Source organism: Terrapene carolina, unplaced genomic scaffold, assembly GCF_002925995.2.
Source record: "Terrapene carolina triunguis isolate 2854851 unplaced genomic scaffold, T_m_triunguis-2.0 Scaffold247, whole genome shotgun sequence".
Lineage (NCBI taxonomy): Eukaryota > Metazoa > Chordata > Testudines > Emydidae > Terrapene > Terrapene triunguis.
The window spans coordinates 17874922-18018640 of record NW_020664598.1 but is presented as its reverse complement, the minus strand read 5'-3'; the positions used below and the strand labels follow the sequence as shown (position 1 = coordinate 18018640).

Below are 143719 nucleotides of genomic sequence, written 5' to 3'. Positions count from 1 at the left end.
CAAAAAACCTAGAGCCGGCCCTGATAGTGCACCCTTCATACAGGTGCACACAGGTCAGAGGTTTCCTTTTCTAATTCCTGATCAAACAACTTATTGAAAGCAATCATTTCCCGGTACACAGATTCCATGCATCACCGGCTATACAAGTGTCATTAGCCAACTAGATAGCAGAGTTACCTGTACAAAACTCAAAAGCTGAAATCACGGTATTAAGGTTGTAAGACAGAACAAAGTTGAATGTAATGGTGTAGCATGTGCTTTATGTATGAAAGCAATGAACCCAAAGGTCTGTCATTCACAGTCACACACAACTATCACCTGCAAAGCATATAAGCCCAGAGTCCTTTCCAAGTTTAAGCAATGCACCATCATGTGATGCAGACTTCTTAAAGCCCTTGTGAAAGAAAATGAATGGAAGCTAGGGGATGGAAGGGTTCCAGCATTTTTACAGTGATCTGTCCAAATTTAAGAAGTTCAGAGCTGCAGGCTGTCCCCTGCTTTAGAAATGACAAATAAATGGATGTTTCAAAATTAGAGTTATCACTTTGAGTTTTAGATATAACACTATAGGAAACCCACCCACCTGCCACTGTACCCATATTGGCTATTGACTCCTGTACGACACAATGGGCATGGAACTCATCATTCTGTAGGTCAGATAAAAGGACTTTGCTATGGCAGAAAATTTTCCCCACATATGCCCTGTCCATTTACAATAGGGTTTCTCATCCATGTAGATTCTCTTGATATATGAGATTTGAGCTGCCACTGAAATGCCCCCTATTTAGTATACTGATAGCATTTCAACACCATGTAGGTCCTCTAATGGCTAATAATGCAGATCCCCTCAGAGCTTCCTCTGCCTTTTGTTCAGAAGAGCCCACGCCTCCTAGGTGAAATAGATGGCCACCTCCTTGAAGGTCACTGGCACATGAAACAGGTGTTCTTCATGCACCACCTGCTGCTCCCAAGACAAGCCCACTGCTCAGTCACAGGCCGAGAAGGGAAGGGCAAAGCTGAATCAAGCTATTATGAACAGTGTTCCTAGTGTTGTGCTGGGGACATTATCTAGCTAAGCCTTTGTACCAGAAGCCTTTATAACAGAAGCTCTTGCTAAGTTCCCCTAAGATTCGGCTTAAAAATTTATAACAACATCCTCTTATGTTTGGAGGCCAGGTGTGGGGGAAGGGTTAGCTTTCTCGGCATCACAATATGCCTGATGCATTTTTAGGAGGATTTTAATCAAGAGGTTGATTGCGATTCAATAGTTTCATGATCAATTAACATTGCAGCACTGCTTCCGCTTTGTTGCATCATTCAGCACAGCAAAGAGCCACTCCTGACAGCCACAGGGCCCATGGGTCCCTGTCTCAGTGTCTCTCTCCCGCATGGGTGCTCCGGTGCTGAGTGAGCCCTGCGCTCTGGCTGAAAGTTTTCCCGCACTCGGTGCACTCATAGGGCTTATCTCCAGTGTGGATCCTCCAGTGCTGCACCAGGGCCGAGCTCTGGCTGAAGCTCCTCCCACATTCCGTGCACTGGTACGGTCGCTCCCCGGTGTGGACTCTCTGATGCTGGGTGAGCGCTGAGCTGTCACTGAAGCTCTTCCCACAGGTGTGGCACTGGTAGGGTTTGTCTCCTGTGTGGATCCTCTGGTGGGTGGTGAGCTGCGAGCTCTGAATGAAGCTCTTCCCACACTCACCGCACTTGTAGGGCTTGTCCCCCGTGTGGATTCTCCTATGCTGCGTGAGGTGCGAGCTCTCGCTGAAGCTCTTCCCGCACTCGCTGCAGTGGTAGGGCCGCTCCCCGGTGTGAATCCTTTGATGTGTGATCAGCGTGGAGCTCTGGCTAAAGCGTTCCCCACACTCCCCGCACTCGAAGGGCTTGTCACCGGTGTGGGTTCTCCGGTGTTGAATCAGCACCGAGTTCTGCCGGAAGCTCTTCCCACACTCAGTGCATTGGTAGGGCTTCTCTCCCGTGTGAATTCTCCGATGCTGAATGAGACCCGAGCTATCCACAAAGCTTTTTCCACACTCGTTACATTTGTAGGGCCGCTCCCCTGTGTGGATCCGCTGGTGGGTGGTGAGCTGGGAGCTAAAGCTGAAGTTCTTGCCACATTCGATGCAGCTGTAGGGTTTCTCTCCAGTGTGGATCCGCTGATGCTGCATGAGCGACGAACTCCGGCTGAAGCTTTTCCCACATTCATTACACTGGTAGGGTTTGTCCCCAGTGTGGATCTCCTGGTGTCTCAGGAGGTTCCCCTTCCTACTAAAGCTCTTCCCACACTCCACACATTCATACGAGTTTTCCCCAGCGTGAACTCGCTGATGTTTCAGGAGCTGCGACTCCTGATCAAAGCTTTTCTCGCACTCAGAACATTTGTGGGGTTTCTCTCCCAGGTGAAGCCTCTGATGCGCTTCCAGGTCTGAGCTCAGGCTGAAGCTCTTACGACATTCAAGACACTTATAGGGTCTCTGCTCTGTGTGGATTTTCTGATGCCTGATGAGGTTGGAGCTCACACTGAAGCTTTTCCCACACTCATCACATTTGTAGCGTTTCTCTCCCGTGTGGATCCTGTTGTGGTTGTAGAGAGTGGAGCTCCGATTGAAGCTTTTCCCACATTCAGCGCATTTATAGGGCCCCACTCCAGCATGCAGTCCTGGATGTTTCACGCACGTTGAGCTGTCAGTAAAGCCTTCTCCAGATTCAGTACATGTACATGGCTTCTCTCCCTTGTGGATCTTCTGATGCTGAGTGAGGTGTGAGCTTTGATTGAAGCTCTTCCCACACTGCACGCATTTGTAGGGCCTCTCCCCCGTATGGATCCTCTGATGAGTAACCAGCGTCGAGCTTACACTGAAGCTTTTCCCACATTCACTGCACTGATAGGGTTTCTCTCCGGTGTGGATTCTCTGATGTTTGATCAGCGCCGAATGAACACTGAAGCTTTTCCTACATTCTGTACATTGATAGTGATTTTCTCTGCCGCGTGGCCTCCAACAGTTAATGGGGCCGGCATGTGTGTCTAGTTTCTTTTCTGTGTCTAGCTTCAGCTGAGGATTCTCCTCTTTGCTTTCTCTCGCAATCGCGTCATCTAGGGAAGTAAAGAGAGAATCCAGACACTCACTCATTGCCTGTGCTATCTCAGGGAAGGGTAAAGGGTGTGTTACAAGTAAGCCACTAAGCTTAAGGGTATGCGCTTAAGGGTGTGTCTGCACACTACAAGTGCTACACTGGCACAGCTGCGGCGCTGCAGTTATGCCACTATAGTGCAGACATTCACTACAGTGACGGAAGGGGTTTCGCCGTCGCTGCAATAAATCCACCCCCTCTAGAGGAGGTAGCTAGGTCGAGGGAAGAATCCTTCCATCCACCTAGCTGTGTCTAAAGTGGGAGTTAGGTCGAGCTAACTACATTGCACAGGGCATAACAATTTTCACAGCTCTGAGTGATGTAGCTAGGTTGACCTAAGTGTGAGGTGTAGATCAGGCCTAAGACTATAAGCTTTGCATCCATCCCCAGCACAATCCTTCCCCAGACAGGAACAGGGAGTGAGGAGAGGGACATGGAAGAAAGAGTTGGGAGGAGGAACAGAGTGAAAGAGAGTGAGGTGGGGAAAGGTATGAGGATGAAAGGGAAAGTAAATGGGTGTGAGGAGAGACTGGGGAGGGGAAATGGACTGTGGGACCTTCCGCTGTCTCCCTACAGACTACTGAGGACCATTTTTAGCATGACTTGTTTTGCAAAAAGCATCTCAGGCTGCTGATGTGGAAGAGAAGCAAAGTCCATCATAAGCAGGGAAACTCAGAGGAGCAGTTTGCCATCAGCATCTCCTGCTACATGGGGATCTAGTCTCCCCAGCTTATTGGGGCAAAAGCCCACCCTATTTGTTTTTAACCCAAGACAATAGTGGACTTTGCCTCTCCCCCACATCAGGGGATTGAGCTACCTTTTGAACAATACAAAAAACTTTTAACTCGGTACTAGGGGTGCTCTAGTGCATTTCCTGTCAATGCAATCACTGGGGGAGAGAGGGGGGGAAATCAGGAAAAATCACCAATTAGAGCAACATTACTATCCACACCAACATCATGTCACATCTTGCCACCCATACCTCACCTAATAACTTTCCACTGTTTGTAATTTCCAAAGGGTGGAATATTGTCTGCTTCACGGTGCATGAAATACCAAGTGTGTACATGTTGGCAGTGTGCAGTAAGAGGGCCTGGTGGGGGGAAAAAACAAAACCTAAGACTGCTTTATTTTAAAAATTACAAAGTTAGTGATTTTAAAGTGAGTTAAACTTTTCAAATTAGACATTTTTAGAGAATGGAAAGTATATTGAAAATTCAAGCTTATTCTGATTCAAACGGTATAATTTGGGTCATGACAAGGGTGAGATTTTGTTTTATAAGGGATTTGAACTCCACTTTAAGTGGAAAACCATATATTAGCCAGGTATCTGCTACAAAGCCTCCATAATAAAGAGAAAGTATGTGGTGTGAATAACCAGAAAATATTGGCCGAATCTTTCCAAAGAGGAGTCAAAAAGATATATGCTTTATAAAAATCCCCACTTGTATGTCTCAATATGGACTTTGGAGCCTAAGTGATTTGGGAACACGTCTCACTGGGCACCTTTTCTTTGTAAGTCACTTAGAAGCCTAAGCTTTAGGCTCTGATTTTTTAAACTTGTCTATTTCTTCTCCTCTTCATTATTCAGGGTATTAAGACAGCTGGACAAATATTCTGGATTTTATATAGGGCAGACTCAAGTTTTTAGAACAGGCAGATAAATCCCAAGAAAGTAGAGTGCTTGGCATACCAATGTATAGGTGATTCCTGCGGAGAGCCTAACAATGCACTTCTACTATAGCAAAGCCTATGAGATCACAAAATGAGACTGATATGAGAACTCATGAGACAGGCTACAATTTAGTCACGGAGGTCACGGATTCTGTGACTTTACCGGACCTTTGTGACTTCTTCAGCTGTCAGCAGCTGAAGCTGTGGCTGGGGCTGGAGCCGGAGCTATGCTCCCCACATAACCCCACTGCGGGGGCCGCCACCGGGGCCGTGCACCCCTGCCCCACCGCTTGCGCCGGGGGCCACCACCGGGACCATGCGCCCCTGTCCCGGGGTGGGGGCTGCCGCTGGGGCTGTGAACCTCTGCCCCGCGGCTTGTATGGTTATTTTTAATAAAAGTCATGAGCTCTGTGAATTTGTTTGTTGCCTGTGACCTGTCCATGCCTTTTACTAAAAGTAACCATGACAAAATCTTAGCCTTACTCATGAGCTGTGTTGGAATTCCAGCTTTAAAACTGGCTAATTAATTATGTAAATTTATTTAAAAACAGGTCTTACCTATATAGGGGCCTCTAAGGCTCTCCATTTTCTCAGGGCTCGGGAGATCAAAGACGCAAGGTTTTTATCCTTGTTCCCTCTAAGAGGTCACTTCACCCCTAGCAGTCAAAAATCCTGGTCCTGGGAAAGAAAACAGGGGCAATGAACCTCAATAACAATCAGATGTGATTAATGAGGGAAAGTATGCCCAAAAGCCCCACACAGAGGAAACCCGGTGCCTAACCTTAAGTCTTATCACTGTGAGTCTGTCTTTCCTGACCTGTCCCCTTTCTGGGGAATGATATGATTCACAAGACTGACAAGTGAGAACATTTTGGCCCCAATTCTGCCTAGGAATCAGTACAGGCAGAGCGTTGCGTCTGGATGGAGTCCTATCGACTTAGCCCTGGTCTACACTGGGGGCGGGGGAGGGAATCGATCTAAGTTACGCAACTTCAGCTACGTGAAGAACGTAGCTGAAGTCGATGTACTTAAACCTACTCACTGCGGTGTCTTCACTGCGATGAGTCGACTGCTCCGCTCCCCCATCGACTCTGCCTGTGCCTCTCGCGGCGGTGGAGTACAGAAGTCAACAGGAGAGCGCTCAGGGGTCGATTTATCGCGTCTAGTCTAGATGCGATAAATTGACCCCCTGTTGGATCGATCACTGCCCGCCGATCCAGCGGGTAGTATAGACATACCCTTAGTCATGACTCTGCACAGGCATCAGGGTTCATCCTTGCCGATTCTTTGGCAGGACTGGGACCCAGAAGTGTGATCCTACACACACTGAGATCAGTGACAGAGCTCCCACTGACTGGTGGTGCAGTACTGTGAGCTATTCAAGGCAGGGACCTGGGTTTTACACATTCCTGTGAAGTGCTCAGCACACATCTGGGCATTTATTACTATAAAACAATAGGAAAGTATTTGAGGAGGAATTGGGACAGGCCAGTGACCAAAGCCAGATGAAAATCCAACAAGGTATTTAGCTGCCTACAGGAATTTTCAAAACTGCCTAACCAGGTTAGGTTCCTAACTCTCATTGACATTGAGCTGGCAGTCAGCTGCCAGGCAAGCTACCACCTGTCCCACCCCTGCCTCTCCGCACGCCTTTGATGCTCTTGAGTGTCCTGGAGGTTCAAAGCATCCTTCAAAGCTCTCCTCAAAACTCTCCTTTGCTGTGAACCTACAAAAAAAAAAAAAAAAATTGACCATGCTCAAGTGCTCAGATCACTGCCTGTCAAGCTACTCAGGGCAAGGGCCATCTTTTTGTTTTGAGTTTATTCAGTGCCAGGATAAAACAAACAAATAAAATAATAATAATAATAGCCACCTGCTTAGGCACTTTTGAAAGTCCCTCTAGGAACTTCTATGCATCTTTAGGTGCCAAAATACCTTTGAAAAAAGTGGTCCAGTAGCATTCATGTTTTTAGAATGAGTAAATTTCATCTTATGCATGTGGTTTTTATTCATAGCTTGGAAGAGGAACCCAACTTTCCTGCTTTTTCAAATCCCAAGCAGTTTCTCAACTTTGAATGAACTAGTCCAAATGAAGGAAATATTCTCTCTACACCTGCTAGCTAAACTGAAACCAAAAGGAATTGAAGGAAAAGCTTTTTCTGAACAAACAAAAACCTCTGAAGTACTTATATTTGGAAAAATGTGATTACCAACTTTCATTGCATTGTAAAAATGGAAAATGATACGGGTTCTTACTTAACGCAGTACAGGACTTTGTTACATATTTATAAAGCTTGTCCTGACCTCAAAAGTTAAAGATGTTTCCCCCGACGATGTACATCATTAAAAAAGCAGCACCCTTTAACTCATTCAAATTTGAGGAGAGTTCCCTGATGCAGCACATTTATTTAAATAGTTTCTAGCAAGTTTAGGCCTTAACATAACTTGTTATAATTTTTAAATTTAATTTTAAAACAGGTTTATTTTTAAAAACAAATATATATTTAAATGAAAAAATCCAATTTTTTTAATGTAAAACAAATCAACTTCTATCCACTCTGCCTTTCAATACTGGAATAAGCTATACCCGCATAAGCACTTTTATATAAGTATATCTGTGTCCACATTGGGGGGTTGTGCCACTTTAAAACTACAGTATAGGGATGTAGTTAAAAGCGACACAACTTTTATGTTTAGACAAACCCTAAGTTAGGTATGTAAGGTCTCACTTTCTGCTTTTTATTTTGATCTGGTAAAGGCTTATAATTTCTGATTAGTTCCACCATGTATGCAACATTTCAGAATAGTTTTTAATTGGGAGGGGGGGGTTGTTTTGCAGTTTATTTATTTTGTTAAAAAAAAATCAAGTGTGCCCATTGCAAAAAATGTACTTGCATCACCATAACTCTCTTCCTTTGACCCCAGCCCTCTCCCATCATCTCCCGCCTCCAAATTTCATTTTAAATCCCTTCCCTTTACCACTTAGCATTCACCAGTCTTCCCCAATCTCCCTTCCACGTTTTTCTGAAATCCTGGTAGGCGGAGTACTCGGTTTTGCTAAAGATCATCCGGCTGTGCCTGAGCCTGAGGATCCCTGTACAGCTACCCACATGCTGCCCCTGAGCTGGGGGGAAATCCGCAGAGACACCTCACTGCCCCATGCTGTCCCTCAGCTGTCCAGCTGGGAGGTGGGGGAGAAATCCTGCAGGAGCACTCCCTGATCTGGGCGCCTTCAGGATGAGGGGCCCTGGCCCCTGATTCGTTCTCCTTCCCTGAGTCAGTCCCAAATCCAGACTCCAGCTTCACCTTTGTTGCGGTCACTTCCTACAGGCAGTGATTTCCCCTCCTGGGCCCCCGCCCTGCTGTGTCCCCTCCCCCCGCATTACCGAGCCCCCCTGCCCGGCTCACCCGTGTGGCTGGGAGAAGCCGCAGGAGCGGGTCGCTCAGTGTGAACGCCCGGGGGTGCGGGGCTGTAGCTGTGCGGCGCCAGGTGCCATGTGCACGGCGGGTTGCAGGGAACAGGACTTTCCAGGTCGCTGAAGTCCCCCTGGGCAGGACTTTCTAGTCCTCCTCTCCAGAACCGGCTCTTTGGTTTTAACCCTCACTTCCCCAGACAGGAGAGAAACGTTCCCTTTTCCCTCTGTTCTGCTCCTTTGCCCCCTTTCCTACTAAAGGCCACTCACAGCCCCCTGGCCTGCACCATCCCCTGCCACTCAGAACAAAGCTCCCACGGGGCTCCTGGGCGATTTTCTCCCCCTCTTGGTTTTGGGCAACTGTAGCCAGGAAAATGGTTCAAGCACAGGGGCCCAATTTGGGGCTCTGCTGTGTCCCCTTTAGGGTGGTTTGAGCTGCTGTGCCGCAGCACTGCTCAAAGCCACAGTAATAGTTGGACCTGAAGGAGGGTCCAGTGCTTAGGGCACGGGGGACATGGGAGATCTGGGTGCAAGTCCTTGGGCTACCACAGACCCCCTGCAGGACCTTGAGCAAAGAAGCTTCAGCTGGTCCTGAATAACTCCATGTGTAGCCAAACCCTAATAGCAGCTATCCCGCTATATTTTCCCATCCAGTTCTCTCCACTTACTGGAGGGTGCTGGGGGCTTCGCCACTGCTCCCTGGAATCCTGTACTGCCACTCCCAAGAGAGCAAAAATCATAACACCTCACCCCACCCAAAATAACACCAAACAACAGGAGATTAGCCAGAATACCATGAGAGTGAAATAAATGCCTTGGGGCAACTCTACACTACAAAATTAGTTGACCTAAATTACATAGATGTACAGCCACTCCCACTGCAGTAATTAAATCCCTTTTGCATCTCCACACTATGCTCCTTGTGTCAGCAGTGTGTGTCCTCCCCAGGAGCGCTTACACCAATTTAACTGTAAATGTGGGGCAGTGTGGGGTGGCTTCTGAAAGGCAGCAATAGTGTACACACTGCAGACTTGTCCCACCAATGTAAGTGACCTACTACACCGACATCATAACGCCACCCCCATAAGAGGCCTAGGGCTTATGTCCATGTAGTTACTGCTATGCAGACACTGCACATTACTTACATGGGCAGTTGGCTGTCATTCTTGTCAATGTCCAGGCTCCATGATAGAGCTGTGAAATTGACAAGAAAGCGGCATGGGTGGGGGGCTCCAGCTAGAGCCTGGCTGCCGGGCTCCCCGCTGGGCTACTGCCCAGCTTCCCCACTCCAAGCCGGGCTGCACCTGCCAGGCTCCCCACTCAGTGCCAGGCTGCACCCACCTGACTCCCCACTCCCAACCAGGCTATTGCCTGGGTTCCTGGCTCCCTGCTCCCAGCTGGGCTGCCCCTGGGCTCCTGGCTGCCCATACCCCACTGGTAGCCCTTGTGCACCGAGGCTCCTGCCAGGAGCCCGGGTGCTGCCCCAAGGCTCCCAGATCCCCGCTTCTTGCCCGAAGCCTGGGGACTGCCCCCCAGCTCTCTGCTCCCCACCCAGTGGCTGCCATGCTCTCAGCAGGGCGTGGGGAGCCTCGGGCAGCACCTGGGCTCCTGGCAGGGAGTGGGGGGCCGAGAGCCTTGGGGCAGCACCTGGGCTCCCAGCAGGGAGCTGCGAGTGGAGCTGAGAGCCTTGGCAGACAAGCTGGCATGTAGCCCAGGGCTGTTCCTACTGGTAGTCACAGAGCATTTGACCCCCACATTCCTGAGCTGCCAGTAAAAGACAGCCCCAAAATGGAGCCTAACTCTCCTCCCTCATCCCTTCACCACTGGCACCATCAGACCAGATATCAGTGCTAGATAGGCAGAAGGGGGAAGGGAACCAGGTCGGGGAGGAGGGGCAGAGAGATAACTGGTGCCAGGGGGCAGAAGGGAAGTGGAGCATGGGAAATAGGGAGTCGGTGCTGGACAGGAGGAAGAGACCCTGGCAGAGAGGGCAGGCAAGGCCTGGGGGGTTATGGGAGGGGGGTAGCACATCGAAGCAGGGAGTGACTGGGAGGAACAAGGCAGGAGACAAGGGGTGGCAGAGGGGAGCTGAAAGGGTGGAAGAGCCTGAAGGGAAGACCAGGCAGAACAGTTGCAAGGGGAGCACATACGGGAGAGTGGGAAAAGCAGCCGCCGAAATGCCGCCGAGAAGCGGCAACATCAAGAAGCGCTACCGCTGAAATGCCGCCGAATTTCAGCAGCATTTCGGCGGCAACACCTCTTGATGACGCTGCTTCACGAATTTCAGCGGCATTTCAGCGGCAACGCCTCTTGACGTTGCCGCTTCACGGCAGCATTTCGGTGGCTGCTTGTTCGGTGGCCATGGTCCTCAGCGGCTAGTCGTCTGGGTGCCCGCCCCAAGGAAAAGTTTGGGGACCACTGCTCTAGATAAAACCACAAGAGATAGGACCACTGCACCTCTGTCCCACAGAGCAAGCTGCTTTATGTGCTATTGTCCCTTCTCTCAGTCTGGCCCTCTGCAGTATGTTACTGCGTATGGTGAAAAGCAGGTGACTAAGAGGCCTACCATAGCTCAGGAGATTGGGGTGGAAGACCAAAGCAGGAGCAAGTAGGGTAGGAGAGAGGTGAGAAATAAAGGAGGGATAGTTAGATTATGGGCTTTTTTTTAATACAAACCAACAAATGTGAATTTAGATTTTTAATTGCACACTTAGAAATTAATCACTCACTCATTGGAATTCAATGGGCTAAATGGAATACACTGAAATAAGATACTTAAGATAATATTATTGATGTCATTGTATCAAGCTCTGGGAAAGAAGTTGCTGTGGAGAGGATCTGGAGCTATTTAATTGTCCATACTATAAAATGGTTAAACTCACCAAACCAACACCTTTCTCTGCTGAGGGAAGGTGTAATCTGAACAGATGGGAAATATACATGGGAAAAATCAGATATTGAGGTACTCCAGGGCCAAAGTGTCTGTTCAGTCACAAGCTGAATCTGGATAGAATGAAAAGCGTTCTCAATGCTACAGGGAGGATCCTCTCTATGTAGGTGAAGGGTCAGAATCCATTAGCTATGGATATAAGCTCTTAACTACAGTTTCTGCTAAGAACATTTCAATATAGGCCCGGAGTCCAGAGCTTGGTTTGGGCTATGGAGGCTGGCTAATAGAGAACAATACATAGCTCAGAGGAAGCTGGGGTAAATAGATAACCTTGTGCGTTTCAAGTCAGTGAGCGGAGTCAGCATAACTCCGAATGTAATTGGGCGTCCTCAGGGCCGGCTCCAGGCACCAGCTCAGCAAGCAGGTGCTTGGGGCAGCCAAGGGGAAGGGGCGGCACGTCGGGCTTTTCGGCGGCGGGTCCCTCGATCCCTCTCGAAGGGAAGGACCTGCCACCGAAGTGCCGCCGAAGAAGAAAGCAGCGCGGTGGAGCTACCGCCGAAGTGCCGCCGATCATGATCGCGGCTTTTTTTTTTTTTTTCCCCCGCCTCTTGGGGTGGCAAAAACCCTGGAGCCAGCACTGAGCGTCCTTATCGTGAGTTATAGACACATGAAGCGCTAAGAAAGGCCTCACGGTTACTCCCTAATGCAGGGAGGAGATAGTGGTACAATACCCCTCAGATCCTAGACAAAGTTCGGGGAGAGGCCTAATATGATTGACATGAGTTATGACACCCTCCCCTCACAGATGTATGCCAGTCCTAGCCCACAGAAATGCAAGGGTAAACTTGTGAAATTGTTAAGTACTAATTACTGCTTTTTTGCTTTAAATCTCTAGGAATGTACCTGTTGGTCAACCGAGAGAGCTGCTACCTCATTCCCCTGGACCCCAAAATTAGGATTTAACCTATACACTTTAATAGACATAGTTTGGGGGTAATTACCTGTGTGTCAGCAATATGTTAATCTGGGCCATGGGCGGAACCATTATGTAATCTTTTAGACCATTGGCTTATTGTGCTTATCTTGTCTTGCTGTTAGAACCTATCCAGGGGTTTGGGAAAACCCATCCCTGTCGCTTCTCTCCGCCCAATGAGCACCATATATAATCTATTGTAACTAATTGTTTTGCAGTGTCTCTGAGCCTAATAAGCAAAGTGACACTCTGCCAGTGCTGTGCATAATAAACTCCTGTGCTTGACTCTACACGGTGTGGATTATTGTTCCTTCACTAGGTTCATACCATGTTCATTACTATGGTATATAAGCTCTTTAAGTGTTCTTTTTCCCCCTTTCCCAGCCTTTCCTGGACTTGCCAGTCCAACACTTGCTCCATGTCCACTCTACTCTCCTGTACACGGTCTATCCACTGTTTTCTTGGCCGTCCCCTTGCCCTCTGCCCACAAACTCTAGTCTCAAGTGCACCCCAAGAGGATCTCCATCATCCATCCTTCGTACACTTGAGCTCTTTAAGTGGCTGTATCATTTATCTTTTTACAAATATGTTGTATGAATTTGCATTTCTGTCCCATAGACCAACTCCAATTCTCCTGCTATTTTCCAGCTCCTCACTTTATCTGACCGCCAAGTTGCTTCCCTTCTCCACATCTGTGCCTTTTTCTGTGGTTTTGCTCACAAGGGGAGGTTTGATGGGTAACCTGGGCCTGATTCCATGTTGCTTTAAAAGAACAGAGTGGGAGGCAATGAGACAGATCCTTTGTGACTCAGGACAGCAAGAAAAGAATGACATGATCCATCAGAGCTGCTCTTAAGGGGTGAGCAGGAGATGGAGCTGAAAGGGTGGAAGAGCAGAGGGACGCAGTTGCCATCCCTTAGTGCTTAAGACTCATCTTCTACTCCTGTTCAGGTCCTAGATCATGCAGAGATGGCTTAGGAGAGAAGATCCTCATAGCATGTGCTGCCCAGTTGGGAGCTGCATGGCATAGGAAGGCACTTGCCATGACAAAAATGTTTCAGTTTTGCTCCTGCAAAACTGGCTTAGCAGTTCCAGATGGCATTTGTTTCTCCTGCAGTCATCTCACTGCTCCACACAGAGAGAGAGAGAGAGAGAGAGTGTGTGTGTGTGTTCCTATAGGAAGAGGTATGTGGCTGACATCCAGAATGTCTAATTGCACCAGAGCTCCTGAGAAGTTCCTAACCATTTGATTTAGAATGTAATGATTTTAAAAAATAATTTCTCCAGCTTCTAAGGCAAATCTATTTTCTCTTTTTTCCCCATTTGCTGGATCTTTCCATGTTTGATGCATTCTTAGCTTTTAATAACACTTGGTTATTGACCATCTTCATCATCAGTTAAGACTATTGCATCACTCCCATTCGCTGACAAATTAAATACAGTCCTGTGACAAATTAAGACCATTGACAAAAAACATTGGTCTAGTGTGCTGCGTAGGTCAAAAAGCCCTCCTTGCATGCAGATACTCCTACAGCACGTTGAGTCAGGGAGAGCTATCGCTGAACCTTTTCTCAAGTTCAGGTGTGGCTCCTGTGTGGAGTCTCTGATGCTGAGTAAAGTCCTCATCTGTCACTGATGCTTCTCCCGCATTCAGTACATACATAGGTTTGCTCTGTGTTTAGGGTCTCCTCAGATGAGGATCCTCCTCTTCACTTTCTCTCACAATCCTGCCATCTACCAGAAGACACAGAGAATCCAGACAATGATTCATTCCTGTGCTTGGGAGAAAGGTGATCTCAGAGAGAAGAAAAGTCTGTGCCACAAATAACCCACTCTTCATAAGATGTTAGACCTTGGGTCCAGCTCTAGCAAAATCCAGGGAGTGAGATGAGCAATCGGAATGCTCTAAGGAAGGGGCCCAGAGAGAGGACCCCTCTCCATTAGGGGACCTGTCCTGGCACAGAGAAAATGGCAGGGCGCACTGTCCCCCATGGGCATGGCTCAGCTTGGCACATGGCTCAGAGAGGGCAGAGCCAGCTGCAGACAGGGCTATGGAGCTGCAGCCAGAGAAGGAAGTGCTGGGACATGCCAAGCCAAGGCCCCTGATGCTAGGGCAGGGCAGGGCCCAGCCCGGAGACTGCAGGGAGAAGTACTGTCCAGCCCAGCACCTCCACTCCCCATGGAAAGCCCTGGCACCCAGGCTGCAGACTCCCTCCTTGCTGCTGCCCCGCAAGGAGCAGGGGGCTCAGCAAAGTGCCAGGACCTCCCCTCCCAGCCTGCAGTGCTGAGACTCCAGTAGGAGCTCCCCTGTTGGATGGGGAAGCAGGTGCCCCAGCCGTTAACTCCTGCGCAGGCAGTGGGCCCCTGGCCATGGGGCCTCCCTGCTTTGCTGTCTTGGGCATGGCCAGGATGGGAGACAGGGGCTGCTGGATCTCTGCTCAGAGCTAGCCAAGAGAGGGGTCAGAGGGCTGGGCTCCTTGAACCTCTCCCTTGTTGTACCCTTGGAGGTGAGGCATGGAAGAAAGAGTGACTAAGTGGGGGTGGAGGGGAGGGAGTATGTGGATAAAGGGGGAAAAGAGGGGAGGGAGGAGGTACTAGTGAAAGAATGGTGAGGAGCATGAACTTAAGGGGAATCTGCTCTCTTCCTCCCCTCCCCCCCAACTTTTGAAGGCTTTTGTGTTGTAAGATAGTGGTAAATCAGGAGAGAAGTTTTGTGGTGGCATCTCCTGCTATGGGGGGATACCATTTTCCTACCTCCAAAATCCCAAAGCAGTTCATATTAAAGTGAAGGCTCACTGGCAAGTCAGATACATGACTGCTCCTTTCTGTCTCTGCCAGACCACTGGAGAGACAGTGAGATGGGACTGAAGTACAAGAGCTCATATCAGCTATGTTGAAATTCCAGCTTTGTACTGAACTCAATGATAGCCAGGTGCTCAGAGACCACAGTGACAGACATGGTATAAGAACCGAAATAGAATTCAATAGCATAGTTTCAGGCAGTATCTCTGAGCCAGCTGAGCAAGCTGCTTTTGAAAATGCCACTTGTAATTGACTGCATAAATAGAGCTGGCCAAAACTCAGGATTTCCAGTTTTTGGGAAATTTTGATATTTCAAAAATTGGTTTTATTCCAAATTGGACCAAAATTGAATTTTTTGAAATTTCTTGCAACCTGGTTGTGACAGGCTGTCACCCATGAGGCACAGTCTGGGAGCCGTGGGAACCGCTGCGCCCCTCTAACCACCCAGCTGGGCTGGCCCTGCTCACACTGCTTCCTTAGTTGGAGACACAGCCAGCCTCCCCAGACCCTGTTATCACCCAACACGACAGCAGATGGTGCCACTCACCCAAAGTGAGCTACCTGAGTGCTGTACCTAAGCAACCCAAGTACAAACAGCAGACACCAGCCAATTTCCCAGCTCCCCGGGCTCGCACCCCCCGCTGGAGTATAAATCCAAAATTATACCGAGTTGCACTGCACAGGGATCTGCACAATGAAAACTCATAATTATTTCGCTCTCTTCTCGATGTGGGAAAGATATGCAACAAACCTGTGTTAACCAAGCTGAATTTTTTCCCCAGACACTTCACTCAAAGGCACACTGGTTTAGATAAAGCAAAAAACAAGTTTATTAACTACAAAAGATCGATTTTAAGTGATTATAAGTGATAGCAAACAGATCAAAGCAGATTACCTAGCAAATAAACAACACACAAACTAAGCCTAACATACTAGACAGATTGGATATGAATTAGCAATTTCTCACCCTGGCTGATGATACAAGCAGTCCACCATGTTTCCATACATAGGCTAGAAATCCTTTTAGCCTGGGTCCAGCACTTCCCCCAGTTCAATCTTTGTTCCTTAGGTGTTTCCAGGCGTCTCCTTGGGTAGAAAGTGAGGCCCCTAAATGATGTCACACCCCACCTTATATAGCTTTTACATATGTCAGGAACCCTTGGTTCCAAAAACAGTTCCCAGCCCAGTTTGTGGAAAAATACAGGTATCCAAAATGGAGTTCAGTATCATGTGGTCTGGTCACATGCCCTTGCTGAGTCATAGCAGCCATTACAGACTGGCTGAAATGTTTACAGGATGGCTAAGCTCTGCCACAGTCCATTGTCTTTGCTGATGGGTCATCAGCACTGTTTAGCTTCTTCATTGTTCTACCTGAAATGCTAGCTGACTGTGGGTGTTTTCCAGAGTAAGCACATTTGAAATACAAATACACCATCAATATTCATAACTCCAGATACAAAAATGATACATGTATGCAAATAGGATAATCATATTCAGCAAATCATAACTTTTTCAATGACACCTTACGAGACATATATTGTACAAGATGCAGCATAATTATGTCATAATCATATCATAACCATACCACTATGAAGAATATTGGGTGCAGTGTCACACTGGCAATTTAAAAAAAGTTTCAGAAACACTGACACATGGTGTTTCCAAAACAAAATAGGCTCCCTGAATCCCAGTAGCCACTGACTGAAACTGGCATTCTTGTCAGTTTCGTGGCTGCTATACGGTAAGGGCTGGAGCTTTCAGGGATTACAATCTCCCTGCCACAAAGCCAGGAGCCTGCCAGTCCTGCCAGAGCTGTCACATCTTCCAGCCTCCCTACCATGGAGTGAGGAGCCTGGAAACCATGAGGTCTTTCAGGGCTTCAAGGTTCCCTGTCATAGAACCAGGAGCCTGGAAGTCTTAGGATGGGCTTCCTGTGTCCATAGCTCTATGGCAGACCCACCATGCAGACTGCCTCGGGGTCAGGGAACCCAAGGCTTCCAAACTCCCAGGCTAATTGGCTCCCAGGGCTACCTCTGAACCATGGACCCTGGAAGTCCAGAGCCACAGACTCTGGAAGGTTTCCAGCAGAACCCTGCCTTCTTTTATCTGAAAATTCATTGAATGTTCACTGTTTGCACAAAACAATTCAGACTTCATGAGTCAGCATTTTCCAACAAAACTATGTTTTTTGGGGAAATGTCTGACCAACTCTAGAAATAAATATGCCCCTGTAAAGACCCAGCCGTGTACCCACCCAGCGTCAGAGAGCATTGGGTGATACCTAACAGAATGCTATTAAAGATTGCCTGCATCAGTCACAAAGGCTGACAGCTCCAATCCCTCTCCTCTCTCTTGTGCATGCACTGCTTCTCCTCAACGAGACAGTAGCTTCAAAAACTGCAGTCTCTTCTCCTGTTTTTATCCAAGAACTCCACTATTAATAGCTAATGCACACATACACCACTACCTTGATATAACGCGACCCGATATAACACGAATTCGGATATAACACGGTAAAGCAGTGCTCCGGGGTGGGCGGGGCTGCGCATTCCAGTGGATCAAAGCAAGTTCAATATAACGCGGTTTCACCTATAACACGGTAAGATTTTTTGGCTCCCGAGGATAGAGGTGTAGTTCCTATGGCTCTGGGTCTGATGTTCTTTGGCAGCCAGGTAATATTTAAATCATTCTACCACAGATACAATCCACTCTCAGGGACCTTTTGGATGTAGGTTTCTTTTATGTTTGAATGCCAACTCCGAGGGTCAGGTCACAATGCTTCACACTCAGATTTGGCCTGGTCACCCCCCTGTTGACAGAGGGGCGACTAGGCGAAACCTGAGTGGTGTTGCAACCGACCACCCAGCACCACTGCTGTGGGGTGACTGCAGTGTGGACTTGCTCTCCAGTCGCTCCCAGTCCCCTTGAGGCCTCAGTGTTGGGAGGGGGAGAGGGAAGGGTTCCCTTTCAAATTTTGCCCAGGCCCTCCAAAAACCTATGGGCAGCCCTGCTTACAAATCCCAAGGATAGCCACTGATTGGGACTGCAGGAATGCCCCATGGCAGCCCCTCCTATTGCTCCTGACCCTGCAGAGATACTGCTGTGATTAAACAGAGCCGAAGGGAATGAGTGGGGAGAAAAAGTAAAGAGGAAAAGGACGGAGAGGGTTGGTCAGAGAGACGAATAGTGGCGAAGACAAAGGGTGCGAAACAGAGGAGGGGGCGGAAAGGGGCAGACATGCCAGAGGGGTTAGACAATCAGAGCCCGGCGGGGGACGCTTTCCTGGGGCACAGGCGGGTTCAGAGAAGCGGAGGATCTGGTTACCCACTAGCCTAATCAGCTTACGAGCCCTCCCAGCCTGATCACCAGGCTGCTGGGCCACGCTAAAGGGGCGAGCCCAGCAGGGGACTCACCTCTTGCCCAAGCTGCTCACTCGGGGGTGAATCACCCCCGCGGGCCAGCGCTGTCCCGGCGTGGCTGGGCTTCGGGCACCCCTGGGTGGCCAGCGCGGGGCTGGGGAAAGGGCGGCGGCTGCCAGCCACGCAGGTCTGGCTTCACCCCTACTCCCCTGCGCTACGGCGGCGCGCGGGACAGGGCAGCGGGAAACGGGAGCAGGGTCTGTTTGCGTCGCTACACATTCAATGCCCCTATGGACTTCTGCTCACTTCACACTCCTTGCATCTCCCTCAGTGTATCTAGCACCAGCTGCCAGCCTCTAAGTCTGACTCGCCCCGGTGCTGGTGCAGAGCCTGGTACAGGGACTATGGGGAGGCATCTTGGGTTGACTCTGTCCTTGGGCTGCTGGGGGTTGGTACAGCTCCTGGCACAACTTAGATTAGCCCTGCCTGAATGTTTTTGAGACTTTGGAATGTTATATGAAAATGCTAGTTATACTGACAGCATGGGAAGGACATTGGTGTAGACGTTAATTTTAAATAATGTGTAATGTAAAGAGCTAATAAAGAAGTGGCAGAAATATGAATACGGTAATGGATAGGTTTAATGTTCATTAGTATTATAATAGGTTGTAAGAGGAGTAGCCTTGCTAAATTGTGAGAGATTTCCAATTAACTCTAGAAGGTTACCATTAGGTTACATAAGAACGGCCATACTGGGTCAGACCAAAGGTAGATCTAGCTCAGTATCCTGTCTTCTGCCAGTGGCCAATGCCAGGAGCCCCAGAGGGAATGAAGAGAACAGATAATCATCAAGTGGTCCATCCCCTGTTGCCCATTGCCAGCTTCTTGCAAACAGAGGCTAGGGACACCATCCCTGCCCATTCTGGCTAATAGCCGTTGATGGACCTATACTCCATGAACTTATCTAGTTCTTTTTTGAACTCTGTTATAGTCTTGGCCTTCACAATATCCTCTGGCAAAGAGTTCCACGGGTTGACTGTGCGTTGTGTGAAAAAATACTTTCTTTTGTTTGTTTTAAACCTACTGCCTATTAATTTCATTTGGTGATCCCCTAGTTCTTGTGTTATGCGAAGGAGTGAATAACACACCCTTATTTACTTTCTCCACACGTGTCACAATTTTATACACTTCTATCATCCCCCTTAGTCATCTCTTTCCCAAGTTGAAAAATCCCAGACTTATTAATCTCACCTCATATTGATGCTGTTCCATACCCCTAGTCATTTTTGTTACAGGACTGTAAGGCTATACTTCATTCTGTTATCAGTGGATTGATCACCCATTGATATACCATATCATCTTTGAAATTGAGTATTATGGTAGTACTTGTGTAAATGGTAATTGTAGGGCTGGTTGCTTAACTAACCATTTTACTTCTGAATAAAGTTTGGTTCAATCATTCAGAGGGTCATCCAGAGCCCTCTACTAAATTAAATTGTCTGTAACTGACTTAGAGACTCGAACCCCAAAACTAAGTGTGATTTATTGCATCCCTAGCTTTACCAATTTAATACTAATTGGGAACATTTAAAATTCAGTGCCTGTGTATGAAGAAAGGACTTGGTGCAGGGCAGCAGACTGGCCAAGCCAATATGCAACAGCCCTTCCTGAGCTGAGAGGGGTCGAGAAGCATGGAATACATGTGGGGGCCTGGAATGTTGGGGAGGGCAGTTTAACTGTCATGAGGGCTTGTGTTGTTTATCCCAATGGCTGGTCCCTGTGTGACTCCCCAGCTGGACTCAATGGTATGCATTTGGGATCGTGCCTCTTAGGAGAGGCAGAGCGGTGGCCAACAGAAAGCAAGCCATCCTGGGACTTCGCCCCCCTCGTTCCCAGCAGGGCAGCTCTCTCCAGGGCAGGGCTGGGTGCTAATGCGGCAGCAGTGAATGAGGGGGATGCAGTGGGGATTGACAGGAAAGGTGTGTGTGTCATGGGGGTGAAGCCCAGAAAAACAGAGTAAGGCTACGGGGGAGCACGGTGCCTGTTGGGGGAATGAAACCAAGGAGTGGGAGATCCCATTGGTAGGGGAGGTGCAGGTACTGTGTCTCCTTGGGGGGCAAGAGCATGGAAAGGGGGCTCCCTCCATTGAAGAAGCAGTCAGTGTGTTTTGGCGTGAAGCTCACATGGAGGGTTTCTCATTGGGGGGAGCAGTGTGAGAGTGTGTCTGTGATGGGGCTGAAGCTCAGGCATGTGATAGCGTCGTATGCGTTTGGACAGTGAAGTCCAAGACAGAGGGTGAGTCCCTTGGGGGAATACTATGTGCTGAAGGGTCAAGCCCAGGACGTGGAGGTCCAATTAATGGATAAATGTGGGCTAGTAGGGGGTGGGGTGGATCCCAACATGTGAGGTGCAGCCTAAATTTGTGCATGTGTTGGGAGAATGAAGCCCAAGAACAGACTTCCACTGAAGAGCCTGAGCATATGTGGAGGGATGAGGAGAAATGAAGCAGAGGAGTGTGGGGTTCCCATTTAGGGAATACTATTACTAAGCATTTGGGGTGAAACCTTAATAAAGGGAAAATTCCATTAAAGAGTAGTGCGACATTGGGAGATAAAGCCCAGGAAAGTGGAGTCCTATTATGGGATCAATGTACGTAGGAGATGGGAGGAAGCAGGGTATTGAAGCTCAGGACCCAGCCTTCAGAGCAACAGAACCATCATTATTAAGTGTCACCATCTCTTCTCCTCCTAGGATAAACCTTCCTTGGAAAGGCTGAAATCCACTTCTCCTCTGTGCAAAGGACAAGGGGTGATAAAGAAACAAGAGAGAAAGTTTATCCTGATTTTTCAGACACTAAACAGTGAACAGAGGGGAGGAAAAAAGAGTCTAGAGCCTGAAGGAAAAGGAGCAAGAAATGAGGTAGGATTCACAAGAGCATGAGGAGGTTAAGACGAAAAAGAACTGGGCCTAGGTTTGGGAAAAGGGAAACTAGATTGGGAAAAAACACAAAGAGAAGCCGAGGGGCATACACTTTCTTCTGCCATCTCTGCATTTACAGTATTTATTCTGAAAAGGGAGAGGGGAAGTATTGAAATCCGGTGTCCTACATTCTGTGCTGCTCTATGCCTCATTATTACATTTCAGAAACTATCCCTCTGCCAGGAGTCACCTTCCTCCAAAAGGCCTGAGTTTAGTTTTCACAGCAAAGAACAAAGTGAGGAAAAGAAACAAGAGAAAAAGAAAAACCAAAGGAAATGGAGAAGAGCATTAAATGCAGGGGAAAGGGAAGATGGTGGTCTAGAGCCAGAAGCAGAAGAAACAAAGGCATCAGCAGCAGGAAGAACAGGAATTACGGAATAATATTCAGGGCAGGTTGAGGAGATTAATAATTGCAATCTCCCTACATTCTTGTAGTAGATACCTCAGTTTACCGCTTTCAGATTATGGTCACATTCTCTCTGTGTCCCCACAGGGAAATGAGTGAAGGTAGGAATGAGGGTGTTTCCTGCATCCAGAGAGAGACAGGAAGGAAAACTAGCCCAAAAGAGTCCTGAGATTTTAAATTTCAGAGTAAAAAGTGGCATTTTTCATGCATTAAAGCCAAAAGTGCAAAAATAATCAACCAAAACAAGTAATTAACCAAAACAGCTTCTAGCTGCCAAAACCCCAGTTCTGGAGTCAAATTTTACATGGCATAGCTAGGGTTGGTAGCACTACCTATTATTAAGGTTGCCCAATATTTCCCATGATTGGATCTTGTTTTTAGTTGCTTATAACTTTGCCAAACCCTTTGGACTGAAATTTTACATACCAGCCATCTGTCTCACGCTGATTATATTTTTTTGGCAAATTTTAACCAAAACAGGTCAGTCATTTCTGAGAATGAGGCTAGGGAAAATTATATTGGTTTGCCCATGTTAAAATATATCTTTTATTTGAGGAACTCTAGTGTTCCTGTACTTTGGAGCAGGAATTTAAAATTTGGCCAGGGGCATGTTCTTTATGTCAGGGACATACCTTTTGCTGTCCCTGTGAAAATCCACTCAACTTTGGCCATGGTTACAAGCCTTTTGAAAAAAAATCACAGTTTGCATATACTCAGACACTTTCTAGAGCTTTGTAACTTAATTCCCTAAGGTTGCAGCCACTCTGAGCATGCTTCAGCTCAGGGCTCAGCAGGATTTTCCCTGCAAAACTGAGGGGACAAAAGCCAGAAATCAGCAGCACAAACCACTGAGCATAGAAAATGAAGAAGATCAGAGTCTAGAGACAGTAGAAAAAATGAGGTAGAATTCATAGAAGGGACTGATTGTATATAGGGGAGAGGAAGATAAAAAAGTTAGGGGTCTGAGTGGATCAAAAAAAAAAAAAAAGGAGGAACAAGAAAAACAGACACAGAGGGATAAATAAATATTAATGTCTCAAGGCTCCTTTTGTTAGTTTACAAACCTAGCAGTGTAATACATCCCTGCTTTTTAATCCAAAAGTAGGGGAGTGAGGGGATGGGAAGAATTTAGTGAGGAAAGGAAAAGAGCAGGACTCACCACATCCCTATACCCCAAATTGCTCCGTGTGTAAACACTACAAGCTTCCTGCACTCCTATGGCCAGTGTCTTGATTTCTCACTTACAAATAAAGAATAATAGATTCTGTATCTCAGTAATGTGTAGAGGTCCAAAGCATGGATCAGGGCCACATTCTGCTCAGCATTATAGGTGTATCTGCATCGGGTCCCGTTATGGACGAAACTGATATAGTAGGGCAGGAGAAGTCCAGAACCAGATGTACCATACATAGGATAATGGAGAACAAATTCCAAGTGAGTCAGGACCTGCTGGGAGACCACTGTACAGTATGCAGAGCTAAAGGAGAAGAGAAGACTTGGGTCCTATGTTCTGAGCTGCTCCATGTCTCATCATTAAATTTCAGTGTCTTTTTGCCAGGAGTCACCTTTCTTCAAAAGGCCTGAATCCAGATTCCCTCTCAGCAATGGCCAAAGTGAGGAAAAGAAACAAAAGAAAAAACACAGGAAATGGAGAAGAGCAGAACATACAGAGGAAGGTGATGCAGATGCTCTACAAACAGCGGCAGCAGCAGCAAGGATTAAGGTAATATTCAGTTCAGGGTGGGGAGATTTAACACAGAATTTAGCAGAGTTGATGTGGACATAGTGTGGAACCCCCAACATACCCAGAGCCACCCACACCCTCTCTCTCCCTCTCCCTGGACCCTTATGGCAAGTGCCCCTTGTTATTTTTCAGTTCTCTGGTTACAACTTTTCCACATGCGCCCAGTAAGTTAAAGGGCAAACAGGAGTGAGACTACTACAAACCAAACATTAATGTAACCTCAGATTTATCCCTGGGATCCCGCCAGTGCAGGCCTGTGGTGTCACCAGGTAATTGTGTGTACATGGATTAGAATAGTTTGAGCTCCTATTCCAGGGGCAGCATCCTTGCTGAGGGAGGAAGCCAGGTCAGAGAGCAGTGTATGCAGAGCTAGAGAAGAAGCCAATCCCAGAGCCCTACATTCTCAGCTGCTCCATGTCACATCATTTAATTTCAGGCTCTCTCCTTTTGCCAGAAGTCACCTTCCTTCAAAAGACCTGAATCTATTTTACCTCTTAGCAACTGGCAAAGTGAGCAAAAGAAAAAAAAGAGGAAATGGAGAATGGAAAATGCTGGGGATGGTGATGAGGAAGGTCTAGAAACAGAAGCAGAAGACAAAGCAGCAACAGCAGTAAGAACTGAGGTTTTAGTTAGAGCAGGATGGGAGATGAAACACTGCAAAGAGCAGGAGCTGGGCAAAAACAGTGGCGGCAATGTGGAAGGGTAGATAAGCTTTCTTTCCCTTCTCTCCATGAAAGGTGTGTGGGGGGTGTGTAGCGCTGTGCAGTTCAAGAACGTGTTGGCCTTCCTCAGGCTAATTACTCCTCAAGGGACTCTCTGCACTTCCTGTGGAAAAGGCATGAAAATGAGTACCAAATCAGCCCCAGCTCTTTAAGCCACTCTGCCTAGTTCACTGCTATATAAATCTCCTCTTGTTCTTCCCCTTTCCCTGACCTCTGCTTGTCTAGCCTCATCTATAAGCGCCTTTGAACAGTAACAGTCTTTCTAGAGCTGGAAAGCACCTAGCACACAGCAGACACTACCACAAATAAATAAGCAGCACAACTAATAATGGAAATGATTTTGCCTCTCCTTCACAGCAGAGAGATGTGCTCCATCGTAGGGTGGAGGCCCCATTGGGGAAAAGTAGTGATGTTGTGAGGAGAGGAAGCTCTGGGCCTGGTGTAACATATAAAGAGATAATGGGGAATTCAGACCAAGTAGGCTGGTTATGTGAGAGGTATAGGCAATCAGGCTTACAGGTCCTACTGAGGGACCAGTGTATATAGGGCTGGAGGAGAAGTGAAGCCCGAGGCTCTGCATTCAGAGCTGCTCCGTATCTCATCATTACATTTCACTGTATCTCTTTTTGCCAGAAGTCCTCTTCCTTCAAAAGGCCTGAATCCACTCTCCCTCCCAGCAATGGACAAAACCAGGAAAAGAAACAAGAGAAAAAGAAAAAACACAGAAACTGGAGAAGAGCAGAACATACAGGGGGAGGTGACAAAGACAGTCTGGAGACAGAAGCAGACGAAGCAGAATCAGGGCTGGATGTGGCTAGAGCATGGACCTCCCAGCACACTTACCTGCACACATCCACACTCTTCATTTCTCATACTCTCTCCTTCTGCCAAGAGCTGCTTTCCCCTCCGTGGCTGAAACCCACTTCCCCTCTGAGCAAAGGACAGAGCGACAGAAAGAAACAGGAGGGAAAGCAGAAGCACAAACAATTAGGAACACAAAGCGAAGGAGGGGGACACCTTCAGAGTCAAGAGACAGAAGGAGCAGATGGGAGAAATGAGGTAGGAGTCACAGAAAGTGGAGGGGAGGGGTAAGTGAAGGCAAAAGAGGCCAGGGTATCAGAGGATTAGAACTGGGAAAAAGGATAAAAGAGAAGCAGGGGGATATATACGGATTTCTCCCTCCCCTTCTTTCACTGTAATGTATTCCTGTTTTATTTCAAGAGGCGTGGCCAGGAAATTAGTGAAGAGGGGAAAGGATGAGCAGCTCACCCCCCTGCCACATTCCTGCATGCACACTGGCAATGTCTTGCACTCCCCTGGCAGCTGTGCTACTTTCTCTCTTTCAAAATGTGTCCCCACTCTCCCTGTAGATACACATTGTGGTGGGGATGAGGCTGATACCTGCATCCTGAGACACACAGGCAGGCCACTCTCTCAAAGGAGAGCAGAGAGTTTGACTTAAAAGTGGGAATGAGGCGGTTGTTGGCTACTGGAGAAAAGCAGGCAGGAGACTCTCCCAAGTGAAAGTTTTCACTTTAAAAAAAATGAAACGAAATTCTTAAAAACAAAGAAAAATTAAAGTGATTAAAGGCTACATCTCCTTCTGTCCCAGCGCTCCCTAGACAGAAGTCTCCATAAACTTAATTTGCCCTTCCCAAATCCAGTCTGACATATGACTGAGTAAGTAGCACCCTCCAGTGGAGATTCTGGACACACTTTACAAATGCTTATTAATGCAGATTGATATATCCCCTGGGATCTCTCCAGTACAGGGTTGTAGTTCTACTGGGTATTCGATGGACACCTGCATGTGTGTGGGTCAGAGTGGGTCGAGCTCCCATTGGGGGAGTAGTGTGGACAGAACATGGGAAGAAATTAAGCCTGAGGTGCTACATAATGTTTGGTCCTTCTTCCCTTGTAACAGGAGACACCTTTTTCCAAAAGACCTGAGTCTGTTTTCCCTCTGTGCAATGAGCGAAGGGAGAGAAAGAACACACACACGAAATGGAGAACAGAAAATACCGGGGAAGGGCTAGAGACAAAAGCAGAGGAAGCAGCAGTGGCAAGAATGAAGGTTGTATTTGGAGCAGGGTGGGAGATTAAACCGAAAGATGAGCAGGCCCCGCCGGTGGAAGGCAACCTGCAGGGTTGGGTCTCACTGGAGATTAAGTGTATGTACTTGGGGAGCCGTTGAAGCCCAGGGATGAAGTCTCTAGGTATGGCAAGGTACGAGTTTGTGCATGCTGGGAGTGGAGAAGGTGATGGCCAGTAGAGTAGGTACACATAATTAGAGTCCTACTGCTAATGAAGACCGTACCATGTGGCGTCTGGTTAGAGAAGAAGTGCGTGTTGGAAAAGTTAGGCCTAAGAAAACAGAGAGCAGTACAAATGTTGGGTGTGTGTGGAGAGATGAAACCTAAGACAAGTGGTCCTCTGCGACTCCTAACAGGATTAGTTCCATCAAGGGAGATGGGTATCAGGGAGTAATGACCAAGTCAGCAGGGCGCTACTATGAGAGAAGTATTGGACATGGGCTGTAAGTGTGGCAGGAGAGATGGGACTGAAGCCTGGTGTTCAAAGCAGTTTCTTGCCTTATTATTAAGGATTCACAGAAAGGATGGTGGGATATAGAGATTATAAGAAGCAGGGTGTGGGAGAAATCAGCCTAGGAGAAACCAGTGACAGGAATGTGGTAGAATGGCACATGAAGTGCTGGGGCAGTAATTCCCTATTTGATTTTGCATTTTCCAGTTGTACACTGGGCCCCCAGGTTCCAAACTTCTGGGTTTCAGCCAGTGCTTCATGTCCTCTTTACGGAATGTCAGCCCTAATGGAAAAAATCCTATAGAATTTAAGAATGAAACCAAAAGAGTTCTACAGAAATTATTGTTAAAATATTTAGACCTGGACCTTGACTTTTTCTAGGGCAGATAAGTAGGAAGGAGGCCTGTAAAGATAGTAACAAGAAATTTAGATTTTGTGCAGTGGCTGAGAGGGAACCACTGGTGATATTCAAAGAACAAGGGGTGAGTCTTGCTCAGAGCAATAGGCCAGGAAGATTATTTTAGCAGCTGCAGCATTTCCCATGGACTGAATGGGGGCAATGTGTGTATTAGGGAAGCCAGTGAGAGGGATATTGGTATAGTCAAGACAGATAGAGAAGAAAGATGAGAGCTGAGGAAGGCTTAGCTGAGCCCTTTTGCAGTGGAGACAGAGGTAGAGGAGAACAGATCTTCGAGACATCAAGGCAGAAGGCGAGGCAAGATCTGGACCTGTATTGGGTATGTGAGGAGAGAGAGAAAGAGGCATCTATTCTAAAGATAATCCAGAATGAATGATGAGGAAGATGTGGTATTGTCAACCATGAGAGGAGCTAGTAGGGAGTGTTTGGGAAGGAAGACAAAGAGTTCAGTTATGGTCATTTTAATCTTCAGATAACAGAAGAGAGGTCAGACAGCCAGGCCAAGTTGCAGAACTGGATGGATGGGAGAAAGGTCAGAAATGAAGAGGTAAAATGGCAAATCATCAGCATAGACAGGATTGTTGGAGCAATAAGAGTTCAGTTTTGCTAGGTGCCACTTGATAGAGAGGGTGAGGAGGAAAAAGAGGAGAGAACTGAAGGCAGAAACCTCAGTAGTGAATGAGGGAGCAGCAGTCACTCCAAAATTATCAGCTCCTCTGGCTTATGTGTTGGAATTGCCATGGGCAAAGACACAGAAAGTGTTTGGGAGAATCCCTCCTAGCATTAACTGCTAGGGAAGGGGGCAAATGGTCAGTCTGTCTCAGATGAGTTTCTGAGTGAAACAGAAATTAATCCTGTGATTAGAAACCTTAGAGTCCTATGTAAATGACGTCAGCATAACCTCCATATAGAATCAGTCAATATTCCCTTTGCTGCAGCCAGGCCCAAGGGGTGAGGGATGTTATCAGGAGTCTTTGTAGGGAATGTGGACTGACAAACCCATTCTTTCCAGGCATGGCATAGAAACTCCATTCCCCTCTCAGCCTGAGGCAAGCAGGGAGATCTGCAGGACCCAGGACCTGTAGGGGAAAAGTGTTCAGGGTTAGGGTAAATCTCAGGAGAGTAAACTAGGGGAGTAGTGTTTGTATATGCCATAGGGGGATGAATCCCAGAAGAGGAAGGATTCTAATTTGTGTGCTTTGAGAGGTGAAGCTGAGGGGAATAGTGTCCTGATGGTGGTGCTGTGTGTGTGATGCCCAGGAGAAGAGGCACCGCCCATTGGGAGATAATACATGTAGGGCAGGAGTCAGGCCACCGGGCCTTCTATCCAAAGTCAATCTGCATCTTGTTTCTAAATTGCACCCTCTCCTTTTCTTCCAGGAATCATGTTCCTTCAAAAGACCAAGGTCTGCTTTCTCTCTGGCCTCAATATCAGCTTCTGAACATTCACGTCCCCACAGCCCATCCCCTGTGCCCATAAAGCGCAGGTGCAGCTCAAAGTAGCTGGTTCATGTAACCAAGGAGCGTTTCCAAAGCGGCCAGCGAGTGAGACGGAAATCCAATTCCACACTCATCAGAGAGAGGGAATCCAGATCGGTGACCACTTTCTTTTGGGGAATTGCCCGCATGGGTCTATCTGTGAGCTCCACCACACTCGCTATCCCTACCACTGGCAAATAAAGTGGAAGGATAGCCAGGTCTGGCAGAGTGTGAACGACTGAGCTCAGCAACATCTGGAGAAGCTATACAGTGACACTGAGAGAGTGCATGTTAAACTGATTGACAAGTAAGTTGATGAGAAACTCCAGTCCTAATCTGGCTGTGGAAACACTGACTCCATAGGGTGAGCACCATTACTTCATTCTGGCTTTCCTGTAGGATACTGCAGCTGTGTACCAGGACTGATACAAACCAGTCCAGTGGTTGCTTTTACAAGTGTTTGTGATTTAAGCGTTGAATACTATTTAAATAATGAAGATCTGCATAGGTGTACATGCACTGACAACAAATAGAATACCCAATCAAATATGGTTGCTAGTCAGAGCTCTGGCAGCATACATGTGGTGCACACATGTAGCCTGGCAGAAGCTCTGCAGTGGCTCCTCATGTTATTTCCTGTGAGGACAACAAGTGTCCGTCACTCTGGATCCTCCCATTATTATCCTTTAGAAAGAAACTGAGCTCCATTTCTGGTCCTCATTTTCTACCACCATAGTAGACAACCTGCTGTCTCCTACTACCAGAGTAGATTGCTGGGCTGCTTCAGTTGTGCCTCCACGCAACCTGATCCCCTCTGAGGTCAGATTGGTAAATACCATTGTCAGGGAAAACAGGGGCTAGCAGCAGTAATGCTGCACTCTCCCAACAGAAGGTAGTGTAAGAATGTAGGGATTTACATTTGAAAATAATAGCGCTCGTTTCCTCTCTGAGCTTCACAATTCACTCTTCCTGCTTCTTCTAGTGGGGAGCACTAGGGGGAATACACTGGTGCTGGCGGAATAGGGAGCTCACAGCTCCTCCAGTGCTGGTATTTCCCATCAGGAATCACTAAGAACTACATTTTTCCTTCAAGTATTGCCAATACAGCCCAATCTTGGGCTGAGCCTGCACCCCTCTAGAAAATTCTGACAGGTTAGAGTTGTGAGGACTTTGCACCAAGCCATAGAATGCTCTATGTGAGGTTATACAAGGAGATGTGCTACCTTTCCCCCTCCCACTTCAGTGACTTCCAGTTGCCAAAAGAAGCAGAGCTGAACGTTTCTGGTCTTTCCCCTTGAGAGTCCACTCACCATTTTTAATTTGCCCCCCGGTGAGAATAGTTGTACATACATTTTAGATATTATGTAGCTAGATAATTGTAGTCCTACTAGGGCAATTTTATATCCCCTGGAGAGCTTGATTCCTGGAAACATGTAGCCCTTATAGATGGTAGTCCACAAAAAATAGACTCGTATTAAAGAATGCCAATTTTCTAGTTTGAAATTCCCAATTTCTGACCCTCATACCCAATGCCTAAGATGAATGTGTGATAGAAATGTACCGGATTGATGCTCCATCTGCCTGAACTTTAGCATCCAGTCTATCCCCTATGATCGCTAGACCCAAGGGTGCTCACCCCTAAGACAGCCACAAAGGATTTGGAAACACTTTTAGACAGGGATGGTGTCCCTAGCCTCTGTTTGCCAGAAGCTGGGAATGGGCGACAAGGGATGGATCACTTGATGATTACCTGTTCTGTTCATTCCCTCTGGGATACTGGCCACTGTCGGAAGACAGGATACTGGGCTGGATGGACCTTTGGTCTGACCCAGTATGGCCGTTCTTACGTACAATGTGACAGCACAAGGCCAATGGGCTCCCACAGAGGAGGAAAGCATCAGTTTGCTAAAATTTTGAGCAGGTAGGCTGATTCTTCTGGTGGTACAGCTGTAGATCAATGGAGATCATTTTCTAGTGCAAGTCAACAATACTACAACTGTAGTGGTCTGACCAGTGCCGTATTATTGCCTAGGCTGACAAGGCCTAGGCCTAGGGCGGCAAATTTGCAGGGGCGGAAGGTCCCCTCCGCGCCCCGCCCCCCTGCTCCAGCTCACCTCCACCTCCTCTGCAAGCGCGCCACCGCGTCCTGTTTCTTTCCCCTCCCAGCGCTTGCGCCGCGAAACAGTTGTTTCGTGGGGCAGGGAGGGAGGGGGGAGGAGGGAGAACGCCACGTGCTGGGGAAGAGGCGGGGGCGGGGATTTGGGGAAGGGATCCAATAGGGGAAGGGAGGGGGCAGAGTTGGGGCGGGGACTTTGGGGAGGGGGTTGGAATGGGGGTGGGAAAGGGGCGGAGTCGGGGCGGGGCCAGGGCGGCAATTATTTCCCGGCCTAGGGGCGGCAAAATTATTAATCCACCCCTGGGTCTGACCACTCAGGGAGGAGCCAGGTGTTAGAAGCTCCACTCACAGGCAATGGAGATTTTATCCTATGTGAGCATCCCATATAAAAAGCACTCTTTCAAAAAGGAGATTATCTCTTGAGAACTCTGCTCAGGCAACATGGAATGGTTGCTGAACCAGGATTCAACATCTCACCCAACCTGAAGTGGATCAGTTTGCCTGCAAGAGGAATGCAAAAACTTGCCTCTACTTCACAAGGGAAGCAGATACCCAGTTCCTGGGAAAAGATGCCCTTGCTCAGAAATATCCAAACCATATATATTCTATGCCTTCCTCCACTATCATAGGGAAAGGAGTGCAGAAGATCATGGTGGGAAAAAGGGGCACAAGCAATGCTCCTGCTGTTTTACTGGCCAAGGAGGTCCTAGTGCTGAGATCTGGTCCAGCTGTTGACATGACACCTGCCCAAAAGACCACACCTCCTATCATCAGAGGCCCCTTCTGCATCACAACTTGAACTACTTGCAGATAGCAGCCTGGGCACCAAAAGGAAAAACATAGGCCATATCAGCTTCTTGTAGAATAAGAGAGAGACTTCTCACTTCAAGGCATGAATCTACTATTAAGTTTTACTCTGCAATTTGGTCCACGTTCTACTTCTGGTGTGAAGGAAAGCATCCTATGGTAAAACTGTGGCATAACATGTATGGGCACTGAGCACTTAATGTCTAAATATAAAGGTCAGACTTGGAAAGGCAGGAGACTAATAGGGCTCATGATCTCCTTACTAAGTGCCTAGGCCTAAGAGCTTCCAAACCTTTTTCTAGCCAGATGGATCAGAAGCTGCATCACGGAAGCTTGAGGGTGTCAAAGCACATTTGAAAATGAGATTGCTCAGTTTCATGAGCAGAAGAAATATGCAGAGCAGCCAGGCAGTTTCCTGAGTACTTTCATCGGGTCCTATAGAGTTGATTTCTTATCCTCCATGGAGGCCTCCTTTAGCAGGAAGGCGCTGCATGGGGTGGTTCCCAGATAAATTATTTCACAATTTTAGGTTATGGGGAGAGAACTTTCACTCTCAGTCATTTTCTGCATTTCTGTTCTTCCATCCCCATATTTGTGGCTTTACTGTTGGCTACTCATCTTTCATCATAGAGTGCAGCAATGTTATGAATCAGAAAGGAACACTGCTTACCTAATCATTTCTTTTTGGGAAGTAACATCTCTCCCAAAGTGACCCATCCTCATCGTCTACTAGAGTAACAGAAGACATAGTTTTTGGCCTCCTGATGTGAATATGTCTGAGTGTACCCTGTACAAAAAGTTACAATTCAGTCATAAAATTAAATGATCCCATTATTCTAAAAGTTGGATTGTTTATCAATTGTTGAGTGTTTCCTACAGCGTAGGTAGTACTCTTTCAGTAAGCAGAAATAAAGGGGAGCTGTGGCCAGGAGTAGAATCCTTCCTGCAACAGACCTGAGTTCTTAGAGGCTGAAGATTCCATTCATGATGGAATAGGGAAGAAGTTCCTCCCAGAAAAGAAAGGCTCACGTTAAAAAGTTTCCTTTTCATAAATCCCTAGATTATTTGTGGTTTGTGGTGACAGAGTTAGGGAACAAGATATCTCCTAATGTTTGAAGTAGACTAAAGCTTCTATCAAAACATGTCATGGATTTGCAGGTATCCCAGTGCCTGAAGGTTCCAGGGTGCATTCCTTTAGATTCACAGAAGCTTCTAGGTTATGCCTTCAGAAAGTTACAGTAGTGGAAATCTGTAGACCTGCTACCTGGAGCTCAGCCTGGCCCTGGGCTCCAGGTCAGGAGAGTAGTCTTGCAATTATTAATTAGAATAATCTCATCCCTACCTCCTTGGACTAATTGCTTGTGAATCTCCCAACTGTGTGGCTCTGTCCTGACAGTACCTGGAGACATAACAGCTACTCACCTGTAACTGGAATACAAATTCACACCACCCACCCTTCCTTCCACCCTCTCAAGAAATGAGGATGAACTGAGAATAGGGAAAGGGGGGGGAGGGGAGATACAATTTTGCTCATGGTGGAGTCCTCAATAGTCAGAACATCTTAGAGGCTTCCAGGCTCGATATAGGCGACACAAGAGCATCCCAAAAATGGGGATCTGTACTGAATCTACTCTCAGAACTCCAGTTACAGATGAGCAATTTTTCTTCTTTCCTAGAAAGGCGTTGTCTGGGATAGTCAACTTGAGTACATTGAAAATAGGTCATCATGGGCCTTTCAGTAATATACGGCGGCTGTCCAACACCAGTCATCCTGAGCAGAACCCCTACTTCCCCACTGAGTGGACAGTATATTGGGAGGATGGCAGCATCTGGAAGAAATACGAGGAGGTAAAAACAGTAGGACTCAGATCACCCTTTTTGGGAGGAGGGCTGTCTCTTCAGGGTATAAATCCATTTTGAGGATCTGTCTGTGTATGGTGGTGAAGGCAAGGACTGAATGAACATGGATTTGGAATTCCTTTTAGTGCCAGGAGATTGGTTGCTCCAGGGCGAGGGTGAGCTCTAACCACGAGGAGCAACATGCGTGGTGGAAGTGACTAGCCTTCTTCCAGCTACTGTAACTGCAGCTCTCCCTTTCTCTCCCCTCTCAGCCCCTCTCGCATGATTTCCTTGCTGCCTTTGAAGACTGCACACAAGAGCATGTCTTCCAGCTGCGAGGCCACCGCTACACCATGGACTTCAAGCAGAGTCTAATATACAACCATAATACAGGAAACAGCCACACTATCCAGCTCCGGCCCACTTATCGCTCACCCCTCCAGATGCTGCCACAGCTGTGGTAAGGAACGCCACAAGTGATACCATCACTAATGGCATCTAAGTGGTGCTAGGATGAATTAAATTGTGTCTTATTCTCACTTTAGGACAATTCCAAGCAGCCCCTCAGAAATGCATTATTCTCCCACTTCTAACGTCCCTGGAGAAGATCCTACAGATGGTTACAATGGCCCATATCCTGCCTACTGGATCAAGCGTCCAGAAGGCAGTGTCCCATTTGTGCAGGAAGAGGTGTTGCCATCAGAAGCAGCGTACCACACCATTTACACCCTCTTCCACAAGTCTCTCTCAGAGGACAAAGTTCTTCTGCTCTCAGTTCACAGGATCCGGAATGACTTTCTCTGGCAAAAATACTGCAGGTAAAATTGATGCTGTTCCAGAGGGTTTCAGACAGAGAGAGAGAGAGAGGGTTAGATCAGAGTGGAAGTATTGATTGTGTTGCTTATTGCCTGGGATGCAAAAATATGAGCCCTCTGAGGACTGGAAATCTGTATCTCATTGCTAATGTGCTAGTGTGTGGATCCTGCAGTAGGTAGGAGGTGGATGAGTGAATCCAGGTGCTAAATGCCCCACTGTGCAGATCCTGCTATATTCAGAGATGGGAAGAAAGACCTGTTTGAGCACTGTGGGATCTTGCTGCATACATAAACAAGGACTGTGAATTTCAGGGCTTAAGTCCCAGGGTGCAGATCTGCAGCACATGGTACTAGTGCCAGGATTTACATTTCCAACATCTGAACCATGCATCAGCACAATGTCAATATCTACATTCCAGTGTGGGATTTAAATGGCCAGCCTCCACATGTGGTGTGATTATTCTTTAAAAAGAGGGCTAGAGTGCAGAAATACATGGTTAAGGTTACTTAAACAACCTTAACTCTGCCTCTCTGTCACCACCTCCATGGTAGCCAGAAAGACACAGTGAGTCACAAATGATATTCAGGTTTGGGATGAAGCTGAAGCCTCACCGTGTGAAGGCGGGAATAAGTGAGATGGTCAAATTTAATTTCTTAAATGAAGGGTGATTTATTGATGCAGACAGAAGTTACAGGAATTACAACTGCAAATGCATGAGCAACACTCCTACTCTTACACATGCTGTATACAACTGTGCTTATTACCCAGGTTTAGAGGGCTAGAGCATCTAGAAGTTTGGTGAGCTTCTGTAGCCCCACTTCCATTTTTCAGAGTGAGTGATTAGATTATTTGAACTTGAACTCCAGGTTAATGGAGAGAGGCATTTAGCCTACAACTTGTTTTCTACATGTTGAGGAAGCAAAAAGACGGACACACAGAGTGGAGATGGGATTAGGTTCCTGGTTGAGGTGCTGGGGAAGTAACAAGTTTCCCCATAGGTCAGTAACTAACCACACTTGTTTCTCCTTTGCTCCCTCCTCAGCCAGAAGGATTTAATGTCACAGAGCCTCTCAGCAGAGGAGAAATTGAGGCTAGAGAAGCACCTCTTCCACAGCACCTCAGCCAAACGCCTGGGGTTTGCCTGCCAGATAAAGTTTGACACTCACCTCTCAGGATCACATATGTATGGCAGAGGTTGCTATTTCACTGTGAGCGCAGACCAGGCTGACCGCTATGCCCAGGCAGGAAAGGGTGGGCCGCGCCACATGTTCTTGGCCAAAGTATTGGGCGGCAAATGTACACGCGGGAAAAAGCGCTATTGGCAGCCTCCACAAATAGAGTCTGGTAGGGAATGCTTTGACTCATGTGTGGATAATGTGACCAGTCCAAATATTTATGTGATCTTCAATAGCTATCAATGCTATCCATACTTCCTGATCAGCTACAAACTCTTATCTGACCCTGTGGTGCTAGATGATTGATGGACAGCTCAAGCAGTTAATACTCACTATGAATATGCAGGTTCACTGATGAGGACACCCAACACTTCCCAGGAGCAGCACACCATCCTTTCCATCCCCCACACCCCATCTCCTTCCTGCCATGATCCCTACAAAATGTTCTACAACCCATCCCATAGGGATGCACAGTGAGTGCTTGGTAAGAACGTGTCTAAAAGCTTTCCAGCATACCTGAAAAAGGAGTCCATTTGGTTTCCAGAGGGTCTCCTCTCACCAGATGGGCAGTTTGCTAATAGCTGTTCAACACAGTACATTAGTACAAACATTATTGATGGTTATATTTTCACTAAGTTTTAAAAAAAAAACCTGGGCCAAGATTTTGAAAGTTGGGCAGATGCCTAAATGTAGATTTAGGGGGTTAACTCAGGGCTTCTATTTTAGACCATCATGGCCATTTTCTCCCCAAGACTTAAAATTGTTAAAGTTTTGTAGCATTAAAACTTATCTTATTACAAATTTTGAGCACCCATGGAGTGTAGGACACAAAGTCAGTGAGAAGTTGCAGCAGCAGTGGAAATGCAGGGCAGAACTTCTTACATCCTCCTTCCCTTCTTGAAAGCCTCAGATCTTCTTGCATTAGCACTCTTAATTGAGCCAAAAAATTATTACAGTGACTTCCTGGGTGCTTGGGATTAGTCAGTTTCCTCTGAGTTAAGCTACCCAACTCATCTTGTTATACTGTATTACCATTCAGGGGGCTTGATTTTTTTCCCTTTTTGTTCAGTGTATTTTATGATACATTTTAATAGGTGTTACATTTCCTTGTTTGTTTGAAAAATGAGTGATAATTAAACCTTTGATGCATTCTCTGCTGTTCTAAAAGATTATTAAAATGAATTAAAATCTTGTGCCAGTTGGAAGACTCAGTATACAGTACCTCTTCCTTCATTCAAACACCCGGTAGTTTGTTCCTCCATTTAATTTGACTGAGACTTCAGGAACTAATTAAATTCCCTGTTTTATGGGCAATAAGGAATGATCTGGTCTGCCCATAAAATGCAGAGACTGAAGCATAATGGTAGGCCCTGATCCAGTGAATTCCCTTGGAAGTTATCATTCTGATTTTATTATATTGTAATGCTAACAAAACACAAAAGTTAATATGAAACATCCAGCTTAGAAGCTACATGTTGATCTGACCAGTATTCTCCTGCCTGGCTCCTTTTATGTCAGTTACTTCCAAGCCAATGCTACTGCAAGAAAGCCATCATCATCTGGGAGCTCAACCCTTGTAATGTCTGTGATGGGTTGGATCACAGAAACCCCCTTGGGAGCTGCCACCTAACGTACCAAGACTACTTCTATTCCTGTTTTCCCTGCCAGCTCAGGACTCCAGCACCCTGTCTTGCTGAGCCAGACACTCCCGTCTGCTCCAACACAGACCCAGGGTCTGAATCACTTGCCCCAAAGCTGCAAGTTTACCTGAAAACAGCTCACAGAAGTGTGCTTGTCTTTAGCACTCAGGTGCCCAACTCCCAATGGGGTCTAAACCCAAATAAATCCATTTTACCCTGCATAAAGCTTATGCAGGGCAAACTCAAATTGTTCACCCTCTATAACACTGATAGAGAGATATGCACAGCTGTTTGCTCCCCCAAGTATTAATATATACTCTGAGTTAATTACTAAGTAGAAAGTGATTTTATTAAATACAGAAAGTAGGATTTAAGTGGTTCCTAGTAGTAACAGACAGAACAAAGTAAGTCACCAAGCAAAATAAAATAAAATGCGCAAATCTATGTCTAATCAAACTGAATACAGATAATCTCACCCTCAGAGATGCTTCAGTAAGTTTTTTCTCAGGCTGGACACCTTCCAGGCCTGGGCACAATTCTTTCCCCTGGTACAGCTCTTGTTCCAGCTCAGGTGATAGCTAGGGGATTCTTCATGATGGCTCCTCTCTCCCCTTTGTTCTGTTCCACCCCTTTATATATCTTTTGCATAAGGCGGGAACCCTTTGTCCCTCTGGGTTTCCACCCCCTCTCACTGGAAAAGCACCAGGTTGAAGATGGATTCCAGTTCAGGTGACATGATCACATGTCACTGCAAGACTTCATTGCCCACTTGCCAGCACACACATATACAGGAAGACTCACAGGTAAACACAGCCATCTGCGGATAATGGTCCTTGTTAATGGGAGTCATCAAGATTCCAAACCATCATTAATGGCCCACACTTTACATAATTACAATAGGCCCTCAGAGTTATATTTTATATATCTAGTTTTAGATACAAGAGTGGTACATTTATACAAATTGGATGATCACACTCAGTAGATTATAAGCTTTGTAATGATACCTTACAAGAGACCTTTTGCATGAAGCATATCCCAGTTACGTTATATTCACTTATTACCATATTTTTCTAAAACCATATAGACTGCACAACATCACAATGTCTTTCTAGTCCACCCAATTACAAAGTGATCTCCATAATGCCAGTCATTCTTCCTAAAAACTATAACAGTTTACAAAGCTAAGCGTCCACCCCAGAATACTGGCAGATGCACAAAACCCGTAACTTTCTTCCAGTCCCCCTCCCACCCAAATGCAGTCACAGAGCCAACACTACTGCTACCCCCTCTCAAGCTGACCTGCTCTCGGCCACAAGCCTAGCCCTCTCTCACTGCTTCTTTCCAGTCTCTTATCTCTGGTGCAGGAGTCATGTACATACAATGGGTTTCCTTCCATAAAAATGCTAAGGGGTTACCCTGGTTGCACATGTCCTGTTTCCAGGACAAACATGTAACCATGCACTGGAGCCCTGATAGAGGTGTCCCCTCAATTTCCCCATATATATGCTCACCATACATCAGGAAGCTGGGAGCGAGGATTGTGCCTACTGAAGGTGCATAGTTCTGTACAATCCCCAGTTCAGGCCAGTCACTAAATGCCACAGTCAGGACCTAGGTTTGCTTCCTTAAAGAGAAAGGAATCAGCATATTCAGAAGAAAATTCAGGTGCATGATAGATATTTGTCTCACATGACCAAGAAAGCAGATCCAGGAAATACAGGAACTCCTCACTTAAAGTTGTCCCGGTTAACGTTGTTTCGATGTTAAGTTGCTGATCAATTAGGGAACATGCTCGTTTAAAGTTGTGTAATGCTCCCTTCTAACGGCGTTTGGCAGCCGCCTGTTTTGTCCACTACTTGCAGGAAGAGCAGCCCGTTGCAGCTAGCTGGTGGGTGGTTGGAACCAGGGTGGACAAGCAGCCCCCTTATCAGTTCCCCACTCCCCTAAGTTCCCTGTGCAGCAGCTGTCCCTCCCCCCACTGCCATGTGCTGCTCCTGCCCTCTGCCTTGGAGCTGCTCCCGCCCTCTGCCTTGGAGCTGCTCCCAGAGACTCCTGCTTGCTGTACAGGGGGAGGAGGAGGGAAAAGGGGAGCTAATGTCAGGGTGTTTCCCCCTCCCCCTTGCTCCTGCACCCCGCTTACCCCATCTTCCATAGAGCAGGGGGGACACAATGGAGGGAGGGAGCTTCTATGCAATAGCTGCCCTCTCAGGTCTCAGCAAGCTGATTTAAGTAACAAGGCAGTGTACTTAAGCGTGGGGTCAGCTATTTAAAGGGAAAATGCGCATTTTTTTCTCTCACACACAGGGTGTGTGTGTCTGTCTGCCCTCCCTCCTTTCCTGCTGCCTTGTAGAGTATTGTGAGAGTTAACCCTTGAGGGCTCAGTCAATTGCTAGTTCATTTAGCAGTAAGGCATTCCCTGGGAAATATCCCATCCTCCGATTCCTCCACCTCAACCAAGCTTCACAATCATCATCATCATCACTATGTACCAGTATTAAATTGTTTAGTTAAAACTTATACTGCGTGTGTGTGTGTGTGTGTGTATATATATAGTCTTTTGGCTGGTGAAAAAAATTTCCCTGGAACCTAACCCCCTCATTTACATTAATTCTTATGGGGAAATTGGATTCGCTTAACATCGTTTTGCTTAAAGTCACATTTTCCAGGAACATAACTACAACATTAACTGAGGAGTTCCTGTACCTCTCTCTCTAGGTACTTATAAACCATACCCATCACCATAGTATCTAAGTCTGAAACAGATAGTACATTTACACCCTGGAGAGTCTAATACAGTTTTATTATATTTAGGAAACATAAAACTGTCAAAGATCTTTACAACATTACAGCTAATATTTCTCATGACTAAGTCAATCTTTTTCACTGGGTTCTCATCCCAGTTGGGCAGAGATTCCAGTTTCTTGGAGACTTCCACCTTAATAGACCACCCCCATGTCCTAAAGAAAGGGGCCAAATTCTTTTTCACTTGCTGAGAGAAATTCTCTGCCCACAGGTTCATCTTGGAAGGGTTGTCTGTTGGGATGTTAGACATTTTCTGGTCATCTGAGAAGAGCTGAACGAAGCTTTCCCAGCCAAAGGCTTCTGGCAGCTAGGAGGCAACAAGGAGCTGCACTGTAGCCTATGCCCCTAAATTAAGGTTAACCAAACACATTGCACTGCATCTCACCTCCTGAACATTCATGATCAAAGCTTACAATTACACCTCATGAACATTAATGGTTACCACATCTCTGAGTATTTAGTTCTTTGGTAACTGCCATCTTGGGAGTAAAGCTATTGAAAATAAGCTTCAGTGTTCAGACTTAAATAGTCAGGAGGGCCCTTGAAAACTGTTCTACTCTGAAAAGTGACTCACAAAATGGTATCTTGGGTCTCTGTAGTTCATGTGACTCACAAGTTTCCAAATCAGTCATGCTCAGTTTATAAATAAGATGAGGTTTATTTGAAACAGCCCTGAAAAAGTCAGCCTGAGATCTGGGACACACCTGGGTTCTTAACTGTTTGCGTATCAGCAGTAATAAAGGCTCTGCAGACAGGCCCCCACTAACCTCGGTGCAACACCATTGTTTTCAGTGGATTTCAGTGTGTAAGCAAGTCAAACAATTCTATTTATGATGCACAAGGAAGTATAGGAAACAGCTAGTGTTCTCTAGCTAGATTGGTTCTGCCGAACTAACAGGAGTAAACAGTTTTCTCACCAAAGTGAATAGATACACTCTAGCAGTACGTCTGTGAAGTAAGAAGGTTCTATTTTCAAATGAGTCACCTTCCAGAGTGGAGAAACACTTCAGCTTGCATATTTTAATGTGCTGATTGGTGTGTATGTGCCACCATTGCCTTCTATTAAACAATGTGTCAAAGTTACTCAAATATATGTGACAATAGCATCCTCTAAAGGCCTTTGGCCCATAATAAATAAGACATACAGTGAACAGATTCTCATTTTATCTGAAGTTCAGTACTCAGCTGGGAGAGGACTCTTCTTTTTCACCTGTTGCTAGACCAATGAATTTACTGAACGGAGCATGCAGCTGGGCATTCCGTGACTCAAAGTGTTAAAAGAGGGGGGGAGTGGAAATCAATGTAGCCATCTGGGAAGCACCACATGAAGCAATCCCTTCCCCCTTTCCCACTGGTAAAGGACAGTATGGCCTTATAAATGCTTATGGAGCTTTAGTGATTAGAAATGGTCTAAATTTTTGGACTGAAAAAATTTCCTATCAAAATGTGCTCCAAGAGCTGTTTGCTACTGACCTTTCTGGAGATGGTCAGTAGCCAGTATAAATTATGAGTTTGAGTCCCCAGCCCTCACTTGCTCTTCAGTTGCCTATGATGTAACACTGAGAATATGCCTGCATATATTTGTTGACTAATAATTAGAAGTAAAGGGTCAATACTAGCTACATTATTATTAGATAGAGGGGGGTTTGTGATTCCCTCCAATGCTCCTGCCAGGGTATACCCCCCCAGCTCTGAACTCTGGGGTACAGATGTGGGGACCCCCATGAGAGACCCCCTAAGCTTATCTTCTAGCAGCTTAGGTTAAAACTTTTCCAAGACACAGTCTTCTGCCTTGTACAGATATTGCTGCCACCACCAAGTGATTTTCACAAATACTCAGGAAAGGGTCACTTGGAATCCCTATCCCCCGAAAATATCCCCCCCAAGCTTCTTCACCCCCTTTCCTGGGGAGGCTTGAGAATAAAATACCAACCAATTGCCTTAGCAATGTGAGCACAGACCAACCCCTTGTCTAAGGACTTTGGAATCAAAGGATTCTTTAAAAAAAAAAATGGTAAATTTTATTAAAAAAGAAAGAAACATCTGAAAACTCAGGCTTCAGGGATTAAACACCAAAAATAACTTTCTCGGGGTTTAGCTTAAAGGTTACAAGCAAAGCAAAAGCACATGGGGTTAGCACAGAGGAATTCACAAACCAAAACAACCAAAAAGGTTCCTAGTTGCATCTGTCTTAACTTTTCCTGTGCTACTTACATATCTGGGGTTCCAAATGAGGAGTTTCTAGGTATGATGAGGATGATTTCCCATACCTGGCTTAAAGCTTACAGCTTGTTGCTGCCTTCCCCTCTCTCCAGCCCCAGAGAGAGAAAAAAAAAAAAAAAAAAACGCTCCACAGCCAGCAGTTTTTCCAATTTGAAAGGGTAAAGCCTCTATTGGTTCTCTGGTCAGGTGCAAACTCAGGTTAAGCTTCTCTTAACACTTTACAGTTAAGGCAATTAGGGCACAGCTGCTAAGGAGGATTCTATAGCTACTGACTGGCTGGATGTCCATAAAAGGGAGCTACCCCCCCTTATTTATCACAGCTCCCCACTCCCATTCTCCATCCATTGTATTGTAATTTAAATAAATTACCAAAATAATTGAAACTAGCTGGACTATACTGCATTATTTTGACAAAAAAAATAAGCAGAATTTTTAATAATTTTTATTTTGCTGTAGAATTTTTAATATTTTGGCACAGAATTCCCCAAGGAGTACATTATGGAGCTTTCCATGACAGGCCTCACACCCAAACAAACATGAGAAAACTGATAAAACACCACTTTGTGGAAGCCATGATACCCAATCAGGGAGCCATTTTTGTAGAAGCAGTTTCATAAGAATGTCTGACTCCATTCTCCCCATCTCACCTACAGGTAGGTCTCCAGTGCAATCCAGATACTCCAGTCCTTTAGGCAGGCCCCTTTCTCAAGCTAACATCTGACCCTCTCCCTCTGGCGCCCCAGGTGAAGCTCTTCATGAGCTCTCTGTCTGGGAATCCTAGCACTTTCTCATGCACATAGACAGACCAGAGGTTGCATGTGGCCTCAGTGGTGTGAGGGGGGAATTCCCAGCTTCCCCACTGTTGGTTGTGTCCCAGCTCATGAATGGGACCCCACAGAACATTGGCTTGTATGTATTCCATGTTCACTAACTCCTTCACTGAATCCAAATGGCACACAATGGGGAACCCAGTATACATCCAGCCTGATAGGAGGAGATGGAGCCAACAGCCCAGAGGGGAAACTCATTTTAAAACCGTTACTTTATTGCAGGCTTTAGAGCTATACAACAATTCACAAGAAATAATTCATCCGGCAAATTCAACCCCTTGTTCTGCTTGTGAGCTATCCTAAAGCAGATTGTGGTTTCCTCACATTTTATTTGATAAGTTAAATTATTTTTAAAAACACTGTTTGGTGTATTTGATGCTCCACATTCACACACTGATCCATGTTGCTCAGGTAAGTCACATGGTTTTGTTTCTATTTTCTCACCCCCACGCCCCCCAGAGTAGTGCACTTCTGGTGAGAATACTTGCACATGGGATTTAAAAAACTCAGTTTTCACAAATATTGGCTCATATAACTCAGATTTGTTTTCCGTGAGCATTTACCAGTAACGCTTGCTCCAATACTCGTGAGACGAGCAAACAAGAGAGGAGCACAGCAAAAGAATTCAACACATAGAAAAAAAAAGTTCTTTGGAGCAGGGACCATCCTTTTGTTCTGTTTTTGTACAGCGCCTAGCACACTGGGGTCCTGGTCCATGACTGGGGCTCCTCAGTAATGCAAGTAATAATAATAGAAGCATGCACATTAAAAATCCCCTCCTCCTCCCAAACAAAACACTCCATTGCACACCCAATTCTCCCCATGGGGAGAGGATGAAAGAACAAGCCACATGTGACAACTATTAGCAATGCACTACTGGAAGGTGCCCGATTACTAGGGTGAGGAGGGTGGTATTAGAACAGAATTCATTAAGACATTACAATGAATGTGTGTGGAAAAATATTTGGGGTTAGGTGAATACCACAAATCTTACAGTGTTTTCTTACCATATTATACCCGCCTCCCTAAGTGCTTGGGTGGGTGGGAGGTGCACTCTAGAAATAAAGCCTATTTAAATGTGGTCTATGAGCATCAGTAACAATGACAAATTCTACCAGCCTTGCCTTTTAGTCAGAAGGACAGCCAGAGGCAAACCCATAGGAACCTTAGGATGCATACAGAGGTTGAATGACTTGCCCCAAAGCTACACAGTGGGAGGCTGGAATGTAAGAGCTCCTAGCTCCCAGCCTCCAGCTCAGTTGTCTGCACTACAGGGCTACTCAGCTGCCTTTTATGACAGTAGGTTATACTCACCAGCTGAGATCTGAACATCTGCTACAATCCTTTCTGGCCGAGGAAACGTTTGCAGTGCTGCTGCCAGCTTAGCTACAGCTGCCATTATCTGCTCCCAGAGGGTCAACAAAGGCTCTGGGTTCTCTATATGGCAAATGCTGTCAGAAGGCACTGTCAAGATGAGGTTCTTGGTAGCTAGTTCCCCACCATGGAGCAGGATAGTGACAGATGCTGGTCTCCCACTGGTGCTTAGAGGTCTCTCCTGGAGCAATGTGGCAACAAGATTAAACGCAAACATCTACAGCAGAGTATATCGCTTCAGCTGTATCTTTTTTGGTTTATTTGAATTCTAAATCAGGAAATTCAAAAGGAAGATCTCCCAGAGCAACATTAACACAGTTATATTGCACCCCCCATGCCGTGTGGATTCATTTATGTTTTTAAATTCATAAATTCCCTGCAAAATGTTATGAAAATTGTACCATTTGTTTTGATGGGTTCTAAATTGACTGTGGCCACTCAGGAAAAAAGATGTGGCGGTCACTGCCGACAGCTCCGTAAAAACACTGCTTAGTCTTTAGTGCAAGTCAAAAAAACCTCAAAACATTAAGATCTGTTTTAGGATTTTATCCTGCTGCTCATCTCTGTATCTGAACACCTTCCATATAAAGACAATAGCAACAGTGAAGGGGGAAGGGAATTAGAGTCATGACTTCAGGGGAAGGAAAGTGTTAAACCCTCTTCCCTCCTGTAGATGACACCTCTGGCATTTTACTTTGAGGGAAAATTTAATGCTGTTGCTGTCACATAGCCCCTGCTTCATTTGTCTGAATACTCAAGGCTAAGGTTTTTGCCTCACAAATTCTTTTATGATGATCGTTTTTGTTAGACTAGCAGATGTTCTAAGGGCTATGGGTCAAAAATATACCTAATATAAGCTCACTGATTTCCATGGAGTTGGGTTTACTTTCATTAGGGCTGCTTTTGCCTTATGTACAAGAAACACTGAACATTATGGGTCAGTTTAATTATGAGCTTTATAGATCAAAACTGAAGAAAAATTATGTAGGAAAATACTTCACAATTAATTTTTAAATCGGAAATGATTAATATCCTAATCTGTGGCCTAAATTCAAATTAATGTACCCAGGCACCACTCCCCTGGGTTAAGTGGAGTTGCATTTCCATACCAGTGGTAACGTTGCCGCAGGTCTGAGTTTAGCCCCCTACCTATGAGAAGTCTCACAAACCGCCTTACAGTTTGCTCTACTCAATGAGCCATACATACTCACTACAGATTTAGGCCAGGTCTACACTACAGGGTTAGGTCAACATAAACTGCCTTAGTCGACCTAACTGTGTAAATGTCTACCCTACAGCGTTGCTGCCGCCGATATAAATCCCCCACTACACCGACCTAATAACTCCACCTCCACAAGAGGCGAATGCAGTGTAGACACTGAATTACTTATATCGCCTGTCAGCACCGCGCAGAGATCCCAGGTGGGAGCCCAGCTCCCGGCACTGAGAACCCGGGTTCTCAGCCCCCTACACTGCCCCACTTAGGTTGGTGCAAGTGCTCCTGGAGAGAACACACACCAGTGGCAGAAGGGCAGTGTGAACATGAAAAACTGCAGTAATTACTATGGTGGTGGTACATCGACCTAATGTAGGTAGACTTCATTGTGTAGTGTAGATAAGGCCTTAAATACACTTTCCATGCACACATAGCTCCTGTCCACGTCAATGGGAGTTCACGTCCCCTAAGCCCTTGAAGCAGGAGACTTGTAAAATACACAAGAATGTGCCATAATGATTCTCTCTCTGGCCTTGTCTGCACTGGCAAGTTTCTGTGCAGTAAAGTCGCTTTCTGCGGTGTAACTCCCGAGGTGTACACACTGCCAAGCCACTTAGTGCGCAGTTGCAGCGCTATAAAAAAAGACCACCCCGATGAGAGGCATACAGCTTTCTGCACTGGAGGTACAGCACTATGGTGCCAGTATAGACACCCTGGTCGATTACAGCGCTGCGACTGACCTCCAGGAGGTGTCCCACAATGTCTGTTCTTGCCTCTCTGGTCATCAGTTTGAGCTCTATTGCCTTGCCTCCAGGTGATCAGCTGTGAGCCTCACCCCTTAAATTCCTTGGGAATTTTGAAAGTCCCCTTCCTGTTTGCTCGGTGATGCAGGGAGTGGTCTCAGCACATCTTTCCAAATCACCATGCCTTCTCCACGCACCAGGCGATCCCCCACTTGGAGCAATGCCAAGCTGCTGGACCTCAACATTTGGGGAGAGGAGGTTGTCCAGTCCCAGCTGCGCTCCAGCCGTAGGACCTATGATATTACGTACAGATTTCACGATGCATGGCAGAAAGGAGCCATGACCGGGACACACTGCAGCACAGAGTTAAAGTGAAGGAGCTGTGGAATGCTTACCAAAAGGCACGGGAGGCAAACCGCCGCTCCGGTGCTGCGCTCACAAGCTGCCAGTTCTACAAAGAGCTGGATGTGATACTCGGCGGCAACCCCACCTCCACTGCGAAGGCCACTGTGGATACTTCAGTGGCTTCGCGTGCCAGTCAAGAGTGGATCGAGCCAGGAGGAGGAAATCTTGGACAAGGATGTGGAGCGGGACCCAGAGGCAGAGGACGACTCGGAGGTCAGAGATGCATGACAAAGAACAAGACTGAAAGCAATACACAAAGGACTAGGAAGAATATAGACTATGCTTCCCCAAAATTAATATTAAATAGTGCCACTTGGTGGCAGCAGAGGTGAAAGATGAGGGGGAAAAAGCACTTGCAAGCATTGAACAGCTGACTGAGAACTGTTCCAAGTGGAGTCACTGATACTTAGAGGTATGCTTTTGTTTAGGTCTTCAAAATCAGGAGCTGTAGCAACATTGTCTAGTGAAAGCTGTGCAGTGCATTTATCCACGTACTTACCAAGCCTGAAGAAAGGAGCCTGCATAACCCCTTTCACAGTGATAGGCATGTTACCCAACTGGCTGCCCTTTGGCACTATGATGTAAATCAGGCCACCCCGGAGAGAGGAGACAGACATCTCCCGATCTTCAATGCTGTGTTTGCATATCACCACAGGGGCACGTCTTAGGTCCTGTTCTCCATTGCTTTATCCAGTCCAATACTAAATGACTCAAGCAACTGGCACTTCTTAGAAATGTATTTCCCCATCAAGATTGTAGGGGAAAGTCTACCCTGGCTTCAGGAAGAGTTGGAGGGAAGAAAATGGAAATGGACTACACCTAACCCAATACCCATTGTATATTGGTAACTTATGATTGAGGATAAGATTTTGTCATGGAAGTCACGGATTCCTTGATTTTCACAGACCTCCGTGACATTTGCTGCTTCAGCCCTGAAGCTCTGAGCTGCAGGTCCCGCAGCTGTCACGGGTGGTGGGGGGCTGAACAGCTATTATAGAGTAGAGTCCATAATCCCCCCCAGGCAGTTAGCTCCCCCCCCCCCCCCCCCCCCCTTTTTTTTTTTTTTTTAAAGTAAGAGTCACAGACAGGTCACAGGCTTCTGTGAATTTTTGTTTACTGCCTGCAACCTGGCCGTGACTTTTACTAAAAATAACCGTGACAAAATCTTAACCTTACTTATGATTCTATGAACACCAAGTAATATTCTAGGTGTGGTCTCATCAGGCTCATGGAAAGCAGTGCTATTTTTTTGCATGTTCTACAGATGATACCACTTGTGGGTGGTAGTGAATGGACAGCTTCTTTCACCTGGGTTTATGCCGTTGACTTCCAGAGTGATATGAGGGATGGTGGGAAGTTCACAGTAGCACAGTCTGGCATAGTTTGGGACAGCTCTGTGGCCAGACACAGGAGCACTGCCTCCTTGGTCCTGTTCTGGACTGGGCATTCCTTGCACACAGGTGGGATCCCACTGCTGTGCAGTATTGTGTACAGGATACAGTGGAGCAAGGAATATGTGGGGCTATCGCTGATAGGGATTTGGAGCAATTCCATGCAGTCCTGCCCCAGTTTCTGGAGCCAGCCCTTCAGCTGGGGCTGGATTTCCTCTTTCTTGGCTAGGTGCTGCTGGAATTGAGGGCGTGCCCTGCAGAAGTGGTAACATTGCAGCTCCTCTGCTGGTCATAATACCAGGTATTTATCTGTCTCCATATATTGCCCCAAGATGCTGATCCCAAACCGGTTGAGGATTCTGTTGCCAGGATATTCAGCAATAGTGGTCTGGTCACTATTTTAGGAAGCCCACCAACAAGCCTGACCTCCAATCACCAGGCCTCCTCCCTCTGACACAAACTCATGGATCTTCTTGGCCTCTGTGTCACTGTAGGACTGGCAGCAGTAAATGCTCAGGTTGTCAGTCAGAGCTGAGATCTCGCACACGACCTTCTGCTGAGTTAGCAGGTCATGGACGCTCTTTAGGTTGGGGTTGATGCCAATCCTCCCTTTCTTCCCAGCACCTAGCCACTTAATGGCATTGAGAAGGAACGGCATCAGCTGCAGCACATAAGTTTGGCTCTCAGGCATAGCTTCTACCACACGGCCCTGGCCGTAGTGAGCCGATGCAAGAAAACACTGGTAGGAGCCATCCATGCCAAGGGGGAAGGCCAAAGCCCCATGGACGAGCAAATGAGAGGGCACGCCACCCGTCACTATGTCCAACTCAGACACCCCTCTGAAGAGAAGCTTTAAGTGTCTGCAGAGATCTAGCTCATGTCTGCAAAGCCAAGAGAGGTCGCCATCAGGTGAAATGCCAACACTAGCATAGAATCGTCTGAGCTGAGACATGAGTCTGGTTTATCCACCCTGCCCATAGTAGGATCAAAATATCCTTCAATCAGAGTCACCTCGCTGCCTAAGCCTGCCAGTTCAGCTCTGACAAGGTAATGCCCTTCTGAGCCGTCCTCAGTTCTGTTGGAGATGTTTGATAAGAGTGTGTGCCTAAATCCTTCATCTTCCTTATCCATACCCAGCACCAATCTGGCCCTTCTCTCATTCCACCCAAAATATCCATTCCTTTTCTCCACAGCAAATCTGGTCTATTTTTTTTTCCATTTATGAAAAACCAAAGCCTGCCTTTTTTTGACCCTTTACTGTGCATCATCATGATGTGGCTGTTACATGTCATTCATTCTTGCCCTTTACCTTCTGTTATATGAAATGGCCACATATGGGGAGCAATTGGTGAGATGCAAATGACTGACATGGTAGCAGAGATAAAAGGAATGAGAGAGGTGAGGAGATACGCTTTTCACTGAGCAACTCAGCTCTTCGGATATCTGAAAACACATTGCTTTGCTTTGAAGCATAGCAGTAAAATTGGCTTAGTTATATTTCCAGAATTACACTTTTTAAAATGTGATCTTTATAAAAATATTTTTGGAGCACAAACACAGAAGCGTGAATTGCAGTGCTACTGCAAAAACTGAAAAGATCAGTTTTGTTTCAGCCACAAGTTTCCTATGCAACTTTTGGCAAGTCACTTAGAGTTTCTATTCTTCGCTTGCTTCAATGGCAGTTAGTCACATATGGTTTTCAAAGCATGAGAACTTTTTAAATCCTTCACCATTGCTTCCCTAGAAAACTACCTCATGCATGAGCCAGGATAAAAATCTACTTATGTTCAAAATTCTGTGATGGTCTCTTGTGCCGACGCATGTCACAGTGCTTGTGCCGACACAACTGGTCAGGATTCTTTTTTTCTTAAACCATTAAAAATTTTCTTTTTGCTGAAAATGTTAATTTTCAAAAGTTTTCTTCAAAGTTTTGACATTCGAAACTCCACACGTGAAAGCACCATGATTTCTTGCAATTACAAATTACACTAGGGATTGATATCAGCCATAGGGCTTGTCTTCACTACGGGGGTGTCAACTTACGTGAATAACGTAGCTGGAGTCGATGTAGCTTAGGTTGACTTACCCCAGTGTCTTCACTTCTCTACATCAATGGGAGACGCTCTCCGGTCGACTTCCCTTACTCTTCTAGGAGAGCTGGAATACCGGGTCAACCAGAGAGCGCTCTGCCGTCAATTTAGCGGGTCTTCTCTAGACCCACTAAATCGACACCCGCTGCATTGATTGTAGCAGCATCAATCTCCCTGTAATGAAGACCAGCCCATAGAATGGGACCTCAGGCAGAAGCTTGGCTATTGAGAGGCCATCATGTCTCCATTAATAAACCACACACAGAGTCTGAACTCAAACCCTGGTCCTACAGCGACAAGAAACAAAATGTTTTAGCACTTGTGCTATAGGAATATCTCTGTTAACCGTCACCTGTGGAAGGTTCCTTATGCGCGATAAGCCGCAACTGCACTCTCTCTCTCTCTCACACACACACACCTCTACCTATTGTAAGCAGAGTCAGGATGAGCTCTACCCTGACATCTGGTGGTGAATTATGGCGAGTGTGGAAAAGAATTCCAGGGGCTGATCTTGTTTGCATAGGCACACCCACTCGCCTGGCATGAAACACAGCAACTGAAAGTGGTTACTTTGGCTGGTGTGGGATCCCCAGTTTCTCTATTATTGGGGCAGGAAGAATAAAGGTTTGTTACCCTGATTCTGTGAATCAAGGCCAGTGGGACTGTTGTATGACAGAAGGACTGAGTGAATCCGTCACCATTACCTAAGTAGCATTTGCTTGTCAAGGGGCCTGGGTTACAAAACGCAGTGAATTGAGAGAGGTTGGGGGCAGGTATTGCTACCTGGTGGTGTGGGGCCCCTGCGTGAGCCTGAAACACCAATTGCACCTTCTCCTCTCTCCACTGTTGAATGTCAGAGCTAACTTTGATTCCCTTAGGAGTCTAGTTACAGGCTGCTGAGCTGAGTTCACTTTGGGCCACTAGTGCACCAGCACTGGGGCTCCCCTACTATGAGCTGAAATCACTATGAGCTGAAATCACAAAAGAGCTAAAGTTACTAAGAGCTGAGATCACTGAGGCTGTGTTAACTAGTGGGGGAGCCTGAATTGCTAAGCGGCTGGCGGAGCAGTCCGCGGGGACGGCTGGAGGAGCAGCTAGCCGAGTGGAGCCTCGCGGGGACGGTTGGAGCAGAGCAGAGCAGAGCAGAGCAGAGCGGAGCGGCTCACAGGTCGGTGAGCGGAGCAGAGCAGCTGGAGGAGCAGCTGGCAGAGCGGAGCCTTGCGGGGACGGTTGGAGCGGAGTGGAGCCGGGCGGCTCACAGGTCGGTGAGCGGAGCAGAGCAGAGCAGTTCGTGGGACGGCAGGAGCGGCTCACGGGACAGCAGGTGGAGTGGAGCGGCTCGTGGTGAAGGCTGCGGCGGAACCCCACGGAGAGGCGGCCGGTTGGTCTCGGATCACGTAAGGTGCCCCTTAACACCCTGCGCCCCTCCCCCCTGAACTCTGGGGCTGCACTGACCAGGGACAGAGACTTTGGGGGGTTGTTGGACTTTTGGGACTTTGGTGATTCTTGGGTTGCTGGACCCAAGAGACTTTGGGGTTGTTGGACTTTTGGGACTTTGGTTGCTGGTTTCAAGAACCAACGGGAAAGGACACGGCCCAATTTGCTGGGGTGGGTCTTCGCTCATGGTTTGGTCTATGAACTCTAGTTGTGGTGTTTTCCCAATTTAATGCTATGTCGTTTACCTCATGTTATTAAACATTTTTCTGCTACACCGAGGCTCTGTGCTTGCGAGAGGGGAAGTATTGCCTCTTCGAGGCGCCCAGGGGTGTGTGTAAGATTTTCCCAGGTCACTGGGTGGGGGCTCGAGCTGGTTCTGTGTCACGCTGTTGGGAAGGGACCCCTATGTACTGAACCCGGCCCTTGCTGCTATCAACTTGGCCTGGCAGAAGGGTTACACTATCTTGAACCGTTTTTTCAGAAGTCTTCTGAAAACAAGGCGCATGCTGCGCAATCTTACACTCATTGCAATCAACAGCAAAAAAATCAGTGGGAGCAGGACTGTCCCCCTTTTATTATCCCATCAAAAATGTACAACTACTTGTGTAATTGTAATGTATTTTCCCCCCCAAATATAGCTAGCAGGTGAATCTTTAAGGAGAACTAACTCTATGGAAAATTTGAAGGGGGCGCTAACCAGCTATTTTTGAGCTAGAGGGGAAAAGTAAACTCAAATCGAAATAATTTTTGATGACTTGTTATTAAGAAATAGGTTCACCAATTTCCTTCAAACTGTGGAATTTTTAAAATTTTATTTATTTATTGCCTTCAGAGACTGCACAGTATTTTTCAGGCCAAATAGATTTTCCATATTGAAGTTATAAGGATGTTAACAAAGAGCTTTATAATGGAAGCAGATTGCCACCTTAATTATGGAGAGGCTACATAATATTTTACAGTACTTTTAACGATACCTTTAAACATGTGTAGAATGGTTCGGATACTCATGGAGTGATCAAAGGAATCGCTGGCACCATTCCTGAGACGTTGAAGATCCTCTTCTCACCATATCTGGCTGTGAAGTACACGTCAGCCACATGGGTGACACGGTTCCCAGGGAAATCAAACAGCACTCTCTCTCGGCTGTGCTCACAGGTCCAATGCCAAGCCTGACCCCCAGTGAGCAACCTCCCACCTTTCTTTACAAAGTGGATCAGGTCCCTCATCTGTGTATCATCATAGGCGTCTGTACAATAAACGCCAAGTGAGGACGTGATCGCAGAGCAGGGCTGCATTCTAATGCCAGACCTATGGAGAATCTCCATAAGACCTCTCAAGTTGTGTGGACCCCCCCCACCCCACCCCCCGACACTGCTTGGGGGCGGGGGGGGAGATACTGAGCCAGCTGACTGCATTTTGAAGGAACTGTGCCATCTTGGGCTTCCCCAGGTATCCCTCGTGAGCTACCACCCCTATCCGGCCCTTGCCATACTGCGAGGCAGCGACCAGGACCTGCCCCTGAGGGTTCACCAGCACCGTGAAGGCAGTCTCTCCGATGAGCAGCAGCTCACAAGGAACACAGTCACCAGTCAGGTCCCAGTCCTGGACACCAGCCACCAGCAAATCATAGGCAGCAGAAGGATCCATATGAGACTTCTTTCTGTCTAGAGTAGAGTCCATAATAAAACACATTCATACACAAGATCTGGTCCTCCTTTTCCAGGTGTGGCCTGGCTGTGCCACAGGCCAGGGTACAATGCTATAAGCACAGACCACAGCCAACATGCCTCTTCGCTATCTGCAATGCCTACCCCACTATCATCCCCTTGAATCCTGGACTCTATATACCAGGACCAGAGCCAGCACTAAAGGCAGACGTATGCTGCACTGGGGCATAGGAATTGGAAAACAGTGTTGTGTAGCTTACGTAAAACTCTAAATGAGCCATTAGTTCATATTTAAATATAGAATAGACCTTGCATGTACACATACATATATCTATTTCCCTCTTTCCTAGTCATATTATATATTTTTAAGAGACACTTGCCAAGTTCAGGGCTGAACTAAAAACTATTCTTTCTGTGCAACTTCTCTTTTGAATGCAGCTGACAAACCAAGAGTTTTATCTCAGAAACAATGTGGCCGTATTTACGCTTTCTCTCCAGCAAAATTGCTTACCCATTTGGAAGTATTTTAAACAGTCCCAAGATCAAATTTAAAAAAAAATCAAGAGAATGCTATGAAAAGTAAGGAGATTGTACCCAAATTCTATTCTGAGATCAGAAACTGGTAAAACATTCCACAAAACCTTCATCCCACTAACCGAGAATATAACAACCTGTCAATTAATAAAGAGTTCCAGTTTTTAAAAGTACATTTTGGGTGCAAGTCAGAATTCTCTGCTCTTACACCGTGGTAAGATTTTACACCTGTTCCATACACATGTAAGTTACTGTCCACTGAACTGTACCTTGTGCAGTCAATGCCCATGGTTTTTTTAGTCACTCCTGAATAGGAACTAGTATTTACCTAGTGATACAGCCAGTGCTTCAGTTAATCCCATCCAAAACTAATATCTTAATATTTATACTACATCTGGTAGTGCATGAAATTGAACCTGCTAATCAGCAGTAAGCCATATTACTTGAAAGCAGAGCAAAAACTTACACTCTGTAGATTCAGGAATAGTTACCAATCCCCTATAAAATCTTCCACAGCAAAGTCCTATCAGCGCAGGCTAATTTTAAAAGTGATTGTCCAGTAGAGGAAGGGTAAAAGTGTATCTGAATATAGTTAACAAGGGAGGAAATGGGTGTGTATGTGTATATATAAATACACACATATATCATGCACAGTCTTGCATACAGACACCAAACCAAACCTTTCAACCAAAAACTTACTATTTTCACAAACAGAAGAGGGTTCTCTCCCGACCTCCCGCTCGTATGTCAACTTCCAATTCAGCACACTAGCTTCTTTTCTGGCCAAAAGTTACTCACGCGAATAATCCCACTGAATTCAATGAGAGTGGTAGGTGCTCAACATCTCTGAAGATCAGATTATTTGTGTCTTTTCCTTACCTTTCCTTTAGGTGTAACGTCACCAGCTAAAGTAGGGGAAATCTAGAGTCCTGAACTCAGGTCCTGGCTAGTAAGGAAAAGAATAAATTATTTTCCAAGTAATTTGTTTCAAAAACATATCGATCTGTTAATTTTTAGGTCTATACAGTGTTCTTTTAAATTATTCTGAGTCTTTAAAAAAAAGTCAGTCCTGTAAGGCCCTCTTACAAATACAAACACACACACACACACACACACACAGAGCAAGCCACCTGGAACATTAAAAGGAACAGGTCCAGGATCCTGAATATTGAGCAGGAACCTTGAATATCTGGTAGGTCACTTCAAGTCAAGTCTCCAGGAGATCTCCATGAGAGCGTGTGAACAGGGCATTTTTCTTCTATAAAAGATCGTCTCACCTTTTGTCCCCAAAATGGCAGCTGCCTCTACAGACAGGAGACCTCTAGTAGTGTCTGAGCACACAATATGGTCTACTCATGATTTTAGAGAGAGTTTCCTATTGGGGGTTTTTCTTAACGCTCCAGAGTCACGTTACTGTGAGAATCTCAGCTTTTGTAGGGGAAATTTTTCCCCCCGAGCTTTTCTCCCTAACTACAAGGGCTAAAAACATGAATCCTAAAAACCACAAGGCAAATAAAGAGCCTTAAATGTATTGGGTTTTTTAAGCCAATCTCACAATTTTGAGAGGGCCTGACTCGTGATTTTTTAAATGTTTGGCATTGGTGGTACAGACAGCAGTCAGACAAAGGCCTAGTTGTGTCTTACTCACACACTACTCTTTTCAGCTGTAGTAGTTTTTAATACTTATTTTTAGTGGTGTGGGAGGGCTGCATGTATGGCATGGCTGGAAGCATCTGACAGGATGAGCATTTAGCACTGTGTTGGGTAATGAAGATGCACTATCAGAGACAAGAGGCATGCACAGAAAACACACTGAAGATGTAAGTTTGATGCAAGAACACAAGTTCATGAATCTATTTAACTTAGTTTTAAGATTAACATAAAGAAAGAAACAGACTTCTCAATACAGAAACAAAAGCCTGTTAGCTAAATGAAGTGTCTTGATGCTATCTACCTGCAGTAATTTCTTCCAACTAGTCATCCTTACCTTTAACACAGAGAAGGGGGTGGAAGCTTGTATTTTAGAGATCTCCGGATCCTCTTCCTTCACAGATCCTTTCCTGCCAAGGTAATTCTTTCTTAGTCCCCTTCCCTCCCCTATATAAAGGGTTTATGAGAGGAGAAAAACTCCCTGGTAAATGGAGCAGATCCATCCCATCCTCTCACAACTTGAAGAATTAAAAAAAAAAAAAAAAAAAAAAAAAAACACAGTCATAGAGCTGCACCTCATATCCTGTTACAGTTGCTGACAACTGATTCCCTCCAATAGCCAGACCAACCTTGCACCACCCAGCATGCCCAGAATGGCCACTGAAGTGGGAGGTCATTGGGGACAAGACCAGTAGCAGCAGGAGGTACACCACACTCTTGTTCCAATTTCAGTTCCTCATTGGGTTGTTGAGGTTTACCTTCTACAGTGTTTTCATTTACATCATCTTCCCATGAATAGTAATGGCTGGGAAAGGACATGGTCACCAGCTTCCATGTCTGTGCTTTTCCCACCTTTTCTTGGCACCTTTACCCTGGAACAGCTGGTCAAGATGCTTCTTCATTATCTCCACTTTTACTTCTACCAGACAAGGCCCTTCGTTTCAATAAGACTAAGTGCAGTGTGTTAAGTACAGTGGTGATCCTGAACTGAATCTGAACAGCTGGTCTGTACTATTCTTTTGGGATTAGTGGATCTAAAAGTTATGGGAGTGGTCAACGGAACAACAGCTGAACATTGCCATGCTAAATAAATTTTTTATAAACACATTTTGTTTGTACATTAATGCAGCTCTTTTGACTTCAGAAGAACTGCACTAATTTAGACCAGCACAGAATTTGGCCCTAATAATGGCAATGCTAACCATGTAAGGAGAGATGTGTATTCACGTACATACACCTTTTGGGAGATGGATTTTTCATGCTAGAGTGTTAGATTTACCATTAGAAAAAGACAGCTGAGATTGAGCATTAGTAGAGTCACTTTAGATGTTTAAAGAAAATCAGGGTATGTGACAGATGCTGCCATATTTATTGGGTATTTTTACCAGGCACATTTCACACATCCCTCCCCATTTAAAAAAGGAATAAATAAGAGTTCAGTTCAGCAATCACACTTTTCCATGAGTGACTGAGGAAATCCAGTCCCTGTAGGCAGAAATTCTGGTATAAACCGTTGGTGACTTTGGATGGCAATTATCACTGCCCCAGCTCACAACGCCGATCAGCTTATAATAACCATTTATTATGCATATCAGTGGCCCTCCAGAATCTCCCTGTAAAGAGGAAAGAAAAAAAAGTTACTTGCTGCTACTAGAGAGTAAAAAGGGTTTTTTAATCAGCTCACAAATATTTAGATCAGCTGAGTTACAAGGGTCCTGTTTCAAACTCTGACCTTCAATGATATATTAGTAGTATTACCATAGTGCCCAGGAGCGCATTATGTAGCTACATTTTTGCCACCAGTAGTAGCTTGGAAAGCAAGTATTCACATCCCCCGTCCAGGTCCGTACCGAGCAAGCAGTTGCTCCAGCAGCTCCACCACAAATGTTGGTATTTTTAATATCCTGTCCCCAGTAGCTCACACAGGCCTCGTTGGAGAGGAGAGGTATATTTGTCTGCTGCAGCCTGATGGAGTATTCATCCTCTAGTGAAAACAAAGGAATGCATGGAGATGTGCCATTGAGGCAGGATGACAACAGGTTACATATTTAAGGCGTGTATTATGTCAGTTATCCTCTAACCTCTTCAGCCATGCCAGGCATCTCTTGACACTACAATTTGGGGATTACTATTGCAGAAATTATTTCCATTTACACACAATTTTAGAACCTTGCATCATTTCATATGCACATTCAACACATTGCATAGAATGAGATTCCATGTGCGTCTTCAGAGAAAAAGAATTCCCCTCCATTCACACAGCCAGGTATAACTCACTGCACCTGTGTCATCAGCAGGGTTTGAACCCTGGACCCTGAGAGCTAAAATTATAACTGAGGGTCAGCTGAGCTAACGCATGAATTAAGTCCATTCACTGGAAGCACTATATGGACCAGTCGTTGAATGGGGACAAAGCCCCACTCTCCTGTAGCTCAGTTATACATGCATGCAGTGAGCCAACAGAACACTGTGAGTATGTTAATAAACCCTTGCCAGGAAAAAGTCAGTGGAAAACCCCCCACAAAAAACCAAACAACTTTCCTGGTCCTCTTGTACTGTCATTCAAGAGTAATTAGGGGTTTAACACCAGCTCCTCAACCCCAAGTGGAGATCATCTAACACAACCAACGTACCAATTGACAAGGGTCAAGGAGATCAAAGAGGTATCTAGATACCATGAAAGTTGTCTCACCACATTAAAGTTTGTTGTTACCCTTTCCCTATCCTATGTTTTAATAGAGTGAGCTTTTTTGGGAAAGTCACTACACCTTCTTTTCTGTTTGGAAAATGTGTCACACATCGGGGCAATATTGGAAACAAAAAGTAAACTGAGTTTAGAAGGCAACAAGCAGCTAAGCTCTCACAAGGCTCTGGACTTCATAGGTTTTCTTTAATATTAGAAAAGTAACATGTACTTACTGCCCGGTTCTGTTGCTCCCCATCCTGCTGTTAAGCATCTTGCATCAATGCTTATTTCCTCATCTCTATCTGGTAAGCAAATTATTGCTATAGAGTCTCCTGAGTAGAAGAGAATCAGGTCGGTATTTGGTATAGTTTCCCTTTTTTTATTTAGCCCATCTCCAGTTTTTCTAACCCCCTTTCTCCTAGTCACCACTTCCCCCAAAACCAAACAACCCAGTATCCCATGAAACAAATCATAGCACCATATGGGCTCTAGTATTGTTTAGGTTTTCCCCACAGACTGTTTGAATGCCGGAGAGAACCATTTTAAAAAGAGTCACAATTACATGAAATGTGGGTCTTTTACAATATTTAAGTCTCTGCCTAGTGACCATACCACAATATGGCTGACATCACTTTACTTTGGTCTGATAAATAAGGTGGGAGGGAGGGAGACTTCTGAAACACTGTGACAGAGAAACCAAGTTGGAGACTTTTAATTAGGCTTCCTGCAGAACTCAAGCAAGTGCACACTCCTAAGTCAGTCACAATTAATCCCGTCATGCAAGCAAGTCACAAAAAAACCTTCACCAGTGGACCAATCTCCCCCTAGCTACACAGTGATTCAATGGATTGAGGGAAAGAGGTGCTTGATCTGCATTAGCAACAGCACACAAAGAGGGTGTACAGCAGTGTCTACGGTTCACTAACTCAAAGTTCAGTATTAGCGGGCACTAACTCTGTTTACACCACGTTTCTATTCCACCAATATGTTGTTGACCAAGCTGTAACACTAGTATTTTTTGGAATAAACACCCCTACTCATGAATTAAATCTAAGTTTAACCATGGATGGATATTCTCTGACTGTCTCTATATACACAGCTAAGATGATATTTTGTAGAGTGGTAAACAAACTATTCCTTTAAATTCTGAACACGGCTAACTTGCTTTGTCAAACAAGATACTTTGTTCAAAGCAATATACTTTGCTTCAAAAGAAAGAGGTATATGTGCCTGTCAGTGCCAGAGAGTTATACACACAAATCTTTATGCAGTGAGAAAAAGGAAGGGCCTCATAATGGAAATTATGTACCTACTCTTGGTTCTTCTAAATTTAGTATTTTAAATACTATTTTAAATACGGGAGACTTTCTACGGACTTCCCTGGATCAGGCTCCGCATGAGCTTATCCAGATAGTAGTGGTGTCCTAATGGCTACTGAAGAGAACAGAGTTATATTATTACATATATTTATCAGACAGCATGTCTTGGATCAGAACCTTTTCAAGGGAGCATGCCAATCCCGCACCACATACTTAGACACAGCTAGAGTTGTAGTACAAAAACTGGACTCCAGATAGTACCGAGTTTGATGGGTTTCTCCAGTTCCAAGAGAGAGAGATCATTGCTGGAAGGAAATCCACTGAAGTTATAGTGCGTGTGCACAGTTTTCACAAGGACAGGGTTGTTGCCTTTTATGTTTGGCAACAAATACGTTTTCCCCAGAACTATCCTGTCTGTCTGAGCACTGAGCAAGGAAAAACAGAACACACATTTTCAGTTCAGTTAAGAAAAAAAAACTGGCATAAAATTCTACTTAAGATAATGGGTGAGATTTTCAAAAGCACCTGTGTGACTTTGAAGCATAAATCTGATTGGTTTTCAATGGGACTTCTGCTACTAAGTCACACAGATGCTTTTGAAAATTCTACCCAAAACAATCAGAAGTTACCATACTGTAAAATAAATAAATAAATAAATAAAATAAAATTAAATAAAATGGAGAGATCAACCTTCAATTTCCAAAATGTTTGCATTACTGTTCACGTGTACTTTAAACAAGGCAGTCCAGTATTCTCGAAACTCAGTTTTAGTGACACTAATCACTATAGCAGGAACTGGATTCTAGTTCTGCTGAAGTCTACATTGACACAAATATTCAGGCCACACAACAAATGTGCCAAACCTTTCCAAGAATCATTCTGCATATCTCTCTGTTACGGAGTCGTGTCAGACAATTCAGCTCAATGCTTTTGTATGAAATACTGGTGCAACTGCCACAATCTCACTACCACTGAATAGTGAAGAGATATGAGGGCATACATCAAGTTAAGTTAACCCTCAAATGTAGTGTAATAATTAACTCTTTGGCTTGGGCTGGTAGAGGCACCACACTAGGCTAGTCATACTATAATATATGTAGAAGCAAACCTGTGTAGAGACCTATTAGTGCCAGTAGAAGTTATTTTAGGAGGATATTTTCACTGATAGTGGGGGTGATTACACTGGTCACCCAATAACCAAGGTGGATATTAAGGTTTAATTCATCTAGTGCCCTGATGGAAGACCCCTGGAAATTGTATGTTTTGAGGAGAAGGAAGAATGTGTGTCTGTCTGGGGTTTTTCAAAAGGGCTGTAGCAGCAGGGAGGAGGAGGTGGTAAATACACACTTCTGGGACAGTTGTGAAGCAAGAAGTATGAAGTGGTTTTGCTTGTCAGGGAGCAACAATGATTTGGAGGCTGCTAAAATCTGCAGGCTAGCACACTCCACTATGGTGGTGGTGGTGTAAGGGTTAAAGACTTTGCCCACCTGAAGTTACAGTGTCCAGCTGTTAGGACCCACTTCTCAGCAATCAGAGAGCCTCCGCAGAAGTGCTCATTCTCGTATTGTAGACTGACCAGCCAGGGCCAGGACATTTGAAGTGCTGGGCTGCCACCAACCACCCTGGGCTTGCCTGGCTCTTCACTGACTGCTTTCACATTCATCTCAGACTTGTCCACTGGGAATGGATCCACCACTGGAACGCCACATTTGTCTGGAATTGGTTTAATTTTGTTAGTCATATTTTACTGGTCATAGCTTGACAAAGCTAAACATGCATAAAAATCCAGACAGTGAAATATCAGACATGTGCTCAAACAGAAGAAACAACCCTATCAAGAGTTCCAAGATCCCCAAAGTACATCTGGTAGGATTAAGAGGGGACAGCCTGAAAAACTGGGTGAATCATCTGCTTCCCACACCATTAATTTTCCAATAGGTGTTTACTGTGGGAGGGGCTGGTGTGAGAGAGACGAGATAGTTGAAACCTTAAATGAACAATATTTACTTTCCTCAGAAGCTGTTAACTTAGTAGGTGGACCTGTGAGAAATTGAAGGAAAAGACAGTTAATTAAAAAATTGCTTGTCAAGCTGTTTTCATTGGCAGTGCAAGTGTAGTGGAGGAAATTATCAAGAACAGTAATGGACAAGGTGCATTAGAGCCTCTTTTTGGATCTCTATGGAAAATATTCTGGAACATTCCACAGGTCAGTAGTGCTGGAACCATTTTTATAGAGGAGGTGCTGAAAGCCATTGAACAAAACTGTAAACCCTGTATACGATGGAAACCACTTCAAGCAAGGGGGTGCTACTGCACCCCCAGCACTCCTAGTTCCAGCACCTATGGAACTAACCTTTGGGTCACACAGCTTTGTGACAGACACCTCTGGCCTGCGTCCAGAGCCACACATCCTTTTAGTAAGAATTGTTGGATGAGTTCTCGTCAAAGAGACATGAGCAGTCATGGAAGAGTTTATTGGTTCTTGTGGGTGCAATCAGCATCTAGAGAACCATTCTTTCAGTTAAGCCTTTGGTGCGGTGGTCAGAACCATACAAAAGTCCAATTAGGTATGTTAACCACATTCTCCCTCCACTAAGGTATGATCCAGTGTTCTGCCTCGTACATTAATTCAGTAAGAATATTGCTATTTGATCCACTCATGACTGGAATTATGCAGAGGCCTGAAAATCAACACCCCGGCAACATACCTCTAGTAGTACAATTAACAACCAAGTCCATAGCTGAGAATGAAGACTGGCCATCATGGCATCCTCAGCTGAGTGTAGGACGATTCCTTCAGGAAACAGGTCACCTCAACAGAGTTGTGTACATTCAAGTTTGCCCTCCTTGAGACCTCTACTACTATTTAGGCACAAGAAGGCTATTTGGACTGGGAGAGAGAAAGACCTACAACATTACTTACATTTGCTTTCAAGTTCTATGCCATTCCTACTCTTCTGTGCTGGCCACTGATTCACCTCTCCAAACAGAATTTTAAAGCCTCTGTTCCCCACAGACCTGTCTGTCTTGAAATGTAGAGTCAGGTAGCTGCTGCTTGATAACAGGCTGAGAGACTTTTTTTGGCCACATAAACTAGCTGCAAATTACAAAGAGGTGAACACTTACAGAGTGACAAAGCAAATTTGTCAAATTGTGCTAAACTTATTCCTAGGGCAGCCACATTTTTAAAAAATAAAACCCAGGCCAATTAGATATATGTCAAAACGTTATAATGACAATGAAGATTCCTGGGGCAGGGGTCCACTTACAGCTCTTTTGCTAGCTTTGCTAGGATCTTAAATGATTTGCCCAAAGTCACTCAATGTCTGAGTGCTCCGGGCTAAGTCTACTGCTACAGTATGTGGGGATAATACTTTAAGTACAGGAGTATTTTAATATCCTCCCTGAAGAGGGTGAAAATATTTTTCTCCTCCCAAGAATATTCAGTTGTGAGATGCTCTGGGCCATTTGTTAGTAAACTGTCTGAGGAAAAGCTTTGACAAAGTCCTCCATATAGTTGTGTTTCACAAGACACAGTGCTTCCTTAATTATCAAACTATCAGCTTCAGCCTTTAAAGGTCCTCTGTCAAAGCCACAGAATTAAAAAAAAAAAAAAAAAGCCATACTCAAGAACAGGAGACTCTTACATTCTAAAGCAATCCTACTCTGTTTATGCCCAAACAGTAAGACTACCTTCACTATTCAAAACAAAGGAGTAGTATCTGTCCATGAATTGCATATTAGATCAGATGCACAAATAGAATATAGTGCAGCAGGTCATAAGATACACAAGACTGAGGAAAGGAACAGTGGAAAGAGAAAGATAGTATGAGACAGCAGCTCCCTCTTACTGTTACCCCCACAAATAGTTCGAGAGAAGTCCCTGAGTTCAAAATTTCTTCAGAGTCCATCCCAGTCCGCACCCAATAAGAATTGTAGAACAATTCGGGAAGCACTCATTACCTTTGGAAAACCTACAGTAACTCACATTTTCCTCTCCTTCACCTTGTTTAGTTCCCCACCTAGAGAGATTGTCCCCACATCATAGGTTGGCCAACTTCCCTGAGACAAGGCACGAGAGAGAGATCAACCTACCGAGCAGCCCTGAAGAGTGATTTGGGCCATCATAGATGTTCAAAGAGTCCCAAATGCAGTCTCTTGCATTCTCTGTTACCAAGTCTCTGATCACAGCTTTCAACCTATTTCCTGAAGTGGAATAAACTGTCCAGGTGCAGTTCAGCATGTTGGGATAAGTGTTGGGGTAATTAGGAGATGTTATCTCAGCAGATCCAACTGGAATTAGATCCAAGACTGGACACCCTTAAAGATAAAAATGAGAGTTTCAGTGGTTGAGATTTTGCCCTGACAGAAATCTGTGTTCTCTAACATCCATTAAAAATGGTCTGAAAATGCTAGAGCTGTACAAACAACTGATTGGTTTTTTTTTTTTTGGATCACTGGCATAACTGGGAGATGTGAAGAGAATTTTTTTTTTTAAGTCAATGGAAGCATTTTGTTAGACCCAAAAGGAAAAACATTTCCTTTGAGTTTGGCATATCAAAAGCAAAAATTGAACCAAAATTCAAAATGAAGTCATTTTCAATGTCAAAACCAAACGCTTTGAGTTTTTCAATTCTCTCCCTCCCCCATCTCCACTGAAACAATTCAGTTAATTCTATACAAAAGTTTATAAAAGGGCTCAGTCAACCTGAATCTGTTTTTTTTTTTTTTTTTTTGCTGGAGGGGAGGGGTGTGAAAAAAACAGTTTCATCCAAAAATTTCCACCCAGCTTTGGAAAAATCCTGATCCCCTATGATTTTCTAACAACAAAAGCAAGCATACTTATGAGTGGAACTTAAATTCTATTGGTTTCTGCTTGAACAAAGCTCCTGTTGATACTAAGATCTACCTGCACAGCAAACGTAGTTCTCCACACAGCTTGATACAGTGTCCTTAACAGGTATATTTAAAATAGGAGAGATGTTCTAGAAGAAGGAAAAGGGATCCATCATTTGGAAAGTGTGTTGAACTCTGGAAGAGCCAAAGGCCAAGCTATCTGAGATCCTACAACCAGTACAATTCAGCCATAGGAGTAACATTTCTAATTAGACAAATTCATACCTGGAAAAACATCCCTGGGCTAAGCCCATTGAAGCCAATGGATGTATTTCTTTTATTTAGTAGAGTAGAGCAGGCTGCAGGGCTGGAATTTACTTATTTTTAAAATAAATTTTACTCTATTACTCCAGGCTTCTCCAAAGTCCTTTTGCTTGTACATTTCATTTACGTAGGTTGTGAAAGGACAGTCACTTTCCGTTATTTCACCACTAGCAATTTGACATCACACACATTTAGATTAAGACTAAGGTGGGCATGAAGCGGATAGTGAACGCTGGGTACATTTGGTGGGGCAGTGAGGGAGGGAGAACTGCAGGCTATTGGGAATGACATGGGGAAGGGTCTGGAAAAACGGGATGTCACACTAGGGTTCACATTTTCAAGCTTTAAAAAAAAGTGTGTTCCTTCCCCCAGATGTGTCACATATGGCATGACAGCCTAGCCATTTTAGCTACAACTCCAGGATGCAAGGGCAAAGGGGGAACTCTATCTGCTTTTCCTTTCCCATCACTCAAAATCTGAGGGAGTTGAGGCGGACTTTGAGATTAGCTAAGAATTCCTTTATGTTCCGGCTACCAACACAGTTCTCTGGTCCTGTGTGGAAACTCATGATGCAGGAACAGAAACAAAGCAGCAGCCAGCTGATATTAAAGAAACAGAACTGTGGAAGCATCACCCAGACTGAGTGAAGGGCAACTGTTACGGCACTAAGCTGGCTATATTACTGGCTACGTTCTAGTATTGAAGTTAGCCACCACAGAGCCCCTCCTCCAAATAAAATCCAGGAGACATTTAGAAAAGCTATTTATGGTTTGATTGTTTGCGTCTCCCCTCCCCGCACAGCTGGCAGAGAGAGCTAGAACTGATCTTACCTTTTTCAGCAGCTTTCAATTTTCCTAATGCAGAACCTAAAATGAGAGAGTTCCCATATTCATGGTTAATGGTTAAATTCACCATACAAATAAACTAGGGATTCCGAATGCCTCAATGGGTAGACACGAACTCTTGAGCGATTAGGCATTAAGAACCATACTCTGACACAGGGACAGGTAGTTCCCCTATATTTACATTAAAAGGTCTGTATGGTTTCCAAATATGTAATATTCAAAAAAAAAAAGGAGAAGTTTTAAAGATATGATTGTGTTTTGTTAATTTACAAGGATAAACTCATTTACCAGAACTGACAGTATATTTATATTGGATAGACCTTTTACATGGACAAAACGTTCTGCTTGTTTTGTTATGTGGCATAACAAATGGGGGGGTGGGGGAGGGGAGAGAACTGATGGATTAGGTTGCTGTGGTCACAAAAGGTGATTTGCTTTCATGAAAAACAGAAGTAGTATCCTAAGGGACAAAGCAGTAATTTTTCACATCTATGATGTCTTTGATCCCAGGGTATCAAAAGTTACTTCGTAGTATGACAGTAGCACCCACTATGTGCTAGGTGTTATCCTCACAAAGATGACAGTCCCTGCCCCAAAGGGCTTCCAATCCAGGGCTACAAGAGAAAAGTGATGAGTGATGAAGAAAAAAAAAATCAATTTTTTAAATCTATCACTTTTTAAAAACTAACCAACCTTAACTGCTGTATGAGTTAGCTGGTTTCTTGTAGGTGCAGCAGAAGTGAGTCTTGGGGGTGCGGGGAGGCGTTTGAAGGAGGAAAGCTATGAACTTGCATACTAGCTCAGGGAGGGAGTTCAGTGCATAAGAAGAGAGGGAAAGGAAAAGAATGGTCATGAAAGAAGTCAACAAGGAGGGATGGTGATAGGGGTTAGTAGTTTACGCAGAGCAGAATGAGTGGGGCCACCGGAATATACAGTACTTTGGTCAGGCTGTTAATTAGTGACCTTCATTTCACAGATGGGAAAAGAAGATGCAGAAGTTTGGTGAATTGCTTCAATACCTAGTAAATAATAGAGACTAGGTTAGAACCAGATTTCTGACTCTCATTAAGCCTCCTCTCTGGAATGGATAGGTTGGGAGCCCCTCTCTCTCTCTCTCTCTCGTAGTGCTTTACACCTTCCAGATATTGTCTGAACATTTATTAAAGCTTCTTCTTTAGGTTTGTTTTCTTTTTATAAATGGTCGTGAGACTCTCCTGCTATGTATTTTTCTCTTACATTTTGTATAACCTTCCTCTATACTCCACTCAAAACCAAATCTGTAATCAACTTACCAAGTTGTAGATCATGGAAAGAGTAGGTCAGAACAAACCCTTTTGTAGCCACTTCAGCACTGGACGTGAAGGTCAGCGTCACCACTGGACCATCAGACTTTAAAGGAGAGGGTGAAATTTCACCACAGAAGTTACCTGCCAGGTAGTAGGATTCCAGTTGATAACCATGAAAGGCACAATGCTAGGCTATTGTATTTTACCCAGACCTGTTATCATAGAATATCACGGTTGGAAGGGACCTCAGGAGGTCATCTAGTCCAACCCCCCTGCTCAAAGCAGGACCAATCCCAGACAAATTTTTCCCCAGATCCCTAAATGGCCCCCTCAAGGATTGAACTCTCAGCCCTGGGTTTAGCAGGCCAATGCTCAAACCACTGAGCTATCCCTCCCCCCCACCGCACCTCAGAAAAATGAAAACCTTAAACTATACCTGTATAAATCCTTCATGTATCAGTGAGAAATGAAACCTCAGTCTGTTGAGCCACCTTGAGTTCATTCTACTCTGATTAACAGACTGAGGGGCTTGTCTACACTTACAGAGCTGCAGCTGCACTGGTGCAGCTTTAGTGGAGACACTACCTACGCCGACGGGAGACCTTCTCCGGTTGACATAGGTACTCCACTGCCCTAAGAAGCGGTAGCTATGTCAGCGGGAAAAGCCCTCCCATCCACATAGTGCTGTTTACACCAAGGGTTGGGTAGGTATAACTATGTCATTCAGGGGGTATGGAAAGTCCACACTCCTGAGTGACATAGTTACACCGACCTATGTTTGTAGTGTAGACCAGTGCCAAGATAGAGCAGAATTTCAAAGGTTATTGTACACACTTCTTATAAACAAGACAGTGTCCTTCTCACAACAGAGAAAGTGCACTTTGATTAAAACAAACCAAAACCAAAAAGAGGTAAAAACACATTTGCTGTAACCATTAAAAGCATTAGGGTGTGGTGGTTGGGTTGGGGAAGATAATGCTTTCAGACAGACATCTCTGATGGTTGAAAATTGACTGATCCTATAATCTTACACATAGAGGTCGTATGCTATGGCACTAATGAGATTTTAGTTACTTTTCTATTTAACTGTTTGGACTGTTAGGGTTACACACAAGGGAGAGAACAGTCTCTTTGGCAGTTATTTTGTTGTTTCACAGTTTTCATAAAAGACACATTTTTATGTGGAGACCAATGGATCGATCACAGGGCATCACGTTCATTGGAGAATGAGCCACTTCGGTGCCCTGTAGGCCAGAACTGTTTGAGACAATGTATAAATTAGTAGAAATTCCTTGAGGGCCCCATAATAGTATCTGCTGCAATTTATTTCCAGTTCAACTGTCACTTGCTTACTGTCATGCACAGCAGTGTTGAGAGAAGCATCATAGGAAGCACTCCACATGCTAACGTGCATTTGTTCCTAAGATATTGAATGGCCAATAATTTGGTGACTGACATCTGCCTTTAAGGCAAATTTATCATGAACAGTGAAACAACCAACCAATCCCATCTCTACGATAGAGCTACAGAAATGGTTCCTAGAAATAGAAATGATGATGAACTAGCTAGAAGACACTCCCCTAAAGTCAGTATAAATAGAAACAAAGTTGGAATTTCTCTTTTCGTGTGGTAAGTTGCCCAATAGTCTGCTAAGAAAACTGGAAGAGTTTCCCTCTTCCTCTTCCAGCAGCACCACAGCAAATCTCTCACCTATTAACTCCTTGCTTGGCTCAAATCCTTCATACACCATCAGCTGTCCGTGGCAACCAGACAGAGTCTTTTCAGTCCAGAAGGCCAGGAAATCAAGCCGAATAATGGATTTTAACGGGGCTACAATTCGCCAGTGGCAGCTGCAGGGCAAGAACAAATTAACACCCAATCACATGCATCCTACAACTGGCTCAATCCCGTGAAAATGTGTTACTAAAATGGGGTGGAAGGAACAAGGAAAGAAAAGAATTTGAGTCTGTTTTAAAAAACAAACCCCAAACAACAAAATGGAGATTCTAATCCAGGGTGGGATGTTGGTTTGAATCCATTTTGGTATAGAAATTATGAATAAAATGAACTATCAGCCAGTTGATGAAAGTGTACATAAAATGATGACACTTATTCAGAAACAAGATGGACCAGTGCCAATGAAGCTTCCTAGCTGCCTAACACTTCACTGAGCAACCACTCCTACTCACCGTTCCCTCTTAATGGGAAAAGCTGGGGGAAGAAAGGGCTAGGAACTAGACAAGCCTTGCAAAAAGGGTTGGGATAAAACTGATCAAGAGTGCCCTTTTTACAACCTTGCTGAGTTATTCTGTGCCAGAGGAGGGGGAGGGAGAGTCCCTTTCAGCATTCCATCTGACAACATGATGAATGATTTTACCAGAACAATGCCAGAATTGGCCACTAATTGTTAGAAAGGGTGTAGCAGCATTAGCCCTTCTGATCACCATGTTTCTATGTGAGAGGCAGACAGGTTCCACAATTGCCTTCTGTGGCACCTGTTGAGTTTTTCAAAAGATGTGTAAATGAAATACAGAAGTTAGATGTGGAAAAAAATCATTCATTCATCCCAGATCATCCACAGTTTTGTAGAACCTAGTTTAAGAGTTCCAAGAAACGGGATTAAACAAGTTCACTCTCACCTGGTGGCATTAGGATAGCCATGGGGATAGCCTGGTGACTGGATCAATCCTTCCGGGTCGGTGAGAATGACATCTCTGCAGCGTGACAATTCTTGGTTCACATCCTTGGGACGTTTCACTATCTTTCCAATCTTTGGCCCTAGAAAGAAACTGGATGTAAAATTTGGGATTCAATTTGCTACTGTCTTTTAAATACACTTCTACCAATGGCCAAGACAATACCACATGAGTGCCTCTAGAAGATGGTCCCTAAGCTAAAGTCCATCTAAAGAAAGCTGAAAATTAAAATGCCTCATTTTAAAATTAAAATTATCTGGAAAACAAAACAGTTGGGCCGCCAACTAATTTGATACCAATAGTGATTATTTTCCATTATTCAAGACATTTCTGCTTGTTATTTAAGTTCTCTGTAAAAAGAAATATCAAGGCTCATTTTAGGGTCATTCCAGCTTTCTTCATCCTGTGTTTTTCTAATTTCCCATGTAGGGCTCAGTAAAATAAGAACTCAATTGGTTCCTCCAGAAGAGAGTCCCTTATTCTATATCCACCCCACTGCCTTCTGGAAGCAAGCAGAGTCCTGAAATTTTACAGGTTAGTTTGAATTGGAGGTCAAATGGTTCAGCTCACTCTCTACCAGCCATCTCTCTCTCTCTCTCTCTCTCTCTCTCTCTAGCAGTGGGGGTGTCACCTTACCATACCTTGGACTCTGAAGACCATGTACTCAATGCCAAAGGCTGCAAGGGTAAGAGAATGGAACACCACTTTCACCACAGGGCCAGGACTCAGAAAGGTCCTAGGTGACTGCAGGACACCACATAGTTCAGCTAGGAGAGAAACAAACCCAAGCAAAAGGAGAAATATTAGAAACTGCTCTGGAGACCAATCCTGGAAGTGCAACATTTAGTTGCATCTTAGGGCTGGTCTATACTTAGCCGCTAGTTCGGCGGCTGGAAATCGAACTTCCTGGTTCGATTTATCGCGTCTGGTCTGGACGCGATAAATCGAACCAGGAAGTGCTCGCCGTCGACTGCGGTACTCCAGCTCAACGAGAGGAGTACCGCGGAGTCGACGGGGAGCCTGCCTGCCGCGTGTGGACCGCGTCTGAACCGCGGTAAGTTCAAAGTAAGGTATGTCGACTTCAGCTACGTTATTCATGTAGCTGAAGTTGCGTACCTTACTTCGACTTGGGGGGTTAGTGTAGACCAGGCCATAGTTACAAAATTAATACACAGATCTCTCTGGGGGAAGTTGAAAAACTAAGGGGAAGAGGAAATAAAGCCTAATACATGCAGTATTTGGAAACATATACTGGCTGTAAGTCATTTATCTGTTTGTATTTTTCAGTGTCTTTCTTGATGAAAATAAAAAAAGCCCAACTTCTGCCAAGCCTAATGATTGATTTTTTAAAATTAATTTTGGATATGATTTTTAAGCATTTTAATCTTTATCAATTAAAATGTTCACAGGGCGAAAATTATGGAGCGGTCAGACTAATGACAATGGACATGGAAATTCAAAGAGATAAAGCTTTATTAGCCATTAAAAACAAAATTGTCAACATCACATCAAAACATACAAAGTAAATATCCTTAAATTGAACTAAGAAGTTCTCAAGCAACATTTCTCTTATTTTGCTTATCTGTATATTTTGATCATCATCGATGGAAATACTTTGTCGGTTTGTGTGTACACAGTCAAATCAATATTTACTGATAACATAATCCTTCCAAGCTTACATCTAATTTATAGAGCAGAATTCCATTATTATGCAATAACTTAAGGACAAGGTAGGAAACAGAACTGTTGGTCATCCTATGACTCACAGATAGTTGAGATCAGATGGACTGTTTGCTTGCCATCCAGAGGGCCAGTTTGGATTAAAATGCGGGCCTCTGCTGTGGGACACCCTATGTGTGGGCCTCTGAATCTGAAATTGTTTCCAAGACCCCTGTTGCACTCTATCCTGTTTGGATCCTCTGATTTCCAATTTTTTGATGTCCCTTGTCTCCAGCTTTTCCGAATAAATGCAGGTGGGGCTAAAGGAATGTCTCAGCTCTGCCTGCTCAATGCAAGAAGCTGGATAGAGGTCTGAAAATAGCTTTTCCTTTAGGCATATCAGAAGCAGAGCATTGTTTACAATGAGTGTGAATCACTGAATCATAGGGCTGGAAGGGACCTTGAGAGGTCATCTAGTCCAGTCCCCTGCGCTCATGGCAGAACTAAGTATTATCTAGACCATCCCTGACAGTTGTTTGTCTAACCTGCTCTTAAAAATCCCCAATGATGGAGATTCCACAACCTCCCCAGGCAATTTATTCCAGTGCTTAACCACCCTGACAGTTAGGAAGTTTTTCCTAACATCCAACCTAAACCTCCCTTGCTGAAATTTAAGCCCATTGCTTCTTGTCCTAGCCTCAGAGGTTAAGAACAACAATTCTTCTCCCTCCTTCTTGTAACAACATTTTATGTACTTGAAAACTGATGTCCCCTCTCAGTCATCTCTTTTCCAGACTAAACAAACCCAATTTTTTCAATTTTCCCTCATAGGTCATGTTTTCTAGATCTTTAATCATTTTTGTTGCTCTTCACTGGACTTTCTCCAATTTGTCCACATCTTTCCTGAAAGGTGGCACCCAGAACTGGACACAATACTCCAGTTGAGGCCTAATCAGCGCGGAGTAGAGCGGAAGAATTACTTCTCATGTCTTGCTTACAACACTACTGCTAATACATCCCAGAATGATGTTTGCTTTTTTGCAACAGTGTTACACTGTTGACTCATTTAGCTTGTGAGCCACTATGACCCTCAGATCCCTTTCCGTAGTACTCCTTCCTAGGCACTCATTTCCCATTATGTACGTGTGCAACTGATTGTTCCTTCCTAAGTGGAGTACTTTGCATTTGTCCTTATTGAATTTCATCCTATTTACTTCAGACCATTTCTCCAGATCATTTTGAATTTTAATCCTATCCTCCAATGGTAAATGCAGACTGCCAAGGGAACTGCAGGTCTCAAGGACAGTAGAAAGTCCCCCCATCTCAGGTCTGTTTCCCTGCACTCTTTGTTCTATTATGATTAACTACATCAGCTGCTACCACTATTTCCTCCTTGTGGCTTTTAGCCCCTCCTTTTCCCCAGAAACAGTCTGCGTAGGGGCATTGTTTTGTTTTAAACAGTTAGAAAGGCCTCGTTTCTCCCCAAGCGCACACCAAGCCCTCTCCTGAAACACTTACAATTCACTCCACTTCCTGTTGTACTCATAGCACATACGGAATAGGAAGGAGAACGCTAATAAAGCTCTTTGGGGATGGAGCTGGCATTCAAGCAGCAACGGGAGCATGCTGCTAGCTAGTCATTTGCCTCTTCTTGACCCCTCACCCCACCATCAGCACAGCGCTTTTAAATAGAGAAGAAAAAGCCATTTCCCCCACCCATTTCCTCACAGGGATTCCAAGGTTCTTATCTTGATTTTCCCTTTTCCTCTGCACATAGCAGCTCCAGTTCTATTTTATTTATGGTTGTATAATACAGAATGTCGTGCACCTGAACTATAGAAGTGGGTGGGTGAGTTCTGTGGCCTGCAATGTGCAGGAGGTCAGACTAGATGATCATGATGGTCCTTTATGGTGTTTAAGTCTACGAATCTGTAAATCTGCATGAAATAAATAAGACGATGTTGGAGCTGGCACCTTACTTTCTTTCTGACCCCTCTCTCCAACCCTATTCCATAGTTTCTGCCTATTTTAAATATAGGCACAATATTATCTCATTTGTTTATGTAGACCCCTTTCTCTCAACTGGTGGGTTCAGAGGGTTGCAAAAGACAATTGTGGGGTCATGAGGAATTGAAAATTTTGTTAAAATCTAAAGCAAAAAAAGTTTCCCTTTTCCATCCCCATGCTCCCTTACACTTCCAGGGTCTCTGTAAACCTCTCAAAACAACCACTTAAATATATTTAGGTCTTCTGGGTTTTGGGGGGGCTTTATTAAATTTGGGGTGGGGGGTATTTTTAGGAATTTTTGAATTATGTAGATGCCAAAAAATAGGTTTTTCAGGGCCTTCTTTTTGTATAACGTAATGTGTAAGGAGCTGGGTGAAACCTTTTTATGGGTTGAGTTAAAACCCCATTGAAATGGGCAGGCGTGAGCTCTCCCTTCTATTAACATGACTAAGACAAGAAGGTACTTGAGAACCCACCCAAGAACTTTTGGCAGAGTGTTCTTTTGGGTAAGTGGGGGGAGGGGTAATGGGGAAAGAAATCACACAGAAACAGAGGCCAGACAAGAACACACAGAGGGGGAAGACTGCCCGAAGGAGCAGCTGAAAGCACAGTGGTTGACCCTGGAAGAAACCTGGGGAGGTTTTTGGGTCAAGATGCAGGCTAAAAAAAAAAAAAAAAAAAAAAAAAAGTGTGTTCTTGGTGCTTTGCACAAGAGAAACTGTTTTCTGCTATTTGGATTCCCTCTGTGTTCAGCGGCACAGGACTTAGTACATTCTTTGTAAAAAAACCAAACCAAACAAACAACCCTCCCCCCACACCAAAACTGCTTCAAAAGAAAATTACAAGATTCCATCAATTTCTACTTCCAACTGGAACAGCCTACTAGACCTCAAATTTTTTAGTAGCTGCTTGGGCCAAAAGGGTAACAGTATATTATAGGACAGTCTATACTGTCCACACCACAGCTATGCCACTGTAGCACTTCTGGTGAAGACGCTCTAAGCCAATGAGAGAGAGCTCGCCAATCAACTGAACTCCTGCCTCCGCGAGAGGCAGTAGCTAGGTCACTGGGAGAAGCCCTCTCGCTGACGTAGCGCTGTCCATACTGGTGCTCAGGTCAGTAATTTATGTTGCTCAGGGTGTGGATTATTCATACCCCAGAGCGACATAAGTTATACCGAAGTAATTTGTAGTGTAGACAGTCTTACTCATTACACTAGTATACACTGAAACAAGTGATCTCTTTGCAATGTTCCCTTATGGGTGTTAACGTAGCACTACATTGAAGTGCTACGTAGGAAACTTTTAGCATGCACCAGCGAGTCTACATGGATAAACACCACACATCAAATCCCTGTAGTCTGCCCTTACTCCGGAGGGCATTCTGTGCCAAAAAATTAAACATTCTGCACCCAATATTTTAAAATTCTGCAAATTTTATTTGTCAAATAAACATGGAGGCTCCAGCATGGCATTGGGGAGCACAGGCCACTGGCTGCACAGAAGTGGGAGATCACTGCGCAGCTTCCCCCCAGGACACGGACTCAGCGACAAGGCTGCACCCAACTCTGACACAATCCAAGGACTGGGCCTGCCCCAGAAGCACCCCAGGGCCCTGCCCCTCTACACCAGGTGCGGGCAGACAGGCTCAGCAAGGCAGGATCCCAGTGTGAAGGGGCTTAGTGTGGCAGGATCCAGGTGTGGGTTGAGAGGGTTCTGTGTGGGGCAATCTGGGTGCAGGCGGCTCAGTGGGGGATCTGAATGCACAGGGGCTTGTTGGGGTGGGGGGTTGGGTGCAATGGGACTCTGCAGGGGGGGTCCAGGTGAAGGTAGTTGGGGGCTTAGCAGGAGGGGGCTCAGTGGTGGGGTCCACGGACAGGGAGTGGGGCTCATTGGGGGGTAGTGAGTGCAGGGGAGGGGGTGAGGCTCAGCGGAAGGGTCTGAGTATGATGGGGTACCTGGATGCACAGGGGTTGGGCAGATGGGGGAGCACCTCCCTGCACAGTGATCCCTCCCCCCCTTGCATCTGAGGAGTGATGGGTGCAGGAAGCATGGGGGGTGGGGGTAGTTTGCAGAGCTTCCTACAACCGGGGGAGAAATCTGGGGGTGGGTCTGACCTGGCCCCGGATTCTGTGCAGGGGAAGAGGAAGTTCCGTCCTGCCCAGCCAAGCTGGGACTAGCAGCTGAGCTCGGTGCAGGGTAGGAGCCACCAGCTGCATCTTCCCCAGTCCCACCTCCTGCCCCACAGTGATTTACCTCTTTGCTGGCTGCCCTGGGCACCCGAAACATACTGCTAGGGAGGGGGACATGACTAATCTTGTGGCTTCCTTTTGCTTCCCCATCAGAAAGTCATTTTTCTGCAGGGAAGCAAAAAAATTCTTCAAGGGACGAATTCTGTGCATATGCAGTGGCACAGAATTCTCCCAGGAGTAATTTACTGCTCAGTATAGACAAACCTTTAGATACAGGTAACCATTTCCCATGTTTGTTGAATAATGAAATCACTGGGCTTTTTTTGTTTTTAAATCAGGGGTGTTTTATCAGTTAAAAACTGTAATCAGAAGCCATACATATATAACCCTATTATTATCATTGAAAAGTGACCTGTAAGGGGACTGTAAAATGTTTTTACTTCAGGTAAGGGGTACATCGCCTGAAAAAAAAAAGGGTCAAGAAACACTGATTTAGGCCAGAATGTCTAATGTATAGTACCTGTATATCTATCCAAATACTACACCATGATTTCCACACACCCTCCCTTGCCATTCATACAATTTGATTAAGGGCCTGTCTCTGCTGCTTTAAACGGATGCACTGATGTCAACAGAACTAAGTCAAATATACACTCAGAGAATCTGGCCTTAAAATGTAGCTTAAAGTAAATTCAGCCTGCAGTATGGCACAGTCACTCTATGGACACTGGCCAGTTTTAAAAAAAGATTCAACACACAGAGGAGAAAGTAAGTGCTGAAAAGCTTCAGTTAGATTATTGATTACCTACTACTTTTCTTCCTCTTTGGCTCTCTTCATATATCCCTAGGAGCTCCACTTGGCAGTTCCGTGAGGCTGGTATTGACAGATGCTTTACTGTGAGCTTTGCCATGCCTCTGGGGGACATTCTGAGCACCCAAGAGCAATTCAAGCTTCCCATGTAGCCTGATGAGCAAGGGGATGAGAAGAAACCTCTGGGCTCTGTTAACTCCACTTCCGATGGACATTCTGCACAGAAGAGCACATGCTGGTCACAGAAGCATTGGGAAAGAGCTTTTACTGCTCTACAATGCCTATTAATTACGTCTTAGATCAGAGATCCTAAGAGGACAATATGGCCAATGGGAAATAGCTTGTTAGTACTGCATGTAACTGCTTCAGTCATCACTGAGACCCAGGGCACTAAATGTCTCTCTAGTAAGACAAAGAGCAAAAGTTTGCCCTCAGTTACAAACGTGCAGTCCTCTGAAGCCAGTTGAAATGCACAGGTGTAACCGAGAGCAAACGTTTGCTTCTCCCTAATAAAGATATGGTATAGTTCCCATAAATTAGTATTTAAGCAATCCCCAGGTCTCCAGTGCCTGGAATGATAGAAGTGAAATACTCCAGTATGGACAGAGGATGAGTTTCCAGTGCTAAAAGGCAAGCACAGTGCTTTGAGAAAGCCCCAGCAATCCAGCTACTGGAAGCAAGATGGGCAACATCCCCAAAGTGACCGAGTGCCCAGTCTGCCAGGCCTTTAAGAGGGGAGACCAAAAAAAGAGTTCGTAAAACTGGCCTGACAGCCCATCCAAACAGCCAATGACCCTGGACAGTTCCAGAGTGAACTGGGTATTCAATGGGGAGAAACCTAACAAAGCTATCCAGCTCAAGCTTTCACATATTCATTGATCTGGACAATTTTCCAGTGTGATGATTTATTCTTTATCTGACACTAGTCTCTTACCAACCTGTCCAGGCTTAGGCAACAGGCTCAGCAAGTTAGTGGATGTTTTCTGGGAAAGCAAAGAATGTTTTCCCTGCTTAGAAAGCACACAGATAAGGGCACAAAAAGAACAGAGCTGTGTTGGCTTGTGCTCCATGCACACAGAGGGGAATCAAATGCAGCATTTCCCAAGTGGAAAGAGACCAAATCAATAGGGAAATATTTTGAAGCATCTGTGAGAGTGTTGTAAGCAGGAGAGAAAACAAGACTGCTAGTGAGATGCGTCCCCCTTTAATCCTGTATACAATAGGGCTTTTTGCATCCCACAGCAGTATCTTTTAAAAGCCATAATCTCTCTGTAATAGCGTTAGTACTTTGTAAGTCATTTCCTCCACCACTGAAATTTGTGAAATCCCTGCTAAAGCTAGCATTGACCTCACCACCCCTCACCCCAGACATTATGCATGAGCACGGGATGCTGACAACGGGGAAAAGCCTGCAGTTCACAGTTTAGTAGGCTGGGTGTTAGGCTAGGAACCCGAAGGAAGGAGTGTGTACCCCATCTCTATTCTATATGTAAGCAAATTAAATGAATCCTATGCGGAGGTTGCTCTGCTGGTAACTGATGCTCTCTGTATGGAAGAGGTACAGCATTGCTAACAACTGTGTGAGCACCCCCACCCACTACATTAGAACGACCATAATGGATCAGACCAAAGGTCCATCTAGCCCAGTATCCTGTCTTCTGACAGTGGCCAATGCCAGGTGCCCCAGAGGGAATGAACAGAACAGGTAATCAAGTAATCCAACCCCTGTCACCCATTCACAGCTTCTGGCAAACAGAGGCTAGGGATACCATCCCTGCCCATCCTGGCTAATAACCATTGATGGACCTATCCTCCATGAACTTATCTAGTTCTTTTTGGAACCCTGTTATAGTCTTTGCCTTCACTATATCCTCTGGCAAGGAGTTCCACAGGTTGACTGTACATTGTGTGAAAAAAATACTTCCTTTTGTTTGTTTTTAAACCTGCTGCCTATTAATTTCATTTGGTGACCCCCTAGTTCTTGTGTTATGTGAAGGAGTAAATAACACTTCCTTATTCACTTTCTCCACACCAGTCATGATTTTATACACTTCTATTATATCCTCCCTTAGTCCCCCACACTGTCCTGGAGGCATCATTCTGTAGGGATATTTCAGTCTCGATGACCATTCAAATCCCTGACCTCTGCTGAAATTATCAGCACGGGTGTTAGTTATAGGGTGACCAGATGTCCCAATTTTATAGGGACAGTCCCTATATTTGGGGCTTTTTCTTATATGGGCACCTATTACCCGCCTGCCCCTTTCTGAAATCCTTGCTGACTCAGGAGTGCCAAGTGTTAGTCCCAGTGCTGTCACTTACTTTTCAGACCACCTACAGTACTGAGTAAGTTCCATTAAGGAAAGTAGGTAACCTACATTAGAAACTGGTCATTCTAGTACAGGCTGGTCCATATAAGAGTTATGAAAGTCTGCTACCACTTTCAGGTAGGGACTTGGTCCGTCAACTCAAGTGGCCGCATTCCGTGCCTTTAGCTCCGAGAGGATCAGGTTCAGTCCCTGCTCTTGGCCCAAGCAGGGCTGGTTACTCCCTAGTTTACCAGTTTGTGAAAAGGGCATTCTGACATTTCCCTAACTTACAAGGATGAGGGTTAATTAATATTTTAAGTCAAGCGAGTCATAATCCTGTGAGAAAACCTGCTAGTTAAGGGCCAAATTCTTATGAAAGTAGACGATGGAGAATTATTCTCTAGCCAACAATCAAAATATATTGAATCCCTTGGCCAACAGTTCAAGCAATATTAAAAAAGAGGATGGAAATTGTTTTCTGATTGGCAGTTATGCTAGTAGTATGGGGCTGGGAAGGGCACGAGAACATGGTGGCTGGTATCAAATGGCTTAAGATTGTAGTGTGGGGCAATGTAAGGAAAAACTAACAGCAAGAAGGTTTTTGTTTGTTTGTTTTAAAAAAGAAACAAAAAAACAGTCACTGAGGAAAATAGCTTATGGTTGATGGAATTCAAAAGAAAACAAGTAATTTTGTTTGTTGCCCCCAGTTTAGACTCCTACAACTATAGATTGTCTTAGCTTGTCTGCACTAGTCTGAGGGTTAAAAGAGGATTATTTGTATCTAACCCTAAGATCTCTTATCAATAGGCAATTCCAAGAAATCCACTGTAATTACAAAGTTTTTGGCCTTTACACACTTTGACAACAGTTGCCTAGCTTGGCACCCTGTACAGTACTACCAAGCTGAATCTTGGCCCACCACCTTACACAGGATACAAGGGTATGCAAGAGACAGACCAGCAACACTATTAACTGAAAGTAGCTGCAGGAGAATTTTTACCTTGTCTGTATGCAGCTCCTGTTAGTTTTGTAGGCCGTTTCATTGGTGTCTGTGTTAAGGTTTCATGTCCATTATTACTTACCTGAAGCGCATTTGGTTCAATCTCTGTAGAGAGAGATACAACATGTCTATTACTAGGACAGTTTAATAAAGATGTCCTGGGCTATGTATAATCTGTAGAGAGACAGCTTTGTGGGAAACTAGACAGTACCCATCCACAGGATTAAGACATCCCACCAAGAGTCAGATTGACCATAGCCTTGCTTGTGAAGTGATAATGGAAGGCTAAACCTTTCAAATGAAGCCATCTATATAGAGGCAGAAGTGAACATGAGCAAGCGATAGTAAAACCTCCACCATAGAAACTGATTTACAGGTAAAGATCTGTGCACTTCTCTTCCTGAGACTGGTTATCTTAGGGTAAACTCATGAAAAAGCAAAAACTATAGAAAGCTAATGCCCAACAACCATCGATACTAGATCTTCCAATATGGAAGAGACCTCTAGCCACCTTCTAATTCATCTGGGGGAGATGACTGAGATTGCTACCCTCATGAAGTGCACTTAGCAATCCTGAATTAGTAATGACCATTGTAAAAAGGCTTTAAAAAAAAAAGCTCACACTGAGTCCCGGACTATGTTGAAATTAATTTCTTCTTCCTCATTTGAGTTAAGAGCAGGTCTAAAAGTCATGCTTAATCTATGAAAAGGCACTGGATGACAACTGCTCTAAGCAGGCCAACAAGTGAATAGTTTTAACCCCTTATGCCAGAAATCAGGATGGGGAACAGAGCTGCATTTGCCACCACTGCAGTTCTGCTGGTAGACAATTTTTTAAAAATATATCTATATATAAAAGCATTATGCTGAGTCACACATAGCTAGAATATCAAAAGGATTTTTTTGCTAACCAGAGTAGGTTTTAGTTTTGCATCCTCCTGAACTAGCTTGACAAGATACAGGATGGATAATTAGGAATATCCCTTGGGATGGATGGCAGCCACATCAGCAGTGAAATTGCTGTGGGGAAGAAATAAGTGGTTTGCTCTACTTCAGTTAGGAAGACATCCCAATTCCACAGGCATGGCGGTTTGTGAGGATACTAAGTAGGACTCGGAGACCACACACACTGCCTTAAAACATTCTTCCTGTCATCTCTAAGTATTCCTTGCATTGTAAAGAACATGGTCCACTTCCTTTTAAGAGGCACAGACTGTATTTTAGTCATTCTCTAGTGAGCTGTGTTATTGATTACTCTTTCGATAGTACATACTCGGAAGTGTTCAAAATGCACTTGTCTAGAGTTTGGTGTGTACTGGTGCACTGTACTTCATTTCAGATTATCCCGGAAGTTCTGCATCTCTAAAATTGGGCTGATAGAAAACTACCATTATTTTTCCATGAGAAATGTGGGAAAAAATGCACAAAAGTGTTTTGTCTGAAATTTCCTGTAAGGTCTGTCTGTCTGTCTGTCTCTCTCTCTCTCTCTCTCTCTCTCTCTCTCACACACACACCCACACCCACACCCACACACCTCCCTGAAAACTGGAAAATTTTTGGTTTAAAAAAGTTTTTTTTTTTCTGATTTTTTTTTGTTGGTTCAAAATCAAATAAAGTGGTTGAAAAAAAAAAAGATTTTTGTTTTTGGATGAAAAATGTTCCAACTGCTGTCCACAAAATACTTTGAATACTTCCAGCAAGCTCTTCCTTTAGGGGACACACTGCTTAGAAGAAAGAAGATATTTACCTCTTATTGTGGATTTGATCCAATCCAGGAAGACCCTCACCCTTGTATAAACTCCTGGTTTCTTTGGCCTGGCACAACCAACACCCCAGCTGATGATGCCATAAAGAATAAATGGCTCTTTTTCATTATAGCAAACCAATGGGCCACCAGAATCACCCTGAAAGCACACAGAGGGACTTCTTAGAATATTAGTAGAAACTTCCTACATTCATCTTCTACAATCTTAGTCTCAGAAGTGAAGAGCAGTCACAGACCATAGTTAAGGGGAAAAGTTTGAATAGGAGAACTGAGTGTGCCCAGCTCATGCTCCTGGTTTCTTAGTCATGGACTGGGATGGCTAATTCAATAAATCAGATTGCCTTACTAACAAAGTGGTCTGGAAGACTGAACACAGGGTTGGGAATCAGGAGGTACTAAATTCAGTCACATTTTATATAAATATTCCATTTATAATCTGTATTAGATTCCAAGCTTGTCACTCTGAAATGTTGCACACCTGTAGAAACAGTGTGAAGTGATGTAAACAGCAACAACAATGGTTGTAGCTCTTTGTGTTTAAAGTACCACCAGGTTCAATCATCACTGGGTTTTGCAGTCTGTTACTGTCCATTTTTTAAAGTTCTCAGCCATTCTGACTTTACAAATGACACCTGTGCAGTGTCAGCTACCATAAGACATGTATCTATGCCCTGCCAGGACTCCTAGACCACTGTGATATAGATAACCAACCACCACTCTTACTCCCCAGCTAATTTGCATGCATCAATTTCATTGGTTGTGCGAGGGAGACTGCACAGATAGTATATTACTTGGCTCAATTGCCATAACCATGCAACAGAACAGGCCTTCAGCTACTAGTTTATCAAGGGTTAATAAAGGTAAATAGAAATGAAATGTGTTACAGGCATGAATATTTTGTATTCTAGAGATAAGCACACCAGTAGGTGTTACAGACTGTTATAAGCAACCCATTGACCGGTTGGATTCTAGAACAATTACTAAACATTACTCTCTCATAACTAATATAAAACGTGCAACCCAATATTCTAACCTGGCTTTGTCATCTATTCACTGGGTAGGATTCAAGAAACATAAAAGGAAGAACGTTCCCCTCGCCCAGAGTTACTCAGGCCCGATCACAGTTACAGCTGAAAGCTCAAATACACCACTGGTTGTTTTTGCCACTAAGCTTCTCCAGCTCCATGTTTTGAATTCAGTTCTAGTTTGGGCTAATTGTGTTTATTGTTTTTTGATGCTCTGTGCATTGCCCATTCCTGCTGTAGACAGTTATTGGGGGCGGCTGCCTTGTTGGTAGGATTTGGTCTACCACAGTTTTCCCAACGCTTTCTACCACATTAAAATACAGCAGAAAAACAATCACCAAGACTCATCTTCAATGGTACTTGCATTTAGTAGCAACTCACCTGGCAGGAATCCTGCCCTCCAGAGGAAGCAAAACCAGCACAAAGCATCCTAGCTGTGATCCCTCCGGGGTGATTAAAATAGTAATTTTTCTCACAGACTTCACTCTCAAGTATGGGTACTTGTGTCTGCTGCAGTCGACTAGCAAGGCTCCCATCTGCTGGGGGGAGAAATTGGCAGAGGAACATTTATCACATTGCAAGCTATTTGCAGGGTCAAAGAACCTGCTGAGAATGCAAAACTGGAGACGGAAACCAACAGAAAGAGACGTCGGCTAAAAACACACGTTTCCTCATGTCCCCTTGCTAACAGCCACAGTTCTAATCCAACCAGGCAGCTGAGTACGGGAACTGGACTTTCCTCCAGGTTATCTGAACCTTCTGGTTATGTAATAATACAGGCTGGTGCCTGTACACATTATGTCAGACTGTGGAGGATCCCCTTTGCCAACAGTACAGTATAGCTATTTCAGAGCAGAAGTAGATGCTCAATTTGGCTTTGTTCAGCAAATGGACTCAAACACAGCTCCTGCTGGAAAAAGCAAAGGTTTTAGCTAGTGTCTCCCCAGCCCACCCCAAGTTTGTCTCCGAATGAACATACCTCTTGTTAAGGAGCCTCTCCTCAGTGCCCTGATCATTTTAGCCCTTTGATGGTTAGTGAGGCTTCCCACTCCCTACAAACCAGAAAGTAAGATCCAGAACATAAAAGCAAAAGCACGGGAGCTTTACTTAAGAGCAACTGCTAGGCCTGCAATCCTGGACAAGATTCTAATTATAGCTAGACAGCTGCAAATCAGCCAGCCCATAAGCGACATGTAAGAAATACATCTATTTGTACAGTGATAGCAGAAAGCTCCTAAATGCTAAAATCACCTGTGCGTAGGAAGAGCTGTGGATTCTGCCATCCATTCCCCACCCAGCATAGTGCACAGCACACCCGACAAGGATACTAAGAGATGCAGGACAGAGGTAGAATCTTCACAGACATTTCCATCTTGTTTGCCCATTTAGAGAAGAAGAACATACTACATACCTTCTTGGGTGCTCCCCCAGCCAGTCATGGTGCATAGAACAGAGGAAGATAACGGTTGTGTGCTGTTGGGCAAACATATTGGCCTCACAACAGTGTTATACTCCAGAGGGACATCCAGTTGGATCAGTGCAATATCAGAGTCATAGCTCACTGTATCAAAGTCAGGGTGCACCACAATAGTTTTCACCCTTCTCACCTGTACCAAACAGGATCAAACGTTAATAAAGCAAAATGATGAGATCAAAGAGGCTGGCCCAGGGAAGATACAACTGAAAATGGACATTAAAGAGAGATGGGTTTAAAGTATATTTTGGAAGAGACAAATCGGTGTCAGGCTGGAGAAGAGTCAAAACAGATTAAAAGAGGGAAGATTCAGGACTCTGGAAGTCACCTCAGTATATCCCCCAACTCTTGGTTACAGATGGGCCACAAATAGAAGAGACTGTATTAAAATCCCCTGAATTTAGGAGCGAGGATTCTATTTCATTTTGCTAATCTAAGCGGATACGTTTTTGCAGAAGACCAACATAAACTACCCCTATGATTTTGCCCCCTTGACTCAACTTAATGCATAGAAAGGCACTGGTCAACAAGTGATTCTGTAGGAAGATGTATTGCCCAACATTAAGACAGCAAGATGCTGAAAGCACTACAGCTTGTGTTTTGCCAACTACTAAACTTAAAAAAAAAAAAAAAAAAAAAATGATACTAACAAGAGAAAGCCTTAAAAGGTATCATCAAGGATTAGGTTTGCCATGCAAGTCCACAGACTATATTGTTTCAAATGCTCTTCTTCCCTTTGGTCACCCAAGACACCCACCTTTCTTTGGTTATTTCATCTTATTTGTTAGCACCGGGTTTTATTTAGTGCACATGGATCTATTACAAAGAAGCAGGGAAGAGGAATCAACACAATCCACATTTTAGCTTGTTTTGTGGAGTCTCTACCTGTTCTGTTGACTCCTTCAGGATTCTATCGTGGTCTCCCACGATGACAGTCCAATGCAGTGGTCTGTTTGTTCTGTAAAATAGAAATAACTGCACTGCATCTGTGTATAACCAGCCTTATGTATTCCTTATTCAGCACACTGACCATCTTGTGCTTGGTCTTCAATGCCAGTTTAATTAGTCACCTATCCCCCAGACTGACGAGTCAGAGTTTCACCATGACCAAGTCTTCTACAAGGGGAAGTTGCTGAAATACACCAGGTCTAATTTTATGTGAACCCCCTCTCCCCCACTGAGCCAATGTTTTCCACAGGAAAAGGCTAAAATACAGCCTTGGAAACAAGCAAAAGAAAGTTTTATAAGTGGGAGTGCGGGTACTTTTCAGCATTGTTTCTCTATCCTAGAGGAGGGGACATACACTGTCCCAAAAGGAATATCTGTGCACATAGAAGCACAGGGAAGCATTTGCCAGAGAGGTTTACTCACGACTGTATACAGTGGGCTGCTGTAAGTACCCATGTTGGACTGATGATGACACCGCCACACTGATGGTCACCTAAAAATTGCAAGCCTGCCTGCCAAGGCCAGCAATGGGGACATGCTTCTTCTCCCCCGACAACACGTCTGGACAGCCACTGTGGACTAAATGGGGGAAAGCCACAGACATCTGCAACACAACAGCCAGAAAGCTAGTGAGTGACATACTGACTTCCGAGACTCTCTTCCTTTGCACCTATCACATTAGTTTTGTTTGCAATTAAGACTATAAAGCAGATACACCCCAAAGAGATGCAGTACAGCAGGCTCCCTTCATAGGGGTAGCAGCTGGTGTGGTTACTTATTTTGAGCAGAAGAAATGCAAGCTTGATGTAGGTGGCTGAGAACTTGAATCCCGGACAGAGGTTCCATATTATACCTCAAAGAACAAATAAAGCCCAGACAGATGCTTGTATCTTTCTCTCACCCTATAAATACATGGATCAATTTCAAGTTTTCCTCCCCCAATCCAGGTTAGAAAGGATTAAACTAGATGGATAATGTGGCACTGGATGGGCACAACCCCTGAAAGATAAGTGGGCATTTCTCCCCATTTCTTCACTCTGAATATGTTTTATACCTCCGTACTGTGTATACCTTACAGCCCATGTGCACCTGCACCACTGAAGTCTATTTCCTAAGGATCCTCTGGATCTATTGACACAGCCCATTACAATGAGTTTGTTACCAACTTACCTAAGGGGATATTCTTTGGAGTGGTCGTCTGTAGAACAATTGGTTCTGCAACTACTGATTCAGCTTCTTCTGCTGAAGACAGAATAAATGGAACCTATTTTACTCTCAAGGCATCAGTCATGGCCCCACTTCCTCCTCCTCCCCCCAAAGCCCCAATCCTGTAGGAGGAACTCCTACAAGTGAAGGCCAGATCCTTCAATGTTAGCAGCTGGCATATAAGAGAGCAAAGCAACAGCAGTCATTCAGGGGACTGTTACCCCAATTTCCCACGTCCACTGCTGTAATAGGGCAGCAGTCCCTGGATGGGATACTTCTAGAAGTAGTTCAGAATGCCACAGAGTCTGCAAGTTTCAGGTATCAAAAAAGTGTCAGTGTCCTATCGGTGTTCCCAGTGTGGGAATTCAGTTCTTTCAACAATGGTAAGGAATCAGAATTCTCTCAGTAGAAACTGTTCCATCTTGAACTGCCCCAGCATAGTGATAGGGGATTATTTCAAAAATAAGATCAAGAGTTCAGAACACATACCAAAGGTCTTTCCACCAACCTGAAGGAACAAAGGTGAATCTGGCCTTAAACCCTCTGAAGTTGTTCTCCCCATCGCTTTCAAAATGTATCAACATTTCATTGCCAGGGCTCAGAATTGAGCTGGGGGTTGAGAACCCACACAGATTGGCTGTAAGAAAAAACAAGGAAACCCCCATGCTTTTAAAATTCAGAATATCACTTTAAACTCATCTCCAGCTTTGCTAAACTTTGTCCACAGGAGGGAAAAACCAAACAGGGACTTGTCATTTTCACTTGGCTCAAAAAGCCATTTTGTGGGGGACATTTTTTTTTTTTAAATTTGAAACAAACACTTTGGCCAGGTCCAATCGAAGGGTATCCAAGGAGAAGGAAGTAGTGGCCTAAATTAAGCTACTATATACTCTCAGGAATTAGACAACGTCCTAGTTTAGTTCCTATAGTGGAAAAATTAATAAAAAACAAGTTAGCTGCATAAGTGCCTCCCACCAAGAGAGCCTCTTAAAAGAGTTGCATTTGCCATCTATATACGATGGGCATTCAATGCCTCTTAAACCTGCACACACACATCAGCCACCATTTTGAGGATCTGGAGCACAACAGGCAGCTCCCCTTCTCTCTCTCTCTCTGCCTATATAAAGCACCTAGTCTCCCTACTGCCTGGCTGCTAGGAAATTTTCCACCAGAATGATATTCCAACAGAACATGTGGATTCTGAAAAATAATAATAATAAAAAAAATAAATAAATAAAAACCCCAAAAATTTTGCTGGAAAATTTGGATTTTCCTCAGGAAAATCTAAATGAGAGCTCTTTGAGCTGCGAGGATCACTGTAGGAGGAGACTGGCAGTCTGGGGAAAAAGCTGAAAAGTTCTGTTTTGGTTCTCCCCAAATGGACTTTTTAAAAAAATATAGAATTTAGCTCCCATCAAAATTTATTTGAATCTGTGACTGTTCTGATTCAGAATGAAAACGTTTTCAAGAGTTCACAATTTGTGTGTGGTAACTAACGTCTGTTTTCTGGTCCACTCTAGTGCTAATATTTATTTTTAAAAACCCTAAAGACATGAAGTACGATGACCATCAGGTTGCAGATGGACAAACAGAAGGGAAGTGGCTTGGCCAAGACCAAGTGTCAAAGCCAGGATCAGAATTCAGAATTTCTTGCCTCTCGTTCCTCCGCATTGTACTGGTTTCCCCTCCTCCCCCTTGAGTCAAGTACAAGTCTGCTGTCCAAAAGTTGTCCTGAAAATTTGTAATAAGCGTCTCCCACTTTGAGTACAGAGTTATTTTTCTTCAGAATGGAAATGTGACTCAGTGAATTGTGTTTTAACTCACACTGTGTGGAGGAAAGAAGTTCCATGTCACAAAGGATTACGATTTTGAAGTCTGGCTTCATTTCTACTTGGAACAAAAGCCCCAGATTTCAAAATTCTCAAGGGAATATTCCGAACTGAAAATTTGAGAGTGAAATGTTGTTCGCGGTATTGTTACAGCTGTGCTGTCTCTCCGCTATCCTGGGACCAAGATGGGTGAGGTAGTATCTTTTATTGGAGAAAAAGAGACGCTTTCCAGCTGAAGAGCTCTGTGTAACTTGAAAGCTTCTCTCTTTCACCAACAGAAGTTGGTTCAATAAATTATATCCCCTCACATTTCACCCTGAAAGATAAGGTAGGTATTATTTTGATTTAGAGACTTTTAGAATTTTATATCATATAAAATCAAGATTCTAAACAAAAAGATGTTTGTAAACAAAATGTTTCATTTTGACATTGGTAGATTTGCCCCCCCCCCCCACATATGCCCCCGATTTTGTTATGAAACGAAGTCCAGCAAAATTGGTTAGATTTCATGAAGTGTTTCAATTTTGACAGACCTGCATAGTCCAGCAGACTATGGTTCTGTCAAAGTCTCCCTGACCAGCTTTAATTTTTACCTTCTTTGAATGCAACAAAGCAGCTAGAAACAAAGTGGAGAACCAGCACTATGGACTGCAAGGTGCCAAGCACTCTGTCTCCATCCCACAGAGCACGGGAGCACATACTTCAGTGCTTTGCTGGATCAGCAGCACAGTGCTCAGCACCGGGCAGGATTAAGCCCAACATGAGCAGTCAGATCTCTGCAGTCCACCAGCAAGAACTCCAATGGTTTGGGAACCCCGATGGCACTGGAACACCCTGCTGTACTGAGATGTGCAAGGAGGCGGAGTTAAGGCGGTTGTAGGAACCTTAATTTTGCATTTTCTGACTAAAGTGGTTTAATTCTACCACCGAAGTGTCACTAATGTAGCTTGTACTCTTTTGGCAGCAAGCTATTGAAGACTTAATTTCTGTAATGGATTCTACATGTGAGACTGAATGAATACCCAGCTGGTGCTCATCTTGTGTGTCGCTGTAAAGGACAACTGCATCATAGATACAGCCCTCGCTGAATTCAACAGCAAAGTCTTCAAATTCCAGCTGGAAAGAGAAGAGAGACAAAATTAATAACGGGGGGTTTCTCTTTTTACGCCCTTTGTAAGCAAAACATTAACTCTAAATTTAACTCTGAGTCTTAGTCATTGCCAAGATTTGAGTAACAGCTATAGAGCCTGTTCCTAGTGCACCTCAAAAGAAGGTGAAAAGATGCATGGGCTCTTTAACTCTATCAAAGTTTACTTTGAGCACCTCTTGTAGTGGAGCTGACCCACCACGCAGTGGAACTAAGCTTGTCCCTTTCGGGCCAGTGTTGCTTTCCGTGATCAGCAAAAAGCTGACGAGTTTGCGGCGGCTGAACCACAGAGGTGGGTTTAAATAGAAATTGTCATTTTTTTTTTTAAAGTTTTTAAATCAAAGCCTACATTTTCTCTTTAAAACGATCACATTATCATCACAATGACCCTTTAAAAATCCAAACCATGGTTGGCTGTCGTTGTGATTCTGAAACACTCAGCAGCAACAATAGCGTTGCCTGTATAAAAACCTCAAGCGTGTGTATTCAGTGTCTTAATACAAACAGCAGATTACAGAACTGTATGAGCATTAGTGAGAGGCCAGCCCATGAGCAACAAACCTGCATGCACTTAGACAGACATGGGTTTAATGATTCTTTGCTTTTACACAAAGGCTGCAGTGGACAGACATTGCCTTGGATGGTACAATACAGTAGCTTTATTTTTATCTTTGGGTAAGGTTAATCCAACAGGTAACCTCACTTTAGCTGGCACAATTGCAATGACAACAGGAGGAAGGGCAGGCATCATACCGCAACAGCAAAATGTCACTTCCAGCACCCCCAGTAGGAACAGTCATCACATGTGTCAGTCCTACCTACTGCTTGCTTAGCTCAGTACCATTTCTGCATGTTTAACACTCTGGTGGAAGAAGGGGACTAGATAGAGAGCAAGGAGTTCTGTCCTCCATATCCCCACCCCACCCTTCTGAAACTTTGCACTATCTTTCCCAAGATCAGTGGCAGCTCCAGGAACCAGCGCTCCAAGCGCGTGCCTGGGGCAGCAAGCCAAAGGGGGCGGCCTGTCGGTCCCTCCGAGGGTGGCAGTCAGGCACCCTTCGGCAGCATGCCTGTGGGAGGTCCACCGGTCCCGCAGATTAGGCAGTAATTCGGCAGCGGGTACGCCGAATCCGCAGACCTCCCGCAGGCATGCCGCTGAGTCCGCGGGACCGGGGACCTCCCGCAGGCATGCCACCGAAGGCAGCCTGCCTGCCGTGCTTGGGGCGGCAAAAAAGCTAGAGCCGCCCCTGCCCAAGATGCAGTTACATTAATTGGAAGGGCTGATACCAACCAGCTTCAAGCATCTACAGCAGCAGCAGTTCAGTATGCCAGTTCATACAGAGCTATACAAACCATCTAAACTGGTTAAAACACACCCTGTGAGAAGCCTAAGCTGAAAACCTTACATCTTACAGGCTTGTGCATTGTAGATGTTTCCAGCAGGATTTTATTGAATTTTATTCCCTGAGCAGTCAATGGCAGAGGTTTAAAAGCAGCATCTCCCTTCACTGGGGAGATGGTTGGGGTTGGCCCTGCTTTGAGCAGGGGGTTGGACTAGATGACCTCCTGAGATCTCTTCCAACCCTAATCTTCTATGATTACCTTTATGACTTTCTCTACTGGGGCTTCAATGAACCAATGGCACTTCACGTTACTGGGATACAAGCCAGGGTAATTAGCAGTATCAATCTTTCCCTCTTCCACCAGCACTGCAACACTTCCACAACCAGAACCTATCACATTGGGTTAAGAAGAAAAAGTCAGATTTAATAGCGAAGTTAAAAAAAAAAAAAAAAAAAACAAAAACTACTACCACCACGTGCACCAGGGATGGTTTCTTTGGTTTTAAAGGAGGTCAGGTGGCAGAGAAGTATGTACAAATGGTATGTCTGAAGTCACCTGCTTCCGATTCCTTATGTATAGCTGTGAAGGTGAATTCAAAGCCACTGCCGGTGTTGCTTCCATCAGAAACTAGAGTAACCATTGCTCGGTTAGAGTCTATCAGCAGGGGGGTTGGTAACACATCTCCACAGATTTTACCTACAGGGAAAAGATTAGACTTATTGTTTAGGGTGGTAGCATACACACACACACTTTGTCAGACAGCTTACTTTTTCAGATTCACTAAACTGTATACAATATTGGAAAGTCACGTATTCCAGGGCAGACTCTGCGAAGACTACTCCAGCATCAGTTTCGGTTGCCTATAAGGTAAAATGTTTGGAGACAGAACTGCATCCAAAACAACCACAGAGGCGATTCAGCTCAAGGTTTCATGGTGGGCTAGTACTGGCACATAGCCACTAGTACTGTTCAGAGTATAGAAGGAGCAAAGATTTGCAAGTAATATTTATTCTTTAGCAATTCAGTCTCAAGAATGGATAATAAATTTAGACTGCAAGGGAAAAGTCCCCTGTCATTATTTATCCATAAAACAGACATATTTATTGTGCTGTATAAGTAAAAAGTTTGAGTCAACAAGATTTTTCAGATAGGCAGAATTATGTCTTTATCTTGCATGTTCTGCGTTGTACCATTGTCATTGACCATCCTTCATTAAGGACTCCAGCATCAGAAACTGGCTGGCAGTTTTGTTGATGTACGAGGCCAATTAGATGACAGTTCAGCTATATGGGGCTAGTAGGAGTAAAAACTTGTTTTTTTATACAAGGCAGAAATAGGAGTTTGAAAAACACAGTGGAGAAAGATTTTTTTTTTTTACACTTTTTATAGTTTTCAGACTATAGTCGCGCACTAGGAGTCAGAATGGACATGAATATCTACCTTCCCCCCCCCACCTCCCTTACTTAGCTTTGCTTTGACAGCTTCAGTGCCAGGGCAGCAGGGCCGGCTCCAGGGTTTTGGCCGCCCCAAGCAGCCAAAAAAAGCCGCAATCGCGATCTGCGGCGGCAATTTGGCGGAAGGTCCTTCGCTCCGAGCGGGAGTGAGGGACCGTCCACCAAATTGCTGCTGAATAGCTGGACCTGCCGCCCCTCTCCGGAGTGCTCGCCCCAAGCACCTGCTTGCCAAGCTGGTGCCTGGAGCCGGCCCTGCAGGGCAGATGACAGTGAAAGGTTCCTTGATTTGTAATAAGACACGAAAGGGCTCGAACGTCATCAATGTTCACGTTTCAGATTGCTAATTGCCCGCCATGCCAAGTATTGATATAAGAGATTAAGGCATTCTACGTACCAATTAGCTCTCTTTTGTCCGAATAGAAGGACACGTAGTCATGGTCACACGTGATCTGGCTCTCTAGGTCTAATCTGGTGAACTGTATCAATATAATCTTGTCTTCTGGCACAATTATATTCCACATGCACAGGCTCAAAACAAAGAAACAATTAAGTCAGACAACAGAATCAGGGCTAGAGTGAAATTTGTGTGACTGCACCCTTCCCTCCCAAGCAGCTCCAAGGGGCGGGGGTGCATGCTGGAGTGCCAGAGGGAGTTTAAAAGACACCAAGGACAGAGCACATTATCATAAAGCAAAGTAGTTTATGCTTCATCAGAGAGGGGTTTAGCTTCTTCCCAGAACTATCACCTTCCTCCTTCACTCTGCACCACCACCTATCCACCCACTTTAACTTGGTCTGGCCTCAGCATTAAGTGTTCTTAAAGCCCTCCAGCTCACTCCAGATGTGTTTCCACAACTCTAATGTAGGGAAATTCAGATGGTTGACAATACTCTTTCTCCATCTATGGATTAAACCAGGTGTGTGCGCATTTACAACCCTATATCCATCAGCTCACAGTCACAGCCAGATCAGCTCAAGCTAGGGTGTCACCAGCTCCAGCTAAGGAGTAATAAGAAACATATGCTGGGTTTTTAATGGTGGTTAGCACAACACAAAGTGCTTTATTGCAAGAGATAACCGTCAGTTCTCTCCTTTGTGCTCAGACTTTGGATCAGTGCTGTGCTGCCAAATGGATTGTGTCCCAGGCAATTCATGGCAAGAGAGGAAGCCAGGAAAATACTCACACATGCTAAAGCCTCTACCAGCTTATGGCCAGTGTCATAGGCGCCGACACTGTGGGTGCTCCGGGGCAGGAGAACCCACAGGGAAAAATTAGTGGGTGCTCTGCACCCACTGGCAGCCAAGCTCCCCTCACGCCCCACCCCACCTTCTCCTCTTCCCCTAAGTGCGCCACGTCCCTGCTCCTCCACCTACCTTCCAACGCTTCCCGCTCGGCCACCGCCGCCAAACAGCTGTTTGGCAGCATTAGCACGTTCCAGGAGGGAGAGGGAGGAGTGGGAATGTGGCACACTCAGGGGAGGAGGTGGGACCGGGGTGGGGATTTGGGGAAGGAGTCGGAATGGAGGCAGGGCCTCATGGAAGGGGTGGTGTGGGGCCAAGCACCCACTAGAAAGAAGGGAAGTCGGTGCCTATGGCCGGTGTTACTGAGACCTTAACCATTAGCATTCCCCAACCAGTGACTGGGCTCACTGGGCTAAATTCATGCCCAGGATAAATCCAATCAAGTCAATAGTTATTCTGGCACTGAATTTGGCCCATTCTATGCACAACCTCCACATTGCACAGCTAAAAGTTATACAGGGACCTACAGGGCATATCCGCATTAGGACAAAGCATGATCTTTTAATATCTGTTAGCAAACAACTCAAAACTTTAGAGCAGGAGTAGGCAACCTATGGCACGCATGCCAAAGGCGGCACACAAGCTGATTTTCAGTGGCACTCACACTGCCCGGGTCCTGGCCACCAGTCCATGGGGCTCGGCATTTTAATTTAATTTTAAATGAAGTTTCTTAAACATTTTAAAAGCCTTATTTACTTTACATGCAACAATAGTTTAGTTATAGATTATAGACTTATAGAAAGATCTTCTAAAAATGTTAAAATGTATGACTGGCACATGAAACCTTACATTAGAGTGAATAAATGAAGACTCGGCACACTACTTCTGAAAGGTTGCCGACCCCTGCTTTAGAGTATACAGAACAAGTTCGTTATTCAACCCATGAACATGTTAAAGAACAACTTGCCAGGTATATACTGGAGTTCACACATTTTGAAAACAAAACCACCTTTTATCCTACTGTGGATAGGCACACAGGCACCAGTAATAGAGACAAAATGGCATCTCCTTGTTAGGCCAGCCCAGTAGGATCTGCAATAGGCACATCTCCTCTGGAGGTTTCTTTTGGCACATCGCCAGCTCTCAAGCATCTTCAGAAGACATTAAGGGATGGATCTGTTCCCATTGAAAGTCCTAAAGACTTCACTGGTTGCAGAACCCTGACATTAGAACAGTTTAAAAATTTTAATATTAAGCTAATTCACAGGCTTAATCCAAGGGCATCAATTTTATGAGCACAGTTCATATAAGAACTAGACCAACAAGAGTTGTGTTTCTCATTCTAACGTGCTATTTCTGGGTAACTATTGTTGCCCAGTACCAATCCCACACAAGCAAACATCACTACAGAGATGTTTAACTCTAGATACTAATTTTTAAGGTTGATACATACCCGCAAGTTCAGCCACAAACTATTGACTTGATTGTGTTCACTGACTAAATCAGGAGTAAGAATTCATGTATTTGCAGGCTGAAGTCCTATGGCTAGAGCGATGCATGTGGTCAGAGGAGATAGTCACCCCTTCTGACCTTACAGACACAAACAAAATGCCCTCTGAAAAGTGGCCCTTCACAAAAGGGCAGGTGTTTTTGATGATGTACAGTGAATACCTGTTATCTAGGTAGTTACTCTCACTGAGTTGGGGATACTGAATACGGCCACTTTCTCCAAAGACCAGCATTCCATGGGAGCTGCATCCTTCAGGAAAGTGTGGGGGAAGGTGATCTGGCTCTGCAGCTAGAAAGAGAAGAGCAATAGGTAAAAATACAATTCTGACACTGGCATTGTTTGGGAGAGGCAGGTCTACAGTTCGTGAAGCCATTCGATTAATGCCACTTCACACCCTGAGTGCTTGAGAAAGACCCAGAGATGGGTCTCAGGTGGTAACCACACTTCTTCTGAGGCCAGGTCAACACTAGAGACTATTATCGGTATAACTGTCGCTCAGGGGTGGGAAAAATCCACAACCCCGAGTGACATCATTATACCGATCTAATCTTTGATGTTCACAATGCTATGTTTGCGGAGAAAATCTCTCATCAACATAGCTACTGCCTCTTGGGGAGGTGGATTAATTACACTGACGGGAGACGCAGAGGAACATCTTAAGTACTACAGCGGCGCAGCTGCATTAGTGCAGCCTTTTAAGTGTAGGCCTGCCCTTAGAGTCCTACTTCTAAATGAGCCAAAATCCTTTGCAAGTGTGAATCAAAGTCAATAGAGCTACACAAATTTACTCCAGTTGAGGCTCTAAATGCACTATTTTATTAATGCTGTTTCTATGGTTTACGGTTTAATTCTGGTCATTCTCCAACTATGCTCGTAGTTTGAGTTGCAGGAATCTTCCAAGTTCTGCTCTGCAGGGTTCATGTGAACATTTTTTATTCTGCTTCTACTTAATATTATTCCAGAGTAAGAGGCACTGTATGGTTGCAGACTGGTTCTTCCCTTTATGAGGAGATCAGCCCCAACAAGATATTGTGGCAAATAAGTAATAGCACAGGTGAAGTGTAGGTCATAAATAATGCCCTCTATTCAATAGGTTCTATTTGAACTGCAGTTTTAAGTGTATGGTTGGACGATAGGGAATTCATAGATCTGTTTATAGCTTTAAATGTGTAGTTCTGATAATCAACTAAAAAAAAAAAAGGGCAAGCTTATTCCACAGATCTGCTCCGTGTGTGTGTTTAAAGTCATATTTGCTCCAAATCAATAGTGTGGACCATTTCAGGGATTCTACAATAGCAATTTACAGATTCCCAGTTGACAAGGATTAGAAAATGTAATTTATTGGAACTGGACAAGTGTTCTAGGCCAGAGAAGTGCTTCTCTAAATCAACAAAACCACATGCACCCGGAAATGCTAGCTGGATTGGCCATCAACATTCCATTTAGTGGGGCATGTGGATCAAAGCTGCCCTCAAAGCATTATGGGAGAGGGACCTAGATACAGATGCTGTTCCAAGAGAGGTGGTAGTTCTGGTTTAACCTTCATTTCCCCACTTCCTGCTCTAAAATGAGAAATGCTTCACACTATGTGCACCTTGATGGAAACACTCTAGAGCCTAACTGGGTCCGTGGGGCACATGGCAGGTATCTTCTAGAACCTCATGATAAACAAGCAGGAAAAGAGAAAAATTGCTGGTAAATGTACCTACCAGGGATAATGTTCTGGGTGATGAAGTCCATCAGTTCAGCTACATTGGAAAAGATGCCTGGGGAACCCCTTTTACTGATGCTTTTCTCAAGGACATCCCAGCCTCTTGCACAGCCAACTCCCCATGATGTGACGCCGGCCAGAGTCCAGATGCCACTGGCTCTTCTACACACGAGAGGACCTCCAGAATCGCCCTTGCCCAGGTTGGGGGAGGAGACAGGAAAAAAGAGCAGATATTTGTTCAAATGCGATGATACAGATTCAGTGAATCACCTCATGGTTTCACCTCTCAGAGAAGAAGCTGCCACTCTTTGGAAGATTGACAGAAAGGTTCAGCGTCACTATACATCTGTTAACCATTTCTGCCCCCTTCGCACTAAGATGTTAACGTCCGCATTGCGGCAGTACCTCAACCAGCGGAATACACCTGGCCCTCCCGCAACGGTAGCACAGTGGACTGTGTGTGCACTGCAGGGGGCGGGGGAGAATGACTTGGTCTCCTGGCAGTAGAAGCACCCTTCTACCAGAGAAAGCATGGGAAAGGCTGGTGTTCTGATGGACACAGCTGCCAGCAGCTTGATAGATATGGGGAGGAGAGGTGACTACAAGAGAAACGAATACACCAAGTAGAAATGGTCAAGGTATGTTTTTTAAAGCCTAAAGAGAAGGCAAAAAAACTCACTTCAGCCTCCTCTCTCCCAGTACAGTGGTATCACGTACCCCTTAGGCTGTGTCTCCTGTAGCCTCTTGGGCCGCCTGCCGCCACTGTGCTCCCATCTGTGCAATTTCACCAGTGGTAGCAACAGTAGCTTAGACAGGGATCAGGCATATCATTCACCATGTCATTTAATCCCATTCAGGCCAGGTCTAGACAAAAAGGTGGTTAAACACACCAGTTCCTTGTCTATAGCAGCACTCCTACCAGTGGGAAAATTCCCCCCAAAGGCTAGGATAGACAAGGCCTTCATTAGCCTAAAGCTCCTTTTAAGGCCTCAGTTCAGTAGCAATGTGCTAGTAGTAATGGACAAGTTTCCTTTCCTTCCTCCTCCTCCCTTCCCTCTTTAGGGCAGGTGGCCATTCTGGTAAGCAAGAATACAGGAGTGGCTGGTGGGAAGGATTGGAGTCTGCCTCCATTTGCAGAACTCACTATACAGGAAGACCCTGCAGAATGATGACCTTTTACCTTGCAAGCATCCTTCCCACCATCAGGAAAGCCAGCACACAGCATGGAGCTTGCTACTGGAGGCAGATGCATTTGCTTTAACAGGGCACTGCAGGTTCCCCTATCAATGATGGGGAGCTCCACCTCCTGTAGAACATTAGATAGTTCACCAGCTGCAGAAGGAAGGAAACAGGCAACATCAGACATTCTAGAACCCCCCTCCTTGCTGCACAGAGCAGGAAGTTACGCTGCAGATCTATAGCCATATCCTAGCTACCATGATTTCATTCAGTATCACACAGGCAGGGCCGGCAATGCCGCCTCTTATTTCGATTAGCTGAGACCTCTCGTTAACAGGCCTTGTTTTCAGGTTTGTACAATTTCGCCAAACTAGAACCGTTTGAGCTAACATTTTCCACGTTGGTGGAAACAATTCAGCCTGAGGCAAAGTTTCAGCCGAAATGGTTCGGCCATATCCACGAACAAGGCTAGGGGAAAAAAATACACTGATTTTCCCTGGGAAAATCATTCTAGTGACATTTTCTCTTAACTGCTCTGGTGCTCCCAGCTTTGGAGCAGGGACCTGTAGTTTAGCAGGGGGATGGCCTTGGTGTCAGGGATGTGCCTTTTACTGTCCTCATGAAAGTCTTATAACAAATTTAGGCAGTCTTGGGGGGGGGGGGGGGAAACTGCAGCTTCCAAATGCTCAGTAGAGACTTTTTTTTATTTCTCCACATAAACTTTCTGATGATTGCATCCTCCATCCCCTCACAATTTCTCCATGCAACTGGATTATGCATTCACAGTGACTGAGCATGTTCCCTCCAGCCCAGGGCTATGCGGGCTCAGAAGGACATTTCCTGTAATGGCTGATTCAGGTAGGGGCAGTAGCAGCCCTACCCATTTTGCCGTCCAGGATGGAAAATGTTTCTGGTGCTCCCAAGCAGCGGAGTCAAAAACAGGCCAGGCAATCAGCAGAACAAAAATGGCCAGCCAAGGAGAATGGAGCAAAAAAGAGCCAAGCAGCACACTGGTACAGAACCCCCTGGTAGTTGGCACCCAGGATGACAGCCCTGCTCACTCACCATTAGAACTGGCCTGAGTACGGTTGATTCTGGGCACTGGAATTGAGATCAGAAGGCCTGTTTCTCTGTGCTGCAGCAAAGTCTATGGGATTTTTGCTTTGAACATATAAAGGGCTACATAATGCTATGCACAAGCAACCTTACTTCTAGCATTGATTAATTTTTGAGTGCTTGACTTTGCAACCTTAATAATTTACACACACAAACTGTTAAAAGAACATTAAGGCCCAAGTGATCCCATTATATATCTTAAAAAAAAACTAGGAAGAAGGCAGAGATGCATCATCTAGTGGTTATGTAACGCACAAAGATTACAACTAGATCATGGAACTTGGGCATCAGAAGATTGGGTTTTATATCTAGCCCTTCACCAAGTCATCTTTGTGCTTCAGTTTTGCCATCCACATGATTGGGATGGGGCGAGGGGAGAGGAGGATACTTCTCTACTTCACAAGGGTGTTATGGAGCTTAATTAATTGTTTACAAAAAGTTGTGAGATGGGTGGAGGAATAGCGCTATGGAGCTGCAGAGTAACAGGTATGGAGATTCCAAGGCTCTGCCTAGGACAGTGCTTCTGGCACACTGGTCCTTTGCACATCACATCTGGAAGAGACCTCCAGAGCATAGGATGGTTCGTCATGGTATCAGCAAAATAGAGAACCACTGATTGGCTTTTCCCTTTGGCAGATGTTGCATTTCTGTTGCAGAAACAGGGCGGCTCCCTTTTCTTTATCTCATTACCCACACATCAATGTTGTCATCGTAAGAACCTGACATTTTACTTACCCTCAGACACTCTGCCCCAGCCACTAGCAACACAAAGAGTCCCGGCCTCAAATTTATCATCTTTGTGGGGAAGGCAAATTGGCTGAACCCGATGTCCTAAGAAGGAAAGTGCACACATATGTGAGTACATCAACTCCAGGCTGTTCGGAAGCAATTCTCTCTGCACCAACCAGATAAAAGCAACAATGTCCTTTGTGTGAACAGAATGGATCAAGGTCCTTTGAACTACACATTTTTCTAAAGCAATTCAATCAAACGGCTAAAAATAAGTCAAGTCAATCACTTTTAAATGGAGGTAATCTTGAGACATCACATTGTTTTAGAGAAACTAATGTGAACAATGTTTTGGCCGGCCATGTTCAAGTGAAACGTAAGCAGCAAGAACAAGACTAGAGGAAAGAGACCGGGGGTGGGGGAGGGAGGGAAAAGGAGCAACAGCATGAAGGACAGAAAAGAGAACTGTCCTATGTACAATTCTCATACAGCCTGCAATCGTGTCCAGTTGTAGATCCTGTTGAGCATTCTATTCTCTGAAGACAAGAATGCTGACCATGTGTCAAAAGAAGTGGAGTTCTGATTTACACAGGACATTCAAAACTCAAATGCTCAGCTCTGTTCTCGAACTAGGTGAATATCTTTGTAGGTTTCTTTTTGGGGATCAGAGGAGAAAGGGATCAAAGCTACTTGACTTGTCATGGCCTAATTAATTTATTGACAAACCTTAAAGAACACTTACCAGTGTAGAAGACAGGCCCACCTTCTCCTGGAGGGATCATCCAGATGACTCAAAAGCTGTTTTCAAGCATTATGACTGGAGACTTAAGTTTCTTTATCCACAAAATAGGTAAATAGGTAGTAGTAAAGCAAGCTTCCTCTCACTGCCCCATCAACAGGCCTCAACTGATCACTTCCTGGCTAACAAGCGTAGTTTGGTTTTCCATACCCATTCAATCTTCTCCACTCAGAGCAGCAAACAGGTGCAACTTTAGTGCTATTTATCACAATGATTTTGTGATGTAGACACCTGTCCACTGGGAGCTAGACTAAGACCAAAGTCATTTTAGAAGAGCCACTGATTGGAATTGTTACCATCAGGTAGCTAATCACAGCCGACTTGGGTGGGATTTGATAAAGCAGTGAAAGGATCTACATATCCCATGTGGTCTCCTGACCCTCTATGAATCTGTATGCAAAAAGCCACACTCCAGAAAGCCTTTTAAAATGGCTTTAAAATTTCCCTTGTGTTCACCTTTGCCACTATGACAGATACTGGATTATGTGTGTTTAAAACAGGGTGATGTGCATTTAAATTTAAGCCATCTTCTCATTTTGCCAGATCCATTCAATGATGGAACAATCTGCTGTTTGTGGCATCACATCTCTTCCTACAGTGAAAAGTTCCACTATCACAAACAGTGGAGACTGGTGGTGCTGAATGAAGCGGACAAGAGGGGCAAGCTAATTAGCGAGGAGAGAACTTTCCGAGAGGTAAAGAAAATATAGAATTACTACAACCGGAAGACAATTTGACTTTTTGTGCTCTCTAGTGTTGCAAAGATCAGTAGTATGAACAAAACATGAGAAGCCCCAGAACAAAGACTTGACTTGAGGGACAATTATTTGGACAAGGTCACTAAGACTAGACTGGATTTAGCATGGGTAACCTACTTGGGCAGGAGTAAAGACACTACCAGGAGGGTGTTTTATATGCTGGAAAGAGCATTACAGAGAGATAGGAGAATAAAAGGTTGCTCTAAACTAGCAAGTTATATATCGTGAAAGATCCGCTCTGAAGCACTTTCACTCAGTCTCCTCCCTTACCGTACTTTACTCTGTATTTCAGATATAGCAGAGCGATATCAGAATGCATGTAGCCAAGTCTGTTGAAGTCAGGGTGAACAATGACTTGTGAGACAGGAATGTTCTGTTCTTGCTCGTCTGCCTTTCTGAGGTTATGTTCTCCAACAGTCACAATGAGATTCTTCACTAGTTTCCTGACAAACAAAGGGCAAGGTTAATGACGGAGAGGTTTGCCAACACACTTCAGCCTGTTACGCATGGAGCCAAGGCTGATAATTTCCTATAAGAAACAGCTATGTACAAGCAATTCTCTCATTACTGAGAAGTTCAACACATGGAAAATGTGACCTTACCACATCCTTCCCTGCTGAGGACCTGAATCTAGCCTTCAATAGCAGGCTTTTTCCAGCTATGCTACTTTCACTTGGCCTTATGCCTGAAGGGGCCGCATTGCTCAGAGTCAGAGTGCTAGAATACTGTTGTGAGATTTTATTTCTTAATTGGCTGGCTTTTTGTTCTACTTCCCACTCAGTAATACAAGGACTCATAAGCTTTGGCCTGGATTCTGCTTGCAACAATGGATGACCTGCAGCCTTTAGACTGGGATCTTTAGAGAGTTCCAAGGCACCTTAAATCAGTGGGAGATGAGTGCTTAAGTTCTTTTGGGCCCTTTAAAAAAAATCCCCTGCTTGTTTTTAATTCATCATGTTTGGGAGAAGGGGGCACCTAGAGGAGAAGATTTGGAGGCGGAGGAGAGCCCAAGAGAATAAAACCTTTGAGGGGGCTTTAGGAGGTTACATATACTTGAGACGAATGTTTAATATTTATTTGGAAACAGTCATGTCTCTGGTACTGCTCTTGGGGGTTTATGAACACAGCAATGTGGCATTGTGCTTAATGAACTCAGGTATTTTGGTGCTGCCTAGGACAATCAATCACACTGGGTTACTTCTTTTAGCATTTACCATGTTAATTAGTAAGCTCCATTTAATCTTTATTGTACACTAAACTTACAGGTGATCCCCTTATTTTTACTTGCAATGTATTTACTATATTCTCTTGAGAAGGACAAGTAGTATCCAAGTTGTGTACAAACCTGATCTAGTCTGTACAGGAGGGTGACAGAGGGGTAGGATGGTTTTTCACTGGACTAAGACTCTGGAAGTCTGGATTCAATCCACAGCTCCATCTCTACACAGCAAAGAAAAAGCTCCTTCTTGGGACAGAGTATGTTCACTCAAAGTACAATACTCAGCTAGCAAAGTCAGAGTCCCAGCCATCATGAGCTCTACTACTATTTAATCCATGTAGAGAACGGTGAAGGTTTTAAATTGCCATCTGTGAACCACCAGTAATCAGGTGAAATATTCTGAGAACCATGGAGTGGGCAGCTAGGGTTTGGGGAGGGGTGAAGAGCAGGGCTTAATTTGTAATGAAAGAGGCGCCAGGGCTCAAGCAATTTTTTTTTTTTTACTTTCATAAAAGGTTCAGCGAGCCCAGAGGTGCTGGGACTATGAACTGCCCTTGCAAGCCCCAGCACAAATTAAGCCATGCAGAAGAGCCATTAAGATCTATAGCTCCTGAAGTAGCTTGCAGAATGAAACAGTTGGAAAAACCCAATGGATTAGACCAGTGGTTCTCAAACTTTTGTTCAGGTGATCCCTTTCTCATAGCAAGCCTCTGAGTGAGACACCCCCCCTATAAATTAAAAAATTTTTTAATATATTTAACACCATTGTAAATGCTGGAGGCAAAGCGGGGTTGGGGTGGAGGCAGACAGCTCGCAACCCCCCATGTAATAACCCCACGACCCTCTGAGGGGCCCTGACCCCCAGTTTGAGGACCCCTGGATTAGACGCTATTGCTCCACAAAGAGAACGTGAGTGTAGCATAGCACGGCCCTACTTCAGATATTCTAATGGCATTTTCTTCTCCAGCTGGGAAGCAGCACACACTAACATTATGGAGCTTTCCTTACTAATAGACAGGGGCTTTAACGAAGTAACTTAAAGGCTAAAGACAAAAACAGTATTCTCTAACTTACTGCTCAAGGGTGAATACGCAGTGAGCTGCAGTTACAACCACATCTTCTTGTATTAAACTGCCACCACAGAAGTGGAAACGACCCAACTTGAGAGATACCTTTACAAAAAGAAAGTCACACACATTTAAGGTGGAGCTAGTTAAACTGCCCTCCAAAAGAACATCTGAAATCTCACAACGATCTGAGGAAGTTCTTCACCCTCCCCCAGATCACGACAGATGGCAGTGCTCAAAAAAGGGAGGTTTTGAACCCTCTCATTTCTAGACAAGGATTCCCAGATGACTGGTGTCCAGAGAAATGTTGTCTAAATTGTGGACTCACCCTTGATAGCTATCCCTAATTTCACAGATATTTGGGAAGAGCTGAAGAAGCAGAGTGTGGATCGAAACTTGGAATTCCCTGAAATGCAGAAGTGCCAAGAGGGAGAGTTTTGTTCTTCCTTCTTACTGTTATGTAACACCAGAAATTGTTTCATGGGGTGAAGATAGGACCATAGTAACAGGAAGTAGTAATGTTACAGTGTCAAAAATTGCTAATTTGCTTCAAAATGAAAGTCTGGAAGCAGTGACCCAATCCTTTTATTACATGAATTTAAGTTTGCAGAGTGAGAACATTTCTGTGAAGTGAGACTTCCCTGACTTTGCCAACAGAAGAACCAATTAGGCAAGAATTCCTCCACCACAAATACAGCTAATCCAGCATTTTGAGCTACTATGAAGAAGCGACAGATGAATGTTAGGACTCTTACAGCCAACAGAAGGCCAGTACGCAATACTGTTATTAAAATGTGGGCTGTTTCCTTATATGAACGGGACAATTTTTGTATGTTAGAGGCATAACAGTTTGGAACTTATTCCCTGAAGGTCAGACGTAACCTCAGAGTTATCAGTTATAGGGGAAAAGTCGCTCAAACTAATCCACCCCACAGATTACATCCAAATCCTTTGGGACAGGGATGTGCTTTTGGGGACCAGTTCGGACACAAAAATACCATGTACATTAAACACTCAGGACTAGATCTTCAGCTGATGTAACTCAGCATAGCACCACTGAATTCAGTGAATTTACTCCACCTAAAACTCTGGTCCCCAAAACTGTGAGCAACTTGTACTTTAGTAACTTCAGGGATTAAGGGAGAAGAGGGATTTTAAATTAAGACAGGTTGAGAAAGGGTATTTGGCTCCTTACTGAATGAAGGCATCCTCTCAGTTATCGTCTATGCCTTGGGGGAAAAAAAATCACCTCTCCCTCAAGAAGTTACTGTATTTGTGTCACAGACCTGCCAGGGTTGCCCCCCAGCCACTGAATTTCTGCCTCCAACAATTCTAGAAAAGAATCCAGACAGCAGGAAATTTTTCTGGTTCTCCAAGTCAACAGGACGAACTCCACATTTCAATCCTACACCAGACAGAAAGGAAAATGTTATGCACTGAAACGACATTGATACATACGAGTGTACAGCCTCGGGAGTCTCAGTAGGACATAAAGCTGATTTTGTAATCAACCTCTAACAGAACCCCTAGTGGCCAATACTGGGTATTGCATGTTTAAGTATTGGATTACAAAGCCTTAAACCAGTGGTTCTCAATCAGGGGTACACTCCCCCCTCCTCCCCGGGATACATCAACCTATCTAGATATTTGACTAGATTTACAACAGGCTACATAAAAAGCACTAGTGAAGTCAGTACAAACTATAATTTCATACAGACAATGACTTGTGTATACTGCTCTAAGTACAATATTTATATTCCAATTGATTTATTGTATAATTATACAGTAAGAATGAGAAAGTAAGAAAATTTTCAGTAATAGTGTGGCTGTGACACTTTTGTATTTTTATGTCTGATTTTGTAAGCAAGTAGTTTTTAACTGAGGTGAAACTTGGGGGTATGCAAGACGAATCGGGGCGTACAGTAGTCTGGAAAGGTTGAGAACGACTGCCTTCAACAGTAGAACCTCAGCGTTATGAACACCAGAGTTATGAACTGAGCACTCAACCACACACCTCATTTGGAACTGGAAGTACGCAATCAGGCAGCAGCAGAGACCAAAAAAGCAAATAGAGTAGAGTACTGTGTTAAATGTAAACTACTTTTTTAAAAAAAGGAAAGCACCATTCTTCTTCTGCATAGTAAAGTTTCAAAGCTGTATTAAGTCAATGTTCAGTTGTAAACTTTTGAAAGAATAACCATAACGTTTTGTTTCGAGCTACAGACATTTCAGAGTTGCGAACAGCCTCCATTCCCGAGGTGTTCGTAACTCTGAAATTCTACTGTACTAAGTTTGACTTCCAAAATGAAGCGAACTCAGGTGTAGAATATATAGAGTGCACAGGAATGGTGTGTCTAGAGAATAAATCAGAATGTGCGAGAGACTGAAGTCAATTTGTCTTAAGTGTGATGGTGCTTAATAGTTAATTCAGCTGCCATCAAATGTATCAAAGCTATTCATTCACTCAGCAGTTGAAGAAAGAATAAAGATGACAAAACTATTACTGATCAAATGTTATTGGCACTTGTAAAGTTACCTAACAAGTGCTATGGGATATAGTGCTGGCCTGTTTAATCTATTTTTTCAGTACCCAAGAGGGCTCTGCAATATTAAATATTTAATTGAGTATTTACTACTTTCAAGTTTAAAAAGCCCCTTGTGCAGTACACAAAGGGGCCAGCTAGAGTCAGTTATGAAAGATCCTCTCTCTCTGGCTGAATTGAACAGGGTCAGCTTGCAATCTTTTGCTTCAGGTTGACAAGCAGTCCAAAGAGACATATATTCCCTGAATCCATTTGAGAAGCGATTGTACCTTTGAAACTTGAGGGACAAACAGAGGGAAAATAGGATTGTGGCCAGTTGTGTCTGGTTTGCTTTTAGGTACTGTAATAAACCAGGAAGTTCAAAATAAATCTGTTGCAATCTCATTTATGTTTTTTTTTGGGGGGGGGGGGAGGAAATCACCCAGCAGAAAATAACGTACTTGTTTCACAGACCTGGCAGAAGACATGCCGGGGCCTGAAGAAACCCCTCTTCATCTTATCCACTGCAGAAAGTTATTAATCACAGTTAACAATATACACAAGTGATTGTAAAGATCTGAGACACAAAGAAAAGAGCTACTGAATGGTAACTCCTCATACCAGGGTCCCGTATCCCCAGGCTGGATGGTTCAGAGACAGATAGATCTTCAGCATTCTGGCTCCTCCCCTGATGGGACAACAGCAATTCTTCTGCACCACTCAGCTGGTCTGTTCCTGCACCTGAGTGGGCTGTAAGCACTACATCATTAGTTCAAGGCCAACACACTTCCCACAGGAACAGGTGGAATTTCCCCACCACCACCACAAATGAAACACACGCAAAGTGAAACCTAAAAGTACCGGATAGTTGTTCAGTTCTAGCCTAGACAGAATGCCAAGTTGCCACAGCTTTGTGCTTATATACACACACACACACACACACACGCACTAAAGGCTGGATTCTGATCTCATTTTCACTGGCATCAGCCTGAAGTAACTCCTTGGAAGTCATTCCCAATCAATACTGGTCCAGAGACCAGAATCTAGTTACTAAATGTCATTGGCTCTTTCACAAGCAGATGCTATGGAACAGGATTCTATACTCCTTTAGCCCTAACACTGCCCTGCAATGTGGACGAATGTCACTCATTGGAGACCCCATTTTTATCTTGGTTCCACACAAACCTGAAGGGGTTTTGTTTGCTCATTCTTTAATTTGGCTAATTACCATTGGCATCAGAAATGAAGGATCACGCCATGGAGGTTTTAGAAAGCTTTGTATGAGTTCAAACCAAATTAAAGCCCCACATTTCCTCATCTATGACTTTTGTGGTGAGCCATATAGAGAACTTGTCCTGTGGAATTGAGACTAGGATGGTAAATAGTTGGGAATCAGCATCTCTCCAGAAGAAGCTTCCATTCCCACAATGTTTTCTACAGAGAAACAAGCTGGAGTCCCTACCCAGAGCATAAAAATATTTTCTTCTTGCTTTTAAACTGAATTTTGTTACCACTGAGTCTCCAGAAAAATGTTTTCCGCTCCCTGCCACCACTAGGCTAAAGGCCCTGAATGACCCCAGAAAGCTCAGAAAGAGGCAGCAGCATTCAAAGCCTTCTGATTGGGGTAAATCCCTCTTATTTAGAACTAGGCCCATGCTTGGTGGGTCGGATGGATAGACAAGGGACTCCGGGATGCATATGCCTAAGGGCACTGTTGTCTTAGCAACATGTCAGGACTGTTGTAAGCAGTGGAAAATAAACAGGCTTTCATGGGAAGATGACCATTGAGCTAGGTGGGGAGAGAGGCAATGCTAACAAGGGAGGAATAGCAAGCACCATAGAGAATTAGCTATGCTAGACAGTCTCACAGCTAATTACATCATTTCCAGCCAGGCTTTTTAGTGTTAGGTTTGGCAGAATTTGATTTTTTTTAGGATTTCAACAGAAAATATATTTTTATTTTTTATCCATTTAAATGTTTCAGTTTCCCAAAATTATCAGGGAAGTCAGATAATTATTTGAGGACAGTAGACAAGATTCAAAAACTAAAGCTTTATAACCATTAAAAACACAAATTGGCATCGTCCCATGTCAAAATATACAAAGTAAATATCAAATCAAACTCAGCTCTCAAAGAGCATTTTTCTTATTTTGCCTATCTGTAAATTTAAGTTATTGATGGAAATATTTTTCATCATTTGTGTGTGTACAGTGAAACAAACATCTAATCCTTCCAAGCTTATTTATTGTGATCTTTATGTGAAAAACATTTGTAAGTTGCTCTGAGGGCCACGGGGTTCCCCTGTACAATGTTACCTTCCTGACATCCTCTGCTCTGGAGAATTTACTGTGCTTCCAACATGCACCATTTTACCCCTCTCCCCCGGAAGTGTTTCTGGGAGGAGTCCCTTATAATCTAGTGAAGGTCTTGGGGGTCAAGGCATAGGTTCATTAGTATTTTAACTAATAAAGGAGGACAGGTAGGAAGGCTTTATGAACACAAACAATAACAGCTGGGGAACATTGCTCTGAGCCCCAGCTTGTTCAGAGCTTTCTTAGGTCACCAGTTTGAGTTTAGTGGATTCAGCCTATTTATCATCATTTGTACACATTACAGTTTAACTTGACTGGGGATCTCTCCTGAAGAAAGAAGAAAAAGAACAGGTGTAGTAGCAGATAAGTAGTACAGGGAAGGGGTAACAGCTGCTCCTGCTCAAATTACGGTTTATATAATTGATCATGCCGAATTTCTCTAGCTCAGCAGTTCTCAAACTGTGGGTCAGGACCCCAAAGTGGGTCATAGCTCCATTTTAACAGAGTCTCCAGGACTGGCTTAGAGTTGCTGGGGCCCAGGGCCAAAGTTGAAACCCAAGCCCCACCACTCAGGGCTGAAGCCTGAGGGCTTCAGCCCCGGATGATGGGCTCAGGTTACAGGCCCCCTGCCTGGGGCTGAAGCCCTTGGGGCTTTGGCCCCACCACCCAGGACAGCAGGGCTTGGGCAAGCTCAGGCCTTGGTCCCCCCTCCTGGAGTCATGTAGTAATTTTTGTTGCCAGAAGGGGGTCACAGTGCAATGAAGTTTGAGAACCCCTGCTCTAGTTAACCATTGCACATGGAGATCAGGGACTGACATGGTTGAGATGCCAAGAAGACACACAGTATACAGCCCACTCCTATTACACTTGACTACATTTCATCACTGATATCAGCCACCAAGAGACAAAGTTATAAGGGGCAGGGAAAGGGGAACAATTGTGAAGCAAACCACCCAGAGGGGATTTTTAAGTGGTGTCTGCTTCATGGTCTGACATTTGGTAGCACAAACTTTAAGCTTTGACCAAGTTTCTCACTTCGTTTGGAACTTGGCTCACAAGTTATAAAGTCACATGGCACAACCTTATGTTTTGAGGCATAAATTAGTCCATTCAGAGGGGCACGGGGTTCTTGCCTCTTCTCTAGACTGAGAAAATAACCCTCTAAAGTCCTTCAACTCCACTCTGGCCTTATGCAGGGGCTCAATGAGAATCCCAGTACAGCCTCCTGGGCAGAGCTCTGCCTAGCCCAGCACCACGGCTTCTTGCAGTCTCTGCTTTCATGCCCTTGAGCTAGAACAAGGAGGGACTCACTTACCACATTGAGTGAAGAGAAAAACAAACAGGAGGAATTGCACAGTTGCTCCCATGGCCACATGAAAGTACACTAAAGCCAAGTTGCCACCCCCATCCAACAAAAAACAAAGGAGAAAAGGGGGGAAGAGGTGTAGAAAAAGAGACTCTAACACAACTAGTCTTTCCCCTCTACACTGTTTTGCTTTTCACTGCCCCGCTATAAAAAGTCCAAACCTTCCCACAGCTGCAGCTCCAATGCCAGGATTCCTTAATAGATGAGGGGATGAATCAGCCTCAGCAGGTGGAGTCACAGGGCTGCAAACCAGCCACCTGTAGAGAAGGTCCCAATCAATTTCTATCTAGACTCCACCCTCCTCTCTCAGGCCTGCCCCCTTTCCCTCCATTTCTCCCTCTCCATTAGGCCTCATGGGGAGCCCTATTAAGTAGGTGACCCCATTAGCAGTAGCAGAATACTCCTGCAGGATCTATGCCCCTCTACAGAGATTGCACTGTAAGCAGTAGTGACTGCTTTCTGCATCTGTCCCCCTCTGTCTCCCTGTCATTATCACCCCCAGGCACTAGCCCTCCTATTTTGAAATATGCCCCTTCTTTACCTTTTCATGCTAAGTAGCTGACTGAGAAATAATTTAGCTCCCAGGACTCTAATAACCCTGTGCCCTAATCCCCTTATGATGCTAGTCACCATTTGCTCGGTGGGAAGAGGTGTGGGGCAGCGATGCAGAGTGGGGATGTGGCACTTTCTAACGAAGTTGCCTCCTTTACTCACAGCTACCTGGGAGGTATGAAGGCATCGGGGTGGCTTTAGCCCGCCCTTCTGGAAGAACAGGAAATGGTCTTTTTGAAAACTAACCTTTTTACACAACTTACCTGTTCATGACACAAATTAAGAGCTCCATGGGCAGTTTTTGAATTCCAGCTCTGAGGATGGTGTTGAGAATTTCAGCTGAGAATCATTAAGGGTTGTATAAAGGTGGGCATAACTATCCACCTTTTACAGGGGAAACAGAGGCATGCAGCGACGGGACTGTTCTTGTTATGTGTTTGTACAGCATCCAGCCCGACACACACCTTGGTCCTCTGGATGCTACTGCTGTAGAAACACCATCATCCCCAGATCCTCAAAGGTATTTAGGCTCCTAACTCCGATTGCAGAGTCTGGGAGGCTGTCATCAGTCTCATCTTCACCTCAGCTGGCCTTCGCTGTACCCATCTTCCACTGGTTTAAATTGGACTGAAGGTGGAGGATGGTGTCCAACATTGTGTTAATCAGGATTGCCAGGTAGCCTCACAAGGCTGCCTGTCTCTAGGCAGTCACCTCCTCCCACGTGAGTCTGGGAGGAGGTGAATGCCTAGAGAAGCAGCAAGCAAAGAAAATAGAAGCAAACTCTTTCAACCCCTCACCTTCTCTCCACCTCATGAAGCACAGTAACACTATGGGCCTAATCTGCATCAAGCGTCAGTCTAAACAGTTCCATTTAAATCACAGAGTCAAAAAGCTTAAAGCCAGACGGGACCACTAGCTCATCTACTCTGACCTCCTGTATAGCACAGGCCAACAATACCACCCAGCACCCACGCACTAAACCCAGCACACGAAATGAGACCAAAGTATTACCGCCCTACTATGATGTGCCACAGGCAGAGAATAGGAGGGACCGAGGTGCACCAGTGCCCAAGGCCCCTGCAATGGCAGGGAAATGATTAAGTGAGCTGTACCCAGATAATCCTGGCAAGTGACTTGCACCCACATGCTGCAGAGGGAGGTGAAAACACCCCAAGGTCCCTGCCAATCTGACCTGGGGGAAAATTCCTTCCCAACCCCCTCTATGACTTTCAGTTAGACCCTGAGCATGTGAGCAAGAACCAACCAGCCAAGCACCTGAGAGAGAGAGCCTGCTCGGTACCATCTCAGATCCCTGGCCCTCCCCTCATTGTCCCATCTCCAACCATGGCCATCCCTGTGGTGTCAGAGGAAGGGGTTTTTAAAAAAAAAACCCCAGAATACCCAGGGGCAAAATCCCTTTCTTTCCCTGGACGGTGGCTAGCTGAAACCCTGACATGTGGGTTACAGAACATAATAGTGAGCCACAGGGCTATTGAGCCCTGCCCCCTACCATCAGATACACCACCATCAGACAACTGCACTCATAAATTTGTCCAGCTTGCTCTTAAAAGTGAGTTGTTTACTCCCAGAACACCTATTGGGAGGCTGTTCCAGACCCTCAGTCTTAGAAACCTTTGTCTAATGTCCATCCTGGATTTGTTCATGGCCAGCTTAGTTCTCATTTGGCCCTTAGCTTAAATAGCTCTTCACCCTCCCTGGTATTTATCACCCTAATTTATTGATAGCCACTCTCAGCCTGCTTTTTGCTAGACTAAACAAGCCAAGCTCTTCCAGTCTCCTCTCAGAAGACAGGCCCTCCATTCCCCTGATCATTATAATAGCTCTTCTCTGCATCTGCTCCAGTTTAAATTCATCGTTGAACATGGGTGACCAGAACTGTACACAGGATGCCAGATGAGGTCTTCCCAGTACCTTGCACAATGGCATTAACGCTTCACTACTGGAAATGCCTCGCCCTGATACATCCTAGGATTGTATTGGCCTTTTTCACAGCCGCATCGCATAGGTAGCTCAGAATCATCCTGTGATCATCCCACACCCCTAGTTCTCTCTCCTCCTCCTGTTACTGCCAACTGGTGAATCCTCAGCTTGGAAATTCTTATTATTGACCCCAATAGACTTTGTACTATTGCATTTCATCCCATTTCTGTCACTCCAGTCTTCAAGGCCGGCCAGCTCTGCCAGCGTAATGTTCTGCTTCTCCTCTGTTTTGATGATGCCTCCCCAACTTAGTAGCATCAGCAAATTTCATTAGCACCCTCCTACTTGTTGTGCAAGGTCATTAATCAAAATGTGGAGTAAGATTGGTTCCAAGGCTGATCACTAAGGGACTCCACTAGTAACCTCCCTCCACTCTGATAAGTTGATGGAGCTATGTCAGTTTACACCTGCTAAAGATCTGGCCCTATAATTTTATGTGGGTGTCTGTCTGTCGTTATTGTGCAGAGGCCAGAGGGTAACAAAAAGCCAACTCGGCTTCCATAGCATTGTTTATGAAAGTCAGTGAATGCTGGAAACAATCAGACTGGGGCAAGCTCGATTGTTTAAGTTAGAAGAACCTGTGATAAGGGCTATTCAAGGCCCCTGATAAAATCATTGGCTGGCATAACAAATAAGCTGAACAGTTCTAGAAATGGGAAGAAATGTGTAGAGTTAAAGTCAGCAAAATGTAGTTTGCTTGATTCTTTTTAATGGGCTGAGATTGTCCCCTCCCTTCTTGGACACTGTTTGTCCAGGTGTCACTAAATGGGATGTTTGGGCTGGAAGACGCAAGCTTTATCATAAGGGCTGCACATGCACGGTCTCCTGGAACACCAGGATTCACCATGACACCCTTGGGCCTTTGTTATTCTGATCCTGAAAGGCATCTTTACCAGACCAGGCCAGCAAGAGGGAATCAGCTAATATCACCACCTCCATTGGCTTCAGCTAAATTCTGAACAACATCCAGGATGTGACCCATAGGTCATAAGCCTTCCCTCATGTTGTTTTCCTTCAATAACTTATTTCGTCTCTTGCCTAGCTCGGGCCTTTTGTCTTCTAAGAAGAGTCTGGCTTACCTGGCCAAGACAACCTTTGAAGATCTGCTGTAAGCCTGTGACCAGAAAGGCATTCAAGGTACACCTCTACCCCGATATAACACAAATTCTGATATAACACGGTAAAGCAGCGCTCCGGGGGGGCTGTGCACTCCGGCGGATCAAAGCAAGTTCGATATAATGCGGTTTCACCTATAACGCGGTAAGATTTTGGCACCCGAGGACAGCGTTATATCGGGGTAGAGGTGTAATACCTTAAACAGCCCAATACTGATAAAAGTCTGCCAGGTCTGCTGTGCTGATAAGATTGTGTGCTGGGCCTGTGTGTCTCCAGCAGTGATGCTGCAAGTGAAAGCACAAGACACAGATGCTGCACTTTCTAATTTTGCTATTCTTTTCCGTCCCCTTGTGTGCGTTTGCCTCATTTTGAAGAATGGCCAAAGAAAATAGGATACAACCACCACATCAGCTCCAGGCCAGCGCAACTAACTTTTTCTATTTCCTCCCCATAAAAGGCCAGGTAATACATGAAGTGTACATTAAAGGACATCTTTAATACCATCTAAAAACCTGTCAAATGGGGGGCGGGGGGCTGTTCCCCTGCAAAGACATTACATAACTAAAGGGAATAGGGGATAGTGTTAAAATGAATGCCTTACTTAATGCATTTCAAATGCTTCAAATCTATTTTTGTGTATTTAATAAAAAGGTTAATAGATTTGGAATGGTGGCTGTTACAGTCGAAGTAAGCCAGTGATAACATAAAGCCCAGACCACACTAAGCTATTGAACAGTTGTAACAGTGAACAGGGGGTTTATTAACATCTTGTCCCTGGTTGTACCAGAGACAACCCACATGTCAACACCACAGTGTGACACTGACCCCTCCCCCCCAGACTTGATGGAGTCAGAAAGTTGATTCAGTTCCCTTCCTGGGCCATTTTCAGATTTATAGTCCCTAATTCATTTCAGTCTGTGAGAGTTACAATGCTGTTTCACTTCCATGTTTCCTTATTTGAAAATCCCATCTTGTCACCCCTCTGCGTAACTGCAGATTAAAAATGCATTGCTTCAGCAGACACAGAGAGAATGCTAGAGCTGGCTTTGATTTGTGTTAAATAAATCAAGAGCAGGCATGGGTTGGATCTGGATCCCATCGTACCCAACCCTTGGGAGAGTCTGGTAGGTAGTTCTACCAGGTCTACTCAGGACCTATTATCTCAGGCTCTGAGTAAACTTTCCAGACTATGGAAATACGTGCTGTATTTTATCTGCCCACGTCAGAACAACTATCGTTGCGAGACTAATAATCTCATGCCTTAAGCAACAGTATATGTAGAAAGACAATTATATATTGTGCAGGTGTGGCGAGTCAATTCTCTGTTTTGGATAATAGCTCTGGGATAGCAACAAACAACAGACCTAACTGCAAAACGCCCTGGGATTCAGATATAATCTGTCCACAGTTGTGCATAGTAAATCTAGAAATTAGTGTAGGTTAGTCAGCATACAGACACACCTGCAGCTCATTATCCAGAAATAACATGTGCTTCCCCAGCATTGGCTTACCCATCCCGGAAGCCTTTGGCTCCCCTAGTTTATGTGCTGAGGCACCTTTACAAAGAGGAGCTGCAAAAGTAGGGGGCTTTGAAATGCTCATCTGTTTTACAATAAGCATTTAAAGGACAAAGAAAATATATTCTGCTCTAAATGGGCTGGATTCTGCTACCATTCTCACTCCTCCTGCTAAATAGTATCCTTGATTTCACTTGGGTACTTGCAGAGTAAGGTACTACTTTAACGTTAGTAAAGGGGGGGGGGGGGGAGGTAGGAAGTGGCCTATTAGTTATGGCAGCAGTCACCAGGGAATGCTGTTATACATGTGTGCCTTAGCATATGAGCAGTATACAATTGTTGAGGAAATGTGTGAATTGTTAGTTTTGTGATGTAGTTTCTTCTTAGGTTGGCTATGGGAAGCAGCAAAGGAGTTTTGCTCTCTGCCTCAATCTCTAACTGGAGCCAATTCTGGGGAGAGAGTCATTCTCTGGGAACTGGGCGTTCACGTTTGGGCTGAGATTCTTGAAAGGAGAGTTTGTGTGCATGCTGTCTGTGACCACCTCTGTTCCAGGACTGATGTAATTAGCATAAAATAAACTGCATTAAAAAAAAGAATACACATACTCCACATCACTGATGTCTCCAACAGGAAGTCAATCTGCAAGGCCCCAATATCTGCTATCACTCAGCAGAGTAGGAATTATATATTTAGACTTGCACATGGAGCTTGAACATTCTGTGGAAAAATTCTCAGACGTTACTCTTGTGGAGTTTTACCTGGAAGTGTCCCCTTTGGTGGGAGGAGTTAAGGGGGCTGTGGATTTTGGAGGCCATGTCCCTCAGCCCAGCAGTTGTGTGTGAAGGGACAGGAGCAATCCTGACAAGATGGCTGTTGCTTTAGTGCTCTCCCCCAACCCCTTCCATCTATGGTGGTATGACATCAGCAGAAGCAGCAATACCACTGGATGGGTTCATCAGTGGCTGCTCTGCAGTGGCCATGAAGGGGATACAAAGGGAGGTGAAACAGCTCTGTGCCCTTTTCAACGTCCTCCCATTCTGGTTTTGCCACGTGAAGTCTATGGAGCCTCAGACCCCTGTCAGAAAACAGAGGGAAGACATTCCTGTGCTAAAGGGGGAAAGCCACACACCGATACACTTGGGAGGATCTGGGTCATGTTTTCTCTGAAGTGTAGTGCTGTGCAGTGAGCCAGGAAGGTCTATAGGCACAATGTTGACTTCTTGAGTGGTTTAGCCAACAAGCTCCATTAATAAATATTTTGCCACCTAAAGACTGAAGAATGTAAAGGGATACATTCCGACTTCACAATGCACATGCAAGTTCCCTAAAGGGGATTCACACACACAATGAGGGCAGAACACAGCATAGCTTGTGCACGTGGCTTTAGATTTTTGGGCTGATTGGAAATAGGCTTTCAGCAAAGATGCCTATTATCATCTGTATTGTGATAGTGCCCAGAGGCGCTCGTTAGCAAGGGGTCCCATAGTGCTAGGTGCTCTACAAACATATGCAATGGCCTGGCCATTGCCCTGAAAAGCGGACAACCTCAGGTAAGAAGTGTAGATGACATGAGATTCTATTTCCTGTTTTTCCCTCCTCCATCTCTTTTTCTTTCTATTCTGTAGCCCTAAGCCAATCGGATACATTTCCTCCAGGTATCTCCTAATACATAAACCTATCACTCGTAGTAATGTGTTTATTAACAGATTAATTGTTGATGATGTTGCTTAAGTACATACCAGCTGTTGCCATTTTCCCACATGCAGCCTTTGATTGTTGTCCCATTTGCTATTTATTATGGACCAGATCCTGATACTTCTACTGAAGAGCACGCTCCTCTATAAGCAGTCCCATTGAAGTTAATAGTACTATTTGTGCAGTAAGGTGCTACTCAGCAGAGTAAGGGGGTAGAACACGATCCTAAGTAAAAGAATCCATTGGTGGGTTATCGTAGGACGTAGGCAAACCCCACCTGATAGAACAAAACCAGACACAGTAGTTTGTTTTCTCACTTTTATATAAAATAGACATTTACATACATTTTCTTTTGGAAAGACTTCTCCGATCATAACTCCAGTAGGCAAAAATGTATCCCACAGTGAAAAAGCAAAGGTTTTTCAAAATACTGTACTACTGACATACATCCAGCTGCTTAGAAGTGTGAATTTAATTTTCAAACATTTCTAATTGGTGGGCTTTTAAAAAATAAGATATGCATAATTGATACAAACAGAGGTACGGAAATAAGAACCATATGAACAACAGTCAATGCAAATAACTCCCACATGACAGAAGGAGAAAGCAGCATGACAGCCACTTCAGGCAAAGAGATTTCTATAGTAATAAATTTGTAGACGCTGTAACTTTCGCAGAGGATGCTGCTGGGGCAAATTTCCCAGAAGAAAAGTTTTCAGCAAGTCAGTATAAACATCAAACATGGCAAGGAAGTTTTGCACAAAGTTATAAAGGTCACCTTACGCAGCTTTGCCACATTAAAACACTATTGTAGACCAAGCAATTTTTCTTTTTGCTGCTCCGTTGAAGTGTACATGAAAGAAAACTCCTACATTATAAAACTATTGCATGAGTCTCCATAAAGCAAAAATCCCTTAGGGCTAGATTTTCAAAAGGTTGTCATCTTCACACGTGAAAAGCAGGAATAGGGTGTGCAATCAAACGCACAGAATTTCAAGCAGGTGCAAACACACACATTGACTTCAATAGAATTTAAGCATGCACTAAGTGCTTTGCTGAACCAGGGGCTTATGGAGCATATATAAAACAGCTCAAAGTATGAGCTAGTAACTAAAACCCGTGTGTCTTAAATCACGAGAAAAATTGTTTACACAATATTGGCCTGATTTTCAAAGGTGCTGAGCAGCTACAGTTCCTGTTCATTTTAGGTAAAGTTGTAGGTGCTCAGAATCTCTGAATGTTAGAGTTTGTATGCATGAGAGCGGGCATGACTTTGCATGGGCGGCTGTGTGATCCCTCGCTCTCTCATCTTTTATTTGTGGTCTATTTCAGTCTGAAATGAAAGCCATTTTATCTGATGCACATACGTGTTGCTTGGCCAAAATGACTTCCCTACACTTTTATAAAAATCTACTTTTATAAAAATCTAGCCCAAAATGTCCACGTGAAATATAAACGTGTCCTTCCTAAATCCTTTCTTTTGAGAGACGGCAGTCGGGGAGGAGCAAAGAGTGCTGGAAAGTAAGATGTAATACAAAAACTCCAAACTTCCAAAAGACCCATTAGTTCAGAACATTATTCTGGGTGAGAAAATACAACCAACCCCTCCCCCCAACAAAACATAATGACAGCTTTTTAGTTTGCCATTTGAGATTGAAATGTAGTTAGCACAAAAGTCCTATCTTTCCAGCTCTGGGTTAATTCTCCACTTTGGATTAAGCTGATGTGCATCTTTGGAGGTGTGTTTAGATAATGCCACTTCATAAGGGAAAGAGCTAGCCACCACCTGTTAAGGTTTTCAACAAAATATGCATTTATAATTTGTAGTAAGCATGCTGAGTACTGCAGTAGGCAGAAACCGAAGTATTCATAGTTTATTTTATGAACTACATAAAACCAAAGGGAGAGGATGTTTTCTACTATTAATTCGAATAAGATCCATTTCATCACAGGTTAACTTGCTCTATTTGTCTTCACAGTAAAGTTTCCTTTTGGCTGAGGTAACCTATTGCATATTATTGGGCCATTATTGTTCCTTACCTACAGTAAGCCTTTCACAAGATAAATGCCTTGATCCAGCAAAGCACTTTATGGAAGTAGTCCCATTGAAGCCAATAGGATTACTCGTGGGCTTAGAGCTACGCACATGCTTAACTGCTTTGCAGCATCAGGGCTTTAGTCAATTCCCCAAGAACTCTGCCAGGATGCAGAATACACAGTTTCTACACTATTATTTGGCATGGGTTTGGGCCATAAAGTGCTGGTTAGGGAAAGAGGGATTATTTAAATGAGGTTTAAACCTCCCAAAGGTTGCCTTAAACCTGTTTTATGACACAACCTTTCATAGCTGTGATAGGCTGGGGTTAAACCGCTTTGCATATCAATATGTTGCCAGCCAAATTTACAAGAGCATTATTCTTGTGCGTTGGCAGGCAACTGAAATTTACAAGACTGAAGACAGGCAGAGATGACAATACAATGAGCACAAACATGCCCTCTAGCCAAACCAACCATCTCATGCTGGGCTGGTTTCCCTGGGCTGCCCATCTGAGAAGCTAGCATTGTAACAGTACTGCATGTCTCCTATTGGTCAGGGCCAATATCTTTTCCTGGATCAGGGAGGGACATGAGAAATCTATTCTACATTTACACAAGTACAAGTTTTAGCAGGATGGGATGGCCTTGATTGAATGCTATTGTGATAATGATACAGCCCTCCTATTAGGTCAATCAGAAAGGACACACAAAACTTTCAGCTAAACAAACTCCCTTCCCCTCTCAAAGTATTGTTTAAAAAAATAAACTTTTTTTTTTTTTCATTTGAAAAATAATATAATTGGTCACATTTTAAAGCCACACATGTGCGGGGCATGGAGAATATATCGTCTTTATTTCTGTCTGGCATACTTTTCTGAGGCTCAGTGTCTATTTTATACTATTTTTAAAAACAAAAGATTCTCCCATCCACCCTCCCCCTAACACCTTCCTGCCTGCATTCTCAGCTGTCTTCAGCTAGGTCTCAAAGTGCTGTTGGGCTACAGGAAACTCATCTCGGAAAGGTTTGGCTCATGGGATAGCTTGCAGCATTGATACAAGCATCTTTATAAACAATAGCTCTGCCAATGTGCAGTATGTGATACTGTTCAATAGTATCTTTCTCACTCAGGACCCTAGCATGCCACGCGCAAAGGGCCCTTCCTGTGAGATGCTGAGTACGCTCCTTAATTTCAGTGGAAGTTAATTGAGGGTGCCAAACACCTCACAGGATTGGGCGCTAAGGCCCCAGTTCTACAAAGTTATCCACACAGCAGCCCGTTGCCCCTCATCCTGAGCCCCAGTGACTTCAGTGAGTCTCTGTGTGGGCATAAGAATGGAAATACTGGGTCAGACCAATGGTTCATCTAGCCCAGTATCCTGTCTTCTGACAGTGGCCAATGCCAGGTGCCCCAGAGGGAATGAACAGAACAGGTAATCATCAAGTGATCCATTCCCTGTTGCCCATTCCCAGCTTCTGGCAAACAGAGGTTAGGGACACCATCCCTGTCCATCCTGGTTAACAGCCATTGATGGACTTATCCTCCATGAACTTATCTAGTTCTTTTTGCAACCCTGTTATAGTCTTGGCCTTCACAACATCCTTTGGCAAGGAGTTCCACAGGTTGACTGTGTGTTGTGTGACAAAATACTTCCCTTTGTTTTAAACCTGCTGCCTATTAATTTCATTGGGTGACCCCCAGTTTTTGTGTATGAGAAGGAGTAAATAACACTTCCTTATTTACTTTCCACATCAGTCATGATTTTATAGACCTTTATCATTTCCCCCCTTAGTCGTTTCTTTTAAGGATCTGCCCTTTGCAGGATCAGGGCGTGATTGAGCTTGAAGGGGAGTTGAGTGGGTTAATCTCCGTGCTCTGCTTTGATAAGTTGCACTTCTAACGGGAAACCTTGGTGCTGGTGCCAAGAAATTAGGTTCTGCAGGGCAAAGGGGAGAAAGCTTCACCTGTATTATGCCTCCAGTTCAACTCTTTCACATACCCCCACTATAATGGAGTCACTCCCTCCATGGTACATATCGATGGAAAACCAGTGGTTCTCACTAAATGGTAGTCTTCCAATGGTTTAAAGTACTATGGGCTTCTATGGGTATATGCATGTTGTCTGAGCTCTGAAACTTTGTTATGAACTAACTATAATTCTACTGTGGGAGAACTGGTAGGCCTCAAAGACCACTTTAGCACTTATTTTGCCTGCATAGCCTTCCATGGGGCTTTGCCAGCCTGATTCCCAGGCAGGCCAATTCTGACTTTGTACCAAAAATTTTGGCTGTCCCATGGCAACTCTAAGTCGGAGAGCCTGGCAATTCCTTCACTATGTTAGGGAAAGCCTGACACGCTGTAGCTACTTCATGCAAATAGCCTCAGAATAACAATTTCACTAGGAATCCACCATGTAGGCCTGCCTTGACATGAGTAACTGGATATGGGTGAGGCCTCATTTCTTGGGAGACAGGATTAGGGAGGTAAATGGATCAGCAGGATGGAAGCAGAATAAGCTAAAATAGGGAGCAACACCTAGGGAACCATCTACAATGGGCAAGATAAGCCTGGAAGATTAGGTAAAGAGTCAGTCGTGCATGGACAGTGCGTGGACAACGCTTGGTTGCACAGGTATTAGTTCCTAAAAAGTGACCAAGTCAATCCCAAAATGTATAGTAAATGTATATAAAGGAAGAGGCTTGCTGTGTAACTTATTGGATGTGTGCTATGTCCTATACCCATGCCATACGCTTGAGTCTGATCAACTCAGCATAGCTTTGCTGCCAAATAAAGAAACCTGAGTGACAAGACTGGAGTCAGACTGAATTCTTGGGGAACCAAGTGGAAGATGTCTTGGAGGAAACCCAGAAGTCACATGCTAAATGAGTCTACAGCCAGGACCAGGCTGGGGAGCAGAATCATCCAAGGATGAGTGACAAGAGAACTGCCGCTGATCTGTCCCTAAAAGACAAGTACGAGCAAGAACGCAGGTAGAGGAGATAGAATGGCAAAATTATATTATTACCAGGTGTGAATGGGTCCCCAAATGCGAACCCAGACAGACACTTGCAGTTTACTTGGCCCTGGTTTGAACGGTTCACTTTATAAAGTGAAGATGATCAGGAGGGAGAAGCACAGGAATGTAAAGTCTCCATCAGTCCCCATCCAGCTGTTAGAGGCAATCCCCTGGACATCTCCACAGTCTGACTGAGCTCCTGGAAAAAATAAAAACGCTTACTGATCTTCCATAACTGTTGTTCTTCGAGATGTGTTACTCATGTCCATTCCATGTTAGCTGTGTGCATGCACCACATGTACTGTTGCCAGAGACTTTTCCCTCAGTGGGCTCTAGCACCATTTGGTGCTGGGGTAGCAGGGTGGGTTGTGGAACAGACATGAGCAACACATCTCGAAGAACAACAGTTATGGAAGATCAGTAGCTGTTTTTTCTTCTTTGAGTGCTTGCTCATGTCCATTCCACGTTAGATGACTCACAAGCAGTACCCAAGGAGGTGGGCTCGGAGTTCATGGACATGAATTCTGTAACATTGCTCTCCCAAACTTGGTGTCATCTCAAGCCTGTTGGGTGATGGTATAGTGGGATCAAGTATCAGAGGGGTAGCCGTGTTAATCTGTATCCACAAAAACAATGAGGAGTCTGATGGCACCTTAAAGACTAACAGATTTATTTGGGCATAAGCTTTCGTGGGTAAAAAACCCACTTCTTCAGATGCATCCCACTTCTTCCATTCATCTGAAGAAGTCGGTTTTTTACCCATGAAAGCTTATGCTCAAATAAATCTGCTAGTTTTTAAGGTGGCACCAGACTCCTCGTTGTTGGTATAGTGGGATGAAAAGGTATGCATTGACGACCAGGTTGCGACCCTGCAGATGTCTTGGATCGGAACCTGGGCCAGAAACGGGGCCTGAGCTCTCATGGAATGAGCTGTCAAAATGGCAAGCGGTGGAACATTCGCCTGCTCGTAGCATGCCTGAACACAGGAGATTATCCAGGATGAGATTCTCTGGGCTGAAACCAGTAGGCCTTTCATCCTCTCTGCTAGTACCACAGAGTTGCATGGATCTGTGAAATGGTTTAGTCCTCTCGATGTAGAAGGTGAGGGCATGCCTAACATCCAATGAGTGAAGCCGCCACTCTTCTGAATTCTTGTGTGGTTTTGGGAAGAAGACTGCGAGGAAAATGGCTTGTTTGGTACGGAACTGCGAGACCACCTTTGGCAGGAAGGCTGGTTGGGGGCGTAGTTGAACCACGTCCTTGAAGAACACCGTGTACGGTGGTTCTGACGTAAGGGCCCGGATTTCAGAGACCCTTCTGGCTGAGGTAATCGCTATCAGGAAGGCGACTTTCCAGGAGAGAAACAGCACAGGACATGATGCTAGTGGCTCAAAGGGAGGGCCTGTGAGTTTCAATAGGACCAAGTTCAAATCCCATGGGGAAATCAGTTCACGAACTTGAGGGTAAAGTCTCTCTAAACCCTTAAGAAAGTGGATTGTCATCTTGTGAGAGAAAACGGGCTTACTGCCCACTGGCGGGTGGTAGGCTGAAATTGCTGTTAGGTGCACCTTGATAGATGCAAGGGCCAGACCTTGTTGTTTTAGGTGGAGCAAGTAGTCCAGAATAGACTGAGTTGGAGAAAGGCCTTGTTAGGACGACCATATTGATAAACGCTTCCATTTGGTGAGGTAGGTAGCCCTAGTGGATGACTTCCTACTACCCAGCAAGACCTGTCAAACTTGTTCCAAACAGGCTTGCTCCTCCGGGTTCAGCCATGGAGCTTGTATGCAGTCGATGAAGGGACCCGAAGTTTGGGAGGAATCAACAGCCATGGTCTTGTGAGATCAGGCCGGGCGGAGTGGGAGCGATAGCGGGGGTGCTACTGATAAGTCTAGCAGTGTGCCAAACAAGAGTTGGCGTGGCCATGCCAGGGCTATAATAACTCTCGCCTTGTCTCGCTTGATTTTTAGAAGGGCCTTGTGTACCAGAGGAACTGGAGGAAATGCACAGAATAGGAGCTCTGTCCATGGAGCAGGAAGATGTGTGGGCTATGCCGGCATAGTGAGCAAAATTGAGGGCATTTCCTGTTCTGCTTGGTCACGAACAGGTCCACCTGGGGAGATTCCCACCTTTGGAAGATGAAACTGGTGACCTCTGGGTGAAAGGACCATTCGTGATGAGAGGAAAAAGATCTGCTGAGGTGATCTGCCATGGTGTTCCACGCTCCTGGAAGATGGGAAGCCTTGAGGTGGATGTAGTGCTTCATGCAGAAGTCCCATAGATGGATGGCCTTCTGAGGGCTGGTCTACACTAACATTGTAAGTTGAATTAAATTACGCTAGTTCAGTTACGTAAGTTCCAGAACTGAAGTTGACATAACTTAGGTTGACTTACAGTGGTGTCTACACTGCGCTATATCAAGAGGAGATGCTCTCCCGTCGACACAGCTGCCACCTCTTGGGGAGGTGGAGTACAGATATTAACAGGAGAACGCTCTGCCATCGACTTAGTATGTCTTCACCAGACCCGCTAAATTTGACACCACTGCATTGATTGCAGCAGTGACGATTTATCCGGTAGTGCAGACATGGCCTGACATGGGGGGAGGAGCCTGCTCCTCCCTGCTTGTTGATGTAGAACATGGCCATGGTGTTGTCTGTCAGTACTTGAACTACCTTGCCTATGATCTGGGGAAGAAACACTTGGTAAGCTAAGTGGACCACTCTGAGCTCCCTGACATTCATATGCAGGGAGAGTTCTTCTTGTGACCACAGGCCCTGTGTCTTGAGGGGATCGAGGTAGGCTCCCCAACCTAGGTCTGAAGCATCCAACACTAGGGACACTGATGGCTGGGGGGTGACAAAGGGAACACCTGCCACTGCCAACCGGGGGTCCTTCCATCAGTCGAGGGAGGCAAGGACCAGGGTGGAACTGTAAGTACGGAGTCTAAGTGGCACCTGTTCAGTGAGTACACTGAAGTTAACCACGCCTTCTGGGGGCCGGAGGCGCAGCCTTGCATGCCATACCACATAGGCGCTGACATTTTTCCTGGTGGGTGCTCCACCCCCACTCCGCCCCAAGGCCCTGCCCCACTCCACCTCCTCCCCCGAAGCCCCACCTCTTTCTGTCCCTGCTCTGCCCCTTCCCTCAAGGTCTCATGCCAGCTGCCTAACAGCTGAATGGCAGCCCAGCTGAATGGCTGTGGTTGGTGGATGCTGACCATCCCCACTATTTTTTTCCATGGGTGCTTGGAATCAGTGCCTCGCTTGATTGTCTCCTCACTTGTAGCAGTGTAAATCAGGAGCGACACCAATGAAATCAGTGGAGTTACACTGGTATAAAATTAATGGAACCACAGGTGGGTCCCCAGCCTGGGAAGCAGTCTAATGAGTGGCGCTGTGGTTCACCAGCAGATGTAAACCCAATCTGACAAGCCAGAGAATGCACGTCAGACTGGCAGTGCCAGTAAGAAACTGAAATGCACTTCTTGAATTGAAAGGGTACTAAGCAAGGGTGAGTCTAGCTGGCATAGCTATACTGGCAAAGGCACTGTAGTGTAAACAAGGCCTGCATTAACCACGTTTTTGGGCAGTTCATTTCCCTTGTTTCTTGAGGAAGAGGTTTTAGTGAGGGGGCATGATTGGAGGGCACCTGTGGGAGGGAAATGATCTGCCACTTTAGCTACCAGCTCTCCTGGCCCCACCATGCCCCTGGTAGGGCTGGAAGGGACATGGGAAGAAAGGAGGATGGTAACTGATGGGCTGTGAGGAGCACATCTACCAGCTGGAGGCAGCAAGAGGAATAGCAGGGAGCCCCAGATTTTGTATCTACTTCAGGGAGCTAGTGTAAATGAAGGGGCTCTGCACAGCCCTCTGCAGTACAGGAGTACTGTTCATGTGTGGAATGGACCATTCACCTCAGTGGGGTATACTCAGATGAATTAGGATTCTCCAAAGAGATGAATAGTCTAACACAATAGCTCTGGGTGTGTGAAATGACCCATTCCTCTCAATGGGAGTTCCCCTCTACCTCAGTTTCGGTTGTGGAATACCATTGTTCAAGGTAATCTTATTATGCATGTCAGTTTTAGAGCAACTGGAATATTAAAATCTTCTTCTTATTGGGGGGGAGAGGGGACAGTATCTGAGTAATGCCTGAACCAAATTACTCCAAACTTGCACCATTGCCCCTGTTGTGGCGTACCAATATCTTAGATAATCTCATTATGCATGTGGATTTTAGAGTACTATGAAAATGAAAAGAAGCTCATAATGCAGGGGAGGGACATATATTGGGAACCTCTTGATCAAATGGCCTAAATTTGCACCTCAGTCCTTGAATAGATTTTTAATTATTGCTTCCCCAAAAGGGAAATGGGTGGTGGAAATTATCCACGATTGACCCCGAGAGAATAATATCAGCATCAGAGCCATAGTTTGAGCCCCATGTATGTGTAAAAAAAAAAAAAAAAATGTTCTAAGAAGTGTAAAATTTGGATGTTACATTATTTTTTCAGTCAGACTGTATCTCACTTAAACGACCACAAAAATCTTGATTACTAAACCAACCCTGTGGCTATTTTCAAGACAAGGCTTTTTTGAGGGCCTCTTTCCCCTAATCAGCTTTCTCTTACCCTAACCTATTCTGTTGTGCTCCCAGCTCTCTGTTCTATATGTACATGCAACAGTGGAGAGGGACAAATTTTCACACCCAGATCCAGTCTTTCAGCCCCACCTAGTCGGCAGTTACCCTGACTTGGGGGAATTAGGAATGTAAAGGATCATTTCATTTTTAAGGGTCATTCGTAAAGGGGCAATAATTGAGACTGTGCCTTTGTTTGATTTTCTTCTGATGTGTAAAGAAGGCATGACGATTTGGGGGCCTAGGTGTTTTTTGTTTGTTTATATGTTTGTTTGTTTTGGGGAGGGAAGATACATTTATGTTGCCTCCTTTTATATTAAAAAATCCAGGTCCTGTCTAGCCTGGGGCTCATGCTTTGGCTTTGTCTAGACTAGACTTGGTTGTCCTCTTATAATTTGAGCTAATTGATCATAAATGCTAATTATGTTAACTGAGGCTCTCCAGAAATGTTTGTTCTGGAGCGCACAATTTTGTGGTTTGCCTGAGGCTGAGCCCCGATGTCCTGATACTCTGCACATGTTTGCGTCTAGATTAGCATTTACAGTCACGTAACAAGCAATTGGCAATCAGTTAAACAGGAGGACAAATGCTAGTCCAGACAAAGCCTATGATACCAGGAGAACTAGTGAAATGATGACATCACAAGGGTCAAGAGACAGAAAACTGAGCAATGGAGAGGGGAAGGGATTTTAAATCAAACATCGAAAAACTCTGTTTTGTCTGATTTTGTCAACGCCTATTTAACTTTATCCAAAATACTCATTTGGCACTGAAAGATGCATGGGTGCAAGGGAGGGATGAGAGAGACAAATTTGCCCCCGGATTTTTACTATCCTGGGGGGCCAGGACAGCCTCCCTTCACTCCCACCCTCAAATGGCACCCCTGAGGACAGACACTTCCCCACCCAGGCAGAGCAGAGCAGCTCAGCTCAGCACTGGCAGAAATGGGGGAAGGCAGTGGCAGGTACGCCACATGCCAGCCTACCCCCCAAACTGTGCCCATGGTGGACTCCCCCCCCCCCCGCCCCACAGTGGGCCCCTCCCACCCCCAGCCAGGCTCCCTCTGCCTGAACTCACCTAGTGGAGCCAGCTGGGAGCTGGAACTTGCCCAGGAGATCTACGTAGGAGGCGGGGCGACCCAGATGAGCAGGGTCTCACCGCTGCTGATCAGGCTGGGCTTCTGCAGACCAGAGGGAGCCCTGCGCTCCCCACCCTCGTCCACCCCTAACCCTGGCTGGAGAAGCTCCCTGAGACTGCTGGAGGAGGGGCCCCACCCTCTACTGAGGGCTGAAGTAGGACTGGGTCAGCCTCTGCTGCAGCCAGCCCAGGGGTTGCAGAACAGCTGATAGGCAGGGGAGCCTGCCAAACAGCTGATTAGTGCAGCAGCCTACCAGCTGATCGGGGGAGACGGGGCTGCTCAGGAACTGCTGATCCATGGCTGGGGCTGCAGCACCACTATTGCCGGTGGGTGCTAAGCACCCACTAATTTTTTTCCATGGGTACTCCACCCCTGGAGCACCCACGGAGTCGGCACCCCTGCCAGACCACATAAGTGAACATGGCCATGTGTCCCAGGAGCTTGAGGCAAACCCAGTTTGTTGTGATTGGGTGGGCCCTGACCTTGGATATCGATTCCAACACTCTCTGGAATTGAGCCTCTGGAAGGAAGGCTCTGGTCTGGGTTGAGTTGAGCACTGCCCCATATCAACTGTATTCTCTATACTGGAATGAGAGTCGGCTTTTGTTTGTTTATCAACAGGCCAAGTGCTCAGCCTATGTATCTCAAACCAGCAAACCAGCTGTTCTTTATTTGGGCCTCTGAGCGACCTTTGATCAGCCAGTCCCGAGATACTGACTTGAATGTCTCGCCTTCTGAGGAAGGCTGCTACCACCACCATACTTTTCATAAAAACCCAGGGGGCTGCGGACAGGCCAAAAGGGAGAATGGTGAATTGGTAATGAGTTTGGTTTACTATAAACTTCAGGAATCTTCTGAGGACATGGAAGAAGGAAATGTGAAAGTAAGCGTCTTTTAAGTCGAGGGGAGCATACCAGTCCCCTGAATACAAGAAGGGGATGATGGAGGCAGGCAGACCATGTGGAACCTCAGTTTCTTGAGATAATTGTTGAGGCGACGCAGGTCCAGGATGGGACGAAGGCCCCTTTGGCCTTTGGGATTAAGAAATATTGGGAGTAAAACCCTTTCCCTTTCAATTTTTGAGGTACCTCTTCCACAGCCCTCACCCGTAGGAGGGTCTGCACCTCCTGGGCTAGGAGTTGCTTGTGAGAAGGGTCCCTGAAGAGGGACAGGATAGGGGGCGGGAAGGAACGGTGGATGAAAACTGAAGAGTATAACCATACACCAATGTATTTAGCACCCACTGGTCTGATGTGATGCGGGACCACGCCGGGCTGAAGATGAAAAGTCAGTGCAAAAACAAAGGGTAGGAAGGATCCGAAGCGGGAACTGGTATAGCGCCCTCGGGCACACCTTCAAAAGGCCTGCTTGGGTCCACTGGAGTACTTATGCAACCTTGGTATTGAGTGGATGAAAGCAGTTGATGGCACTTGTAACCTCTGTTCCTTCATTTGAACAAGTCCTGTGTCTTGGTGGTGGAACGAAAAAGTGGGCTGGCTGTTGAGGCCTGAAGTGCTTCCTTGAAGTAGACGGAGCATAGAGGCCCTGGGACCTGAGGGTAGCCCTTGAGTCGTTCAGGCCATGGAGCTTTGTGTCCATTTGCTCCAAAAAAAACAAGGAGCCTTCGAAAAGGAGGTCCTGAATCGACTGCTGGACCTCCTGTGGTAGCCTCGAGGACTGCAGCCAAGAGCGTCGCCTCATGGCCATTGCAGAGGCCATTGTCCCAGCCGCCAGTGGTTGTCCCATCAGAGTCAGCGGTACTGGGAACGATAAGTCCCTGGCCGCTGCAAAGGCCTCCTGGGTTGAAGGTACTGTGATTCTGCTGGTGCCACAATGACTTCTTCTGTCGGTGGGGAGTCCTGTACTAGACTCAACCTTCTGCGCGGAGTTGATGGTTCTGCCATGGAACCGGGGGTGGAGGAGTGGCCCGACCTGGGTCGCACTCCACTGCCTTCCCCTTGCTTGCCTTTCTTTGGCATTGGCAAATGCCCTCTCTTGGAGCACTGCTTTTTATGTTTCTTCCTTGGCACTGGAGATGGAGAATGTTGCCGGGATACACGCAGCACCAAGGCCAAAGTGGTTAGTGCCGAATCTGAGCAGCTTGGCTCCGAAGCCGGTCTTAGAGTGGCTTCCATTAGGATAGTCCTCAGTCTAGCCTGTCTTTCTTCATACAAGGCTTAAAGTTCTGACAAATCTCTTATCTGAGCCTCTCCCAGACACTTCAGACAACTGGAGTGTGGGTTTCTCACAGGCATAGGCTTGCCACAGGATGCACAAGGTTTGAAGCCCAAGGACAGGGGCATGCCCGGGGCGAAGGGAGCCCCTCAACGATAAAGGAGCGGTTCTAACTATCTACATTAATATTATTTACACTACAACTATACTAAGACTAATAAACAAGGATACAGAGAAGAAACCATTGAAAAATGCCTTGCCGAAGCAAGAGGAGTTGTTCCAGCAACCATCATGGGTGGTAAGAAGGAACTGGGAGGGTGTGGCACCAGAGGGCACTACAGCTGGCCCAACAGATACCACTGAGGGAAAAATCTAACGTGGAATGTACATGAGCAAGAACTCAAAAAAGAATCACCTGGCTACATGCAGAAACCAAATTAATACTCTTCAGCATCACCTGGGTACTGAATAGAACCCTATGTGGTTATGCTTCAATCCTGCCATTGGATCCACTGAACCCGCCCTGTGCTTGGGTGGTACCCTGTTGATTTCTAGACTCTTATTTTTTGTCTGTGATTTTACCTACAAAAAGTGGCAATTAGAAATCAACCCCCTTAAATAAAGCAGACAGACCCACAACATCATCACATGATTATGCTTAACTATGGAGACTTCTTTAATTTACTCCTGAGTGCATTTAGAGCTCATGATAGTGACACCCTATTAGCACTGGTTAAAGCCATGGGCCATTGCCATACAAGATTTCCCTGACAGAGCTGTATCAATGCACTTCAGTCCCAACCTGAATCACCCGCTATTAATTCCATGACCTGGGCTTCTCTTCAGCAAAGACATGGCAATCAAACTGTATGATGGTTTCATGATGGGGGCTAAGATGAAAACAATAAACTTGTGAGATGAGCTGCTGTCCAGGGTGAAAGGGCAGGATATCACTACACTTCCCCATCCAACCTTCTCAGCTACCTCTACTATTGACAACAGATCAAATGCTCATCTCAGCTGAACTGGTGCAACCCTACATATCAATGGGCGTGGCACTGCTGTAATGAAAATTTGGTCCAACATCTAATTGCTTTAGAAATATCAGCAGGGAGAATTATTCAAACACAACCTTGTGGTGCCGTATTTTCTAACTTTATACAATAAAAGCAACAATCACAGGCCACATTGCTAGCTGTGAGGGATGTTGTCCAACTCTTATAAACAGAGTAAAATATATTAAACATTTTATTATAAGTTAAAAATAAATAACACTCAAAAATAAATGTCCATATTCTGAAGCCAACTTGCCTTTCCACTCAATATTTAAAAATATAGATTTTTTTATGGGGGGAGGGGAGGTGGACCCATTAAAGAATTCCACATTTCCATCGGACAGTTCCAATTTTTTCATAGAAATTATAATTCTGATTGGGTGAAAAAAGTCGTGATTTCTGACAATTCTGTGATATCATGAATTTGAATAGTTACAAAAATGATTATCTTCTGAGTAAAACATTCAACTGAGGTTTTTCCTCAAAGGACTAGCAGCCCTAGACAGAGAATCATCACTTTCAGAGACAGCCATGTCCAGACATAATTCTCCATTTCCTTGGGGTCATTTTCAAGTCATTGTTGGAGACCTAAAAATGGCCACCAGTTCTCCCAGCTTTAACCCTGTAACGACTTTTGACTCTCTCTGCTGATCATTGTCACTATCGTCCTGGCTGAGGAGGACTTTATGGGGCATGCTTTAGAGACCATTAATAGTACTCCTTAAGTGGGTGAATGTTGACTAACAAGAGGCACTGCTCCATCCCTTGCCAGTGGATGAGAACTTTGCCTCTACAGCCCACCCAGCTTGGGAAGTGAGAGACCAGGACATCAAAGGTGCATCTCCCACTTACAGCACTAATGGCAGTGATATGCATCCAACCCAAACATAAATCTTGATTAAAACAGGGTTTTCACTCATTCTTCAGCATACCCTATAGAAATGAAGGGTCTCCAGCAACTTTGGTGATGCACAAATGTGCGCCCCAAATTTGCCCTCCTTAATTCTGAGTCACATCACAGCTCCTTCTGTGTCACTTCTGCCAATGGGCTTCCACTTCTCTTTCTTCTGCAAGGGGCACGAAGCTCCTTCCACTAGCTACGTCTGATCTTTCTCCTGGACTTCCTGCAATCGTTTCTCTAAGCGATCCAGTTTAGCCAGATTCTCCTTCAGCAGCTTGCTGTTTGGAACCAGCTGTAAAGCTTTCTTGTAATAGCTACGTGCATTGATGTAGTCTCCCTATAAAAGGGGGAAAAAGAGTCATTCATATTCTCTGACATTGAAACATCATTGCCTGAGACCGGCAAGCTCCATAATGGATGGAGAAAGCAATTTATAAAGTGTGTTTGACATGTTTTGAAACAGCAACACTCCACTCATTATTAAATTGGTCAACTGGTATTTCAGAAGAACTCACTCTGTGCCTAAATTAGATCAACAGGGACATGGCAAGAGGCAGATTTAAACAAGGCTATAATGTCCAAGTAGAAGATATGTATAATATGCGTTAAACTAATATCTTTAGGACATTCAGAATAATTATGCTACAGTAATCATCAAGTATGAAATCACGTGTCTTGTCACCATATTTCCATCAACTGATGTCAGTATTATGCATTAGACACTATCATCAAGTGGATTAGGTAAGGCGGAATTTAAAGGGCTGATTCTCGACTGCATAGACTGGGAATACTTATCCACCAGTTTCAAAACACACGTAGATTATGGGCTAAGCACAGCTTCGCTAATGAAGGCGCACCCCTTTCAAAAGACAGACTATGCTCCCAGCCTTTCCACCTCCAACGTTTTCCTGACCACTTCTTGAATTATCAACCTTTCTCTGAAGGGAGACAGCCCTTCAGGGTTCCATATTGCTGCTGCTTTTCCCTCTGATGTATTGCTCAGTCCAGGTGCCCCCCCCCCCCGGCCGCATGTCGTGTCTAGATTCACTGGATACTTGTGTGATGACAGCCATTTTGACCAACACGCTAGGGACTGAACTAGAGATTTCCAGAGTTAAAGGCACAAATCTCTACAACTTGAGTTAGAGCCAGGATCTCTAGCTGGGGCTGTAACAGACTCGCACCCTCTTTGGATCCAACTCAGCGGGCGACAAAAAAAGACACACTGAACACGCACTTCTTAGCTGCCTGAGGGCAAGTTCAGCAATGTATTCGAAGGACAGAAATAGTCCCTTTACTTGACAGCCTGCAGAAAAGCAAGAGATTTTCCTACCTTGATATGCTCAATCCCTCCCATGTTCATCCATGCCTGAGCTTGATCTGGATTCAGCTCCACAGCCACTTTATAGCTCTAAATAAATATGAAATGTCTTCAGGTTAAGATGCTTGTGTCCCTGACTAAAAGCCACATTAGGGAGGAAATGACTCCCCACACCAATCCCTTTAAAAGACTGTTGTCTTCTTTCTTGATTTTTCTTACATACAAAATGTGCGTTGTTTCAGAGTCTTAAGTGGAGACAAATGAAGCGACCATTTCCCCAAAAGGGCCTATTTGGGGGAATTTGCTTTGTCTGCAGAGTCCCGCAGGGAATCAAGGCAACTTCCAGGACAGTGCATTCTCTTCTGCTGATCCTGACCTGCAGGGATGCTCTGCGCTTCACAGCTACCTTCTGCACACAGTATTTACCTTATAAGAAAAGCATCTCCATAACTCCACATCAGCATGTATGTGCAGGGAGGGAGAGAACATTGGCAAGGTTTTAACATCTGAATGGCTGCAGTCTTTCTTACAACATGGATACCTGTGTGCAGATTTAACAAGGACTGTAGGTAGCTTCCCCCTTACCCCTTTATTTTGCTTCTACAAAGGTGGGGAAAAATCATTAAAAGAATTTCTGGACTCTGAGGATCACCTCTATTTTTGGGACATCATAACTGAGGAGGATTCAAAGAGCGTCTGGACATTTATATATATATATATATATATATAAGTATACTCAGAGTTCTAATTAATTATAACAGAGTATTTGGACAGGGTGTTAAACCTTATGATTCAGGACTTAAACTTATGATCTCGAATAGCTAGAGAGCTATCCCTGGTTCCATAAGTAATCTACCAAATTGGAGGGAGATTTTTTGTGTAGGAGTATTTCAAAAAGGAAAGGAGGGGGAGAGAACACTGTTATAACTTTAACTATGGAATTGATACTACCCTTCCATAATCCCAGCTGTCCTATATGGTAACCAGATGAGCTATATAAGTGAACAAGCACCATGTATGCTCTCTGCAGATTATTAATTACAGCTAGTGAGCTCAGTTCTTGAACTATAAACATAGCCATGTGCTTTAGAGCGGTTACTTGTTATACCTCAAAAGCCTTGTCAAGAAGGTTTTGTTCTCTTAGCTGATTTCCTTTAGTAAAAAAGAGCTCCGATATGACTTTTGGATCCTTTGGTTTTAGCTGCAGAGCTTTATCTATAGCTTCAAGGGCCTGCAGAAAGAGAGAGAGAGAGAGAGGGGACACTATATTCTATTCTATCCAGGTTCTTATGCTGTGCCCATCACTATGATATTGGAGCACATGAGCCACTGAGCAATACACAGCATCACCACCCTGCTCCCCAAATTTCTGTTTGCTCGTGGACCTTTACCACATTCAGAAACCTAAATTCTAGCACCTCACAGCCTGATTTTCCGAGATGCTGACCAGACCCCAGCAGCTGGAGTCAGTAGGAACTGAGTACTCAACACCTCTGGAAAAAAAAAAAAAAAAAAAATCAAGCCTTTGGCCTTCAATCCTATTTCCTAGACCAGTGTTTCTCAACAACCTGTCTGTGGATTGGCACCGGTCCATGAGATTTTCCTGACACAGTTTAGAAAGGCAGCAAGCCAGTCCCTGGGATCAAAAAGTTTAAGAAACACTGACCTAGCTGTACGGAAGCATCGTATAAAGCAATCCAGCTATTGTGCATACACAAACTGTATCAGTCATGATGTGGCTACACGCCCCTTGCTACACACGTCTCAGGACAGGATCTAGCCTTTGGCTGTACAGAGATTAAAATTCATCCCAAGACCTTTGATTGTGTGTGTGTGGGACAGCAGCACACGGAGTTCACGGTACCTTGCTGTAACGCTCCTGCTTGCTGTAGATTGCTGATAAAAGGCGGTAGCATTCTAGGCACTCGGCCTCTTCTGTCACAATATGGTTAGTCATTTTTTCAGCTTCCTTTGTTTGTCCCATCATTGCTAAAACCTGTGCCTAGAGATCAATGGTAAACAGAGTTTTCATCCCTTTTTATGACACTCCTCTCTCGTCACACACTGATGTCAAAAGAGCTGTGAAAACTTAGGCTAGCCTGCTTGGCTGGTAAGATCAGTCAATACAGTGGCCCAGCTAGCATGCACTACTAAGCCCGGGACCCAGCATCTAGTCCTGGCATCCTGCTTTCTGGCAAGGCAGGAGGTGGGAGTGCTAACAGGCAATGGTTCAGCAGCACCTGGAGGACAGAAGGAATGACTGGCTGGCTCTGGAGCAAGTCACTTCTGGTCCTCCTCAGCTAGAATGTGGGGCCTAACAGTGTGAGAAGAAAAAAGAGTTGGAGGCCAATTTTCTGGGCTTTGACACAGATAAGGAAGACCGCTTCCTGCCTCAGGACAAAATTAAAACCAAGACATGCTCAGTTGCCTGTTCTAGGGAAAGCTCACAGTAATTATCATCCACTTGGAAAGAGAGCCAGGCTGAGGCTGAACCCCCTTAAACCTCCACGCCTTGGATAATATTTCTAAATACTAACATACCCCTGCCACCAACGTTCTCGTCATACACTCACCAAGGCCAGTCGAATCTCCTTGTTTGAAGGCTGCAGTGCTGCGGCTTCCCTGTAAACCTGTAAAGCTTCTTCATACCGCCCCGTGTTGTAGTAGAGAGCTCCCAGTGGGGACAGAATTTCCGCCTTCCGCGATACTTTCAACGCTCTACATGTTGGGAAGAACGAAATGTCTTCAGGTGATGCTGAGATCAGAGCGTAAAACAAGAGTGGGATTGGCTGTGGGATTTGCCTTGGAAAGGTTAGTGCTCTGCACTGCCAGACCAGAGCCTGAGGGTTGGTCCCATTCTGACCTTTTGCTCCAAGCCAGCCCAGAAGGGAAGAGCGGTAGAGGCAGCATTCATAGTCCCTGATGGGAGGAGGGAGTGCCCCCAACAGCAATCCCGCTGGCCTGTTAATGAGCAGAAGGGACAGGCTCTGAAGGGAATGGAAATCTGCAGCTGTGGTGCTGGAACTAAGGGTGCTGCCAGAGCCCCTGGCTTGAAGTAGTGTTATCAAGCCAAATACATGGTTTCCGCCTTCAGCACCCATACTATAAAATTGTTCCAGTACCACTGGCTGTGGGATGAGGGTGGCAATGCAGGTAAGAAAAGGGAGGTGTTCCAACAAGGAGGCAAAAGAAAGTCCATCTCCTCTGACCCATTGGGAGGAAAATCTCCAAGAAGCTGTTTGTTCAGCACACAGTGCAGTGCTGTATTGCAGAGCAGGAGATTCCCTGAAGAGGGCCTGGATTCCTGGAGGTGTAGGATTGCCTGGCAGTGACATACTCTAATACACATGTGACAGTCCCTCCCTGGAATGCTTTTAGTGTCATGTGAACGGCATTAACGGATTACTGATAACAACCAGAAACCACTGAGCTCATAAACAGAACACCCCTGCAGCTGAAGGTAGCAGAGGTTGTCCTGGGGCTGGGCTCAAGAGGAGCATAGCAAGGCACTTGCTGAACAGTCCAGGCTGGCTGATCGTCAACTGAATTATAGGGCTCTGCGCACTCTCAAAAACCAGCCAGACACAGCAACAATGGTGAACATATTCACTCCCTCCAGCTGAGTGACAGAAGAACCCAACATTGCACTGGAAGATTAAAAGGCTAACCAATCTTCGTAAGGTCTTGTAACAAAGACTGGATGTGGGTGGAGACAAGTGAGGAGTTAGCCTCCCGTCCTGAATCACGGACTCAAAGGGTACATCTACACTGCGATAAAATACCCGTAGCACCAAGTCTTAGAGCCTGGGGTCAGCTGGCTTGGACATGCGGGGTTGGGGCTGCGGGACCAAAAATAGCAGTGTAGATGTTAGGGCTTTGCCGGGAGCCCAGGATCTGAGACCCTCCCCATTCACAGGGTCTCAGAGCCCGGGCTCCAGCCTGAGCTCAAACCTCTACACTGCAATTGTATAGCTCTGCAACCCAAGTCACTTGACTCGGGCCAGCTGCGGCCATGCAGCAGGTCTTTTATCACAGTGTAGATGTACCCATAGACTTTAAGGCCAGAAGAGGCCATCGTATTCAACTAGTCTGACCTCCTGCACATGACAGGCCACAGAACCTCACTCACCCACTCCTGTACTAGGTACCTAACCTTTGGCTGAGTTACTGACGACCTCAAATCTTGATTTAAAGACTTCAAGATGCAGAGCATCCACCATTTACTCTAGTTCAAACCAGAAAGTGACCCATGCCCCATGCTGCAGACGAAGGTGAAACCCCCCCAGGGTCTCTGCCAATCTGACCTGGGGAAAATTCCTTCCTGACCCCAAATATGGTGATCAGTTAGAACCTAAGCATGTGGGTGAGACCCACCACCAGACACCAGGGAAAGAATTCTCTGTAGTAACTCAGCCCTCCCCCTCTAGTGTTCCATCTCCCGCCATTGGAGACATTTGCTAATAGCTGTCATGGATGAGCCATATGCCATTTTAGGCAACCCCATCATATCATCCCCTCCATAAACTTATCAAGCTCAGTCTTAAAACAAGTTAGGTTTTTTGTCCCCACTGCTCCCCTTGGAAAGTTGCTCTAGAATTTCACTCACCTGATGGTTAAAAACCTTCATCTAATTTCAAGCCTAAACTTATTGATGGCCAATTTATATCCATTTGTACCTGGGCCAACAATGGCTCTTAATTTAAAGAACTCTCTCCCTTCCTAGTGTTTTTCCTTTGATGTTTATTTAGAGAGAGCAATCATATCTCCCCTCAGCCTTTGGTTGGTTAGGCTAAACAAGCTAAGCTCCTTAAGTCTCCTCTCATAAGGTAGGTTTTCCATTCCTCAGATCATCCTAGTAGCCCTTCTCTGCACCTGCTCCAGTTTGAACTCATCTTTCATAAACGTGGGAGACCAGAATTGCACCCAGTATTCCAGAGGAGGTCTCACCAGTGCCTTGTATTATGTAAATAACACTTCCCCGTCTCTACTGGAAATACCTCGCCTGATGCATCCTAGGACTGCATTAGCCTTTTTCATGGCCGCAGCTCATAGTCATCCGGTGATCGCGCAGTACACCTAGGTCTTTTTCCTCCTCTGTTGCTTCCAACTGATACATCCCCAGCTTAGAGGGAAAATTCTTGTTGTTAGTCCCTAAGTGCATGACCACTTTGCACTATTAAGTTTCATCCTATTTCTATTACCTACCGTTTGTACCAAGCTTCAGCCTCTTTGTTCTGCCCCAGAGAGCGGTAGAGCCTGCCCAGGTTCACCATGGCCACGTAATGGTTTGGGCTGAGCCAGATGGCCTGCTGGTAGTGGGACACTGCTCTCTCAGGAGCCCCTGCAAAGCAAAAGGCTGTTAGGCTGGTGCCTTATGGAAGTCTCAAAAGTTTCAGCACTAAATCAGAATTCTGATTCTTTAGAATCATCATCATCAGTTGCAAAATACTCCTTTCATCAGTCTTCAGTGTACTTGGAAGGTGGGAACCATCATGAGAGAGAAATCCTGTCTCATCTCTTCTTGAAATTATGCACAAAGGGAAATTGCCATTCAAATAAAAGAGTAAGGGAAAAATGAGATTTAGGAGTTAACTTTAGGCACAAATTTAGCCAGCTTTAAAAGACAGAGGCTGCAAACAAATGTAGACAGGACAAACAGCTCCAGTTTTAAAATGAATTTGGCTACTGAGGGAAATAATTTTTTTCTGATAGAACGTGGGAGCAGCAAGTGGCTACTGGGTTACAAGCAGCAGTTGAAAGGACAGTTAGGCTCATAGGATGGGAACAGAGAGAAGTCGTCTCTCAAATCCAGGTAATCTGGAAAAAGAAAAATAGTAACTAAAAACTAATTTGACAATAAATATAGTCAAAACTTAGAGAAAGGGTATTTCAATCCTTCCCCTAAAGTGTTATCGCTTCTTTCCACTCAGAATTACTGTTGTGATGGCTACATGGGACAAACACACATTTTTAATATTTGGCAAAAAAGATTCAAATCCAGCAGCCATACACAAATAACAATAACCTACCCTGCAGTTTGCAACAACGGTAGGCTACTGATTCCCTTTTGGGTGGCTGAGGGCACGCACAGCCTTTGCACTCAGGACTCAAAAGGCACCTGAGGCAGACTCCAACAGATTAGTGATCTGCTGCAGTTATTTCCAGGGTTTAGAATGTATTGGTAGAAAATGCTTGTTTTGTAGAATATCATCAAGATGTCTATGTTTCAGAGGAACCATTGGGTGGCACTGTGTCACTGTATTTTACCTATCTACACACGAAATAACAAATGCGATTCTGAAATCCACTAGATCAAACACAAATACAAAACAAAATATTGTGCAAGTTACTTGAAAAACTATAATCATTCTTCTGTGCCTTATGTTTAAAAAAAAATGCTGAAGTTCATTTTGTGCTGAAGAAAGGTGCCAGATTGCTAGTCCTTGGGAGTGAATTTGTATTTATAATAATTTTATGTCTAGCCTTTCATACTGAAGGATCTCACCATACTTTATGTACATACACACTGCATATTAACTACAAAATAAGCATAGGCATAGTTGAAATCACCAACATCCCAGCAATGCAAATATGAAAACTTCAGTAGATGTTAACTCAGCTATGTTGCATATCTTGGGCCAGATTCTCAGCTAGTGTAAATCACCGTAGAGGGAACTATGTCTATTTGCAGCTGCTGAAGCTCTGTCCCCTCACATGTTTTATGACAAACCATTTCACAATGAACAGCACTATATTAAACTGCATTTTTAGCCAGAAAAAAAAAACAGGAATCAAAAACAGTACACATGAGCAACAGGGCTAGAACCTAAACTTAGTCACAAAAAGGTAGGGAATACCTATCTGTACCACATAAAACTTAGAACAGAAAAAAATGTTAATGTATTTCCTTGAATTTTTAAAGGAAAGCAAGAGAGAAATCCATAGTGAGAATCATAAGCACTTAAAATACTTGAAAGCCAGAAGAGGACATAGCCCTTCAGGATAGAATATTCAGTGATGGCCTAGCTCTGCCCCCATTGATGAGCAGATGACCATCTTCAAAGTGCCTTAATATTTACAGTGGCATAAGTACTTAAGCCACAGCTAGTGAGAGAACTTAAGTCTTTAAGGCCAATTAATGCCTACATATTAGGTGCACATTTAATAGGTACACACTTACACAGGAGGGAGGAGTGCATCTCATTATCGGTGTCCCCACTGAGGGCTTGTCTTCACTGCAGAGATAATGTGAGTTTTAACTTTACTGTTGTCCCTAACTTGAGCCCTACCCACACACAAAAACCTGTAGTTTAAGGCCAGTGGTGCTTCTAATTTGAATTGGCTGGCCCGAGAAGGAGAATTCAAATTAACGCATCTCATCAGCTGCTAATCCAATCACTCTACGCAGCTCGCATGTTATTTGCAGCCTGGCTACTCTCACTCAAGGTAGGGTATTTGGAGAGGAGTAAACGTGAGGGTAGATTGCTCAAATTAACTCTCAGTGAGGACACAACCTGTGACTTAACAGAATTTTCCATTGCATAAGTGCAGTAGCCATTTTTCAAACATTCATAACTTTATTGTCCAGTTGTCTTCAGACTTGGTCATATCCTCAACAGAATGATTTACATTTCAAGTTTCAAAATTCAGCCCTTTTTTTTAAGGTAGGTAGGTAGGTGTGTGTGTGTGTACAGAACAGGGACAAGTTACCCTTTCCCCTTGCAGAATGAACAAGTGCAAAGAGAAATGGATTTATGCTAAATTGAAATGGAACCTCAAGGATGGAATAGGGCATTTTAGCAGCTTCACACAACAGTTTAGGACTGGAAGGGAAGTTTGAACTTTGCCAAGACACAAGAGTAAAATCTCTACTTCTGCACCTAAAACCCTGATTTCTTTCATGGCCCCACATACTCAGCACTTTTGTTTTCTACTGGCAGCAGCACAGTGCCCACTAACATCAGACAAGAGTGAGGAGTCAGTACTAACTCAGAGGGAAGAATGCCAGAATCACGAACACCACTTCTTGCCAGATCCTGGCTTTCCAAGGACTCCCTTCCAAGTATTAACTGAGTCTGCCCCTCTTTAACTTTGAGTTGTGAAAACAGCATAGCCTGAAGCACAGAATGGGTATCGGCTATGCCAGCTTAGTCTGCAGCACTTCATCAATGTCTCAAGCCGGTTCTGCAGGGACCACCTCTAGTAGCGAGAGGGTAGTTTAGTCTCTGTGTCTGTCTAAACTTGGCCTTGCTTCTAAAACTGTCAATAAAAGATCCAGTTGGGGTGGTGATTTTTATTATGTGGATGCCAGGAACTGCCTGGGGCCATGGAAGCTGGATTTGAACCAATAGCATAGAAGTGAAAGGCTCTGTATCCCATTACCAATCCGCTGAGAAATCCATTCTCCCCACAAGAGTTGTAAGTTTTTGTTTTGCCAAATGATTGTAGTTTCAAAGCTTTGTTTATTTTACAGCAGTGGCATTCAGCTTCTCATAGAGCAACTTTGTCACTGAGCAGAGTCACAAACAGCCATGAAAGTGACATGGGTGTGTCTGTCTGTCTCTCTTTGGCTTTGAGTGGTCATGCGTTCTTGGGGAAATTATCACACGGTTGTCAGGCCACTGTGTGATGCATTGCTCATCCTTGAGAATATAGCTGCAGGCACTGGTATGGTGAGACAAATGTGGCAGGAAACACACTGAGAAGCACTGCTGTACAGTGTTAGCATTTGTTACAAATCTCTTCAAACCGCAGCACTGTGGTCAGTCTCAAGAGAGCAGGGACAGTCTGTATTTATTTATTTGGAGTTTTATAAACTACAGTGTAAGTGTGTCCATCCTCTGCTCTGGGAGCCCTTGACAATCTTTAAAAAATACCCTACTAAATAAACCAGACCCACTCAACACAGCAAATAAGCCAGCAACATAAATCTGCCAGCTCCATCTCACTTACCAGTATCAACTAAGAAAACACCATAGTTATTATGCAGATCAGAGCTCTCTGGACAATTCTCTATCCCAGCCTGATAAACCTCCTGGGCTTCTTTAAATTGTTCCTTAAACAAACAAAGATTTGTTATTAGTGGTAATACCAGCTTTGTTACTGCATACAGATATTTCATGGAAATGCCTTGTTATCATCACACAGAACTTCAACAGTCCATGTCATTTCATCTCAGTATTCAGGGAGCTGTGCACATAGGGTGAACTCTTGTCCCCTATTAAAGGCAATGGGAGTTATTCCATTGACTTCAGTGGGGCTAGGATTTCACCCACAGAGTCAATGTTTCCCAACTGTTACCTCACAGGGGTACTAGCAATTACCTCCACTTCCCCATACAGTCACAACAGGAGGTAGTTGTGGTAAATGTTGCCAAAAATCAATTATTCACTCAGTTCCAGTCCTGAATGGTTTCCTGGTGTCAGGGCATGCACAAAGGGGCGGGCGGGGGGGAACCAGGGGCACTGCCCCCATGTGTTCCTGCAGCCCCGGGGAGGGAGGAAGCAACCGGGCAGCTGGCTGCCAGCGGAGCTCCTCCTCCCCCGACAGCTACAGCTTCTCCTTCCCTGCTGTTGGGAGTCCCAGGTGTTGCCTCTGCCTCCAGCCCCTGACTCACCTCACCTGCAAAGCAGGCAGTAGCGCTGGGACTCCAGCAGTAGGGAAGGAGAAGCCGCAGGCTGCAGCTATAGGGTGGGGGAAGGACCCTGCAGCCAGCCACCCTGCTGCTTCCTCCCTTCCCTGGGCTGCAGGGACATGGAGAGGGCAGCTGCTGGGGGAGTTGTTGCCTCCTTGCTGCTGGGTGTCCCCGCCAGAGGTCTCCAGAGAAATGGGGGCGGGGCACATGAAACTTTCATTTGTGTGTGTTTAACGTGCCCCTCCAAAAGTATTCAAATTGAAATCCCTGCAGTGCCTGGTGTGGATTGTTGAATAAAATGGGGTCTAAGGCAGTGATACTCCGACCTCAGTGGTTCAGGAGACAAATTAGCGATCAATATTACCCCAAAGAGCCACAATAGTATGAATTAATTTACTACAGTACAATTCATATTTCAACAGCAGGACAGGGGAAATATTTAGTTTTTGTACATAGATAGAATTCTCACAGCAAATAAGTGAATAACTTAGTGCAAGTTGATAACTTAATTGGTTAATAACATAGTAAAAGCATCCTGGTTGGTTAATAACTTAGACTGGTTAATAATTAAATCACACACTGTTTTAATATCATGTGCTGCAAAGAGCCACAGGAGACACATTAAAGAGCCATTTGCGGCTCGTGAGTCGCAGTCTGAGTATCACTGGTCTAAGGCATGGTCTATCCCTCAAATTTAGGTTGCTGTAGCTACATTGCTCAGGGCTGTGAAACAATTCACACCCTGTGTGATGTAGTGAGGTCGACCTAACCTCCACTGTAGATGCAGCTAGATCGATGGAAGAATTTTTCCATCGACCTAGCTACTGCCTCTAGGAGAGTCAGACTACCTACATCAACTGAAAAACCCCTTCCATCGACGCAGGAAGTGTCTGCACTATAGTGGCACAACTAGAGCACCGTAGCTGCGCTGCTGCAGCCTCTGTATTGTAGGTAGACACACCCTAAGGCTGCTCTATGTCATTGTTGAATATATGCTGCTATTCCGTCTGCACACCCCTGTAACTACATTACCAATATCAAATGACCTGAAGGAGCATTTGCAGCTCCCCATAGATTTCAATGGGATCTGTGGGTAGGTATTCAGCATTTCTGGAAAATCAGGCTATAACTCTGTTTTGTAATGCACCTGGCGACATCCTGTATACGAAAGGCACTCTATTGCCCACATTCTAGCTAGTGTGAATTTCATGAGTATGCAGCCAGACACTATGAGGGGAATAGGGTCTTTAATTCTGATCGAACAGCAATTATAAGGTTTTCCACTTCCCACAGCAGTCCAGCTGGCATGAGAAAACTACCTGCTTGCTCATACATAAGAGTGTTAAAGAATTACTGTTTTTTCTCTCCCCTCTCAGTTCATACATTTGCTGTGGGTGATATTATTTAATGCTTGTGAAAGGGAGGTATTTTAATGGTGAGAGCCAAACATGGTGCAGGCAGATGCTGTGCAAATTTCTACCACCCAGCTCTGTTGCTGTTCCTGCACCTTAATGATCTGGAACAACACTGCAATGACAGACCACGGCCTTTTCCTGAGACTCCCAAATGAGATCAGCTGTTTGATAATCTTGTGAGACCACCAAGAGGGATTTTCACAACCAGGATTTGAATCCAAGTTTAAAATAGCAAAAGGCTATTAACCCACTGCACCACTTTAGTCCCAATTATATATATATATATATATATATATATATTGCAAATAACTGATTATGCTTTGTTACAAGGATCTTTAAACCAAGATACTCATAAGTGACCAGCCATTTTGGGTGCCCCAGTTGATACACTCTAAAAGAGGCCTCATTTTGGGTGCTCAGGACTTTTCAAAATGAGGCCGCTGTAGGGTGCCAAGCTGGGCACTGAAAAATGTTGGCTGTAGTATCTTCTTACAGAGGAATTTCCTAATACCTGGAGTGGACCAG

The 143719-nt window shown here is 44.9% G+C and overlaps 5 protein-coding genes across 8 annotated transcripts in view; 1 reads left to right on the top strand and 4 right to left on the bottom strand.

Annotated features, from left to right (window-relative positions):
* LOC112119347 (zinc finger protein 883-like) overlaps positions 1-8290 on the bottom strand; it is a 28149-nt gene extending 19859 nt beyond the window's left edge. Inside the window, exons 1-3 of one of the 3 annotated variants that reach the window (XM_029912816.1) lie at positions 8212-8290; positions 5362-5481; positions 1389-3091 (exon numbers count right to left, since the gene is read on the bottom strand). In XM_029912816.1, the coding sequence (XP_029768676.1) occupies positions 1389-3091; positions 5362-5389 (1731 nt within the window). In that variant the 5' untranslated portion in view covers positions 5390-5481; positions 8212-8290. Of the gene's footprint in view, positions 1-1370; positions 3092-5361; positions 5482-8211 lie in introns of those variants that run through there. The other 2 variants (XM_024217968.3, XM_024217969.3) reach the window with 2 other exon arrangements.
* Positions 8291-23229: 14939 nt separating this feature from the next.
* Positions 23230-35591, top strand: LOC113407723 (protein mono-ADP-ribosyltransferase TIPARP-like). Its single transcript, XM_026657475.1, has 5 exons — positions 23230-23348; positions 33132-33303; positions 33567-33754; positions 33840-34112; positions 35153-35591. The coding sequence occupies exons 1-5, from the start codon at positions 23230-23232 to the stop codon at positions 35589-35591; spliced, it is 1191 nt and encodes a 396-aa protein (XP_026513260.1).
* A 2925-nt stretch (positions 35592-38516) lies between these two features.
* Positions 38517-53083, bottom strand: LOC112123419 (TRPM8 channel-associated factor 2). The gene is given in 11 exon segments (XM_029912806.1): positions 38517-38549; positions 39765-40034; positions 42598-42725; positions 42728-42934; positions 44095-44278; positions 44280-44335; positions 47018-47202; positions 47790-47883; positions 47886-48794; positions 52449-52768; positions 52812-53083. Coding segments are annotated over 11 exon segments (2658 nt in total).
* A 3597-nt stretch (positions 53084-56680) lies between these two features.
* OVCH1 (ovochymase 1) lies at positions 56681-105817 on the bottom strand. Its single transcript, XM_029912805.1, has 32 exons — positions 105763-105817; positions 104066-104184; positions 102787-102884; positions 100764-100936; positions 98943-99038; positions 97093-97244; positions 95911-96103; positions 94363-94489; positions 91844-91977; positions 90551-90691; positions 90254-90384; positions 88527-88620; positions 86184-86312; positions 85640-85711; positions 84896-85073; positions 84407-84479; positions 83459-83654; positions 82429-82586; positions 81005-81161; positions 79258-79362; positions 69921-70046; positions 69223-69361; positions 68294-68433; positions 66590-66724; positions 65283-65318; positions 63388-63612; positions 62216-62389; positions 60780-61005; positions 59554-59717; positions 58207-58305; positions 57138-57271; positions 56681-56900 (listed from the first exon to the last, which is right to left on the bottom strand). Exons 1-32 carry the CDS (start codon positions 105815-105817, stop codon positions 56736-56738), a joined length of 4344 nt encoding a protein of 1447 aa, XP_029768665.1. The 3' UTR covers positions 56681-56735.
* A 24378-nt stretch (positions 105818-130195) lies between these two features.
* TMTC1 (transmembrane O-mannosyltransferase targeting cadherins 1) overlaps positions 130196-143719 on the bottom strand; it is a 191527-nt gene continuing 178003 nt past the window's right edge. For both annotated transcript variants that reach the window (XM_024202588.2, XM_024202589.2), the window contains 7 exons: positions 141098-141200; positions 137351-137486; positions 134719-134863; positions 134010-134147; positions 133254-133376; positions 132158-132235; positions 130196-131161 (listed from right to left, as the gene is read on the bottom strand). In XM_024202588.2, the coding sequence (XP_024058356.2) occupies positions 131021-131161; positions 132158-132235; positions 133254-133376; positions 134010-134147; positions 134719-134863; positions 137351-137486; positions 141098-141200 (864 nt within the window). In that variant the 3' untranslated portion in view covers positions 130196-131020. The remainder of the gene's footprint in view (positions 131162-132157; positions 132236-133253; positions 133377-134009; positions 134148-134718; positions 134864-137350; positions 137487-141097; positions 141201-143719) is intronic.

What these genes read in the sequence shown, in the direction of transcription:
- LOC113407723 (XM_026657475.1), top strand. Translation starts at nt 23,230, where the DNA reads ATGGCCAAAGTGAGGAAAAGAAACAAAAGAAAAAACACAGGAAATGGA. An exon ending in CAGCAGCAGCAAGGATTAAG is followed by an intron (nt 23,349 to 33,131) that starts GTAATATTCAGT and finishes CTTCTTTCCTAG; the next exon opens with AAAGGCGTTGTCTGGGATAG. An exon ending in CTCTGGCAAAAATACTGCAG is followed by an intron (nt 34,113 to 35,152) that starts GTAAAATTGATG and finishes CTCCCTCCTCAG; the next exon opens with CCAGAAGGATTTAATGTCAC.
- OVCH1 (XM_029912805.1), bottom strand. Translation starts at nt 105,817, where the DNA reads ATGAAGAGGGGTTTCTTCAGGCCCCGGCATGTCTTCTGCCAGGTCTGT. An exon ending in GATCAAATCCACAATAAGAG is followed by an intron (nt 79,363 to 81,004) that starts GTAAATATCTTC and finishes CTCTCTCTACAG; the next exon opens with AGATTGAACCAAATGCGCTT. An exon ending in GCCAAGCAAGGAGTTAATAG is followed by an intron (nt 66,725 to 68,293) that starts GTGAGAGATTTG and finishes ACTACCTGGCAG; the next exon opens with GTAACTTCTGTGGTGAAATT.